Here is a 136437-nt window from a genome sequence, read left to right as displayed (position 1 = left end):
GATTCCTGGGTCAGAACCACAGACCCTGTGGCCCCTTCAGCTCTGCCCAGCTTCCAACTCTGACCGCTGCTACTGAGGGGGATGGCCTAGGGTCAGTGAAACGTAAGTTGCCTATTTGTACTAGCCTGCTACTCTGCTCTCCTCCTGGTCCAGCCACATAATGCCCGTCAACAGGGTGCCTCCCTTAAGCATATGTACATCTCTCTTGCAATTATAACCCCATGGATACCTCTAGGGTTCACACATCCAGCCAGGCCTTAAAACCTATCCAAATATTATCAAGCTTAAAAACCCCTTCCTGTCAGTTCCTAAAAACAGGGCTTAGAGCAACAGCTAACCTAGATAGTTCTACACCTATTTGAATAGGTCCTCACCGAGGATTTAAGGGGTCTATCTCTTGAGGGGAGTGTGCAATAATCCAAAATATAGATGGTCAAATGTAAATAATTGACTAGTCTCTTTCCTTTCCCTGCCTGAGACTCTGGTCTTGTACCTTAGCCTAACTTCCTAGCAAAATGTAGCTACTAGGCATCCAGAGGGGGGAAAAAGCATAGTATAGCCAGTCCACTAGAGAGTTAATTATTTAACCCTTATCCTCACCCCTAGAGGTGGGAAACAGCCTCAGAGAGGATATTGGCCAGGCAGCAAATTCCCGCCATTTCCCTCACAGATACAGTGAAATAGCACAGTTCCTAAATCAGGCTCTCAACGGGGAGCCAAGGCAGAGCCCCCTCCTTTGGGAAAAACAAGCCAAGCACAGCTTTTATCCATTGAATAGTTGCTGTGACTAGAGCTTCTCACAAGGGGATTGCTAACTCAGTTCTTCAAACAGGCAGACCCTACACTTGCTACCTAGACAGCTACCTGCTGTCCAAGACAACGCCCCAAACTAGGGTCAAACTGGATGGGTGCAACATCATGTTCATGCTTTCCAGGACAAGGCTGGACAACTCCAGGGCCAGGTCAGACAAGGCTAGAATACCTGGTCTACCATCACATCTGGTCATGGAAATCTTGGTCATTGCCTCTCCTTGGCGACATAGCGTCCACGTTCCCTCTGCTTCTCTGCAGACTACTGTGCTTTAAGTCCGTGTTTGTTCTGTCGCTAGCAGAATACAAGCCATCTGGCTCCAGGTGCTTCTAAGACAGGGCTTCCAGCCTACCTCATCCAACAAGGTGACCCACCCTCTGGACCAAGCAGGACATTGCTTCCCAAGGCCGCTCTCAAACACCATAGGACAGACAGCAAAAGCAAAATACCCATATCCGTCTCTACACCCTTTTGTCAGCTTTCAAAGTAGCTACAGAAAATGGACCTGGGGCCGTTATCCCTATACAACTATGGGTACTTCTCTCTTGAGGGGGGAGGACATGTTAGGCAGGAAGTCAGGAATCAGCCTGTGTGTGAGAAGGGTCCAAGGGAACTGACAGTCACAGCAGTCCAGCATCTGCGTTCAAAGTCCTGCCCAGACCCTGATAACCTCTGACCTCCCAGGGGTCCCAGCCCTTCCCCCAAGGAAAGCTCCCATAAGACTTCTCTCTCCTCAGGACCAGATGGGTTACCTGACCTGATACCACGGGGCAATAAAACCTTCTCAGACATCCTAAGGGCAGCCCCCCTACTCTGCCCCAAGCCAGCAAATCTGGGGAGAAAGTTGCTAATTTTCACAACAAACCCTTCTGCCAGGACTCCCCATCCTTTGTCCTGCAGGAGAGTGGGAGGTGGGTAAACAGACTCCCTTAGAAACGTGTGTATTCTCTCCATTTCCCCCAGTCCGAGTGCCTGGGTGCTCTCTCTCTCTCTGCCCCTTCCGTTCCGATGGATGCCCTATCCCCAGTGAAACCTCATCACTTCACTCTCTGTCTCAGGCCTGAATTCTTTCTTGCATGAAGACAAGAACCCCACGGCTTCCACAGCCTTTTCTCCAGTGATGAAATGAGAGGGGCTGGGCCAGGCTGAAGCCAGGAGCCCAGAGCTCCAAATACTGGGGCCATCCTCAGCTTCTGCCTTCCCAGGTACATCAGCAGGGAGCTGAACCGGTAGCAGAGCAGCTGGGACCCGAGCTGGCACCCATATGGGATGCCAGTGCTGCAAGGAACACCCCCGTGTGTCCTTGACACAGCTTCGGTGTGGCATTTGTGGCTCACAGCACCTGCAGGCGTTGAACTTTCTGAGACAATGCCGAGATGTTTCGTATCAGATCCCACAGCACACCCTTTCTCTGTTGAAGTAGCACCTTGACAGTAGGGACTCCATTTTGGAGAACCTGAGACTCCATTCTGGGAAGGTGGAAGGTGTCCCCCCACACCGTGAGACTCTGGTCTGAAACTATGATCTAAAACAGTTAAACAATAGCAGTCCACTACATCACACTTGGCAGAGCATAGAAACCCCCAGCATGATCGCTCAAGCTTGGAAGTGGATAGGCTACACCTGGGTTAATGATACAACTGTAACTTGTCTATGTCCTACATATGATTAAAACCAATACCTGGATTAATGTCAAGATTATAATTGGAATTGTTAAGATTGTAACTGGTATTGTCAAGATTATAATTGATACTAGTTTCACATAGGTTTTAGGTCAGCTTGACCCCAGTAACCATGTATTCCCCCCGATCCTAGCAACCATGTATTCCCCTCCCGATTTTGTGGTTTTTGCCTTTATAAACCTTGTTGCTTTGGGCTTCAGGGTCGAGAGTTCTTTAGGGCATGAGCCCACTCTCCACCGCCGGCAATAAAGGACCATCACGTTTTATCAATGTGTGGAGCTCCTTTGTTTGCACTCGCTCAGGTACAACATTTTGGAGGCCCCAGCGAGATATGGAGACCACCTCCGGGAAGACCTCGCTCCGATCCTTCCAGGTTGGTGCTCTGGCCATAGGGGAGGCGCCCCCTGATGATGTCCCAGGGCCCCGTGTCCCAATTCATCGACCTGGGAGGCTCGGCTCGACCTCTTCACCGACCAATTGGCCTTAGGTCCTCTGGTAAGTCGACTCCTGTTTTCTGGTGGCGCCTTCTGGGTATTGGAGGTCTGACGAGACGCCAATACAGTCTCCCCTCCATTTGAGCGCGACGGCGTTAGGACGGGAGACTCTGGTCTGGTTAAAGAAAGGCCTGTCCTGGATGTGCTGGTTTCTGTTCCTGTTTTGTGGCCACTTTCTGATGCACCGTCTGCAGCCATAATCCTGGGAGGTGAACTCTTCTCCCTGTCCTGCCTGTTTGTCTCCTTTATTCCTTTGTCTCTGGAGTCTCTGCCCCTTCCCTGAGCATGGGCTCTGCTAGGGGACACCTTTTCAATGTATGTTCAAAATTTTCTCTCTGTTAAATCTAAAAAGATTGCTGCCTTAAACATTGCCTTATAACTTGCCAACGTTTTGTGGCTTGGTTTTTACAGATCTGGATGAGAAATCACAATGGGTGATCAGCCCTGACGTGGACTTTTCAGTCTCTGGTTTACGTCACTGATTTCTAGCTGGAGTTTTATAAAAAGAGTAAAATTCCATGGAAATGTAATTTTGACCTTCATTCAGATAAAGGTATGATACGATATCAACATGTTAAGTCACTGAGGTGTAACTGCTAAATATAAATTAGGTAAAGGTAAATGAGATAAATGTGTCTAACAAAAATGTTTTCATTAGAGCCCATATATAAAAAAAAAAAAATCAAGACTGCTTAAAAGTAACTAAGGTTAAAATTTGATGTGTTATCTTATTTTAAAAATGTTGTCTAAATTTACAGATTTTTAAAGGATTATTTTGATATAAATCTAGAATTCAGCAGATAAAAAGGCCACAAGTGTAAAACTGTTCTTGGTAAGAAAAAAAAAAAAAAACAGGTTTCAGTTGTAAAAAGAGGTTTTTAAAAAAACAAGTTTAAGTTGTAAAAGGTGTATAAAGGTCACAAAAGGTAATAAAAAATTTTCTGGATACAAAAGCTATTAATTAAAATATGATCTTCTTTGAAACAAAGTTTTTGTAATACATGTATGCTAGTATTTTTAAATAGTCTTTAAAATTTGTTAAACTACAACATATTCTTTCTTTTTTTTTTTTTTTTTTTTTTTTTTTTTTTTTTTTTTTTTTGACAGGCAGAGTGGACAGTGAGAGAGAGAGACAGAGAGAAAGGTCTTCCTTTTGCCGTTGGTTCACCCTCCAATGGCCGCCGCGGTAGCGCGCTGCGGCCGGCGCACCGCGCTGTTCCGATGGCAGGAGCCAGGTGCTTCTCCTGGTCTCCCATGGGGTGCAGGACCCAAGCACTTGGGCCATCCTCCACTGCACTCCCTGGCCACAGCAGAGAGCTGGCCTGGAAGAGGGGCAACCGGGACAGGATCGGTGCCCCGACCGGGACTAGAACCCGGTGTGCCGGCGCCGCAAGGCGGAGGATTAGCCTAGTGAGCCGCGGCGCCGGCCTACAACATATTCTTTCAATAGTTTTTATTTAATTGGTGACTCTGCCATTTTCTAGACGGATCCAATCAGCTCTCTTCTCTTTCCTGGTTCTGACTCTGTTACAATTGTTCCAAGTTATGGGATGATTCCATGTGCTAACTTGTATTTAAGGATTTTATTTCCCATTTGATTGACAAAGAAACATCAATTTTGTGTCCCATTGGTGTTCTCTGTCTCTCTTTTAATTCTAATAGTTTAAAACAGCTGTGTTTTTATTTAAAAAATTATGGTTTGGTCAAATATATACTCATTCTAAAACATTCCAATGTTCACTTTGTAACAGTAAAATGTGCCAAAGTTATAAAAGTCTAGGAATTTTGCTGTGTTATCAGTCACGATGGCTGATGGCTTCATAAAAGGAGGCCCAGAGGACTAAAAAGGGATAAATGGTTAATAAACTCTTACAGGTACTTTCTAAAATAGTGTGTGGAGTAAACAAGTGCCTCTTCTTGTTGTCTAGTAAGTTTTATAATTTTAACCATGACCACTTAAAGCGTTTTGTCAGTCACAGTAACTGCTCATAAAAACTAAAACATTGTTGGTTGTTGGTTGTGTGTTTAAATGTGTCCTCTTTTAGGTTTCAAAGGACTTCTTTTTCCTACCTTTATTATATTCAGTACTTTAGTATGGCTCTACAAATAGATAAAGCCAAAGTTTAACAGGTTCCAACTAAAAAAAGTATGGCTAGTTCAGGTTACTAAAAACAAAAAGCAATTCTAATTAATTGGTAATAAAAAAAAAGTTAAAGATCTTAAAAAGCTGTTACTAAGGCTGCTTTATTGTTCTATCCTGTAATGTATGCTACATGTTATATGTGTGTACATATTGTATGTCTACATAAACAACTTATTAATAGCTCTCTTTTAATTGACTTATAAATATAAGATTGCTCATAAATTTAAACTACTAAGTTAACCCAAAATACATTTTTGGTTCACATTACCTAAATAAATCTCTGTCTCAGGTGTTTTAAACTTGATATTTAAGAAAAACCAAAAAATTTTTAAAGTCATTAACAAGTTTATGCTTGGGTTGGCTTGTCAAATAAGTTACACTTGTGTTGAAAAATACTTTCAACTACAGATACTCTTATAATTTAAAAAAAGACTTTAGACTTTTTGGTAAATACTTTCATAAGTTGTTATTTAACAGTTAAAATTACTTACTAATATTAAATTATTAACAGTAAGTAATCTAAAAAGCCTGTATTCTCTTCAAGATAAGAAACTGATTCTATTCTAAATTCTCCATCAGGACATACAATTTAATCTTCAAAACTTATAAAAGTAATGGCTACCATTTTTCTGTCATCGTGCCTGGCCACATATAACAGCTAGATTTATTTTGCCATCGATACAGTAAACAGGCAAAACCCCCCTTTTCAAACCAAACTAATGGAGAAATACTAATTGGTTAAAAATGGTTTGGATAAAGCGGTCTTTATGTTTGATCTTATACATGCCTGTGACAACACATTTCTAGCCCAGGCCACCAAAGATTAGTGATGGGATTGAGCACCCCCTTGGCTAACACCCTAAAGGCCTCTGTGGTCTACTTTAACAAGGACAGGAAAAAAAAAAGAGGAGTGGGTTGGACAACAGGAACAATGTAAGGACAGGTGACAGCCAATTAATAACAGCTCTACACAGCAATCTGCCACCAAGGAGACCCAACAGGCCAGTCCACCCTCAATGGCATTGGTTTTCGATGTGGAAAGCCAGGGCTTTGGACAGACGGCAGTCACGACAGAAGCCAGCCTCTAAGGAGCCCCAGCAGCTCTGCCAGCCCAGAGCTGGGTCACTAGAAACGGAACTGCCCTGGAGTCGAAGGACTCCTAGGTCAGAGCTGCAGACCTTGTTGGCTCTAAACTGAAAAGCCCTTCACTCTGCTCAGCTTCCAAAGTAACCACCGCCATCCGGGGACAGCCTAGGGTCAGTAACATTGTAGACAAAGTTAGGGATTTGCTTTCAGAGATTCTGCCTCTCCATACTGACCTCCTATTCAGTCCTGCTCTGCTCCCAGGCCAGCTAGGAACTGGGAGTCAACAGGGTGCCTGCCCTAAGGAGGTTCACACCTCCTTTATGATGTGTCTTCCTGTACCCCATGTAATTAATAATGACCCTGTCCTTTGTCTTAGACCCTGTGTATTTAATCTGCTTGTTAGATCTGTTTTCTCCAGATTTAAAGCAGTACAACCCTAGATGGCCATGCACGTAAAACCTTGGATGGAAGCAGTTTCTGCAAGCTGACACGGCAGCCTCCTCAAAGACCACCTCCTGTTGGAACCCTGTTTCGACTGCCACTCCCCCTCCACACCCTAAGGGGCCCCCAGGACAACGACCCCCTGTCAGCAGGAAGTAGCCAAGATGAGATCGACGCCCGGGGTCCCTACAATAGTAGGGTGTGGATTTAAAGAGGGGGAGGACTGAGGCCCTCTGGTTGGGTTAAGTGCCTGTGGGCCTCTCAGGCTTTAACAGAATGTCTTGTACATACAGACTGTAAGCTGTGAACAAAAGATTTACTCTGACCTGATCCCAACTCTTCCCACTGTGATATTCTGTACCCAAAACTAGCAATGGGGGGCTGGGTCCACCAAAGCAAACACCAGCTCTTAGCACCTCCCATTCCAGTTGTCACCAAAAGGCCCCGGGTTAGTTCTGGTCCAGGTTGGGTTCAGTGTGGCAGGCACTGCTGCCCTCAGCACAGCATCCCTGGTTCTGGGTGAGCCAAGTACTTCCCAGATGCCAACATCAGCCAGCGCCAATCTTCTATTAATCTGTTACCTATTACTCTACTGTGAATATCCTTCCTCATCCATAGGATGTGACTAAATCAAGGATTTGATTAGTCTCAAAACACAAAGGGGGGATGAAGTAGCACCTTGACAGTAGGGACTCCATTTTGGAGAACCTGAGACTCCATTCTGGGAAGGTGGAAGGTGCCCCCCCACACCGTGAGACTCTGGTCTGAAACTATGATCTAAAACAGTTGAACAATAGCAGTCCACTACATCACACCTGGCAGAGCATAGGAACCCCCAGCATGATCACTCAAGCTTGGAAGTGGATAGGCTACACCTGGGTTAATGATAAAAATGTAATTTGTCTATGTCCTACATATGATTAAAACCAATACCTGGATTAATGTCAAGATTATAATTGGAATTGTTAAGATTGTAACTGGTATTGTCAAGATTATAATTGATACTAGTTTCACATAGGTTTTGGGTCAGCTTGACCCCAGTAACCATGTATTCCTCGCCGATCCTAGCAACCATGTATTCCCCTCCCGATTTTGTGGTTTTTGCCTTTATAAACCTTGTTGCTTTGGGCTTCAGGGTCGAGAGTTCTTTAGGGCGTGAGCCCACTCTCCACCGCCGGCAATAAAGGACCATCACGTTTTATCAATGTGTGGAGCTCCTTTGTTTGCACTCGCTCAGGTACAACACTGTCTCACCTGAGACAGCTTGAGTGGGTTTCTTCTGCTGGCAATAAGGCAATACCAGCCTTGCTGAGTCACCACAAATGCTCTGGCTCACAACTCTGCGCCGTTCCTCCCCAGAGATCCCCCCTGACAGGAGTCACCTGCTACAGCTTGCCCCAGTCCACTCCGAAACGCACGGGGAGCTTCAGTGTGTATCAGTGTTCGGAGCTGGGTCCTCTAAGGGCTGGCTCAGCCAGATGGGCACTGCTCTCAGGAGAGAAGGGATGCCAACACAGCAGGAGTGCGTAGTGGGCGGGGAGCTCCCCACGGTGCCTCTTGCACTGTGTCCTCCCAGCCCACCTGCAGCTGCCTCAGGTCCCAGGCCCCAGGGCAGGAGGTGGGAGTGGCACCTGGGGTCCTCCTGCTGAGCGGGGGGCACAGGTCAGCCCAGGCAGGAGGATGCGGGAGCCTCCCACCCCCCCCCCCCGGGCTGCTCTTCCCTGCTACATTCCTGGCCTGTGAGCCTGTTTCAGCCAAACGCGGCTACTGCCCAGGCCCCCACGCTGTCCAGCTGGGTCCTGATTGGAGCTGGCCGCCTCCTCCTCCTCCTCCTCCTCCTCCTCCTCCTCCTCCTCCTCCTCCTCCAGACTCCACCCCTCTTACCCCCTCTCTGCCTACTCTGGGACCCCAGGGACGAACTCAGGACTCGGGACCTGCATTAACAAACAAACAAAATATGAATTTCAGGGCAGGTGTTGAGGCTGATGGCTAGGACTCTGTCTAAGATGCATGTGTTCCACACTGTGCTCCCTGGGTCGGGCACTCACCTCTGGATCTGTCTCCAGCGTCCGGCAAATGAGGAACCTGGGGAGCAGCAGTGATGGCTCAGAAAGGTGGCTCCTGCCGCCCACATGGAGGACGTGGCTCGAGCTTCTGGCTCCTGGCTTCTTTTCCCACCAGTCCCGGCCACTGCAGGCAATTGAGGAGTGAAGGAGTGGAAGGGAGAGCGCTCTCTCTGGCTGTCTGGGTCTCTCTCTCTCTTTCTTCTTTCTCTTTATATTTTTTAAATGTTCCTTTTCATGCAAAGCTTACTGATGCAAAAAATAAAACACACCATTTTCATAGCATGTAGAAAGTGTTTAATTAAACTCCAGAACAGCTTTTGCTTAAAAGCAAACTCTTACTTGAAATAATTGGTTTGTTTTGCGAACCTGGGATATGGAGCAGCAGGAGGGAAGTGGTGGGCAGATGCCCAGGGCCCGAACCCCCCAAGCCGGTGCTGATGCCCCTCTCCCTGGCACAAGCTGGGGACCTCGCAGGAGGCGAATGTGTCCGCGGAAGCTGTGTGGCACCCGTGGCCACGGTCACAAATGGTCACAGACGAGGTGTCTCGCACAGCGGCGATTTATTGGCTCCAGTTCTGGAGTTCAGAGTCCACTCAGCACCTGCAGGCTGGGATCCAGGTGTTCCCAGGGCCACCTCCTCTGGGGGCCCCGGGAGATTCCCTCCTCCCCCTGCAGACTCCAGAGGCTGCCCTCAGCCCCTCGTCTGCCTGTGCTCCCTGCTCCGTCCTCACCTCCCTGCTCCGTCCTCACCTCTCTGCTCCGTCCTCACCTCACTTCTCCATGTGTCAGTGTCCCCCACCCAGCTCCCCTGAAGAGTGTGCATGAGACCCCACCCAGGGCCCCAGGGCACCCAGGAGTCTGCTCACTGCAAACTCCATAACACGCTCGCCTCTGTAAGGACGCTTTCCCCAGACACACTCCTGTTCACCGGATCAGCACCATTTGGAGCCAAACACAATGTTCCCTCGCTCAGGACCCTGACTCAGGGCTGGATTCCCACGGCCTGCATGGGGTGCCCTGGGCCTGCCAGAGGAAGGGAGACCCCGCCCCCGCCCGCAGAGCTTATCAGGGTGTGGTCGCCCGCACCATCAGGGGCCCTGCGCATGTCCCCTCACAGGGGATTCAAATGCTACTCCTTGTGGGTACACCCAGGATGCCTGAGCAGTCAGAGAGACTGCTCCCTGGTGCTATGACATCACACCCTCCACAACCAGTCGGTGAATGCAAATACGACGGAGCCACACATGAAATGTCAACTTTCCAGCAGCCACATTCAAGGGGGCCAGGGCTGTGGTGCAGCGGGTAAAGCCACCATCTGCAGCCTTGGCATCCCATACGGGCACTGGTTCCAGGCCTGGCCACTCCCATTCCAGTTCAGCTCCCTGCTAATGGCCTGGGAAAGCAGTGGAAGAGGCCCAAGTGCTTGGGCCCCTGTACTCATGTGGGAGACCCAGATAAAGCTCCTGGCTCCTGGCTTCGACTTGGCCCAAGCTTGGTCATTGTGCCCATTTGCATAGTGAACCAACAGATGGAAATCTCCCTCGCTCCCTCTCTCCCTCTCTCTCTCTCTCTCTCCCTCTCTCTTTTCTCTCTCTGTTTCTCCTTCTCTCTCTGTAATTCTGATTTTCAAGTAAATAAATCTAAAAATGAGAAACATGAAATTAATCTTAAAAAGACTTCATTTGGGCCGGCACCGTGGCTCACTAGGCTAATCCTCCGCCTTAAGCGCCAGCACCCTGGATTCTAGTCCCAGTTGGGGCACCGGATTCTGTCCCAGTTGCTCCTCTTCCAGGCCAGCTCTCTGCTGTGGCCTGGGAGTGCAGTGGAGGATGGCCCAAGTGCTTGGGCCCTGCACCCACATGGGAGACTAGGAGAAGCACCTGGCTTCTGGCTTCGGATCGGCGCAGCGCCTGCCATGGCGGCCATTGGAGGGTGAACCAATGGAAGGAAGCCCTTTCTCTCTGTCTCTCTCTCTCTCACTGTCTAACTCTGCCTGTCAAAAAAAAAAAAAAAAAAAGACTTCATTTGCCTGAATGTACGCGGTGTTCTATTGCTTCCACGTACAGTGAGTGCACAGGTTCTAGTGAGACAGAGCGGTCCTTCTCCCCCACCTTTCCCGCTCAGAGCACAGGCCGTTCTACTCCCCACACTTCAGGCTCGGCAGCCACACGTGGCCTGTGGACATAGCATGAGAGCAATGGACACTGCTGGGCAGGCTTCTCTTTGTGGAGGACCCACAAGGCACCTGCAAGGCCCCAGCACCAAGGCCACGCTCAGGGGTGACTTGACAGGAAGGGAGCATGCCCCGCCCTGTGACCCCGGACCCCCACCAGGACAGCACACAGAGCATCACCCACACACCCCGGCACAGGCTCAGACGCGGTACTGGTCCTACCCTCGTCCCTGCAGCCTTGTGTGAGTCTCAGGTCACAGGCAAAGGGATGCTGGGGAGCAGCCTGGATTGCCGGGGTCGCCCTGGTCCATCACAAGGGCCCCCAACAGCAGAGAACTTTCTCTGGCTGCAGAGTGCAGAACTGCGCTGGTGGGAGTCAGGGAGAGCCCAAGTGTGAGCGGTGGATGCTTCCCGCAGGCTCTGGGGTCAGGGGTCCTGGGCAGGGCCCAGAGAGGCTTCTGAGGGGTCAGGAAGGACCAGGCCCCTTGGGGAGGAGGCGGGGCCCCAGGCTCCACCCACAATGTCAGTGAGCAGAGGAGCAGGTGCAGCCCTAGCCTCTGGGCAAGAACCCAGCCGGCAGCACCGAGGGGTCAGCCCCGGACAGGGGAGCAGAGACGGCGTCCAGCTAGACGGCCCGCGGGACTTCCAGATGGACAGCTTGAGCGTCTGTGGAGGCTATGGCGTGGGCACTTGTGGAGCTGCAACACGAAAGGAACACAAAGCACACACAGTCCCACATCGCAATGAGGGTCATCTTCAGTGTTTGTTAGCACCGTGTTACCAAGAGTAGATATTACACATTCGATGGGCGGGAGAACCCGCACACATAAACACACAAATCTATAAACAGGGTCCGGGAGGAGTGAATGCAGACCGGGCTGATGCCTGAACAGCACACAAGATCCAGGCCAGGATGCAGGAGGGCGGGAGGGGCAGGCGCACAGGGTCCGCTGGCCCCACACTTCAGCTCCCGTGTGGAAGAGGCTGAAGGTGACAGAGGCCTCAAGGCAGGCGGGGCCTCCTGTGGGGGAGGAAGGCAGGGCTCAGTGGCTGCCCGGGGCCTGGGTCCCAGTCGCTCCCCCTACCTCCCCTTCTTTGGGGCCTCCTGGAGCCGGTGTAGACAGTGGTGGAGGCACCCCGGGGCTTGCTGTGGAGCTGAGGGTAGAGAAGGGGGTGTGTGAGGTGGGGCCGGGGCTCAGGGAAATGCAGGGTAGGGGGCAGACCCCACAACATGGCCGGGCCAGGCCCCGAGGACCCACACAGGCCCGGAGCTGGGTGTGGATGTGGCGCAGTGTGCGGAGGGGCTGCTCCAGGACGTGTCCCAGGGCTGAGTCCTCCATGGCTTCTAGAACCTTCAGCGACAGGGCCAGCTCGGCCTCCAGGGCCTCGGGGCGCTCCCACACCTGAGGAAGGAGACAGAAGACAGGTGAGTCCCAGCGATGGAGAACACTGTGGGATGAGGCAAGGAGCGCACACGTGAGGGGAAGGGGACAGGTCAGGGGACAGTGAGCAGACAGAGCTGTGCGGTCAGGCAGGGGCAGAGGAGGGGTGCTGGGAGGTAGCACGGAGGGGAAGCAGAGGGCGAAGGAGCCCAGGATAGGTGAGAGCCGGGGCCGGGTGGGGTGACTCTCCCGGCTCTCCTGCAGCTGCCCCGGTCCCAGCCCTGGGAAAAAGGTGGGAGCAGCACCTGCGGTCTTCAGCAGCAGTGACTCCTCCCGCAGAGCGGGGGCTCAAGTCAGGCCACGGCGTGAAGGGGGCAGGGTAGACCCTGGCAGTGGCCCTGGGGGAGGCTGACTCCAGGGGGAGGGTGGTCACCCCCAGGAGGATGGCACCAGGCCTCCCCTACAGGAGCACGAGCTGACCCCACTGCCCTGAGAGCAGAGGCAGCGAGGCACAGGAAGTGTGCAGGTTAGCCCAGGACAGGGAGGCTGGAGCACAAGCCTGGTAGCACAGGTTAGGGCTGCTCCAGGGCAGAGGTTAGCCCACTCCTCTGCAGGCAGGGTGGGCATCACATGGTGTGCATGTGGACTGCACGTTCAGCTGAGAGGTGCGCTCACCACAGCCAGGGCAGGGGAAGCCTCACCATCCAGCCCTGGCCCTCTTGAAGGCCTGCAGCTCCTGTAGGACAGAGACGTGAACTGTGCCATGGGGACGCCCTGGCATGGGGGAGGCTCCTGGGGGCATCGGGAGGGGAGCGTCAGGTGCCCTGCTCAGCACTGCAGCAGGCATCAGCCCCAGCGGGCAGCCCCGGGCCATGTCTGAGCCAGGGCAGAACAGCAAGTTGAGTGGGGGACAGCTCCAGGGCCAAGGGAGCACTCGGGCTGGAGACCCTCAAGGAGCAACTGTGGGGCTCAGCCAGCTCCAAGCCCTGGCTCTGGTCACCACCATCAGCAGAGGGATCCGATGGCCACGCTGAGCTGTCCCCCGGGCTCTGTCTCGGTCTGCCCTGGTGGTTTTGCCACTGTGCTGTGTCCCCGCCTGTTGCCTGTGGCTCCCCAGCTCTGTCTGGGACAGGAGTGCTGTCCAAGATCCATGGTGCAGTTTTAGCCTGCGTGGTCGGCTGCCACCGCTGATGTAGGAGAAGTGGAAACTCGGCTGCGGTGTCACCTGGCACAGGAGAACCCTAGGGAGAAAGTCCCAGCTGGGTGGGGGCCCGAAAACAGGGAGCAGCTGGAGTGAAAGAGAAACCAAGTGGGTCTCAGGTGGGCTCCTAAAGGATGCCTGGCGGGGCAGCCTGAGCAGGACAGGGCGGCTCTTGGGCCCGAGGGGCGGGATCCGGGGTTAGGCAGAGAGAGGGACAGGGCACCACCTCCTGCGGGATGCAGGTGCACGGGGGTCCGGTGGAAGGGCACCGCTGGGAGGGCCATGAGCTTCCCCTGGAGGCCCCACAGAGGAGACCCAGGGAGAAGGCTGAGGGAACTTGACTTCAGTGAGCGCATTGGGTGCAGGTTCCTGCTGCCCCTTTGCGCACCTGCACCCCCCATCAGAGAGCCCGGGTTCCTGGCCCGGCCCTGCTCTTCTCTCTGCTGCCTGTAACGCACGCACACCTGGGGAGGTAGCCAATGATGGCTGGGGCACTTGGGTTCCCGCCGCCCCCGTGCAAGACCCTGATGGAGTCCCTGGCTCCTGCCGAGGCTGTGGTGGGCATTTGGGGAGTGAACCGGCACATGGGAGGTTCCCTTTCTCGCTCTTTTTCAATACCCAAATAATATTTTTATAAAAGAAGATTTAAGAGCAGGATGTCAACGCACATGACTGCTTTGCAAGGCAAGTTTCTTAGTGCAGCCTACAGGTGAGAACGCTGGGGCTCAGGTAGGTCGTCCACAATGGCACGGTCAGGGGAAACCTGGCGACCTGGCCGCCGGCCCAGCCCCTTAGTGGTCGGGGGCGGTGCCCCTGGCAATGATCACACGGAAACAGCCAGTGCACACCAAACACACTCTAATAAGCGGCAATAAATACGACAGGAGCAGAACGGCCAGTGCGGCGGAACGTAACAAACACACGGAACAGCGTCCGAGGTGCAGGAGCCACTGCAGGGCTTGGCCCACAGCACTTCCCGACCCCGTCTCAGCAACCGGCACCCTCCTGGGGGAGCCCCACAGACGCCCAGTGCCAGAATCGCCAAGAAGGCACGAGGCGCTGGAGGAGGGCGGACCCGCCCCGGGTCCGCAGGGTCACAGTCCAGCAGAACCAGAATCCGGGGCCGCTCCCGCCACACAGGCCCCCGGAAGAGCACGAGGCTGCGCAGTCTTGGAAATCCGCTTCCCAGGAACCGCATTTTCTCCCTTGGGAGAAACGCGCGCGCCTCCAACGCCAGCAGCAGGTGGATCCAAGTGCGGCCAATGGCGGCAGAGAGTCTCTGCGTCCCCAGCGCCCATTGGCTGAGGGACTCGCCTGGTCCAACGCGGCAGCCAATGGCGGGCAGAGCCCCGGTCCCTGCGCACGCGGCGCGGTCACACGCAAGGCCCCGCGTGCGCCACCAGCCTGAGGTCCCGCGTGAGCAGGCGCAGCAGGTTGAAGACGACGGTGGCTTCGTGGCAGCGCGGCGAGTCCTGGACGCGGGTGCAGCGGGGCTGAGTCAGCTCCCCGCCCGCCAGCTCCCGAAGCCCGCGGCGACCCCAGCCTCCCGCGCTCCGCCCCGCAGGCCGCCGCACTCACCGGCCTCCCCATCTTGTGTCGCCTCCTGGGCGGCCGCGGGGACTTCCTGGAGGAGCCTCTCCGGAACAGCTCGAGCTGGAGGTGGACACGAGGCCAGTGAGCGGGCGAGGCCGGAACCGCCCCTGCCGGTCGGTCCGGGGCCGCCCCAGCCGCAGGTGCCAGCGGACCTGTGGACGCCACAGCGCGGGCATCGTGGCGGACCCGCCCCTGCGCTAGGCGGGACAGGTCCGCAGAGCCCGCGCGGCCCGGGGTGCGGGCATCACTCACGCAGGCCACCACGTCCCGCTCTGCCGCCGCCAGCAGCTCCAGGGTCGCGCCGATGCCCGGGTACAGCTCCGGGCGCTGCAGGCTGCTCAGCACGGCCCGGGCGTCCGCGAGGCTCCGGGCCACGTGGCGAAGCCGGGCGCACGTCTGCGGGCAGCGGGCGGGAGTTACAGTCGGGCCTCGCTCGGCGCCGCGCGCGCCCTCCCCCGGGTCCCGGCCTCACCGACGGCCGGGAAGGGTCCCTCCTCGCGCGGAAGGAGCAGTTGCGCGGCCTCCAGCTCAGCGTCTCTTCCTCCTGCGGGACGAGCGTCCGGATTCGCTGAGGCCGGGCCTCCTCGCCGGTGCCCGGCTCGGCGCCGTCCGGGATCCCCGCCTGGGAACCCGACTGGCCGCGCGCGCTCGCGCCTGTTGTGCACGGACCCCAGCGCTCCCCCGGGGCTGAGCGGGGCCCAAAGGCTCCTGCACGCCCTGTGCAGGCGCCGCGCCGGCCCGCGGAGCCCCGTCCACCCGGCCGGCGCCCTTGCGTGGCCGTCTCAGAGCTGGGCTCCCGCTTGTTGCGGGCTTGGCCGGGACGTGCCGCGGGCAGAGCTCTGGGCGCTGAGCGAGGAGCTGACCTCGGGTCAGGACCGGCGTCTGGGAACGCGGCTCGCTCAGGGCCCCGGGGTGCGGGTGGTCACTCACGTAGCGGTTTCTCAGCGCCGTGACGGCCGCCAGCGCCCTGGGGTCCAGCGAGCGGTAGTGGGAGAGCAGGCAGCGCCCGGGCGCCGCCTGGCCGGGCTCCGCCGTCGCACCCAGCGTCCACGCGACCCACAGCCCCGTGGCCACCGCAGCCGCGCCGCTCGCCCCCATGTCTGTTCCTGCCTGAGGCCAACGAGAGGGTCTGCGTCGGTCGGTTTAGCCTCGCAGAGGGACCGCGGCTGCGAGCGGCCTGGGATGTCCTGGGGCTGTGCCTCGCCCCTTGCTCCGCACCGCCAATGTCAGCCCGGCAATGTCAGCCCGGCGCCTTGCACGCAGCAGTGTCGCCTGTCCCCTTGGTGGTGTCTGGACCGTCCATGGGCGCTTTTATGAGCCCGGGTGAGAATGCTCAGAGCCGCGGGCTTCCCCGTCGGGGCCATGTTTTCCAAACGTCAGCGCTGGCTCACTCCGCGTGGGGGCGAGGACTTTACCCGCAGTTGCTCGCGTGCCAGCGATGGCAGAGCCCCAACCTCAGCCGCCAAGTGTGGCTCTTGTCTGCCTCTCCTGTCTGCTCTCCTACTTGGCCCAACCTCGGATTCCTTATCTTGTTGTCTCATCCTATCTAGCCCGTGTGTGTGTGTGTGTGTGTGTGTGTGGTGCTTCTGTTGCCTCAGACCTTGTAACTGATGTATCCATATTACATCACTGAATCTTCGAAACAGACAGCAGATATCCTACTCTTAACCCATTTCTTTTAGACTTTTATTTATTTATTATTTGAGAGGCAGAGTTCCTGAAAGAGAGGAGGAAGACTGAGCAGGAGCTTCTCCCAGGTGTCCTACGTGGGTGCAGGAGTCCAAGGACTTAGGCCATCATCTGCTGCTTTCCCAGGCACATTAGCAGGGAGTCCGATCAGAAGTGGAGCAGCCGGGACTTGAACCGGCGGCCATATGGGATGCCGGCACTGCAGGCCAGAGCTTTAACCTGCTACACCACAGCGCCACCTCTATTTATGTATATGTTTTATGACTACCACAATAGCACTTATTCCTTGTAAAGATTTCATCCATTAAAAAAAAAATACAACTCAGAGAGTTAAAGTAAATCTTGAATCCCACCTCCTGGAAGTAATTGTTTGGGTTAAAAACAATTTGTAACGCTTTCTCCCTTTTTTACCCTGCCTGCTAGCAATTCTGCCCAAATTGGAATCACGCTGCATATAGTCAGGTTCCTGCTTACCCTAGTCTCAATTTGCATTTTCCCACATCTTTAATTATAGTGTATCAGTCAGGGCTCAGCAGGAAACAGATGGTCCAATCAATTGAGGATAATTTGAGGTGGAGTTGATACTAGGAGCCTTTCCAGGGGACTGGGTCGTGAGGAGGAATGGCAAAGGCTAGTGCAAGCTCCCGGGGCCAGCATGGGGAGGGGTTTGGAGGAGGGGGGAAGGGAGAGTGCAGGAGCCAGAGAAGCAGGTGGATAGCTACAGGACACCAACCGATGCCCTGGTGCAGAGGAAAACAAGGAGGCCGGCCAGTAGGGGGCCGACTACTCTTCATCAGATCCTGTTAGAGAGACTTTGAGCTGGGCAAAGGAGCTCCTCCATGGGCACTTCCCAGCCTTCTCCCACCACAACCCCCAACCCTGTTCTGGGGCGGTCATTGGGCTCCATTGGGTGCAGCCCATGGGGGAGCCCCACAGGAGAGCAGGGAGAAAAAGGGGTCGCGGTTTTCACCCAAAGCTTCCTCCCTGCCGGTTGCCTCAATGGGTCCAGCAAGGTACAGAGGCTGGAGGCGCTGCCAGGCCAGGGCAGCGCAGGGAGCGAGGCTCCCAGCCCGGATGCTGCTGTGGGTGGAGCCTCGGCTAGGCTCACAGCTTCGAAGAAAGAGAAAAAGGTGCGCTTTCGGTTCATTCCTGGACTGCAGAGCACAGACCAGAGCAAGACAAACTGACGCGGAGAAAGCAAATACAGGCGAATTACTCAACCGATTACTCAGATTGCGGGCAAGGGACCAAGGGGGAGTTAAAGTCCACCTCCCTGCCCGCCTGGAGGGAAAATTAGGCTAGGGATGACAACTAGCCGACAGGTTCTCACCAGGGCTCATAAAAGCGCCCATGGACGGTCCAGACACCGCCAAGGGGACAGGCGACACTGCTGCTTGCAAGGCGCCGGGCTGACATTGCCGGGCTGACATTGGCGGTGCGGAGCAAGGGGCGAGGCACAGCCCCAGGGCATCCCAGGCCGCTCGCAGCCGCGGTCCCTCTGCGAGGCTAAACCGACCGACGCAGACCCTCTCGTTGGCCTCAGGCAGGAACAGACATGGGGGCGAGCGGCGCGGCTGCGGTGGCCACGGGGCTGTGGGTCGCGTGGACGCTGGGTGCGACGGCGGAGCCCGGCCAGGCGGCGCCCGGGCGCTGCCTGCTCTCCCACTACCGCTCGCTGGACCCCAGGGCGCTGGCGGCCGTCACGGCGCTGAGAAACCGCTACGTGAGTGACCACCCGCACCCCGGGGCCCTGAGCGAGCCGCGTTCCCAGACGCCGGTCCTGACCCGAGGTCAGCTCCTCGCTCAGCGCCCAGAGCTCTGCCCGCGGCACGTCCCGGCCAAGCCCGCAACAAGCGGGAGCCCAGCTCTGAGACGGCCACGCAAGGGCGCCGGCCGGGTGGACGGGGCTCCGCGGGCCGGCGCGGCGCCTGCACAGGGCGTGCAGGAGCCTTTGGGCCCCGCTCAGCCCCGGGGGAGCGCTGGGGTCCGTGCACAACAGGCGCGAGCGCGCGCGGCCAGTCGGGTTCCCAGGCGGGGATCCCGGACGGCGCCGAGCCGGGCACCGGCGAGGAGGCCCGGCCTCAGCGAATCCGGACGCTCGTCCCGCAGGAGGAAGAGACGCTGAGCTGGAGGCCGCGCAACTGCTCCTTCCGCGCGAGGAGGGACCCTTCCCGGCCGTCGGTGAGGCCGGGACCCGGGGGAGGGCGCGCGCGGCGCCGAGCGAGGCCCGACTGTAACTCCCGCCCGCTGCCCGCAGACGTGCGCCCGGCTTCGCCACGTGGCCCGGAGCCTCGCGGACGCCCGGGCCGTGCTGAGCAGCCTGCAGCGCCCGGAGCTGTACCCGGGCATCGGCGCGACCCTGGAGCTGCTGGCGGCGGCAGAGCGGGACGTGGTGGCCTGCGTGAGTGATGCCCGCACCCCGGGCCGCGCGGGCTCTGCGGACCTGTCCCGCCAGCGCAGGGGCGGGTCCGCCACGATGCCCGCGCTGTGGCGTCCACCGGTCCGCTGGCACCTGCGGCTGGGGCGGCCCCGGACCGACCGGCAGGGGCGGTTCCGGCCTCGCCCGCTCACTGGCCTCGTGTCCACCTCCAGCTCGAGCTGTTCCGGAGAGGCTCCTCCAGGAAGTCCCCGCGGCCGCCCAGGAGGCGACACAAGATGGGGAGGCCGGTGAGTGCGGCGGCCTGCGGGGCGGAGCGCGGGAGGCTGGGGTCGCCGCGGGCTTCGGGAGCTGGCGGGCGGGGAGCTGACTCAGCCCCGCTGCACCCGCGTCCAGGACTCGCCGCGCTGCCACGAAGCCACCGTCGTCTTCAACCTGCTGCGCCTGCTCACGCGGGACCTCAGGCTGGTGGCGCACGCGGGGCCTTGCGTGTGACCGCGCCGCGTGCGCAGGGACCGGGGCTCTGCCCGCCATTGGCTGCCGCGTTGGACCAGGCGAGTCCCTCAGCCAATGGGCGCTGGGGACGCAGAGACTCTCTGCCGCCATTGGCCGCACTTGGATCCACCTGCTGCTGGCGTTGGAGGCGCGCGCGTTTCTCCCAAGGGAGAGAATGCGGTTCCTGGGAAGCGGATTTCCAAGACTGCGCAGCCTCGTGCTCTTCCGGGGGCCTGTGTGGCGGGAGCGGCCCCGGATTCTGGTTCTGCTGGACTGTGACCCTGCGGACCCGGGGCGGGTCCGCCCTCCTCCAGCGCCTCGTGCCTTCTTGGCGATTCTGGCACTGGGCGTCTGTGGGGCTCCCCCAGGAGGGTGCCGGTTGCTGAGACGGGGTCGGGAAGTGCTGTGGGCCAAGCCCTGCAGTGGCTCCTGCACCTCGGACGCTGTTCCGTGTGTTTGTTACGTTCCGCCGCACTGGCCGTTCTGCTCCTGTCGTATTTATTGCCGCTTATTAGAGTGTGTTTGGTGTGCACTGGCTGTTTCCGTGTGATCATTGCCAGGGGCACCGCCCCCGACCACTAAGGGGCTGGGCCGGCGGCCAGGTCGCCAGGTTTCCCCTGACCGTGCCATTGTGGACGACCTACCTGAGCCCCAGCGTTCTCACCTGTAGGCTGCACTAAGAAACTTGCCTTGCAAAGCAGTCATGTGCGTTGACATCCTGCTCTTAAATCTTCTTTTATAAAAATATTATTTGGGTATTGAAAAAGAGCGAGAAAGGGAACCTCCCATGTGCCGGTTCACTCCCCAAATGCCCACCACAGCCTCGGCAGGAGCCAGGGACTCCATCAGGGTCTTGCACGGGGGCGGCGGGAACCCAAGTGCCCCAGCCATCATTGGCTACCTCCCCAGGTGTGCGTGCGTTACAGGCAGCAGAGAGAAGAGCAGGGCCGGGCCAGGAACCCGGGCTCTCTGATGGGGGGTGCAGGTGCGCAAAGGGGCAGCAGGAACCTGCACCCAATGCGCTCACTGAAGTCAAGTTCCCTCAGCCTTCTCCCTGGGTCTCCTCTGTGGGGCCTCCAGGGGAAGCTCATGGCCCTCCCAGCGGTGCCCTTCCACCGGACCCCCGTGCACCTGCATCCCGCAGGAGGTGGTGCCCTGTCCCTCTCTCTGCCTAACCCCGGATCCCGCCCCTCGGGCCCAGGAGCCGCCCTGTCCTGCTCAGGCTGCCCCACCAGGCATCCTTTAGGAGCCCACCTGAGACCCACTTGGTTTCTCTTTCACTCCAGCTGCTCCCTGTTTTCGGGCCCCCACCCAGCTGGGACTTTCTCCCTAGGGTTCTCCTGTGCCAGGTGACACCGCAGCCGAGTTTCCACTTCTCCTACATCAGCGGTGGCAGCCGACCACGCAGGCTAAAACTGCACCATGGATCTTGGACAGCACTCCTGTCCCAGACAGAGCTGGGGAGCCACAGGCAACAGGCGGGGACACAGCACAGTGGCAAAACCACCAGGGCAGACCGAGACAGAGCCCGGGGGACAGCTCAGCGTGGCCACCGGATCCCTCTGCTGCTAGTGGTGACCAGAGCCAGGGCTTGGAGCTGGCTGAGCCCCACAGTTGCTCCTTGAGGGTCTCCAGCCCGAGTGCTCCCTTGGCCCTGGAGCTGTCCCCCACTCAACTTGCTGTTCTGCCCTGGCTCAGACATGGCCCGGGGCTGCCCGCTGGGGCTGATGCCTGCTGCAGTGCTGAGCAGGGCACCTGACGCTCCCCTCCCGATGCCCCCAGGAGCCTCCCCCATGCCAGGGCGTCCCCATGGCACAGTTCACGTCTCTGTCCTACAGGAGCTGCAGGCCTTCAAGAGGGCCAGGAATGGGACAGTGGAGGAGAAGGACTGCTTCATCTCACTAGAACCTTGTGTGCTCATTGTACATCAAAGTGATAATACACTGGGTATATTCATGCAAATGAAGTCTTCTTAAAATTAATTTCAATAGTTTCTCTTTACTTGAGTGTGGCTGCTGGAAAGGTTACACATATGTGGTTCCCATATTTATATTCACAGGTATGATGTGGAGAACGTGATGTCACAGTGGCCAGGGAGCTCTAACCATCTGACTGCTCTACCATCATTAATGTACCAGTACTATCTCCTCCTCACTATCATAACAAAGCTGCCCTTGCTCCACCCATCACACAGCCGCACAGTTGTTACAAACCTGGAATGACAGAGAATCCAGGTAGCTGTCTGCATATCTCTTCGGTACTTCTGCCTTCACTGACAGGGCCCCTAAATAAGTGCACTCAGGGTTGCTCCAGGAGACATACTTTCCAGTTCCCATGCTCCTTAGTTCCTCTGTTCATGTGCCTGCACAGGAGTGAAGCAGAACTGGGCATTTCGTGAACTGTTTGGTTAAGGTGCTAGAACACCCCCTCTCTCCTCTCCCCTATTGCAGGATGACAGATGCCCTTCATGTCCTGGAAGGTGTTCAGTGTTACAGTGCTCCGTGGGCCCTCAGGTCTGTCGTCCAGGGGCCCATGAGAGTCAAGGTCAAAGTCCACGCACACCTGTGGCCGCTCCCTCTGCAGCTCCCTCCATATCCAGACTTCTCTTGGCTTCCCACCACCCAGCAGCACTGAACTCTGGCCTCTGACAGCTCCCGTGCAACGCTGGTTTTCTGCATGAGTTCTAGCCACCCTCCCACCATGCGCAGGGTGGTGTCCCCAGAGGAAAACTGTCCACGCATAGGTGTCACACAGCGACTTCTGCTCTGTCAAAGCCTGGGTCCCCTCAGCTTCTGGCTGCCCTGGGTGCTCATCTTCGCCTTCAAATGATGTCTTTGGAAGACACGTTTTGTCCAGAGTCATCTTTGTAGCCGCAGGAAGCTCAATCAGCGCCCTCGCACCTGTCACGTCTCATCTTTCTCTCTCCTGCTCTTGGGTTCTCATTCAGGTGAGTGATGCTCACTTGGGCACCCTCTCCTGCTTGCAGGCTGATGAAAGCAGGGAACCTGATTGAGCCCGAAGCTGCCTGGGCAGGATGTCCCCGCTGGCTCAGCCACAAGGCTGGTTGTGGGCTGGGAGCTCAGACCTCCCACTAGAGGTCTCACTCGGACCCTTCCATGCCACTGTGGTCCCTGAGGAGCTGGACCTCTGTCCTGGGGGCTGCTGCCCACACAAGAAGTCAGGGCCGAAGGCTTCTGAATGCTCCTACGGCAAGGAGCTGCATTCTCTCAGCCCCCACAGTGCCAGGCCCTGCCCAGTATCCAGGAAATTGAGGAGAACAGAACTCCCATGTAAGTGCCTCACTGCAGGGAACACACAGGATGCAGCCAGGGCTGTGGTCGCCTCTTGGAGAACACAGACGTGCCCCACAGCCCCTGCCACTTTTAACAGTCTAAGTATACGTGGTGCTGCATGATGGGCATGTGTGCTCTGGGGCCATGGCACTCCTTGACTGGCAGAGTTTAAAAACCTTGAGGCTCATGGTGGCTTTGCCTGACCCCGGCATTGTTGGCTGCAGAAGGAACTATTGTTGCTGTCCATGGTGCTGAATCTGGGCCCTGCCCGGATCCTACAAGCAGGGAAAGGCTCAGCCATGCTGATTCCCACACTGGGGGCTCTTGCAGGGCTGTCCATGTGGACAAGAATGTGTGTGAAAATGCAATGACAGGGCCGGCGCCGCGGCTCACTAGGCTAATCCTCCGCCTTGCGGCACCGGCACACCGGGTTCTAGTCCCAGTCGGGGCACCGGTCCTGTCCCGGTTGCTCCTCTTCCAGGCCAGCTCTCTGCTGTGGCCAGGGAGTGCAGTGGAGGATGGCCCAAGTGCTTGAGTCCTGCACCCCATGGGAGACCAGGAGAAGCACCTGGCTCCTGCCTTCGGATCAGTGCAGTGCACCAGCCGCAGCGCGCCGACCGTGGCGGCCATTGGAGGGTGAACCAATGGCAAAGGAAGACCTTTCTCTCTGTCTCTCTCTCTCACTGTCCACTCTGCCTGTCAGAAGAAGAAGAAGAAGAAGAAGAAGAAGAAGAAGAAGAAGAAGCAGAAAATGCAGTGACAGGACAAGAGGGCACCCCACCTCCCGTTTTAGGACAGTGACAAACGGGCCTGGTTGTAACAAAAGAGCTGCCCAGGATCTCTGTTTGAATCTCCATGATCACTTCATGATGTAGGTGCTGTCATCAACACACACAGGAAATGCAGGAGAATGGGGGAATAGATGGGAATTCAGCCACTCAACATCACACAGCTCGGGGGTCAGGCTTTGGACAATTTATTTTAGGCTTCTGAGTCCATATCCCTCAAAATTATATGAATTCTAAAAACAGACAGGAGAAATATTCATGAGAAGACTTCAATCCCCTGTGAGGGGACATGCGCAGGGCCCCTGATGGTGCGGGCGACCACACCCTGATAAGCTCTGCGGGCGGGGGCGGGGTCTCCCTTCCTCTGGCAGGCCCAGGGCACCCCATGCAGGCCGTGGGAATCCAGCCCTGAGTCAGGGTCCTGAGCGAGGGAACATTGTGTTTGGCTCCAAATGGTGCTGATCCGGTGAACAGGAGTGTGTCTGGGGAAAGCGTCCTTACAGAGGCGAGCGTGTTATGGAGTTTGCAGTGAGCAGAGACTCCTGGGTGCCCTGGGGCCCTGGGTGGGGTCTCATGCACACTCTTCAGGGGAGCTGGGTGGGGGACACTGACACATGGAGAAGTGAGGTGAGGACGGAGCAGAGAGGTGAGGACGGAGCAGGGAGGTGAGGACGGAGCAGGGAGCACAGGCAGACGAGGGGCTGAGGGCAGCCTCTGGAGTCTGCAGGGGGAGGAGGGAATCTCCCAGGGCCCCCAGAGGAGGTGGTCCTGGAGACACCTGGATCCCAGCCTGCAGGTGCTGAGTGGACTCTGAAATCCAGAACTGGAGCCAATAAATCGCCGCTGTGCGAGACACCTCGTCTGTGACCATTTGTGACCCTGGCCACGGGTGCTACACAGCTTCCGCGGACACATTCGCCTCCTGCGAGGTCCCCAGCTTGTGCCAGGGAAAGGGGCTTCAGCGCTGGCCCAGGGGGCTCAGGCCCTGGGTGTGGAAGGTTCCATGGCATCTGCCCAGACACCCACCTGGAGAATCCGTGGGTCCCCTGTGGGCAAATGCAGCCTGGGGGGCTGGGTCATTATGAGCATTTGGGGAGTGAACCAGTGGATGAGAGCTGTGTGTGAGTGTGTCTGTCACTCTGCCTCCCAAATGAACAAATTTTTTAATAATCAACATCATGAAGAAATAAAATAAAGCAAAAAGGTTGTAGAATCATTCCAGACCAAAGTAAAGATACATTGACATCTGTCCTCAGTGCACAGCCTTGGTTGGGTTGGATCCTGGGTTTCAGACACATGCACACACAAACATGTACGTGCACACACATACATGTACACACATGAACGCTCACAGGGGCTCTTCAAACTTCATGGAAAATGGAATGATAAGATAATATTATTTTTCTGCAAAAAGTTTTGAAGTCCATTCAGTTTTTCATAATATGCATTTGCCTTAAAATTTTTGAAAACTTCTCATACTCATATATATATTGATTTTTTGATAAATAAAAATTGTATATTTTTTTTTGACAGGCAGAGTTAGACAGTGAGAGAGAGAGAGACAGAGAGAAAGATCTTCCTTCTGTTGGTTCACCCCCTAAATGGCTGCTACGGCCGGCACGCTGTGCCAATCTGAAGCCAGGAGCCAGGCACTTCCTCCTGGTCTCCCATGCAGGTACAGGGCCCAAACACTTGGGCCATCCTCCACTGCCTTCCAGGGCCACAGCAGAGAGCTGGACTGGAAGAGGAGCAACTGAGACAGAACCGGCGCCCCAACCGGGACTAGAACCCTGAGTGCTGGCACTGCAGGCGGAGGATTAGCCTAGTGAGCCACAGTGCCGACCAAAATTGTATACTTTTTTAAAGATTAATTTATTTGAAAGGCAGAGTGACAGAGAGAGGGAGAGGCAGAGAGAGAGAGAGAGAGAGAGAGAGAGAATGGTCTTCCATCCAGTGGTTCACTCCCCAAATGACCACAACAGGAAGGTCTGGGCCAGGCAAAGCCAGGAGCCAAGAATTCCATCCAGGTCTCCCTTATGGGTGCAGAGGCCCAAGCACTAGGGCCACCTTCCACTTCTTTTGCAGGCACATTAGCAAGAAGCTGGACTGGAAGCAGAGTAGCCAAGACTTGAACAAGCACTCCAGTATGGGATGTGGACCCTACAAACAGTGGTATTGCACCATAATGCTGGCCCCACATTGTATATATGTATGGTGTACAACATGATGCTTTAGAATATGGGTCTATTGTATAATGGCTACATTAAACTAACATAGGCAATACCTCATACACTTATCTCTTCTGTGTGCAGTGAGACCACTTGAAAATCAGTTCTCACTGCCAGTATTGTGGCTTAGTGGGTAAAGCCACCGCCTATGACACGGGCATCCAATATGGGTACCAGTTCAAGTCCAGCTGCTCCATTTCTGATCCAGCTCCCTGATAATGGTCTAGGAACACAGCACAAGATGGCCCAATTGCTTGGGTCCCTGCCACTCATGTGGGAGACCCAGAAGTTCCTGGCTTTTGGCTTCGGCCTGACCGAGCCTTGGCTGTTGTGGTCAAGTGGGGAGTGAACCAACAGACAGAAGATCTTTCTCTCTATCTCTGTCTCTCTGCTTGTAATTCTGACTTTCAAATAAATGTCTTTTTTTAAAAAAAAATCAATTATCTTACTGACTTTCTTTCTTTTTCTTTTTTGACAGGCAGAGTGGACAGTGAGAGAGAGAGACAGAGAGAAAGGTCTTCCTTTACCATTGGTTAACCCTCCAATGGCTGCTGTGGCCGGTGCATCTCGCTGATCCGAAGCCAGGAGCCAGGTGCTTCTCCTGGTCTCCCATGTGGGTGCAAGGCCCAAGGACTTGGGCCATCCTCCACTGCACTCCTGGACACAGCAGAGAGGGGCAACTGGGACAGAACCTGGTGCCCTGACCGGGATTAGAACCCAGTGTGCCAGCGCCACAGGCAGAGGATTAGCCTATTGGGCCGTGGCGCCGGCCTCTTACTGACTTTCAAGAATACAACAGAATATTATCTATAGTCATCATGTATATATATTGCACCTATTCCTCCTTACTGAAATTGTGTCTACTTTGACCAACATCTCCCTCATCCTTCTACTGGGAACCACCATTCTACTCTATGCTCCTATGAGTTGAAAGATATACATATTTACTGGGCTGGCCTTGCAGCACGGTAGGTTAAGCTAACACGTGCATCCTGTTATTGGAATTCCTTTGGAGTCCCAGCATCAGTCCAGCTCCCTGCTAACACAATTGGGAAAGCTGTGGAAGGCGATCCAAGTACTCAGGCCCCTGCCATTCTCATGGAAAACCTGGATGGAGTCCCAGCTCCATTCATCATTCCAGTTCCCCGCTTATGTCCCTGGGAAGCAGCAGGTGATGGGTGGCTCAAGAGGTTGGGTCCCTGTCACCCACGTGGGGGGATCCAGGTTGAGTTCTGGGCTCTTGGCTTCCACTTGGCCCAGATCTGGCTGTTGCAGGCATTTGGGGAGTGAACCAGCAGATGGAAGCCTTCCCCCACCCCCCAACCCGCCGCCTTTCTGATAAATAAAAGCAAATAAAATTGTTTCAGTGGGAGCAAAAGAGGACTTCTCCGCAGGTGCGGGTGCACCTCTGTGTGCGGCTCAGGCCAGGTGGGCCGGGTGAAGCTTGGTCACCCGCTCACTGCGCAGCCAGATCCCCGTCCCCACTGCCACGTTCAAGCTTGGGGCTGAGTTGAGGTTGTGGAAACAGTGACCAGGCTCACCCTGGCTGAGGCGCGTGGACGCGCTGCCGCCACACACGTCAAGAGAGAAGTCATCCATGGGCCAACTGCTGGAGAAAGCTGTGTCCTGCAAGAAAACCCGCCCGAAAAACGCCACGCGGGACCTGGCCGCGCCCCTTCCTCCCGCGGTGTCCCGCCAGCACCCTCTACTGGCCACGCCGAGCGAGTATCTGGCCGGCTAAGGGGACACGTGGACCAGGCATAGCTCCCTTGTCAAAGAGGAGGCAAAATGAGCGGATTTGGAACCCAGAAGCCATGAATTTGAAAATTACTCAAAGGCCCTCCAACACTATGACATTAACACGTTACGAGACCCATATTTCCTCAGGGAGAGGCTAAAACGCATTCCCAGACTCCTTTGCGGCTCAGCTGTAGTTCTACAGACAGGGGACCTGGAGGAGACACATGACTGGGGCTTAATCAGATGCATGGGAGGAAGATTCAAGAGAGCCTCAATATCGAGGAGAAATGCAACCACACGTCCACACAAAAACCTGCACGTTTGGTGCAGTGGGTAAAATGCCCGGGACACCCACATCCTATATAGCGTACCTGGTTCAAGTCCAGCTCCTCCACTTACCTTCCAGCTTCCTACTAGTGCACACCCCGAGAAGACAGACTGAGTCTCTGACTTGGGACTGGTCCTGCATTGTGATGGGCATTTGGAGATTGAACTGGTGGATGGAAGCTTCATCTCTCCTCTTTCTCTCTCTTTCAGTTAAATAAATAAATAAATAAATAAATCTTTTTTTTAATTGGGATAATAATAAAACTGGGGTGATTGTGAGAACTAAATGAAAGAAGTAATAGTACCTGGGACATAAGTGCTCAATGAATGTTGGGTTTTTTGGGTTTTTTTTTTTGTTTGTTTGTTTGTTTGTTTTTTGCTTACTTTATTTTGTTTTGTTTTTAATGAGCCACAAGAGGAGGAAGCCACAAGAACTGTCGCCATCTGTTGACCCTGGCAATAGAAGCCTCTGGTTGTGTAGGGTGACAGTGGAGGAGGCTCTGGGGTCCCATTCTGACTGTTATTAGTTCTCAGCGTCAGGTGCAGGGCTCTCCCTGCCCCCAGAGAGGTCCCCACCGTGTGGCTATGAACTTCCTTGGATTCAGCTTCCTCATCTGCTCTCTGCCCTCCCTGAGAAGCTGTGACCTTCCTAATGCCCTTGACCGCTCAGATCAGCCTGTGTGAATTCTGTTGTGTGCAACTCAGAGCCCTGAGAGATATGGTCAGGCATGGGCCGGCTCTTCTGGAAGCAGCGGTGAGGCCAGCGTGGCCAAGGAGAGGGAGTAGAGGGGGCATGAGGTCAGAGTGTTGAAGGGCCCAGGCCTCAGAGGTGTCACCAAGCTTGGAGGGGGTAGATTTTGTTTTAAGATTTATTTTATCTTAGCCGGTGCCGTGGCTCAACAGTCTAATCCTCCACCTTGCGGCGCCGGCACACCGGGTTCTAGTTCCGGTTGGGGCACCGGATTCTATCCCGGTTGCCCCTCTTCCAGGCCAGCTCTCTGCTGTGGCCCGGGAAGGCAGTGGAGGATGGCCCAAGTGCTTGGGCCCTGCACCCGCATGGGAGACCAGGAGAAGCACCTGGCTCCTGGCTTCAGATCAGCGAGATGCGCCGGCCGCAGCGGCCATTGGAGGGTGAACCAATGGCAAAAAGGAAGACCTTTCTCTCTGTCTCTCTCTCTCTCACTATCCACTCTGCTTGTCAAAATAAAAAAATATATATTTTATCTTCTTGAAAGGCAGAGAGAGAAAGAGAGAGAGAGAGAGATATCTTCCATTTACTGGCTCATTCCCCAAACAGCCACAATAGCAGGGGCTGGGCCAGGTGGAAGCTAGGAGCCAGGAGCTTCATCTGGGTCTCCCATGTGGGTGCAGGGGCCAAAGCACTTGGGCCATCCTCTGCTGCTTCCCCAGGTGCATTAGCAGGGAGCTAGATGGGAAGTGGAGCCAGCACCTATATGGGATGCTGGTATCACAGGCAGCAGCTTAACCCATTGTGCCACAATGTCAGTCTCCTACCCCCCTTTTTTTTAAAGATGAGAGAGAGAGAGAGAGATCTTCCTCTGCTGGTTCACTCCCCCAAATGGCCACAGTGGCTGGTGCTGGGTCAGGTCAAAACCAGGATTCAGGATCTTTATCTGGGTCTCCCACATGAGTGGCAGGGTCCCAGGCACTTGGGTTATCTTCCACTACTTTCCCAGGCACATTAGCAGGGAGCTGAATTGGAGCAGCCAGGACTCAAACCAGCGCTCAAGGGGGATGCTGACATTGCAGGCAGCAGCTTATCCTGCCACGCCACAATGGCAGCCCTGCAAGGCTTGAGCTTCTACTTGGGCAGGGCTGGGAGTCATGAGAAGGTTTTGCCTGGTGGAGGCGGGGAGGAGGGGGGTGTTAGTCTCCGACTACACAGGGGGAGGGGTGCGGAGAGGTGGGTGAACATGGAAACACACGGGATTTGCTGGTGCTCTAAAACTGGTTCTGGGGTGTGTGTGTGTGTGTGTGTGAGAGAGAGAGAGAGAGAGAGAGAGAGAGAGAGGGTTACAATGAAGCCTCAGCTTCATCCATAGGAAAAGGAGAGCAGCCCTCAGGCGTGGAGCTGTCACGGGAGCTGTAGAGCCCTGGGTATAAAGCACTCCGTGCATTTCACGACGCGGAGTCGCTGTCATTATTTATGGGCTGTGTTTGAGACAAGTCATCCAAACCCATCATCTCCGTGCTGGCACTCCCCCAAACTCCCACGTGTGTCCCCTAAGATTCCAAGAAAGGCCTCCTCCTTGCCCCCATTTCTTCAAAAACATCTACCTCCTTCTCCACGCTCTCGCTGAGGGAGGGTTAGGAAATGGGGGTGCCTCAGGGCAACTTCCTGGGCGCCCACCACTCCCCGGATTTTCCACCGCAGGGCTCTCTTTCCAGAGGAATTCCAGGCTCCCTGCTCCAACCTCCTTTCGCTTTCAGATTCGAAATCCTCCCATCTGTCACCTCCTGGCCACCACCCACGCCGGGGCTTCCCCAGCCCTGCCCTGGTGGCACATTCCAAAGTCAGGGGGTGTGTCTGCTGAGCTCACGTCAGCGGGGGTTGCCTCTCTGGCCGCGTCACTCGATGCGGCTGCTACAGGGATTTGATCAGTTTGCTCCCTCGGTGGCTCTTGAACTTCAGTGTGCAGAGATCCTGCTCAGCCCCACCCCCGGAATTGCTTAGCTGGCTCGGTGAATTTGCATTTCTGGCAAGCTCCCAGTGCAGCTGATGCAATCGGCCAAGGTCCACACGTTGAGAGCCGCAGGAGGCTGACACGGTAATGGCTACAGCTCCCGCTTCTGGGGAGAGTGGCTCAGGGGTTAAATCGCCAGCTGGGATGCTCACAGCCCATATTAGAGTAGCTGGGTTTGACTCCCGTCCACAGCTCCTGACTCCAACTTCCTGCTAATGTAGACTCTAAAGGTACCAGTGACGCCTCAGGTGGCTGGGTCCCTGCCACCCAGACAGGAGACCTGGATTGAGTTCCCACCTGTGGGGAGTAAACCAGCAGGTGGGAACTTTGTGTATCTCTCCAACAAAAAGCTTCTTGCTCCTCCTCAAAGTGTGATCCACAGACCGACAGCACAGATGTCACCTTGGGAGAGCAATAGGAATGCAGAGTCAGGGCCGGCATTGTGGGGTAGCAGGAAAAACTGCCGCCTGCAGTGCCGGCATCACATAAGGGTGCCGGTTCAAGTCCGGGCTGCTCCACTTCCCATCTAGCTCCTTGCTAATGGCCTGGGAAAACAATGGAAGATGGTCCAAGTGCTTGGGCCTCTGCACCCACATGACAGACCCAGATGAAGCTCCTGACTCCTGACTTCAGCCTGACCCAGAGCTGGCCATTATAGCCATCTGGGGAGTGGGGAGCAAATGGAAGATCTCTCCCTTGCCCCCTCTCTCTCTCTTTCTCTCCTTGTAACTCTGACTTTCAAAATAAATATTTAAAAAAGAAAAGAAATGTGGAGTCTTGAGCTCTACCCTGTCCTGCTGAGTCATAATCAGCATTTTATTTTTATTTATTTATTTTTAAAGATTATTTATTTGGAAAGCAGAATTACAGAGAGGGAGAGACAGTGAAGGGGGTGGATCTTCCATCTGATGGTTCAGTCTCCAAATGGATAAAACAACTGGGGCTGGGCCAGGCCAAAGCCAGGAGCCAGGAGTTTTATCCAGGTCTCCCACGTGGGTGCAGGAGTCCAAGCACTTGAGCCATCCTCTGCTGCTCCCCCAGGCACATTAGCAGGGAGCTGGATCAGAAGTGGAGCAGCCAGGACTTGAACCAGCACCCTCAAAGGATGCTGACCTCCTGGGAAGCGGCTTAACCCACTGCCACCACAACACTGTGCCCACAACCCGCATTTTAAGTGCATTTCCAGGTGAGTCACACACGTGTTAAAATTGAAGACGTGCTTAGATTCCAGTGCTGCCTATTATCATCTATGAGATTTGGAAGACTATTCATGGATAGCTTATAATCACCGGACATTTATCCTCAGGGTTCTTGGAGGCTAGAAGTCCAAGATCAAGATGCTGGTGGATTCATGGTCAGGTGCATGTCCTCACATGGTGCAAGGGACGAGGGGACCTAACCGTCTCCTACAGGCTCTGCCTCCTCTCGCTGTCACCCTGGGGCTTAGCATTTGGAGGGAAAATAAATGCACAGATGACAGCACCCCCCTGGAGGCCCCGAAAGACGCCAGGGAATCCAAGGTGACCGGGCTGGCACCACAGGAGGAATGGGCAAAGGTCAAGGTTCCCTGCCTCAGCGCCTCCATCCCAGCACCTGTGCTCTGCACCCTCCCCTCCCTCACCCAACCTCCCAGGAGCCCCAGGACAAGTTCCCACCATTTCCAGGAGCAGTGCTAGGCAGGAAAAGCACCTTGCAGAAAAAGCCGTGGTTGATACCACTTTTGTAAAGTCGACAAGAAGGTGTGTGTGCGTGTGCATATATATATATAAAGACAGCTGTCAGCATGTCAGCAATTTACCTACAGAATAGCAGGAAAGGGGGTGTGAATGGGGGAGGGGAGCCCTCAGCAGCTAAATGGAAAACTACATGGAGAGGTTGGTGTTATGGCACAGCAGGTTGTCACCACCGGTGATGCCAGCACCTATATGGGCTCCGGTTCGAGTCTCATCTGCTCCACTTCCAATCCAGCTCCCTGTCAATGTTCCTTTGAAAAGCAGCAGAAGACAATCCAAGTATGTGGGCCCCTGCCACGCAAATGTGAGACCAGGATGGTGTTCCAGGCTCTTGGCTTCATCCTGGCCCACCCTCAGCTCTTGTGGCCATTTAGGGAGTGAACCAGCGGGTGGAAGACCTCTCTCCCCTTCTTTCTAACTCTGCCTTTCAAATGAATAAATAAATAAATTTTTTTAAAATCAGCATTATTTAGAAAAAGGTATGTGGAAAAAATTTTTCTTTTAGTACATTTTTATCAACTTGGATTTTTTAAAGATTTGTATATTTATTGAAAGGCAGGGTGACAGAGAGATTTCTTTTCGCTTTGTTTGAAAGGCAGAGACAGACAGACAGACAGAAGTAGACATGGGTTGGTTACTCCCCCACAGGCCCACTATGGTGAGGTGGGCCAGACCGAAGCTGGGAGCCCCCGACTCACTCAGGGCACCCCGTGTGGGTGGTGGGGACTCCAGTACTGAGCTCTCAGGCGCCTCTCCCAGGCTGCAGTAACAGGAAGCTGGATCTGAAGCTAAGGAGCTAGAACTGGAATCAGGCGTTCTGATACGGGATGTGGGCAAACCAAGTGGCATCTTAACCACTGTGGTTTTGTTTTTCAATTTTCAATATTTTAAAAGGTTTTTTTTGACATGTCCTTTTTTATTTTTCACTCATCACAATACCCTTAAAATCCTTCCAAGCTGGGGCCAGTGTCGCAGCATAGCGGGTTAAAGCCACAGCCTATGACACTAGCATCCCATATAGATGCCCATTCATGTCCTGGCTGCTCCGCTTCTGATCCAGCTCCCTGCTAATGGCCTGGGAAAAGCAGCAGAGGGTGGCCTGAGCATTTGGGACCTGCACCCACATGGGAGGCCCGGGTGAAGCTCCTGGTTCCTGTCTTCAGCCTGGCTCAACTGTGGCCTTTGCAGCCATCTGGGGAGTGAACCAGCAGATGGAATATTTCCCTCTCTGTCTCCCCCTCTCTCTGTGTGTAACTCTGACTTTCAGAATAAATAAACATATGTTTACAGAATAATCCTTCCAGGAGCTGTGCCTCACCAGTGGTGTCCTTTTCCATGCTGAGCAGTATTCCACTGCATGCAAGTGCCAACATGAACCATTCAGCTGTTGGAGGGCTTGTGGGTTGTTTCCAGTCGGGGGCATCACACAGAAGGTGCTGAGAACATTTGTGTCAGGTGTGGGGTTAACACCTGTTTTTCCTTGGGGTCAATGTCCAGGGGTGTGATCGTGGGTCTGCGCATGTCTGATGTTTACAGAAACTGCTCGGTGTTTCCCAGTTTCTAGAGTGGCTGAGCCACTTTACGTCCCCACCGGCAGTTATGTGGGAGGAAGTTTCCTCACACCTTCACCAGCATTGGGTTCCACGGTGCTGCCATTCACCATTTCATAGATGTGTGGTGGTGTCTCCTCCCGGTTTTAATTTGCATTTCCCTGATGCCTAGTGATACTGGAATCTTCTCAGGTGTTTATCTGCCATCTGTCTTTGATGAATTGTCTGTTCATGCCTTCTGCCCATTTTCTATTTTTTTTTTTTGCCTTTTTTTTTTCATGGAGGATTTCTCACACACATACACACATGAGAGTACTTCAAAAAGTTTGTGATGAAATAGAACTAAGTTTATTGAAGTGCAAAAAATTTGAAATCTATGCATAGCTTTTCATAACATGCATTTGCATGAACTTTTTGCTTTGTTTTTAAAGATTTATTTATTTCAAAGGTAGAGTTAGAGAGAGAGAGAAGTCTTCTATCTGCTGGTTCACTCCCCAGATGGCCACAACAGCTGTAACTGTGCCAATCTGAAGCCAGGAGCTTCTTCCAGGTCTCCCACATGAGTGCAGAGGCCCAAGTACATGGGCCATCTTCTGCTGCTTTCCCAGGCACATTAGCAGTGAGCTGGATAAGAATTGGAGCAGCCAGGACTTGAACCGACACCCATTTGGGATGCTGGATCCGCAGGTGGTGGCTTTACCCACTATGCCACAGTGCCAGCTCCTGAACTTTTTAAAAAGATTTATTTATTTATTTATTTAAAAGTCAGAGTTACAGAGAAAGAAGAGAGAGAGATCCTCCATCCACTGGTTCACTTCCCAGATGGCTACAATGGCTAGGTCTGAGCCAGGCCAAAACCAGGGCCCAGGAACTTTATCCAGGTCTCTCTTGTGAGTGCCATGGCCAAAACACTTGGGTTATCTTGTGCTGATTTTCCCAGGCCGTTAGGAGGGAGCTGACTGGAAGTGGAGCAGCCAGGACACAAAGTTTAGTTATGATGTACTTGGGTTTGGATTCCTTGGAGTTCTTCGTGTTGATCCTGTCTGGGGTTTGCCCAGCAGCTTAAATCCATAGGTTGATATACTTTGCCACACTTCTCCAGATTTGTTTTTTCAGACCCACCTGCTTGGTCTTCCAGAGCTCCAGTGGATGAATGTTAGATCTTCCGTTATTGTCCAAGGACTTTTCTCTGCTTTCTCTCTTTTGTTGAGGGTAGAATCCATTTGCTAGTTACTTTCTGTTGTTCAGAATGAATCATTTCTACTTAGCTATTTTTCTAGCTCACTGATTCTTTCCTCTATCTTGTCCATTCTGCTATTTGGTTCTTTTATTTAAGTTCTTATATTTTTTGATTGGAAAGTTTCCATTCAATTCTTTAAATCTTCAGTTTCTTTGCTGAGATTTCCTCTTTTTTAATTTGCTTCAAGAATTTCTTGATTGCTTGCTGAAGCATTTTTATAATATTTACCTAAATTTTTAAAAAGATTTATTTATTTGAAAGTTAGAGTTACACAGAGAGAGAAGGAGAGGTAGAGAGAGAGAGAGGTCTTCCATCTGCTGGTTCACTGCCCAGTTGGCCACAACAGCTGGAGCTGGGCTGATCTGAAGCCAGGAGTCAGGAGCCTCCTCCAGATCTTCTATGTGGGCACAGGGGCCCAAGGACTCGGGCCATCTTCCACTGCTTTCCCAGGCCACAGCAGAGAGCTGGATTGGAAGTGGAGCAGCCAGGACTTGAACCGACACCCATATGGGATGCCAGCACTGCAGGCGGCGGCTTTACCCACTACGCCACAGCACCGGCCCCTTAAATTTTAAACCACTTCTGTTTCCTTATTCTTTATTTGAAAGACAGAGAGAAAGAGACAGACAGACAGACATCTCCCATCTATGGATGGCCACAATAGCCAGGGCTGAGCCAGGCCAAGCTAGGAGCCCAGAACTCAGCGGGGGTCTCCTACACGGATGGTAGTGGTCAGCTCCAGGAGCCATCAGCTGCTGCCTTCCAGAGCACACAGTAGCAGGAAGCTGGAATGGAGATCAGAGCTGCCTCCGCTATGGGACACAGGCATCCCGTAAGTAACAACTTAACCTCTGCACCCAGTGCCTACCCCACAACAATGACTTTAAAATCTTAACAGACAGTTGCCATATCTGTGTCCTCTTGATGTTGGCATCCAATCACCTGGCTTTCCCCATGCTACCTGAGATGTCCCCGATTCTCAAGACGACAAATACAATGCACGATTTTGTCTTGTATCCTGGACGTTTGGGTCACCGTGTTCTGAAGACTGGTTCCTTTTTAAATCTTGTTACCAGAGCAATCGTCGAGACTCTGCTCACATATTCCTAGTGCCAATCACCCCACATCATGACCCAATCACAACTTCTGGGAGACTTATTAACATAACACCCGTAACCATACACACTTACACTAAGCCCATCTGTGTATAAAACAGGAGATTGTATATGCATGCATATATAATTATTTTTTGCACCCTGGGCTGCAGAGGCACAGAAACTGTACAGCAAGAATAGCTGTTTAGGGTTCTTGCTGGGGTGGGGTCCTTGGGCGGTGGGATGGGAGAGCTCGCTCACACGATTGGTAGTCAATGCCAAACGAAGGCGGAGCCTGATCTATGAGAGTAAGCAGCCTTCTCCACAGCGTGGCCTCCCCAGAGTGAGTCCCAAGGAAACCTCTGACTCAGCCTTGGCGGTCGTCCGGCGGCCCCTGTGCATGCACTTGAACTACACAGAGCAGCCCAGACTCAAGGGAAGGGGAGGAGGGTCAAAGCCTTTGAAGACAACGATCTGCCCTCCAGCAACAAATTAGTTACATTCCTTCCACATTAAAAAGGCACTCAGCTGTTTGCAGAATTTCGAAAGTTTATCCAGCCAGGCTCAGACTCAGGTCTAGGACCTCAGCAACGAAATCAGGTCCAGGAGCTGGGGAAGCTACCACTAGCACCAGGATGTAGGAACTTTCTAGCATTTCTGGGGGAGGGAAGCAGGTGCAGCTATTTGAGAGCAGATGATGAGTGATTAGAACCATGCTGCCCATAATGGAAGCCACCAGCTACATCCAGCAATTAAATTCAATTAAAATGAAAATTCACTTCCTCTGCCGCACACGGACTCAACAGCTACAGTCTACAGGAGTCCCCTGGTGTCCACAGGGGATTGGTTCCAGGACCTCCGTGGAGACCAAAATCCATGTCGTAAACGAAACGGTACAGTATTTGCATAAAACGTAGGCACATTCTCCCACGTACTTTAAGTCGTCTCCAGATTACTTGCAGTGCCCAGTGCAATGTAGATGCCATGCACACAGTTGCCATGCTGCACTGCGTAGAGAATAACGGACAAGAACAGCAGCCTGCACTTGTTCAGGACAGGTAACAATCTTTCATTCGCTCCACGGTGGGTTGAGTCCTGGATGCAGAGCCTGCCCACGTGGAGATCCGACTCGAGCAGGTGTTTCAAGAACACAACCCTGGCCAGAGGCTGTAGTGGACAGGACAGAGGCAGAACCGGTCCATCATCGTGGAAAGCTCTGCTGAGCTGCACTGGTTACCCAGTACGAGTGTAAGAACACGTACGCAGGGCCGGCATTGTGGCGCAGCGGGTTCAGCCGCCACTTGTGAAACCGGCATCCGGTATCAGAGCACCAGTTTGAGCCCCGGATGCTTCACTTCCGATCCAGCTTTCTGCTAATCCAACTGGGAAAGCAGCAGAAAATGGTCCAAGTGCTTGGGTCCCTGCCGTCCACGTGGGAGACCTGGATGGGGTTCTGGGCTCCTGGCTTTGGCCTGGCCCAGCCCCAGTCATTGTGGCCATGTGGGGAGTGAACCAGTGGGTAGGAGATTCTCTCCCTCTTTCGAGTCACTCTGCTCACAAATAAATAAATAAATCTTAAAAAAAAAAAAAAAAAGTACAGGCATGCTCTGAAAACCAGCAATCCTTCTCCTGAATATACGTCGAGCCTGGGGCTCTCCCAGCATTACGGAAGGGTGCAGGTGTTTACCCACTTGGGAGATGTCCCTTAGAAGCACGAGGGAGTGGGGAAACTGAGTCAGGCGTCAGGGACCTGGGGCACCTGCCAGACCCACCAGTGAGCATCACCTTCCATCTTTGCAGTCTGGGCCCCTCCCTGGCCTCACTCTACTCCCATTCCTGGAAGGGTTCTGGCTGTGAGCACCTGGAGCTTATTCACGCCTGGGATCCGTAGGGGAGTCGGATAGCACGCACCCCAGAAGGGGTCCACCAAGGAAGAGGGGTGCTGGCTCCCAGCCTTCACTGGCTGAGCCTTGCTCCTTGGAATTCACCCTGGCTCTGATGCAGGCACCAGAAAGCCTTCAGACTCAGAGAGAAGCAGGAAGACTCAGGTGCATGTCGGGGGAGCTGTCATGGGGCACAGGAATTGCCCACATGCCTACAAGTAAGTGCAAGAGTGGCCCCAGAGGGGACAGCAGGGGGCACCAGCTGGCACCCCAGTGCACAGCAGAGAACCTCCCACACTGAGGACAGACAGGTGTGGGAGTTGGGGGCAACTTGTGTCCGTTGCTGGGGAAATGGACAGGAACAGTACCGTGGGCACACAGGAGTACCAGACGTCCACAGCTGTATGGCGAGATCCCAGGCATGAGAACCAAACAAAGGAAAAGGTGGAAGGAAATGGATGGCACAACCCACGTAGGAAGGGCATCTTGGCAGATCTATGCACTGGAGCGGGGATTCAGCCTAGCGGCTAAGACGCTGGTTAGGACGCCACCTCCCACATCAGAGTAAACGCAGCTCCAGCTCCAGCTCCTCTCCCTGGCTTCCGGCTAAGCAGACCCTGGGAGGCAGTGGTGATGGGTCAGATCACGGGGGCCCTGCCACCCACCTGGGAGACCGGGGTTCAGTCCTGGCTCCAGCTCTGGCTATTGTGGGCACCTGGAGAGTGAATCAGTAGGATAGGAGCTCCCTCTGTCTGTCTGTCTCGCTGCCTCTCAAATAAGTAAATTAAATAGTGTTTTAAAGTGAGTGCCCACGAAAGGGGGTGGAAGCAGGAATTCGGGATTGGGAGGTTGGTTAAACCTCAGTGGGTCTTTTAGGAGCAAGTTTTGATTGCATGTTATGATCTGAAGACTGTGATTAATAACTTTCCATACCCAAGGGCTAAAGGGGGAAAAGGAATGAAAAACACAAAATGCCTGCACATCAGAGCAATTTCTGGCCTACTAAGCAGTTCTTATGACCTCAGGGGCCATGATGGCAAAGCAAGCGGCTGCCTGCAGCCCCCAGAGGCCTCCTCGCTCCCTCCCTGCCGGCAGCCCATTCCGCCCCAGGAAGTGCTGGGCCACACCCCGGCCAATGAGGCGCTCCCTCCCCCTCTCACGCTGCCCCATCTGTGGGACCTCTCACAGGTCACTTTGTTAGGTCACCTGTCGAACAGGGATGCTCAGTGTAGCAGCCAGGGCTCGCCAGGGAGACAGAACCAATTGGCTACACGGTCAGGCACCGCAGAGCGACATTGTGGTTAGTGACCTAGGAGTGGTAGCCTGGTGACATCATGGCTGACTGCCATGAGCGACGTCTGTCAGCTGTGAGAGGTTTGTACACTGACAGCACCCCCTGTCCGGGCATCTCACGGAGTGTGTCATCACCCAGCAGGTGATGACTCAAGTGCTTGGGCTCCTGCTACCCATGTGGGAGACCCACATGGAGTTCCTGGCTGCTGGCTTCAGCCTGGTCCAGCCCTGGCTGTCATAAGCATTTGGAGAGTGAACAAGCGAATGGAAGATATCTCTGTTTCTCTCTGTGTGTGTCATTCTGCCTCTCAAATAAATGAAACCTTTCTTAAAAATATCAGTCTCTTCTTCCAGATTGCCCCTCTCAGTCCTACCCAGAAGCAATGCTTTCTTTGCCTGCTCACTGGGGGTCCCGCCCCAGGGGAGTGGGCGCTTCGGAGTTGCCATCCAATCGTAAACTAACTACTCATGAGTTTTCTTTGTGGAATTGCTTCAACCCGTGGTGGAAGCACCCTCGCTGTCACGGAGACCCCTTCGTCCACACGCCCCCCGAGCCCCGGCCCCACTGCGGGTGCCCCCTCCACTCCGCAGGTCAGCTCAGTGCGATTCCCGGCAACCCTCAGATTGAATTTCAGTTTCTCTTTCCTTTTGGTACAGCTCCAGGCTTGCCTGGCCACACCCCCACCTGTCAGCTCACCTGGCTCAGGGACTGGCCACACCCACTCACATCTTTCCTATCAACTCGGCGCGTGTCATTTCCATTCATCTTTTTCACTTTACACACATCATCTGGGATTGTACAGCTCGCCTGGCTAAAAGGGCGCAGCCATGCAGCAGAGGAAGCAGTGCAGTCATGGCTGCATCTCTGAACCTGATCGTGCTGGTGCTGCTGGTGGTGGTGCTGAACGCGGCCAGAGCCGGCCCCGTTCCCCCCACCAAGTCCACCACAGCCGGGAGAGACTGCCGCATCGACAGCTTCAAGTCTCTCTCTCCACGGGAGCTGGAGGCCTTCAAGACAGCCAGGGATGCCTTGGTGAGTCCCTCTTCCCTTCCCTACTGGAGCCCCACTGCTGCCTGCTACTGTGGGCTAGCCTTGTGTTCTGGGCTAGCCTCCAGCCCTCCTGCCATGAGCTAACCTGTGCCCTTGCTTTCCAGGAAGAGTCACTGTTGCTTAAGAGCCGCAGGTGCACCTCCCGCATCTTCCCCAGGGCCTGGGACCTGAAGCAACTACAGGTGTGTTGGGAGCCGAGCCCCTCCCCCCATCACCTTCTCCCTCTCCCCTGTCCCTTTTGGTAGCCCCTGTGCTGGTATTATCTCCTCCCCTGCCAGTCCCTACCTCCGCACACCTCTCCTGTGCCCCTTCTCACTCCCCCTCCTTTCTGGCCCCTTCTCATCACTTTTCTTCTCTCCCCCCCTGTGTCCCAAGTAGCCTTGCCCTGCTCAGTCTTTCCCTGTCTGCTCCCTCACCCCTCCCCTGTCCTCTCCACCACCCTCAGCATCTTCCTTTCACTTTCTCCTTCCCACTCATGTACGTCCCTCGTGCACCCTGCCCACCTGCCCTCTCCCCTGTCTCACCGCCTGCCCTTCAGAGCCCCGGACCCTCACCGAGCCCCCTCCTCCCGCGCCCCCTCCTCCTGTCTGCCTCTCACCGGACCACCACCTCTCCCTACCACATGGCTCACAGCACCTGTCCTCTCTCACTTCTCAGGTGTGGGAGCGCCCCGAGGCCCTGGAGGCCGAGCTGGCCCTGTCGCTGAAGGTTCTAGAAGCCATGGAGGACTCAGCCCCGGGACACGTCCTGGAGCCGCCCCTCCGCACACTGCGCCACATCCACACCCAGCTGCGGGCCTGTGTGAGTCCTCGGGCCCAGCCTGGCCGCGTTGTGGGCTCTGCCTCCCCTACCCTGCATTTCCCTGAGCCCCCGGCCCCGCCTCACACACCCCCTCCTCTGCCCACAGCTCCCCAGCAGGCCTCAGCCCACCACCCGCCCCAAGCCCAGGGGCCGCCTCCACCACTGGCTACACCGGCTCCAGGAGGCCCCGAAGAAGGTGAGGTGGGGGGAGGGGCTGATGTCTCCAGAGAGGCTGGGACCCAGGCCCTGGGCAGCCACTGAGCCCCGCCTTCTTCCCCCACAGGAGGCCCCCGCCTGCCTCGAGGTCTCTGTCATCTTCAACCTCTTCCGCCTGCTCACACGGGACCTGAAGTGTGTAGCCAGCGGACCCCTGTGCGCCTGAGAACTTGGACGTCCCCCCACCTTATTTATGAAATAAGCGTCCCTTCCCCCACACCTGCCTTAACTTATTTCCTCTCCCCCGTATTTATGGAGCTGCAGCCCTGAACCTGATGGCCAGTGCCGGGTTTATTTTTCTACTTTTATACAATATGTGCAAATAAAAAACCAAGAACTGGAACTTCCTGTGCCGGTGATTCCTTGAGCGCGAGTGCGATTGCGGGCCCTCCACCGACGACGACGGACTGGGGCTGTGAAGTTCTGGTGGGATTCATGCCTGGGGGTGGGGCCGAGATTCGTGGCTGGGGGCAGGGCCATGCACCCAGGACCGTGCCTGCCTCCAACCCAGCCTAACCAAGGATGAGGAACCGCCACAGAATTCATCCCCACACGTGTGCGTGTGCGTGTATGTGTGTGTGTGCGTACTTATGTCCACGTTTCTATGCCTTCCTGTCTGTGCGAACGGCACATCGGTCTTGTCCATTGGTATCTGGGACACACGGACATTCACATCAGGCAAGATGCTTTATACTCCAATAAATCATCAGAAAACCCAATTCAAATGGCCAAAGTAAAAATAACTTTATAATCAAACACAACAAAAGTCAGATGGCAGGTGCCAGTGCTATAGCACAGTGGGTTAAGCTGCCACTTGTGACACCTGCATCTCATAGCAAAATTTGAGTCCCAGGGGGCCAATGCTGTGGCCTAGTGGATAAAGCTGCCACCTGAAGTGCCTGGGCATCCCATATGGGTGCCGGTTCGAGTCCAGATGCTCCACTTCTGACCCAGCTCTCTGCTATGACCTGGGAAAGCAGTAGAAGATGGCCCAGGTCCTTGGGCTCCTGCACCCACATGGGAGACCCGGAAGAAGCTCCTGGCTCCTGGCTTCGGATTTGTGCAGCTCTGGCCATTGCAGCCAACCGAGGGGTGAACCAGCGGATAGAGGACCTCTCTCTCTGTCTCTGCCTCTGCCTCTCCGTAACTCTGCCTTTCAAATAAATAAATAAATCTTTAAAGGAAAAAAAGAGTATTTGAGTCTTGGGTGCTTTGCTTCTGATTCAGCTTCTTGTTAAATGTGTCTGAGAAGACAGCAGAAGATGCTCCAAGTATTCCAGGCCCTGCTGCCCATGTGGAAGATCTGGATGGAGCACCTGGCTCCTGACTATGGCCTGGCCCAACCCTGGCTGTTGCAGGAATCTAGGGAGTGAACCAGCAGATGGAAGATCTGGATCTCTCTCTCTCTCTCTCTCTCTCTCTCTCTCTCTCTCTCTCTGCCTTGCAAATAAAAGTGAAAACAAATAATTAAAGATTAATGTTTTGGAAAATCAGGTCCTTTACATTTCTGTTAACTGATTCTTCTACTGGCTGCCTCATGGTCTCAAGATGGCAGACACAGTTCCAGCTGTCACCCACGAACAACCACCTCTGAGTCATAACAAGTCACCCCCAAATTTAATGGAGTGAAATTACAACCATCTTACTATGCTTACAGAGTCTGTGGGTCACAAATGTGGACAAGGCCCAGCGTGGACAGCTTGCTCTGCTCTGTGGTGCCTGGGCCCTTGATCTTCTTCCACAATTCTCAGATGCAGGCAAAGTCACAGAAACTCCCTACAGAGGTGCATGCTTATCTCATTGGCTAGAATCTAGTCACATGACCAAGTGTACACCAATCTCTGTCAAGAAAGATGGAATTTGGTGGGTGGGCATTTGGCACAGCAGTTAAGATGCCACAACCCATATCAGCATGGGTTCAAGACCCAACTCTGCTCTCCAATCCTGCCAAGGAGGCAGCAGGTGACAGCTCAAGTCCTTGGGTCCCTGCCACCCACAGGGGAGATCCTGATTGAGTTCTGGGCTCTCTGCTTCTCTCTCTCCTAAATACACTGAAAATAAATAAATAAAAAAATTTTTTTAAAAAAGAAAGCTGGAATCACAAAGACAGTCTCAGACCCATCAAGATTCACCCCTGAGGCCCAGGAGGAGCTCCTCCAGGGAGGGAGAGGAGCAGAGGGCTCTGCCAGCCGGGGGCGGTGCAGCAGAACCCGGGCAGCAGCTTAGAGGGGCACTTGGAAGTTCCAAGGGCTGATGTCCAGGGGTCTCTGCTGGTAGCACTGTCTCTGTCGTCAAAGTATTGAAATACTTTCAGGCCAGCTGCTGAACAGCTGTTTCCCCAAGGTCCTCCAGAGCTACCCCTCTCCCAGAGACTCCAGGCCTCCCTACAAGTTCAGGAAAGAAGAGTTGGTGCAAGGGGCCGGGGGGTGGGAGGAGAGGACTGGGGGCAGAGTTTCCAGAATCTGCTCCAATGGGAGCCCAGCGTGTGTACTGATTTGTCTGTGACTGGCAGGACCACAGCTTGGGGGGAGGAGGGGAGCAGCAAGGTGCCCATGAATTTCTTTCCCTTTTGCCTCAAATCTGCTTTCCCAGAGTCTCTCATAAGAGTTCATTTATGCAAAGCATTGAAAACAGGGGCTGGCCCTGTGGCACAGAGGGTTAAGCCGCCACCTGCAGTGCCAGCATCCCAGATGAGTTACGGTTTCAATCCCAGCTGCTCCATTTCCAATCCAGCTCCCTGCTAATGCATCTGAGAGAAAGCAGCAGAAGATGGCCCACATCAGAGAGCCAGAAGAAGCACCCAGCTCCTGGCTCCTGGTTCCTGCTCCTAGCTCCTGGCTTCAGAATGGCCCAGCACCTGCCATTCCAGCCATTTGGAGAGTGAACCAGTGGATAGAAGGTCTGTCTCTCTCTGTCTCTCCATTTTTCTCAGCCTTTCAAATAAATAAAATCAGCTTTTTTTTTTTAATACAACAGCTTGGCACAGGGTAAATGCCATATATGTATTTACTGCTGTTACTTTTTTTGCTTTGTTCTGTACTCTTTTATGCCATTACCCAGATATATTTTTCCTTCTCTGATACAAAGAAAACGCTTTGCAACCTGTTCCTTTCTTTCCTGTTTATTTCATTAACACAAGAACGTGAGGGGCCAGCATTGTGGCATAGTGGGTAACGCTGCCACCTGCCTGTGACACTGGCACCCCAGATGGGCGCCAGGCCAAGACCTGGCTGCTGCACTTCTGATCCTGCTGATGGCCTGAGAAAAGCAGTCAAAGATGGCCAGGTACCTGGACCCCTGCCACCCACATGGGAGATCTGGATGAAGCTCCTGGCTCCTGGTTTTAGCTTGGCCCATGCTGGCTGTTGAAGCCATCTTGGTGGGTGGAAAGGGTGTGAACCAGTTGGTGAAAGATGGAAGATCTCTCTCTCTCTCTCTCTCTCTCTCTATCTCTCTCTCTCCAACTCTGACTTTCAAATAAATAAATAAATTTTTTAAAGTAAGCTTTGGCAGCCATTTTATGACCACAAACCATCCAGCTTAGCATATGAAGCTATCATTCTGAGAAAGACAAGACAAAAAACTTAGAAACTGAGTCCTGGGGCTGGTGCTGTGGCACAGCAGGATAAAGCTCCAGCCTGCAGCGCTGGCATCTCACATGGACGCCAGGTTCGAGTCCCGGCTGCTCCACTTCTGATCCAGCTCTCTGCTGTGGCCTGAGAAAGCAGAAGATGACACACGTATTGGGGCCCCTGCACCCGCGTGGGAGACCTGGAGTAAGCTCCTGGCTTCAGATTGGCTCAGCTCTAGCCATTGTGGCCATTTTGGGTGTGAACCAGTGGATGGAAGACCTCTCTCTCTTTCTCTATGTCTCTACTTCTGTAACTCTGTCTTTCAAATAAATAAAATAAAAATCTTTACCAAGAAAGAGAGAGAGAGGGAGGGAGAGAGAGAGAGAGAGAGAGCAAGCGAGAGAGAGTCCTTACATATACCAATAAGTCATCACCTTGAACCCAGGACCCCCTGGCTCGGAACTTCCTGTTAGATGACATAACTGAGTCCCTTGGATGCCAAGGCAGGAGAAGCCGGCTTTCTGTTTCTTGCAGGCACAAACGCAGCCCTGAAGCCAGGGGAGGCGGTCAGTCACTGCAGCAGCGAATGTCACAGCTCCGCCATGGCCCTCTGCATGCGTGGGTGCTGGGGCGGGTGAGGGAAGGCTGCACGCCGCTCCTCGCAGGTGCTCAGGCTTTACGGGAGAGGCCTGGGGCTGGACATGTTTACTTCCGCCCGCCCATTAGCCACGTCTCCCGCGAGAGCGCCCGCTTTCCTGGAAATGCTCCCTTTTCCCAGCCCTGCCCAGTCAGCCCTCCCGCCCCAGGGCACAGCCACGGGCCCTCGCGGCCTCTGCCCAGCCTTGGCTGCAGCCGCCCCGCGCGGCTCTCCCACCACCACTGCATCTCCGCGCTGATCGCCGCTCACCCCTCCAGTCCCGGCTAGTACCACCATCGCCTCCAAAACCCTTCTGAACGACGCACTGGGCTTCAAAGGCTTTTCTGCCTGCACCAAGCCGTCCCCTAGGGTCAGCGGCATGAAACTGATCACGCGCTCCCATTCCTGACCTGCAAATATGGCACAGTCATGGGGTTCAACCTCCCCCTCCCCCAAGCCACACAACCTACAAAGATGACCCCCCACACCCACCAGGCGGAAATATCCCTCTCCCCATGCCACAGTGGGGGGGGGCAGTCATGTGACCTCTGCAGGCCAATCGGATCCTTACCTGAGATTTTTTTTACTTAGGACTAGAGAGCCTGTCATTTCTCCTCTGGGCCATCGAAACATTGAGGCTATGTATTAAATCAAGGACCGCTTCCCCTGCCACACACAGCTGAGAGGGGTGACGCTGAGCTGAGACGGGCAGAGGGGAGCGGTGCATGGGGAGAGGTGCTGGGGGCAAGAAATGGGGGGTTGAGGCTGGTTCCTGCCCCTCATGCCTAATCCTTGTAGCTTTATCCTTATTTCTGGTTCTTTCCTGGATAGATGAGCCAACAAGTGTTCCCCTTGATTTTTTATTTATTTATGTATTTATTTGTAAGTAGAGTGATCAGCAGACAGAGATCTCCCATCCATTTACTCCCCCAGTGTCTGCATCAGCCAGGGCTGGGCCAGGCTGGAGCCAGGAGTCCAGAACTCCATCCAGGTCTCCCACGTGGGTGGCAGAGGTCCCAGTTCCCGAGCCAACACCTGCTGCCACCCAGGATGCACAGCAGCAAACACTGCAGCAGAAGCGGGGTGGGGACTCAAACCCAGACATTCCGCTATAGGAATCAGGTGCCCCAAGCGGTGTCTTAGCCATTGTGCTGGACACCTGCCCTGAAACGTCCCCTTTTTATGCCTACCCAGTTAAGCTGTTCCTGTCACTTGCCACAAAAGAGCCCACAGTCTCATGTGCTTCCCATCACAGCCCTATGCCCATGGCCTCTGCCTGTCTGAGTGCCAGGAAGGCAGGGCCTAGGTCTGTCTGGGCCACTGCTGTGTCCCCAGTGCCCAGGACAGGGCCAGACCAGGGTCAAACACTTCCCTTGGGCAGCATCAGGCCCTCTCTTGTCTATCCCCAGGCTTCAAAGTTCATTGTCGTGAAAGACAGCATGACACAGGCATGGATAAGCACTTCTCTGGGAAACAAAGGGCTCGGCGCTATACAGGAAGGAGGGTGGGGAGCGTGCCATGCAGAGGCCTGGGCCAGGGGCCACGTGGGCTCCACACATGTTCATGGGTGAAGAGCAAGTTCCGAGATGGAAATCGTGGATTTTATTTTTTTTAAGATGTATTATTTGTTTGGAAGGCTGAGTGACATCTGCTGGTTCACTCCCCAAATGGCCACAACAGTCAGGTCCGGGCCAGGCCAAAGCCAGGATCCAGGAGCTCCATCCGGGTCTCCCACATGGGTGTCAGGAGCCCAAGCAGTTGGGTTATCATCTGCCGCCTTCCCAGGTGCATTAGGCAGGAAACTGGACTGAAGGGAGAGCAGCCAAGGCTCAGACCAGCACCCAGTATGGTATGCAGCCAAGTGCCACTCCCACTCCTGACTTTGTCTTGAAGATGGGTACACTACACCCCAACCCAGAGGTCTCCATGGAAACCACAGAAAATCCTCCATTGGCTTCCCACAGTTCTGAAGGAAAAAGTTCACTTTTGACCACAGCCCACAAGGTTCTGCAGAACCCGCTCCCTGCTTGCTTCTCTCACCTTTTCTCCTCTCACTCTCCCATCCCTCCAGTCTAATTCTTTCAACATACCAAGGATGCATCTGCCCCAGGACCTTTGCACATGCCACTCTCTTTGTCTGAAATGCTTTTCCCACAATGTATCGCTCTCCCTGATGTCCTCTGAAACAGGCCTCCCAGGCATTCCCTGTGCATGGCCCTGACACCCATTATATCCTTGCTCATTGATTGACATCCTCTTGCCTCTGGAACGCCAGCTCCCTGGGACAGGACTTTCTCGTTCCTTGCTGTAGCCCCTGCATTTGGACCAGGCACATAGTACCCCTCAACGAAGCCTCACCAAGGGAATCAAAGGCCGCATAGGCTGACAGCTTGGTGTAGGCAGTCCACCGCCCAGCCACAGCTCTGCCGTTGACTGCTGTGTGGTCTTGGGCAAACTCCTCAACCTCTCTGAGCTTGTTTCCTCATGCGCACAGCACATCTCTGGGGCAGGTTGAAAAGGAGCTCACACTCATCATCAGAGGGACTCTTCACCTGTGCGATGTGGCAGGTGTGGGGCTGCAACTCCCTGTTCATGCACCAGGTGAGGCCTGAGAGCCCAGGGCTGGCGGAGGGAAGGGAGGCTGGGCTGCAGGGTGAGGGAGCCGCTGGCCTGTGATTCTCTGGTGCTTCTGTCCTTGCTGCCTCCCACCTCGTCTGCCCAGATCCATCCTCCAGCCGCCTGCTCCGTTGCTATTTCTGTCTCTCCCTCCTCCTCCCCAGGCCTCAGGGGGCCCCTGCCTGGCTCGAAGCCTTCTTCCCTCTTCCCCTGGATCAGGATGCTTTCAATGCAGGGCCCCGACAAGGGGATACCTGCCCTGCCTGCGCCCACTGGCTTCTCTTCCGTGCCACAGCCCTCAGATGCACCTGCACGGCCCCCTCCCCACACCCTTGCACACAGACCTCTGCTTCCGACTCCAGAGCTCGCCCTCGTCCTCCCGCCCCAGCCTGGGCCCAGCCTCCAGACAGACCCCAGAAGCAGCACAGCAGCCTGAGTGGAGGTCAGGCCACCAGCTCCGCTGTCTTTTTTTCATGGGAGGTGGGAGAAACCTCAGGCTCAGGTTCCTGTAAGATGGTGCAGAGGGTCAGGTCTCCTAGTGCACATTTAATAACTGCTCAGCAGTGGCGGGCTGTGGCCGAGGGCGCAGGCTCACCTGGCCCGCCTGCCTGCCTTTCTTAAGTCTGCTTTGCTACCTCTGATTCTGAGACCCGGTGGGCCTCCCCTGTAAAGCAGGATAGCTGCCGGCGCCGCGGCTCACTAGGCTAATCCTCCGCCTAGCGGCGCCAGCACACCAGGTTCTAGTCCCGGTCAGGGCACCGGTCCTGTCCTGGTTGCCCCTCTTCCAGGCCAGCTCTCTGCTGTGGCCCGGGAAGGCAGTGGAGGATGGCCCAAGTGCTTGGGTCCTGCACCCCATGGGAAACCAGGAGAAGCACCTGGCTCCTGCCTTGGGATGCATGGTGTGCCAGCCGCGGCGGCCATTGGAAGGTGAACCAACGGCAAAGGAAGACCTTTATCTCTGTCTCTCTCTCTCACTGTCCACTCTGCCTGTCAAAATAAAATAAAAGATATCGCCTTGTGCTAGGCAGTTATTTTGGGGAGTATCCCCACCTCTAGGCCTCTCCAGGAGTCTCCCTCCCCCTTCCCCCAGCCCGGGATTAGTCACCTGCCCTTCCTTCAGCCCCCCCAGAATCCTGAGCAGCGACCTGGGCCCTGCCCCAGGACACACGGACACACACACACACACACACAGGTGAGCAGAGCCGCCTCGGACACAGAAAAAAGTTTAATTCTGCTGCGGCGGAGGGTCCCGACTCCGGTACGGAGGGGATTTGGTTTTGGACTTTGTTCGTGTGGGGATTTATCTGGGGGAACAAGGAAGGAGTAGGGGAGAGTCTGGTCCTTCCGATGGGACCCGCCCGGGAGAATGGGTAGCGCGGCGAAGAAATCGAGAGAGACAGGGACACCGGACCCAACAAGAGAGGGCGGAGGGAGAGGAGACAAGGGACAGAGACGGCAGACAGACAGACAGAGAGTGGGAGTGAGACAGACGGGGCGGGAGAGGGAAAGGGGACCCCAAGCCAGACCCGACGGGACCAGGGCGCTGAGTGGGGTGAGGGTGGGGGCTCTGTTGGCCGCCGCGGGGACAGAATGGGATCTAGTCCAGCCAGATACAAGAAATGGGCCCCTCGCCCCGGCCCCGGTCCCGGGCTGGGGGAGAGGGCTCGTGTCTCAGTGCTGCAGTGTCGGGGGGGGGGCCCTGCCCCTCACCGCGCTTCGCTGTGTAAGGCACCGGCTCCAGCGAGGTCCGCGAGCGCGCGTGGGGGAGGGCCGGGACGGGGCTAGGGCCCGCGGGGAGGGGAGGCCGGCAGCCCCCTCCCCCCAAGCCGCAGGACGTGGGGGCGTGGCCTCGAGCCGCAGCCGGGCGGCCCCGCCCCTCCGGAGGTGGAACAGGAGGAGGAGGGGGTTGGGGAGGGCGCCGCTCCCGGCCGGTCCGACGGCGGCGTTGGTCCGCGGCTCCCCGGCGTCCTGGCGCCCGCCCGCCGCTCACACGGTACTCTCCAGCATCCACTCGGTGCTGGTAAAGGCCAGGCGCGCCCTGGCCGGGCCCAGCCCCAGGTCTCCATCCTCCCCGGCCGCGCCCCCTCCGGCCCCGTCCAGGTGCGGCGTGGAGCGGTGGCGCTTTGTCCGCCGGGCGCGGCGCGGGTAACTGTGGCTCTGGAAGAGCGCCCCGTAGTCCCCGTCGAAGGAATAGCGCTGCTGAGGCCTTGGCCGGGCCGACGCGCCCCCCGGAACCAAAGCTAGAGTGGGGGGCGCCGAAGCGGGCGGCCCCAGGGCCCCCGAACGGCTCCTCCGAGGGCCCGCGGCGGCCCGGGACTCCTCGCCGGAAGTCTCCTCCGACGGCAGGAGGCACAGCGAGGTGGCCGAGCCGCCCAGAGAGCGTCCGAGGGCCGCCTCCGCCTCCGCGGAAGCCGCCTGGGCCGCGGCCTCGACGGCCGCCGGCGACGCCACCTCGCGCAGCGCCTCGTAGCGGTCCTGCGCCGGCGGGAGTGCGGCCTGCGGCGCCCCTGCGCCGTTGGTCTGCGAGCACACGTGGCTGACCCGCGGGGGCGCCCTGGACGTGCCCTTGCCGCGGCGGCCGTCCCCGTCGCCGTACACCTTGTAGCGGATCATGAGCAGAACGATGAAGACGAGGACCGAGGCGACGATGACGCCCCCGATGGCGATGATCATGGTGCCGCCCAAGAAATGGGCTCTCAGCGGGCGGCAGGGCGCCGGGTCGCCGGCCGTGGTGAACTGCACGCAGCCCACCACTCGCGTGGCCGGCAGGGCAGTGGCCCCGTCGTCGTAGACGGCCAGCACACACAGGTCGTAGGCGCGGCCCGCCGCCAGGTCGTTCACCAAGAAGGTCTGGCTGGTGGACGGGATCATCCTGCAGGAGGGGGCGGGACCAGGGCGGAGTTAGCCCATGCTGCGCCACGCCCCTTCGCGCTGTGCCCCGCCCACGGTGATTGGTGCGGACCGAATCCTGCTACTGGTGTCTCTCCCACCTCTGAGACAGCAGCAGCCGTTCGAGCCCCTCTGCACCGACATATTCCCATCCTCTACGGTGGGGCAGTCACAGCCTCAGACCACGCCCAAAATGTGCATGCCCCGCCCTCGCACCCACCCACTGGGACAGTATCCAGCACTTACCTTTCCTCGCCAGCACAGACTGGCCCCTGGGTGGCTCTCACATCCCGCCTGCAGGGGGCACGCTGCAGTGTCATTCCTAGGACAACCACCGCTCGAGCGCCCTCATCTACTAACATCTACTTTTTCAGGGGACCGAGGCTACAGGCCACACCCCCGTCATCCGCATCCCCACCCCCCACTCAGGTGGCCTCGAAGCACCAGGCTGACTCCTTACTGGGACGCTGTGGGCTCTTCTAGTTCCTCTTTTATGCAAATGAGAAGCCGTGATGCAGCCACTCCCCCTCATCTGCATGTCCCATCTGAGGGTAAAACATCTAGCTTCCGTGTAAAATGTCTCTTCTGGCACAGTTTCCAAGCCGCTCTACTGAGTATTCCCATCCATTAATGGGTCATTGCTATCTGCTCCTTGTCCAGACACTGAAGACAACCGCTGCCTTAGGTACGTGTCCAACCTGGCACCGACAGAGGTCACCAAATCTTGCTCCCAGGTGAGTCTCATACCTAACTAACTGGGTCAAGTGTAGGCAAACACACCCCTTTCTTACTGTCCCCCCAAAGTGGGGGGCAGCGTAGAGTGGGTAAGCTGACAAAACCTGGGAGCAGTCACCTAGGTTTCCAACTCTCCAAACTAGCTCTGGGACCTCTGGCAAGTTTCACAACTGCTCTGCAGCATTTTCCTCAAATGGTGACAGTAAGAATCCCCACCCGGTAGAGGCGCTATGAGGAAGGAATGGGTTAATGCAGCCAAAGCCCAGCCCTCAGTATGCCCAGCTGTGTCCCATGCAGGCCTGGGCCCTCCTCTCTTAAACACATCCTTTCCATCCTGGCCGTGTCCAGCCTCAACTAAAGCAGCCCAAGGACCACTTCTAAGGAAGCTCCGCACCCCCATGTCCTGGTTCCTGCTTACCTCCCACAAGCTGGAGGTCCCTCCACCACCAGGGGCCACCCTCCACTAAGGACTTCAAGCAAGGGTGCCGCCCCTTAGGAAGGCCCGCCCACTTCCCCACCCCATCCCTTCCCCTACCTGCCTTTCAAAGCCCACTGCCACCCCTGGCCCCCCTGGCTCTAGGTCTTCCTCTTCCCCTCCACACCTCCCCAACAGAGCATTGGATTCCTCTTGATCCCATCCCCCAAATAACCAGTTGATAGGGACGCCCCCCCCCCCCCACTTTTCAAGGACAGAAGCTGGCTCCTTAAGAGAGCTTGAGCCTCTGTGTCTCTAATTGGCTGCAAGAGGGGAGCAAGCAGCAGAGCTGGCTTCTGGTTGGATGTCACCTCAGCCCATGGCGGCCGTGAGGCAGTTAACCCCTGCAGCGCCTGAGCGCAGGCCTCTGCAGTGGGGGATGAAGGACTGAACCATGGCCCTAAAATGAAAGGAAGACCCCAATGGGGTCTGCTGCCCAGTTGGGGGCAGGGAGCCATTGACATCTGTGAACAGGCAGGATCTGGGGCCCTGTGAAGCTACCCTGACCCTGCTGTATGGTGGCCACGGGTCAGAGAGAAACAGAGAGCTGGGAGTCACAGGAACAGCTTCCACAGGGGAGTGTCATCCACCACCCCCCCGTCCTGCCTTGCAAACAGTAGGTGCTCAACAGATATGCGTTTATAAAAAGGGACAACTGGGCCACTTTCTGTGTGACCTTGGGCAAGTGACTTCCCTTGCTAAGCCTCAGTTTCTCTGTCTGTAAAATGGGAGAAGGGACCATCCCCACTTCGTAGCAGAGCAGGGAAAATCAAACGAGGCAGCATTGCTGGAAGCTTCCTGTGAACGTTTCCGTGTTGTTCGCTCGCTTGCCCTGACATTCGTGGGACTGAGCCAGCATCTGGTCTATCTCCAGAGACCCCAGGGCCCAGCAGGGGGTCTGGCACACAGTAGGCATTCATTTATTCAGTGTCTGGTGACCAGAATCAAAAAGGAAATTGAGGAAGATAGAAGCAAAGGGGAAAGGGAGCCATTTATTCTTTCAACCAACAAGGAGAAATTGCCTACTATGCACCAGGCCTATGGCCAAGAGAACAGAGGGGAAGGTGAGGATGGCAGCCAAGGAGAAAGCTGCTCAGTGGCCGTCTGAGTGCACCAAGCACTGGGACTCCCCACAGACAGGAAATGGTTCTAACCCCTCTGGTACTTCCAGCTGAAGTCCAGCACCGGGCTGGCATGCAGCAGGTGCTACAATGTGCACTAGAGAGGCAGAGACAGGAGGAGGGATACCCACACCATGGACAAACATCTATCAAGTGCACACCTACTGTGCACCATGCCTACTGAGCTGTTGAGATGCCAAGAGGCAAAGGCAGTAACGCACAGTGCAGTACATGCCTCCTGCCACTGGGCTCTGGGCTCCCTGGGGACAGGGACTGCGTCTCTTGACCTCTCTGTGTCTACAAGGCCTGGCATGGAGCAGGGGTGAGCGCCCAATGAGGTTCAGAGGGCTGGAAGGTAGAGATGGCCAGAGATTCAAGAGCAAAAAAATCATGGCGATGAAGGGACAAGGGAACCTGTTGATGTCTGTCTACACCACGCAAGTCTGCATACGCCAGGGCAGTGAATGGTGTCTATCCCAGGGGGGAGTGGAAATAACTTGTTTCTATTTTCTCAAACTTTGTTTCTGTTTCTGCAATGTAACCAGTGTGTTGCTCTAGTAGTACTGGTGCATCCCCTGATAAATGTAACTGAACGTATGGCAGTGTAGTTCCTGCTCCACACCGCCAGCTAGGGTCTGGGCGAACGCCAAGGCCAAAGAGGCAGGCAGGTGCGAGGGAGAGCCCCCGGGGTCTGGGAGGAGGTCCTAGGGCTGCGCCGCCAACACGCACCTGTAGACGAGGGAATCATCCGCCGAACTGTTGTACTGGACCTGGTACATGCGGATGCCGGGTACAGGCCTCTGCGCCGGCCAGCGGATGAGCACCGAGCTGGACGTGAGCTCCGCGGCCACCAGCCGCCGCTCGGCCGCTGAGTCGTTGGCACCAGGCCGGCCGGGTGTGGCGATGTCAGAGGAGCCGGGCTCCGTGAGGGGCGGGGGAGCGGCCGGCGGGGGCGCCATCAGCGGCAGAGGCACCACGCACACCTCCACGGGCGCCGTGGCTTCTCCCGCGGCATTGGAGGCGATGCAAGTGAACGTGCCACTGTCCCGCAGTGTGGTGATGGTCACATCCAGGGTGCCGTCCCCCCGGACCCGGGTCCGACTGGAGTTCCCCAGCAGCCGCCCGTCGGGGGCCACCCAGTGCACCACGGGCTCGGGGTCGCCCACAGCCCGGCAGCGCAGGCTGACCGCCTGGCCCTCCACCACCAGGGCCCGGCCGCCCGCCTGCCGCGTGATCAGCGGGGGCTCGCACAGGAACTCTTCTTCGGGGATGGACCAGAAGTAGCGGTCGGTGAGGTGCTCAGGGGTGGCGCAGGTCTCTAGGTCGTCCTCCCGGGTAAGCCGCCGCAGCCACAGTAGCTCGCAGTTACAGTGCAGGGGGTTGCCGCCGAAGCTCACGGTCAGTGGCGTGGGCGGCTTGGGCCCGGTGCCCTGCGACCTCAGGAAGAGCCCGTCAGGCGGCAGTTTGTGCAGGCGGTTGGACGTCATGTCCAGGCGGACCAGCTTGTGAAGCTGCACGAAGGTGCCCTCGGCGATGTGGTCGATGAGGTTGTGGTCCAGCGTAAGGGTGTTCAGGTTCACCATCTGGCCCACTGCCTCCCAGGGCAGGGCCTCCAGGTTGTTGTAGGATAAATCCAGGTCCTCCACGGTGGACAGGAAGGCGTCGAAGGCCGCGGACTCCACCCGGCGGATCTGATTGTTGCCTAGGATCAGGTGGCGGAGGTTGCCCAGGCCACGGAGCTGGTCGCCGCGCACCTCCGCCAGGCGGTTGCTGTCCAGGTGCAGGGCGCGGAGGGCACGGAGGTCCGCGAAGGCGCCGGCCGCCACCTGGCCGATGGTGTTGCGGGAGAGGGTGAGGTGCACCAGGCTGGTCATGTTGGCGAAGTCCCGCCGGCGCACGGCCGCGATGAAGTTGTCGGTAAGCCGCAGCTCCACCACGCGCCGGTCGATGGCCGGCGGCACGAAAAGCAAGCCCGTCTTGGCGCACAGCATGGTCAGCGTGGGCGCCACGTTCTGGCAGATGCAGCGGCCGGGGCAGGGCTGGCCGCGAGATGCCCCCGCCCAGAGCAGCAGCAGGAAAGGCAGGGCAGCAGGTGGTGGCGAGGGGAGCGCCGAGGAGAAGGGGCCCGGAGCCATGGTGCGGTGAGAAGACAGGAGGAGTGGGAGGTGAGACCTGCCAGCGAAGGAGAGGCATCCAGGCCTGGAACCTGGCTGCCCCGGGATGACCACCTCCCCCCCCCCAACCCCCCAGTAGCCGGGTCCTCCAGGTCAGTGCCAGCACTCACCACCAGCCTGGTTAACTCACTAAGCTTGTTTCCAAGCTGGGTGGGAAAGGACCAGTGCCCCTCCCTTGAGAGGCCACCCCCACCCCTGCCCCTCCTGGAGGAGCTCCCAACCCCTGGGTTGACACCTGTGTCCACTAAATGTTTGGAAAATCACCATTGACCGTGGTTCAAAGCCCATGGGTGTCAAAGCCATACTCTCCCAGTTCAAATCCCAGCTCTGACACTTACTAGCTGTGTGACCTCGGGCAAGTGTCTGAACCTCTCTGAATCTGGGTTTCTTCATCTGTAAAAGAGACAGAAGCAGGCCTTATTTCTGGGAGGATTGAATGGATTCAAAACTGTATTCTATGCAAAACAGTGCCTGGCACATAAAACTAGCTCAGGCTAGCAATTGGTGTGATCGCCATTACTAAGTGCCTAAAATGTGCCAGGCCTAGAACTAAGCAGTTTTGAAGAGCAAGTCCTTTGAAATCAAACAGACTCGGTCTAAATGCTGGTTCCTCCCTTTGCTAGCTGTGTGACCCCAAGTCAATGATCTCCCCTCTCTAGGCTATGATTTCTAGAGCTGTGCGCTGGGGTGACAATTGAACCCTCCTGAGCTCACTCATGAGAACCACGGCAGGGCCCAGCACACAGTGAGCACTCAGTCACCGTGAGGACCCCCCCACCCCCACCCCCACCCTGCCTCTGGCAGTGGCAGACAGAGCACCAAGGTGGGAGGGCTCGAGATACAGGCTCCAGAGTCGCCCAGCGCAGCCCCTGAAGTCCTTCTCTGGGTCTGGTTTCACCCTAGGCTCTGCAGAGCTCCCAAGCAGGGCAGACTCCCCTGCTCTCATCAGTGGGTATCACAAGGCCCCATACGTGCCTACACACACACTCACACTCGCACGCTCCCGCTATGCCTCTGCTCTAGGCAAAACCTTCCGGCAGGGATTCCCCCTGCGGCGGCTGCAGCCCACGACATGTCAGCTCCCATCACAACACGGGGTGGGAGGGGGTGAGGAGGGAAGGCTGGGAAGGGGGCGTCCCTGAAGCTGCTTCACCCTACCCTGCCCTGAACCCCAGTCCCGGCAGGCTCACCTCCCAGAAATCTGTGTTTGGGACTGTGGCCCTCTGTGGCCTTGATCTTTCCACCCATGGGGAAGGGGGACTGGGACTGGGACCAAGAAAGTCCCAGGGAGGTGCAGGGAGACCAGGGGAGAACTGAGGCAGAGACAGAGGCAGGGAGGGAGAGCCAGGCAGAAGGAAATGAGGTCCTAGAGAGACAAAGACCATAAGAGAGAGAGACGGGGTTGAAGAGAGAAAAAGAGACGGGGCATCCCCCCACCACTCTCTCTAGGATGCAGCTGGATGAGGCTGAGAAACCTGGCCCAGAAAGCTTTGCGCCTGCCTGGCGGCGGGGTCTCCAGGGCTCACAACCCCAATCTATAAAACACAAGTACACGGCTTTGCCTCCCACAGCCAGGGTGGGACTCAAATTGAAGGAAGAATAATAGCAGTGAAAATAGCTAAGATTTCTGGAGAGCCAGTGCAGCACCGTGGGACAGAACCTGAACCCCAGCACCTGGGTTCACACTCCAGTTAGCTCCCGGCTGGGTGACTCGAGTCAAGTGATTTCTCTTCTTTGGACCTCAGTGTGCTCATCTGTAGAAGGGGGTAATGGCAGCACCCGCGTCCTAGGGCTGCTCTGTGCATCAGTGAGACACTATTTTATTACGTGCTCAGCAGTGTGTCTGACAAAGTAAACACGACATGACTGTCAGTGGCTGCTGTTGGTATTATTATCATTGTGATTATTAATTTTTTATTCAGTTCTCTGCCTCTCTCTCAGCCATCAGCAGGTCAGACTTTCAGATTTTCCCACATCCACGCACAAAATGGTGCCTCATTAGCCCCCCACACCAGGGTCGCGTCACGTCACTAAGCTCTCCTCCCCCTTTCCTGGTGCCATATAAAAACCCTCCCTTTCCTGACCTGACCGGGGTGGGGGGCCTCCTGCGTCCAGAAGCCTTTACCCAGCCCCATGCTCCTGACCTCGCCACTGCTCCCAGCCTGGGGCCAGGCAGGAGGCACCAGGCCCCACAGGACCCCGCTGCACACTGCACTGAAATCCACACAAGGCAGGGCTCCAGGCCCCAGCGGGCTCAAAACAAGTCCCATCGCCCCTGACCCTGTCCACTCACCTCTCTTCAGGGAGTCAGGGCCTGGGCCAGTACCTGCAAAGGAACAAAAGCACCCGGTTAGCATCTTTCCCGCTCCTTTCCGGCCACCAAGGACATCCCCTGGGAGATGGTTCTGCACAGCCTCAGAGGGACCCAGAGGCATCTCTGGAAATCCAGAATGGGCTCCAAAACCCAGAAAACCACAACTTCAGCCCTTTATCCCCAGGGTCTCAGGAGCCAGGGCCCCTAGAGCCCTCAGCCCCCCAGATCCTACAGTCTGGGACCCAGCCCTTCTAAGTTCGCAGGCTTCTTCCTCAGACCCAGGAGTCTGGACCACATACTTCTCCCGGCCCTCCTTTAGAACCCAAAAGTTCACATCTGAGCCCCCCAACCTCAAGGACCTGCCTGGTACCAGGAGCTGGGGGAGCCCAGAGACTCCAGTCTCTGCCGTCACATCACTGCCCACACCAACGAGCGTGGACCTGTCAAACCCACACGGGTCTGCGGCCTGAGGCTCCACATCCAGACTGCAGCGGACACACCAGCAGGAGCTGTGTGCTCCCTACCCACCCCGGGCACTTGGCCCTGCATGTGGACACACTTGTGTCCAGGGACCCCAAGCTGCTCCCTGGCATACCACAGGTCCCGCCACCTGGGCCTCAATCCCACTGGGCCCAGAAGGGAGGTCAGCCTTGTGCCAGGGTGCCCTGCACATGCATGTTTAACCACACACAACCCTCCTCCCCAGAGACCAACCCTGAAGCACACACAGACTCCCAACATAGATGGACACACACCCTCAAGGTTGACGCACCTGCATACAACACACACACACAGCACTGACTTTCCCTTGCACGTTCACACCCACAGAGACAACAGAGAAAAACACATGTGCCCCCTAACAGACAACCAGGTACATGCACCTATAGCAGGTGCACCTTGCACACTCACCAGCATATAAGGGCACTCACACACACACCTGCACAACCAAAGCTGCACAGCTGCACACTCTCAAGTGCCCAAATACACTCATGCAACTTCACATATTCCCACGGTCACACGGCTGCCCCAGTGCCACACCAGCAGCTACACACATGCAGATACGAGCTGACACACACACACACACAGGACCACAAGCATGCACAGGCACTCACAAGGCTGACAGACACTCCCAGCTGTTCACTGACAACAGTCCTGCCAGGGGTGTACACACTTGAGAAGCTCATCAACAACAGGCCAATTCACACACACCGCCCTGGACATACAACCCTCCCAGCCCTGAGGTGAGCACCCCCCCACACCTACTTCCCAGGCCAGAGATCCCAACATCCTGCCTAGCACATTCTGCACCCACCCCACTCCCCCAAATAAACCAAGGCACAAGCCAGGGCCAAAGGTCAGAGTTCAGCAGGTGCAATCCCCGAGAGTTAGGGGATTGAATCCTGGAGCACCACTCCAAGGAGATCCTCCCACCCACAGCCCCAAAGGTCCCCCAGCCTGGCCCCATCTGCAGCTCTCGCTGGTGGGGGAAGGAGGGTGGGGCGGTGGGTGGGGAAGGGCCAGGTCTCGCCTCCCCACCCCAGGGCCCATCTGTCCATCCCTCGGCCTCTCATCCCTCCATCTGTCCACCTCCTGGCCGCCCTTCCCCCTCCCCAGCCACCGGGAAGGGGAAGACATGGCCGTCTCCCCCATGGACCGCGGAGGACCCCCAGTTGACACGGACCGGGAAAGCGGAGAACTCCCCTCCCCCAAGCCCACGGAGAGGCCTGAACCCACACGGCGCGGAGCCTCAGCCCCCGGCAGGGCACCTGATGTGGACTCATAGACACACACCCTCAGAGACATACAACCCGCAGACACACACACACACACACGGACACCCGAGTGGGCACACCCGGCTACACAGGCCCTCGGATGGACATCCAACCCGGACACAAACACCCAACGCAGCTCGCCGCGCACCCACACTGGCTGGGGGAACCCACACCTGGGCACACAACCCACGCACACACACCTGCACTCAGCGCCTCCGAGGGGCGCGCGACAGCCCCCCGGCCCCCCCCCCCCAGGCGCAGGGGCAGCGGCTCGGGGGGACACACGCGCACGGCCGCACACACCCGGATGGCCACACAAGCAGGGCGCCGCACACGCCGGCGGCGCCGGGCACACACAGGGCCGCGCGGGCGCACGCCGGGCCGCCGCAGCGCCGCGGACTCACACTCACACTCACGCCGCGCTCACACCGGCGCCCCCGCCCGCCCCGCCCGGGCCGCTGCGGGCCGCGCTCACCCAGCCCGGGGGGGCCCGGGGCCCGGCCCCGCCGCCGCCGCCTCGCTCCGCGCCATGGTGGGGGGAGGGCCGGGGGAGGGGGCGCGGTGCCGCGGGGCCGCCTCCCTCCCGCCTCCCGCCCTCCCTCCCGAGCCGCCGCCGAGCTCCGCCCTCCGCACCGCCCGCCGCCCGAGCCCCGCCGCCGCCGCCGCAAGGGGGGGAGGGGGCGCCGACCGGAGGGGGCGGCCGCACGCCCCAGACTCCCGCCCCGGGCCGCCGCAGACCCCTGGCCACTGCGGAGCCGCGGCGGGCCCGCCCCCGACCCCTCCCCAGCCCCACCCCCTGGCCCCGCCGGCCTCCCCAGAGACCCCCCCCAGGCCACGCCCCAACGGGCATGGGGACCCCCGGATCTCGCCACGGGGGTGTCTGATCACGTCCCAGTGCCCAGGGGGTCCTCAGACCAGGCCTCACCTCTTCCCAAGCCCCAGACTGTGTTGCTGAGCCACCCAGCGCGGCAGATCAGATCACGTCCTGCTCTCCTTGGTGACCTCAGCCCCTGCCCACACCCGGTCAGGGACCCTGGACGGTGCCCCCAAGACCAGAGACCCACAGGCCGTATCCCAGCATCCACGGGAATACACACTGCCCCACAGGAACCCTAAATCATGCTCCAGACCACACCCCAATCTTCAGGGACCCCAGACCTTAAGTTGACACCCCAAGAGACCCCAGGTCCTGCCTTGCTCCCTTTGGGACCCCGGACATGTCCCACAGCCTACTTCTTCCTGGGGAACCCCAGCTATGTCCTTCCACCCTCAGGGACAACCAGTAGGGATTCCAAACCATGTCTAATCCCTGGAATGGGCCCCCAAATGTCTCCTATTCCCCTTCAGAGACCCTGAACCCTTCCTCACGACCCCTGCCCCTTGGATCTCAGACCACCCTCCAGCCCCTGGGGACCTTCGACCTTTCTCTCCCCCACCCCTCTGGCTCCCAGAACCCCAGATTTGCCCTAGATTCTTTCCCATCACCCAGCAGGCTCACCCCCTCGAGGACCTCGGCCCCTCCCTGTTGCTGTCCTCACTCCTGGGCCCCCTCCCTGGGACATCCACAAGGCCCTGAACCTCCTTTGTTCAGAGCCTTTGCCGACCCCTGCTGCAGTGACAGCCTCCAAGCCCCTCCCTCGCACCCGACCAAGGATCTCAGGCCACTTCCACCTCTTTCTGCCCTGTCACAGGGCCCCCGAAGCCAGCAAGTCTCCCTTTGCACCTGCCAGAGCCCTGGAGCCCAAACCCTGCTCATTATGGATCCCCTTCCAAACCCTCTCCCTGAATGCATCCTCCTAAAACCTGCCCTGCACCCCTCCCCTGCAGGCCTCAACCCTACAGCACCTCCCTGTGGTGACCCTTGACCCTTGTTGTGATGCTCACAACCCCCTTTCTCCCCAGACTCCAGCCATCATCACCAGCACCCAGGCACCACTCCTGCCTCCCTGCCTTGGTTTCCAAGTGCTCCCCCTGCTGAGGCCCTGGGGGTCCAGGGCAGGAAAGAAGGGAAGGTGTAAGACAACAAAGCATAACACAGGTTACAGCTCTGCTCTGTGCCAGGAATGGTTCTCAGAGTTTATCTGGATTACTTCTTTCAATCCTCAGCCAGATGAAGAGGTCCCCATTTTATGGATGAGGAAAATTGAGGCACGGAGAGATTTGGTCACCTGCCCAAGGTCACAGAGATCACACATAGTAAACAGCTGGACAGGATGAGGGTGAGGGAGAAAGAGGGTGGCAGCAGGCAAGCCTGGGCTGGACAGGAGTGGGGAAGGAAGGGTGAGTGGAAAAAAGGTAGTGAGAGATCAAGATATACAGAGGAGGAGAACTTAAGAGCAGGCGAGCCCAGCTGCGCCAGCCTCACTCATCGGTCTTCCTGGTTCCCTGCTGACCCTTTGAGGTCTTTCTCAACCACTCTCATCTTCCAGCTTCCAGGATAACTTTGTGCAGCCTTCAAGACACCAGCACACAGCAGCCCCTGGGCCTTTGCATGGCTGCCAGGTCATACCTCAAATGTGCTCTTCAGAGACACCTTCCTTTTCCTTTTAAAGATTTATTGATTTATTTAAGAGGCAGGGTTACAGACAGAGAGAGAGGTCTTCCATCCTCTGGTTCACTCCCCAGATGGCTGCAATGGCTGGAGCTGGGCTGATCTGAAGCCAGGAGCCAGGAGCTTCTTCCGGGTCTCCCACATGGGTGCAGGGGCCCAAGTTCTGCTGCCTTCCCAGACACATTAACAGAGAGCTGGATCGAAAGAGGAGCAGCCAAGACACCAACCGGCACTGCAGACAGAGGTGTGACCTACCGTGCCACAGTGCTGGCCCTTCCCATTTCCATTTTACATGCACACCCCAGTCCCTACCAAGTGTTCTCATGCCTGCAAATTATTTCCAAACAGATAAAAAAAAATAAAGTCTGTTGATGGAGGCATGAATGGGTGGAGATAAAGCAAGTACAGTAAGATATTAATCTGGGAGGTAGGAATACAGGTGTTCACTGTAAGACTATCTCAATTTTGCAGCATGTATGAAATTTTTCATAGTAATTATTGGGGAGTCAGCCAGCAGATGGAAGATCTCTCTTCTCTACCTCCCCTCTCCCTGTAAGTCTGCCTTTCAAATAAATAAAATAAACATTAAAAATAATGGGCCCGGCACTGTGGCTCACTTGGCTAATCCTCTGCCTGCAGCACCAGCATCCCATATGGGCACCAGGTTCTAGTCCTGGCTGCTTCTCTTCCAGTCCAGTTCTCTGCTGTGGCCCGGGAGGGCAGTGGAGGATGGCCCAAGTGCTTGGGCGCCTGCACCCGCGTGGGAGACCAGGAGGAAGCACCTGGCTCCTGGCTTCAGATCAGTGCAGTGCCAGCCATGGCAGCCATTTGGGGAGTGAACCAATGGAAGGAAGACCTCTCTCTCTGTCTCTCTCTCACTTTCTATAACTCTACCTGTCAAATAAATAAATAAAAAATCTTTGAAAAAATAAAGAAAGAAATTCTCATCCACTGGTTCACTCCCCAAATGCCCACAGTAGGCGGAGTTGTACCAGGCCTAAGCTCAGCTCGCGGGGCTGGAGCTCAATCCAGGTCCCCCATGCAGGTTGCAGGGACTCGACCCCTTGAGCCACCACTTGCTGCCTCCCAGTGTGCGCATGAGCAGGGAGCTGGAACAGGAGTGGAACCGGGACTGGAACACAGACTCTCAATTCGGGACGCGGGAGTCCCAGCGGTGTCCGGACCACACCACACCAAATGCCCACCCCTGAACTTGTTCTTGAGTGTGCTCTGGGGAGGGCTCACTGCAGACTCCCGGGGAAGGAAAAACACAACTTTCCCCTGTGTGTGTGTGTGTGTGGGGGGGGTCCCTGGAAGGCAGGGGGAGTAACTCAGGGGCTGGGAAATGTCCCGTGAGGTCAGGAAGTGAGTCGGCCTCAAAAAGAGGGCAAAGGGCAGAAGCAAATAGTGTAAATGTATCCTTGAAAACCTAATCCCAGGGGCCAGCACTGTGGCACAGCGGGTGAAGCTGCCGCCTGCAGTGCTGGCATCCCATATGGGCGCTGGTTCAAGTCCCGGCTGCTCCACTTCCGATCCAGCTCTTTGCTGTGGCCTGGGAGAGCAGTGGAGGATGGCCCAGGCTCTTAGGTCCCTGTACCCATGTGGGAGACCTGGAAGAGGCTCCTGGCACCTGGCTTCGGATCTGTGCACCTCCAGTCATTGTGGCCATCTGGGGAGTGAACCAGTGGATCAAGGACCTCTATCTCTGTCTCTACGTCTCTCTGTAACTCTTTCAAATAATAATAATAATAAAAAACTTAAAAAAGAAAAACAAACTAATTCCAGCACAGACCTACAAATGCAAACCCTACTATTTAGGTCCCGCCCCTAAGCTGATGCTCCGCCTTCTGTCTTTGGGGCTCCATCCAAGCAAAAACTCCAGCTCTATCCGACTGATTGATGTAAGAGACACCAGCATCCTGCAGGAGCCCCACACCTCCGTGTAGAGACCAATCCAGAGTGTCTAATACTCAGCCTTCCTCACTGTAGGCCCTACCCACAAGTCTAAGCCCCACCCCTAACCCGACTCCACCCCTCCACCTGCACACTAATTTAGAGCCCAGGCTGGGTCTCTGCCTCTCCAAGGAAGCCAAGTTCACAGTCAAGGTTGGCAGGGAGGAGACATCTAGGGCCGGGACACACAAAACAGGGAACTCAGACCTGCAGGAGGTCAGGGGTGGGCTGCTAGAAGGAGAAGAGGTTGTCCCGGTTTGTATCACCCATCAGACTCTCTCCCAACCCTAAGCCACACCCCAGGTGATGACTGTTCATTGGACAGTGTGCTCTGTTCTGGCTTCTCTGATTGGTTCTTCCACAATTCCTTAGCCATCGCCTATTAGTGTGCCTTTCTGAGTCACCCTCTCTGATTGGTCCTCGTTTTCCAAACTCTCTGCTCCTGATTGGGCAAAATTTTTATCCATGCCTATTTCTGATTGGATTGTTTGCAATCAGGAGCCTGGGTGCAAACAGAAGTTCAACGATGGGGGGGGGGGGCGCTAAATCTCTTGCCTAAGAGAGGGTGTAGCCATAGACCACAGCGTAGCCTGAGGTTGGAGCTCTGCCTGCACAAACCACCAGAGGTGTGGCTTCAAGCGCCTGGTTCTGGCTTCTGTGCCTCAGTTATTCCATCTCTGAATTGGGGATATTGAGTGGGGTGGGGGGTTGTAAGACCTATTAAAAAGTGTGTAGAAGTGCCTGGCACATAGGAAGCCCGCAGCAGGAGGCTTGGCTATCATTCATTTGCCTCTGTAAGCCTAAAGACCTAGACAAGTCCCTTGGCCTCTCTGACGTCTGAGGCCAGCAGTTCCTGGTCCTCTTCACTGAGAGTCCCCTCTGGTCCACAGCCTTCATCCTTTTTCATCCCCAGCCATCAGGGACTGGGGCTATGATCAGAGGGAGAGACGGATGAGGAGGGGGAGGGGGCTCTCATAGGGAGGACAGGAGCCCCCCTCCCTGAATTTTGTGGGCAGGTGGGAGTTCCCCATGGCCCAGTGGAGAGTGATTCTACCCTGAGTCTTCTGAGCCAAGAGCTTGTCCTGAATGGAGAAAGGGCGGAACCGGTGATGGGGACAGGGCTTGGTGGGTGAGGGGATCCAATGTCATGGCTGGGAGGAAGAAGGCAGAGCTGGAACTACTAGGCTTTTGCCCCCCCCCCCCAGCAACATCAGAATTGGGGGAGGGGCAGCCCAGGCTCAAGGTCACTGTGTCATTGTCACCATGGCAACGGCCACCTCTCTTCAAGGAACCTGGAGAGGGGTGTGGGGAGGGAGTTCCCAGGTCCCTGAATCTGGGGACAGGGAGAGGAACACTCAGAGACATGGAGGAGAAGTGGGGTGATTCACCTCTGCAAAGATCGGCCCCTCTCAGAAGTCTCAGAGCCGGGTACACTGTGGGCACTCAAGAAATGTCCCTGCAGGACACAGACAGAGGCCCAGAGATGCCAGAGGAAAGCAGAGTCCTCGGTCAGGGCTGAGTGTGCTGTCCCCTCCCTGCCTCCCCTCCCCTCCAGGGGTCCACCGAGAACCCTGGATCCTCTACATCTGCAGAAGCCCTGGGCCCTGTGCCCTCGCGACCGCACAACCAGCCACCCCCAGCGACCCACCTCCCAACAACCACCCACCTCCCAAGCCTCTGAAGCAACATTTGTTCCTTCGACAACTCTTTGGCCTTTAAATGTCTCCTACCTGGGGGTTCAGCATTCCAGGCCAGCCAATGTCTGTCCGCCCCCCAGAGCCAGGGAGGAGTCGGGGAGGGGGAGGGAAGCAGGGAAGCTGCCATCCTTTATTCTCAGCTGTCCTCCTTCCCCTTAGGAGTGACCCCCTCCATGGATCCAGATATTCCCCCAGGAGACCCTCCCCTTCCCCCCCACCCCAGGAAACCCTACAGCCCCTTCCCCTCCTCTCTCTTAAATATATCCCTCCCCCTACCCCAGAACCCAGCTTGCGTCCCACGAGCTCTGCCCGCCCCCTGCCGGCGGAAGGCTGGTACTGCAGGAACTGTCGGCTCCGGCTGGCGCTGAGAAGCAGAGACTGGGCCAGAATGGACGTCTTGAGTTCTCACGTTTTTAATTCCTTTAGGGTCTTGGATGTTCACGTGCTAGGGGTCCCAGTCCCCAGTCCACTGGAGATTCGGACATCAGGAATCCAAGTCTGCCCAGAGGTCAACGAAAGAAAGACAACTTCTCTTGGAGCCAGGCCTCGGTGAGGTCATCAGTGGTGCGGATTTCAAATACCTGGGCCAGAGAGCAAATCTCGACGTGGTGACCCAGTGAGGCCCCCCGCCCCGCAGATCCAGGGGTCCAGACCCCCAACCCCCTTCTCTCAGAGGTCCCAGAGCCTAACTCAGACCTTGGTGAGCTCTGCCGTCTGCACCAGCCTGTTCTTACTGCCTGCGTACATCATGTGCTGTTCGGGCTTGCAGCCTGCATGAAAAACAGTAGGGTGTATAACTGGAGGGCTGGGGGGGGGGGGGCAGGTACATTCTTGAAAACCCTAGCAATGCTCCTCAGGTCTGGCAGCTTCCCGAGGGTCCCCGGAACCTTCTAAGGAGGTCCCTGGAGGCTACACTCAAGGTTTCTGGGTTTGAGTGCTTCTGAGGGTCTCTGGGGATGGTTTAGGGGCCAGCCAGGGATTTCTGGGTACAGGGGAGAGGTGGGTTGTCAGCGTATGCCTCAGAACTGAGGCTGAGTGGGGGCTTTTAAGGGAGCTGAGCCCCCACCTCCACCTCCCTCACTCACGTTCTAACGCAGGTGCCCGCTGACACGCGCAGTCACATGTATCCACATGCATGCCCACGCCTGCTCTCACATACACCTGCTCCCACCCTCCGTGCACACACGCAATCCAAGACTCCATCCTCAGGATGAGTAGAGCCATGTCTCACCCACAGGGCTGGAGAAGATGAAACACAAAGGGTAGGACACCCGGCCGTCCGCATGCAGGTACTTGTAGCTGTAAACCACGAACCTGCAGCCACGAAAGGGAATTCAGACTCCAGACTTGGGCTGGGAGCCCAGGCCTCACAGCCATTGCAGGAGTCCACACACTTGAAATCTTCAGTGAGTCTGGGAACCTAGGATTAACACCTAGGTTCCAGAGTAGTGATCTCAAACACTATAAATGATTATAAACAACCGGGGCCAGCGCTGTGGCGTGGCGGGTAAGGCCGCTGCCTGCAGTGCCAGCATCCCACATGGGTGCCGGTTCAAGTCCCCGCTGCTCCACTTCCCAATCCAGCTCTCTTCTATGGCCTGGGAAAGCAATAGAAGATGGCCCAAGTCCTTGGGCCCCTGCACCCACATGGCAGGCCTGGAGGAGACTCCTGGCTTCAGATCAGCCCAGCTCCAGCCATTGTGGCCATCTGGGGAGTGAACCAGCAGATGTAAGACTTCTCTCTCAGTCTCTACCTCTTTCTGTGAATCTTTCTGATAAATAAAAAGAAATTTAAAAAAATGATTAAAATAATAGTGCGACTTAACACCAACAACCCTATGAAGTGAGTGCTGTTATTATCACCGTAGTACAGATGGGAAGCTGAGGCCCAGAGTCATTGCCCCAAGGTTCTATGGGTAGACGAGAGATTTGAACCTGGGACTTCAGGGCCAGAGTGTAAGGGCTCAGCCACCAGTGCACTAGAGCCTGGGCTATGACCAGGGCTGGATATAGAATTTACCAAATGCAGAAGAAAAACAAAAAGGAAAATCTGAGATCTCTTCTCCAAAAATCAGAAACACTTTTCCCTCTCTTTGCTAGCCTCCCTCTAGACTGGTGGCGGCCTTTCAACATTTGCTATTTAAGGGGACAGCATTTGGCATAGTAGTTAAGGTGCCGCTTCAGATTGCCTGGGTTCCACTCCCAGCTCTGCTTCTGAGTCCAGCTTCCTGCTAGTGCACACTCTGGGATACAGCAGGTGATGGGCCAAGTGCCTGGACCTCTGATGCACATGTGGAAGACCTGGATGGAGCTCCTGGCTCCTGGCTTCAATCTAGCCCACTCCCAGCTGTCACAAGCATTTGAGGAGTGACCCAGTATATGGAATGTATGTGTGTGTATACTTGTCGCTCTGCCTTTCAAATAAGCAAATAAGTTTTTAAAAAATTGCTATTTAGGGGCTGGTGCTGTGGCATAGCAATTAAAGCTGCCACCTTCAGTGCTGGCATCCCATATGAGTGCTGGTTCGAGTCCCAGCTGCTCTGCTTCTGCTCCAGCTCTCTGCTATGGCCCGGGAAAGTAGTAGAAGATGGCCCAGGTCCTTGGGCCCCTGCACCCGCATGGGAGACCCAGAAGAAGCTCCCGGCTTTGGATTTGCGCAGCTCCAGCCATTGTGGCCAACTGGGGAGTGAACCAGAGGATAGAAGACCCCTCTCCCTCTCTCTCTCTCTCTCTTTTTTTTTGACAGGCAGAGTGGACAGTGAGAGAGAGAGAGACAGAGAGAAAGGTCTTCCTTTTCTGTTGGTTCACCCTCCAATGGCTGCTGCGGCCAGCGCGCTGCAGCCGGCGCACTGTGCTGATCTGAAGCCAGGAGCCAGGTGCTTCTCCTGGTCTCCTATGCGGGTGCAGGGCCCAAGCACTTGGGCCATCCTCCACTGCCCTCCCGGGCCATAGCAGAGAGCTGGCCTGGAAGAGGGGCAACTGGGACAGAATCCGACGCCCCGACTGGGACTAGAACCCGGTGTGCCAGAGCCGGAGGATTAGCCTAGTGAGCTGCAGCACCAGCCCTCTCTCTCTCTCTCTCTCTCTCTCTCTCTCTCTCTCTCTGTTTCTCTCTATGGGTAATTCTGACTTTCAAGTAAATAAATAAATCTTTTTAAAAAATTAAAAAATAGGGGGCTGGCACTGTGGCACAGTGGGTTAATGCCCTGGCCTGAAGTGCCGGCATCCCATATGGGTGCCGGTTTGAGACCCAGCTGCTCCACTTCTGATCCAGCTCTCTGCTATGGTCTGGGAAAGCAATAGAAGATGGCCCAAGTCTTTGGGCCCCTGTACCCATGTAGAAGACTCAGAAGAAGCTCCTGGCTCCTGGCTTCAGCCTGGCCCAGTTCTGGCCATTGCAGCCATCTGGGGATAAATGAATGGATAGAAGATGTCTCTGTCTCTCCCTCTCTCTGTGTAACTTTGCCTTTCAAGTAAATAAAATAAATAAGAAAGAAAGCAGGCTCTTAATGAATATCAGATATAAATATCAGTGTGAATTTCGGCAATAAAATATTACTACAACAACGGAAAGTTCTAGAGTTTGAACCATTGGCCTCAAACACAGAGACCCTAAGCCCATGAATAGGGCTGGGGTCAGCCCGTAGCTCCCTCGTCACCCCTCTCCCCAGGGCCTGACCCCTCCCCCCTCCCCAGGATACCTGGGCTGTCTCTCTGGCAGCTCCATTTTGAGTTCCTCCGGGGAAATGTTCTGGAGCGAGAAAACAAGACAGCAAAAGAAGAATGACTGCCTTCAGTGGGCACGGGCTTTGCGGGGAGCACTGTTCTAAGACACCGCGCGTGAATCCATGCACTGACTTCTCTCGTAGCCCTGCGGCATAGGCCCCTTACCATCCCCACTTTATGGCCGACAAAACTGAGGCCGTAGCAGAGACATCAGAGCCCTTTCCCAGGCCTGGGTAGCAGGCAGAGAATCCCTATTTGAATCTGTGTTCAGATCATAACCACTTCACTACGCTTCCTTTCAGGGGCACTCAGCCGAGCCCCCTTTGTGGTCAAACAGCCACAGTCCTGTGTCCAAGGACCCCCTTGCCAGTCCTAACCACAGCACTAGGATCAGGTCAGTGTCACTGATGAAGAGGCCACGAGACAGTGGGGCCTGCACTTTTATAGAGAGCTTCTGCTAGCTTTTTGCTAACTTTCCTGGAAACTTTTGTTTCAGCACCCAGGACTAGCATCGTCGTCACCATCACTTGCTGGAGCCCCCCGTGTGTGCCAGGCCTTGTTCTGAAGGCATTACAAGGCTTATACCACTGGACCTGCCAAGTACCTAACGAGGCAGCTACCATCCTCCCATTCCACAGACAGGGAAACAAGGCTCACAGAGGTAAAGTCCCTTGCTCAGGGCCACACCCTGATCTCCAGGTCCTTCTGACCCAACACCGTTGGGTCTCCCAGTCCCAGCTGTACCTCTTGGGAGTCCTGTCCGCCCCAGCCTCTCACCTGAAATTCTTCCTCCAGCACCACCATCTGCCGGTCTTTGTCCACCTTCACTGGGGAGCGAGGGCACACGGGAGTCAGGCGCCCTTCATCCCTGGGGGAGGCCAGCCCACCCTCCCTGTCTGTCCCCGCCGCCTCCCACCCCCCCTTGGGGAAGGGAGGGGCCACTCACTTATTATGGCTGCGTTGTCGGTCTCTTTTCGGAAGCGGAATTGCCTCAGCTTTTCCTTTAGCTCTGGGTCCACCTCGCACACTACCAGGGAGTCGGACTGCCAGGGGACCCGGCAGGAGCTGAGCTGGGCTGGCCTCGCCACCTCCGCCAGCCCAGCTGATGCTTTGTGGAAGTCAGGGAAGGTGCCCTTTCCCTTGGGACAGAGGCTGCGCCCCGCCAGGGCACATGGCACTGGGAGCAGGGCGGGGGCTGGACCACAGCCCTCTCACTGGGCGCCCTGGGCCAACACTGCAGGTGACCGCAGTCTAGACCACTTGCCCGGATCTAAACCCGGAACCACCACCCCTCTGGCCCCAGCCAGCCCCTTTGCCACAGCTGGGTTCCTTCCCAGGCTGTGACCCCCATTGCACAGCTGACTTCACCCAGGTGCCCTCCCAGCCCCAGCCCCAGCCCCCAGCCCTTCCCACAGGCTCCCCGGCCCCCTGACCATGGCTTTTCTGTCCACAGGCCTCTTCTCTCAGTTCCGCTGTCTTTGAGGGCTGGGGACCGGGGCTGCAGGGGGCGGGCTGTGGGGCAGGGGGAAGTTTGCATCCAACACCACATCCTGTTTATGCCCCTTCCGGGACAACTGTCTCCGGGGGCTCCTCCCCTGCTTCCTTCCCCTCCTCTGCGGGTACCTGCCAGGCTCTGCAGCCGGCCCCTCGGCCCCTCGGCCCCTCGGCCCCTCGGCTCCAGTGCTGCACTGCCACGTGGCCTGGGGAAACCAGCTCCACTCCTCTGAGTGGGTTGCTATGAGGATAAAGTAGCTCCGTGCAGCTCCTGGCACAGAGGCCAGGCTCAGTAAACAGCCCGTCTGAGCAAGTTCTTTGTTCCTCTCCTCCTCCAGGATGTCTTCTTGGACTGACCTGTCCCTGGAACCCTAGAATCCCAGGGCTAGGAAGGGCAGCTGGGAAGCCACTGCTACACAGACACCCGTCCATTACAGGGCCCCTCCACACCTCCTGGGTAATGGTGACTTTTTTCCCTGCACTTTTTGGACCTCACGGGCCTTATAACAGCCTGTGAGTTCAGCTTCAGCAGAGCGAGACCTGTGCTTTTTTTTTTTTTTTTTTATGAAGAGTGTTTTGTATTGCTCCCAATTCTGCTCCAAGATGAAATTCCTGGATAATGTAAGTTTCTTACACACATAAATTTTTTAAAAAATCAATATAAGGCCCTAAGTGTCACATAAAGGAGAAATAAAAGCAAGGCAAATTTATAAGAAAACCATATGTATTTCAGTGGGAAAATATAAGTGAACGAAAGAGAAGTTTCCCAGGGCTCCAGCCCCTCTTTGACTGCGGGCCTTGGCAGCTTCCTTCCACAGTCACGGACAAGGCCCCACAAGCTCTCGCTCTCTGCAACCATTCTCTCTGCTCCCTCAGCGCCCGTGCCCACTGGATCCCTCCCGAGCCTACACACGGTGTCGTTTCTCCAAACTTAAAACCTAGCTCCCAGCCAACAATCGTGCATGCATTTCCTCCTCTTTTCAGCAAAATGTCTCGAAAAAATAGTCTACACTAGCTGCACCAATGTATCTTCCCAATTGCTCTCTTAATAACCCCCTTCGGAGCTGGTGTTGTGGTGCAGCAGGTTAAGCCGCCACCTGGACACCTGCAACCCATATCAAAGTGCCAGTTTGAGTACCAGCTCCTCTGCTTTTTGCTTTTAAAGATCTATTTATTTATTTGAAAGTCAGAGTTACACAGTGAGAGGGAGAGTAAGAGAGGGGTCTTCCCTGCACTAATTCACTCCCCAGATGGCTGTAAAGGCCAGGGCTGAGCCAGGCTGGAGCCAGGAGCCAGGAGCCAGGAGCTTCATCCAGGTCTCCCACATGGGCGGCAGGAGCCCAAACACTTGGGCCATCTTCTGCTGCTTTTCCCAGGCCATTAGCAGGGAGCTGGATTGGAAGTCAAGCAGCTGGGACTCAACCCAGTGCCACATGGGATGCTGGCATCGCAGGCGGTGGTTTTACCCACTACTTCACAACACAGGCCCCAGCTCCTCTGCTTCGGCTCCCACTTCCTTGTGTTTGTTTCTTTGTTTTTGACAGGTAGAGTGGACAGTGAGAGAGAGAGACAAAGAGAAAGGTCTTCCTTTTCCGTTGGTTCACCTCTCAATGGCCGCTGTGGCCTGCTCACCGCGCTGATCTGAAGCCAGGAGCCAGGTGCTTCTCCTGGTCTCCCATGCGGGTGCAGGGCCCAAGGACCTGTGCCATCCTCCACTGCACTCCCGGGCCACAGCAGAGAGCTGGCCTGGAAGAGAAGCAACCAGAACAGAATCCGGTGCCCCAACCAGGACTAGAACCTGGGGTGCTGGCGCCACAGATGGAGGATTAGCCTATTGAGCCGTGGCGTCTGCCCATGTTTTTTTGTTTTGTTTTGTTTTGTTTTTTAAGATTTATTTATTTATTTGAAACGCAGAATTACAGAGAGGTAGAGGCAGAGAGAGAGAGAGAGAGAGAGAGAGAGAGGTCTTCCATCCGCTGGTTCACTCCCCAAATGGCCGCAGTGGCTGGAACTAGGCCAATCTGAAGCCAGGAGCCAGGAGCTTCTTCCTGGTCTCCCACATGGGTGCAGAGGCCCAAGCACTTGGGTCATCTTCTACTGCTTTCCCAGGCTATAGCAGGGAGCTGGATCGGAAGTGGAGTAGCCAGGACTCAAACTGGCACCCATATGGGATATGGGCAGTACAGGCAGAGGCTTTACCCACTATGCCGCAGTGCTGGCCCAAATCCCACTTCCTGCTAATGCATCCTGGGAGGCAGTGGATGACAGCTGAAGTCTTGGGCCTGCCACCAAAGTGGGAGACCTGGATGGGATTCCTGGTCCCTGGCTTTGTCCTGGCCCAGCCCCAGCTGTTGAGGACCTTTGAGGGTGACTCGGTCTCTCTCTCTCTCTCTCTCTCTCTCTCTCTTCTCTCTCTCTCTCTCTCTCTTTCTCAAATAAATAAACATTTTAAAACATCACCTCCAGCCAGACCTTCACCCCACCTCTCCACTGACAGGGGGGGTCACGGTCACCGGTGACTTCCACGAGGCTGGATCTCGTCGGCCGCCTCTGATGGTGACTCTCTGTCCCTTCTCTTGGCTTTGCCTGTTTCCTTCCTACGACTCTGGCTGCCCCTTCTCAGCCTCTCATGCAGACTCCTCCTTCGGACATCGTCCGTCCTTCCCAGCCACCTTGCTCCCTTCCTGATCTCACCCAGGCTTTCAAAGGGGACATCCTCGCCATGGTTCCAGCCTGGGGTCCCCCCCCCCAGCTGCAGACTCTTCCATCCATCCGCCGGTGTGACCCTGCCACCTGGCCGTCTCAAGGGTCACCCTCGCCCCTTCTCCGTCCTCTTACAACGTAGGTCAGACCGGCCAGCAGTGGCCTCCAACATTGAACCAGAACCTGCCCCCTTCGTTCTACTGCACAGCCCAGACCCTGCTTCTGTCCACTTCCAGCTGCTGCCCAGGCCTCGGCAGTTGCTTTCTCCTCGCTTCCCTGATCCCATACCACCCACCACAGCCTGTTCTTCACGTGGCTGCCAGAGGGATCCTCGGAAAACCAGAGTCAGGTGACAGCCGTCCTTTCTCAGGACTCCCCCGTGAGGCCAGCATAACTGGGTGAGAGCCCAAGTCCTCTGGGCGACTTTCAAATTACAGGGTCTGCCCCACACTCCTGCCCGATTACTCCTTGGCCCTCGTCTTCTTCTGCTCTCCGCTTTGCTCGCCCCTCTCCGGCCACGTCAGTCTTCTCTTGGGTCTGGGAGCGATCCTGCTGCAGCCCTTTGCACTGGCTGTTCCATCTTTCTCGAACCTTTAGATTTCTGTCCAAATCTCACCTCTCCCACCGAAGTGACCCCATCAATCCTCCCCTTAGCTTGCTCTATTCTTCTCTACTAGGTAGGGATCGCCAAGTTACATTGTATTTCTTTATTGTCTCTCCCCCTAATTAGAATGCAAGTTTCCAAAGTCAGGGATATTTATCGGCTTAGGTCTCTGTGGTATTTCTAGCACCTCCAGCAGGGCCTGGCACAAGTTACTGAAGAGATATTAATGAATGAACCAGCATCTGCCAAGCGCAGCCATTCTAGTCGGCGTCAAAGTTGCTGCTTCAGTGTAGGAGGCGGTGATTTGCCCCACCCTGGCTGGAAAGTCTTCCGCACAGCAGGAAGACCCAGGACTACCCTCTTTAATCTTCCTTGAGACTGCCAATTCCTTAGTCGAAATTCTAGTGTCCCCACTGCTCAGGGTTCCGCCTGGTCTTTGTCTCCATGCACCCATCTCGTCCCCCAGCAGATCACAAACTCCCACAGCTTGGGTTACTGGCTTGGGTGACCTCTCCATCTCCGTCTCCAGCCTCCGGCTCGTAAGTGCCAAACCTGCGGGCTGCGCGGTCCTCCCGCATCCCTACACCGGGCGAGGCCAACCTGCTTCTCCTGGGGGGCCCCATCACCCAGCCAGAGAGTCTCGTCTTCTGCTCCGTGACCCAGTCCCAGGTCCTGCACACCCGGCCTCCTGGGCACCTCCCCTCCTCCCGCAGTCCGGCCCCGGTGCGTTCCCCACTCCTGCTCCCGGCTCCTAGGTCCCTCCCTTCCTCCATAGGGAAGCCGAAGACCTATCTATCCCAGACCCCGACTCATCATGAGCCTGGGGGCTCAGGGCCAGCCCTCACTCAGGGCCAGCCCACACTTGCTCAAGCGGCCAAGCCTTCCCCCCACTCCCTGTCTGGAACTCCACTCTCTACCCTGACTGCATTTCTGCGAGCGCCGGCATCAAGCCCTGTCTCCGTGCCCCTCTGCTCAGTGCCCTCTGCTCCAGGACAGTGTGTACAATAACCAGATCACAACAACAGCCGGAGCAACAGCTCCCATGCGTCAGCGGCCTCTTTGTGCATTCTCTGGCTCAGTCCGAGAGCGTAGATCCCGCCTCGCTAGACCCATCTGATGGAGGCTCGGGGAGCGGCGCCGTGAGAACGCCGGGACCCCAGAGGCCGGGCTGCACCCCGGCACCTCAGGCCGTCGAGGACACAGAGGGCCCAGCGCCTTGGGTGGGGCGTGCCAGAGGGGCTGGGAAGAGACCGCCCCGAGCGCCTGAATAAGAATTGTGACTTGGCGCGTGGCCGCTGAGGTAGACGAGCGCGAGACTGCCCTCTGCGGGCCTGGAGGCCCAATCCCCGGCCCAATCCGGCCTGTTGCCATTGGCAACACCAGGCGCGCCCCTCCCCTTCCCCGCCCGCCCGGCCCCGAGCCCTGGGCCTGGCCGACTGCCCGTCACCCCCGCGTTCGGCCAATCCCAGTGAGGAGGGGGCGGGCCTCCTGGGCCTCGTTCCAGCCCCGTAGCTCCCCTCCTCACCAGGACCCCGCCTTTCTCGGCGCACACCTCCCGCCCTTCGGGCTGCCCTCGCCGCCGGTTGGCTGGCGCGCCGTTCGTCACCTGGGCAGAAGCTAATACGGGCGCGCGGCAGCTTCGTCGGGGCGGGGCCAGGGGCGGTGACGCACAGCGCGGTGACGCAGCGCGACGGCGGCGGTGGCGGCGGCGGCGGTGGTCGGTGCGGGAGGAGGGAGGGGAGCTCGCGGGCCTGAGAGGGGGCGACGGCGGCGGCAGTGGCCTGAGGAGGCCCGAGCGGCGGCGGCGGAGGCCGAGGCGGAGGCCGAGGCGGTGAGTCTCGGGCCGGGCCGGGCGAGCGCGGGGCGGTGGCGGGTCGGGGCGCGCGGGGCTCCCCTCAGGGCGACCCAGGCCGCGCGGCGGCCCCGCCCCCTCAGGGACCCCGAGCCGCGGGCGGCGGCGGCGGCGGGCCCAGAGCGCGGGCCTCGGGGGGCCGAGCCCGCCAGAGAAGCCCCGCACCCGTCCCCGAGTCTCCCTCCCGGGCCTCCTCAGACCCTTCCCTCTGAAACCCTCCTCTGTGTCGGGGGATCGCCGAGGGGCCGGGCCCGGGGACCTCCCTCCTGACCTCCATGGGCCTGACGTGGAGAGCCTCTAGGGCCCCCCGAAGGCTTCCCCGGAGACCACCCCTCAGATCAACCGCCTCGCCGGAGACCTTGTGTCAGCTTTGCCCCCCGCGCCGGTCCCAGCGGTGTCGCGCCAAGGCCACCCCGCCTCTGCTCCACAGTCACCTCGCTGTCTCCAGGGGCCTCCCCGAAATCCCCTTCAGAACCCCGGGCATTCCGAGATGCCCCTCAGAGACCTGCTTGGCAGACCCCAGCAGTCTCCCCGGACTTAACTCTCTCACACAGCCAGGGCATTTTCCCTCCCACCTCCCCCCGTTCCAGAAACCTCCGTGGCGGTGTTCCACTCGTATCCCCTCGGAAATGCTTGCGATCCTGCTGGTGGACCCGGGGCGTCTTCCTTGGAGATCTCCTTCCCATCTCCCAAAAACCCGTCCTCAGACACTCTGAAAAGCTCCCGGGTTCAGAAACTCGCCTGCTGGTGCCTCCCCCCGCCCCATTTTGCAGCTCCCTCGCATTCGCACATCCCTTAAACTATGCCTTTGGGCCCCGCCACACAGCCCCCAAGCCTCCCCCACTCTGTAATGTTTTGGAGATCCCCCTCTTGTGCCCCAGCAATTTCCCCATGATACCCCCTCAACTTATTCCAGAAATCTCCAGAAAACTCTCCTCCCATATTCCAAAAGCCTCTTCCAAAACCCCTTTCCTGTATTTCAAGTATTTCCCAGTAACCCACACCACATGTTCCAGAAATTATTTCAGGATTCCACACAGTTCCTTCATAGTTTCTCTTTCATCCTCTCGGGAACCCTTCTTAGATAACCTTTCACAATCTACCCCTGCCTGGGCCTAGTTTAGATTAAATTCCCCCTGCGGGGCCTCGGTTCTCCCGACCCCTCAGAGATGGGGTTCTTGTGACTCCCCCCTTTTGCCTTCTCGAAGACCCCAGCCACCCCCTCAAGCCCTTTGGAGGTGCGCCCTTGAAGCCCCGTCCGGAGGTCCTCCTGACACCCCAGGACTCCTCGGTGACTACTCCGAGACCTCCTGCTTCACAGAGACGCTTTTCTAGGGAGTCCTCTCCTTGGACCCACTGTCACTGACTCCCCGAAGTCCTCCGAAGCCCTCTGTGAGATTCCCTCACAGTAACCCTCGGAGCTCTTTGTGAGAATCCCTCTGCCCTGACACTGCTAGGGCCCGGCAGGCCTGCCTCCCCTCGTGCCCTTCCGGGGAGCACTCAGCTCGCTTCTGTCTGAGGAGCATGTCGCTAGAGGACTCTGCCGCCCTGCTCCAGAGTGCCAGGACCTCTCGGGACACCACAGCCGCCTCGGATGGCTTTTAGAGAATTTGCTCCTGAGTTGCCTCGCAGCCGCACCTGCCCCCAGTCTTCTCTCAGATTCCACCTCTGACTGCTCCAAAAAACCTTCATTCAGGCCCCTGTCAGGTTCACCCCCTTCCGAATTGCTGTTTACACTCCCGCATGGCCCTTGTCCTCTTTCCTCCAGGATCAACTCAGAGACCCTTCTTGGGATTAGCCCTGTAGGGGCCCCCAACATTCTCCAGACTGCTCCCTCCACAAGCCTTGTGTCTCCCTTTAAAGGCCCTTGGGAGACACCCCCACCTCTCGGCATTCCATGTGCAAACCTTTCTGTCTGATGGTTTTTCTTAGGCCTGGTCCTGAGAGACCCCTCCTCTCTTCAGCGATAGAGAGGGCCTTAACACCTTCCTAAGAGGCTTCTTGAGGACTCTCCCCGTCTTCTTCTGCCTTCTTCCTTCTCTCTCTCCTCACTAAGTAGTCCCTTCCCTATAGCAGTGGTTCTCAAAGGGTGGTCCCTGGACCAGCAACAGCAACACCACTTGCTGGACATGCAGATTCCTGGAATCGGAACGTCTCAGAGTCAGGCCCGGCAGTCTGACTCTGAGGCACGCTGAGGTCCGAGGATCCCTTTCCTCTAGGACTTCCCTTCCTCCACAGAAAGCCCTTGGAAGGTGTCAGGGAGTGCCTCTGCCCTGCTGTGCAGCGGGGTTTTCCTGGAACCCCTTTTGCAAACCCCCGTCCTCTAGAACCCTTACTGTGCTTGAAAGGATCCTGGCTTCTCCACAAGCTCACCCCACGCTCTGAGTAATTACTTCAGATACTTCCCTTTCAGGTCTTCCTCAGCACTGCTCCTGGCGTTCCCTCCAGCCCACCCTCAGCCTTTGGTGCCTCTGCTCCGAACTGCTACCTCCTTGAGCACACACTCTCCTCCTCTCTTCATCCTTCCCTTTCCACACGGGCACCCCCACCGTGAGGAGCCTCCGGTCTTTTCACTCCACCTCTTACTGCCGTGGCCCTCAGTTGTACTTCTGAGACGACCATTTGCTGTCTCCCTGGTAGTTTTCTGTGTACTGGTCCATTCACCCTCCCTGGACAGGGAGCTCTGGAAGGACAGGGATGTGTCTTGTTCCTCTCAGAATTCTGCAAGATACAAAGGAAAAGTTATTGGGAATAGTGGAGAACGAGCACATCTTTCTTCTGCATTTGACCAGAAATCTCCAAGTCCTCAGCTCTCACCCCTGTTTAGGTTCAGCACACACAGCGCTTGCTTCTCTTTACCCCACCCACCTCCTCCTGTCTGTGGCACTTTGTGCTGTCTCCTGACTCTGAGCTGCCCCAAGTCTTGGTCCTGAGGACCTGCCTCACCCCATCCTCGATGTCTTCTCCACCCCCCTAGCCTCTTAGGGTCTCACAGGACTCAGCTTTCTCCAAAGGATTCTGTTCCTCTCTAGGGCTGGGGAGAGGAAACAGATCCCAGGATAAACGCTGCCTTCAGGGAGTCACAAACTAGTAAAGGACCTAGGCAGAATATGAGGTCTCAGCCGCATTCTGTGGTGATGCAGCAGTAAGAGGGAGCCCTTTATTTGGAAAGACTTCATGGAAAAGGTGGTATTTGAACTCAGTGCTGTTCCACAGGAGTTGGGACAATGATGATGTGCCTCGCGGGCAGGGGAAGCAGCTTAAGCATTGGTCAGAGACAAGAAAGCCTCTTCATTCTCTTACCTTGCCCACGGTATCTCTTCACCTGATAGAGGTGAAAAAGACTTCTCTCTTCTGTTTGCAAGCTGCACTTCAGTGACACACAGAGGATAAAGATAACTGTTTATTGAATGCTTACTATCTGCCAGGCACTGTTGAAGTACTGTACTTCTATTATTTTATCACATATTCACAGGAATCTTATGTGGTAGGTAAACTAGAATTATCCTTGTTTTACACAGGATGAAATTGAGGACAGGTGGAACTAATAGAAGATGGTACTGCCTTTGGGCAGAGCGTTGGAGTCCCTGTTCAAATACGGTTGGGTGCACTGGGGCATGATAGTGTTGCAATCAGGTTTTTGGACTCTAGGCCCAGACAGGATTTGCATCGCACATCATCATTTACTATTTTTTTAAAAAATATTTATTTACTTATTTGAAAGGCAGAGTTATAGCGAGGCAGAGGCAGAGAGAGAGAGAGAGCTTCCATCTTCTTGTTCACTCCTCAGATGGCCACAACGGCCGGAGTTGGGCTGATCCAAAGCCAGGAGCAGGAGCTTCTTCCAGGTCTCCCATGCTGGTGCAGGGGCCCAAGCAGTTGGGCTGTCTTCTACTGCTTTCCCAGGCCATAGCAGAGAGCTGGATCAGAAGTGGAGCAGCCAGGACTTGAAATGGCACCCATGTGACATAGCAGCTTTACCTGCTATGTCACAGTGCCAGCCCCCATTTACCAGTTTTGCGACTGAGGACAAGTTACTTGACTTTTCCGATCCCTTACTTTTCATAGCTAAAAAATGAAGGTAATAATGATGCCATCCTTCATAGAATTGTTACAAGGATTAGATAAGTTAGTACACATAAAATACTTAGAACAGTGCCTTGCACATAAGTACTCAGTGTTAGCAAAAATAGCTCGTATTAGCCAGGACTCTTTTTAATTTTTTTAAAGATTTTATTTATTTATTTGAGAGGTAGAGTTACAGAGAGGTCTTCCATTTGCTGGTTCATTCCTCAAATGGCCGTGATGGCTAGAGCTGGACCGATCTGGAACCAGGAGCCAGGAACTTCTTCCAGGTCTCTCACGTGGGTGAGGAGGCCCAAGCACTTGGGGCATTTCCTACTGCTTTTTCAGGCCATAGCAGAGAGGTGGATCAGAAGTGAAGCAGCTGGGACTTGAACCGGTACCTATATGGGATGCCAGCGCTGCAGGCAAAAGCTTAGCCTACTACACCACAGCACTAGCTCCCAGCCAGGACTCTTAAAACCATAAGTGACATTACCTTAGCTCAAAGTGGTTTAATCAAAAAGGGGAATTAATTGATTCATGTTACTGAAAAGTCCATAGCTGGGATGGTTTCAGACTTAGCTGGATCCAGGATTTCAAATAATGTTCTCAGTTATCTCTCTCCATTTCTCCACTGAGTTAGCTTTATCCTCAAGCAACTTCTGCTTTATAGTGACAGAGTTGGCCCTCAGCAACCCCAGGTTTTTGTTTGTTCTTAAAATATTTATTTTTATTTATTTGAAAGGCAGAGTTACACACAGAGAGGGAGAGACAGAGAGAGAGGTCTTCCATCTGCTGGTTCAGTCCCCCAGATGGCCACAATAGCTGGGAATGGACCAGGCCAAAGCCAGGAGTCAAGAGCTTCTTTCAGATCTCCCACGTAGGTGCAGGAGCCCAAGAACTTGGGCCATCTTAATCTGCTTTCCCAGGACCTTAGCAGGGAGTTGGATCGGAAGTGGAGCTGCCAGGACATGAACTGATGCCCATATGAAATACCATTGTTGCAGGTGATGGCTTTACCTGCTACCCCACAAAGCCAACCCCAGGAACTCCAGATTTAAGTCCTACTACTTAATGGCCTCAGAGGAATGAGAATTCTTTCTGAGACTCCCATCTGAAAACAGTTTCTTCTGTGAATAATTGTGAGATGGTGACAGGAGATCCTTAGAGATGTGTTTTGGGTTCTGTATGCTGGAAGTCCACCTCTTGCTTGATAAGCCACGATGATTCCAGCCTGTGATCTTTCTGACAACTGATGGTAGACCCCTCTTCACAGTCCCCTAGCCCCACTCATTCTCTCTCTGATTTCTTGGCCCCAGAGTGAGTGTATGTATGTGTGACTGGTCCGACGTAACCAACTTTCCTTTGGGAGCTTACTGGGAAAGGCAGAAATGAGGTGATCAGCCTGGCATGGTGTTGGCCTCAAGGCAGTGGAAGCTGGGAGTACTGATGTTGGGTCCCCTCACCTCAGTTTTGGGTTTCCAGGCCTGAGAACTTTGGAAGAAAGTTAAGTAGGCTGCTGTGAGTGGAGTTTGGCTTGTTTTATTGTAAACTGAGTAGATGAAGGTAAGTTACAGAACAGCAATGTATGAGGTCTAAAATGTCTCCAGCCTAGATTAAATAATTTGAGAAAGCACTTACTCTAAGTTCTGGAGATAACAGCAGTGAATAAGACAGTCAAGGTCCTGAAACTCATGGCGCTTATTTTTTGCAACAAACAACAAATAAAAGAAATAAAAGAGTATGCTACATGGCTAGGAAAGAAATCAAATGGCAGCAGTGGCTATGTAGACATGCCGGTCAGTAACTATGTCGAAGGAGATGACAGCTGACCTGATGACTGGAAAGGCCAGAAGGCACCAGTTGAAGATCTGGGCATAGGACATTGTAATCTAAGGGTTGTATGTGGAGAAAGGACTGCTGTCTGGTTGGGGAATTTATCACAGGTGTTTATGGAGGATCTTCTGTGTACCAGATGCTGGTCTTGTAATGGGAGACTTGGCCATGAATGAGGGATGCAACCACGGGCTTACAGTCCAGGCGTTTTGGAAGCAGTGCAGCCTTTGAAGGAAAAGCTCTTGCTGTTGACATCAGAGATTCCTTCCACTGGGGAAATGAGGAAGACTGGGACACACATGAGCCCAGGTCTGATTGCTGAAGGAGCCGACCCTGTGATGATCTTGATGATCTGGGGATGGGTAGTTTGGGTAAAGGGTACAGGAGCCCAGAGATGGGTTTGGGAGATAGCAAGGAGACCTGTGTGGCTAGCATGTACGTGAGGGAGGAGTTTACAGTTTCATTGAAAAGATTGAGGAGCTCTTAGAAAATTTTTTAAAAAGCAGAGAACAGTGGTGTGATTTGATTTTTTTTTTTTTTTGAAAGTTCACTTTGGTTTCTGCAAGGAAAACAGGGGTGAGAGGGAGAGCAGGAAGGCGAGAGTGGAAGAAACCTGTCTATAGGAGAATGGATGATGACGTACACATGGAGGTAGTAAAGACAGAAGCAGATGGACTTTGGGTGTACAGAAATGGGACTTGTTGGGACTAGAGAAAGAGGAATCTGAGATGATAATAGCTAAGTCATGTATGCTTCCCAGCTATGAGAGTAGGTACCATTTTATAGATGAGAAAACAGGGAAGGCAAAGCAAAATCTTGCTCAAAATTGTACAGATAGTAAGTGGTAGGGTTCTATTTCCAGCCCAGCAGTCTAATTCCAGAGTGATTTGGGTTTTGGGAAGGATAAAGAGTACTTACTGAATTGACATTAAAAGACATATCAAGGTCTGATGACTATCTCTTTGAAAAGATAACTCCAAAAGTTAGGAGCTTTCCCCAGAGAGGTGATAGCTGAGTCTACAGGAGTTCGTTGTGTTCCTCATTGAGAGAACACAGTTGTAGAGAAGGGAAGGAGACTCGGGAGAGGTCGACAGGGAGGAGCAACACCAGCTTCATCATTAGTCCCGGGTTTCCCAGAGTTTCCTGTGATGTGCTTATCTTCCAGGAGGCCCTGGCTGCCTTCTCTCTTCCTTTTTTTTTTTTTCTTTAAGATTTATTTATGGCTGGCACCGTGGCTCAACAGGCTAATCCTCCACCTTGTGGCACCGGCACACCGGGTTCTAGTCCCGGTTGGGGCGCCAGATTCTATCCCGGTTGCCCCTCTTCCAGGCCAGCTCTCTGCTATGGCCCGGGAAGGCAGTGGAGGATGGCCCAACTCCCTGGGCCCTGCACCCACATGGGAGAGCAGGAGAAGCTCATGGCTTAGGATCAGCATGATGCGCTGGCCGCAGCGGCCACTGGAGGGTGAACCAACAGCAAAAAGGAAGACCTTTCTCTCTCTCTCTCTCTCTCTCTCTCTCACTGTCACTATCCACTCTGCCTGTCAAAAAAAAAATTAAAAAGATTTATTTATTTACTTGAAAGAGTTACAGAGAGAGAGAGAGGTTTTCTATCCATTGGTTCACTCCTTAGATGGCTGCAACAGCTGGAGCTGCGTTGATCCAAAGCCAGGAGCCTGGAGCATCTTCCTGGTGGAGAAGCCAGGACTTAAACCGGCACCCACATGGGATGCCAGCATGCAGGTGGCGACTTTACTTACTATGCCACAGCACCAGCCCCCCCTTCCTGTCACCAGAACCATTCCCACAAAAGGCTCTTTCTTTGCTGAGACAATAGCATACATATTTTAGGGGTTTCTGGAACTAATTTTTTATTTTTTTATTTTTATTTTTTAAGATTTATTCAGAGTTACACAGAGAGAAGGAGATGCAAAGAGAAAGAGGTCTTCCATCCTCTGGTTCATTCCCTAATGGGCTGCAATGGCCAGAGCTGCACCGATCTAAAGCCTGAGTCAGGAGCTTCCTCCAGGTCTCCCACGCAGGTGCAGGGGCCCAAGCACTTGGGCCATCTTCCACTGTTTTCCCAGGCCATAGCGGAGAGCTGGATTGGAAGAGGAGCAGCCAGGACTCGAACCGGCGCCCATATGGGATGCCTGCACTGCAGGCACCAGCTTTACCTGCTACGCCACAGTGCTGGCCCCGAACTAGTGGTTCTTACAAGAAAGAAATTGGACTCCTTTGGCTTCTGACATTCTCCTGTTCTCAGATTAGGGCAGTGAGTTACCTTAGGTAATTAGTTCTTAATTTATAAAGTATGGCTTTCTCAAAGGCATAGGTGGGTGCTGTAAAGAGCAGGAATAGGTAGGAGGTTGGTAGGACCTCCTTACTTACCTGGAAGTGTTGGCGTTTAAGAGATGTACCCTGGGCCGGCGGTAATCATCCGCCTGCGGTGCTGGCACCCCGGGTTCTAGATTTATTTATTTATTTGAGAGGTAGAGTTGCGCGGGGTGGGGGGGCAGCTGTCTTCCATTTGCTGGTTCACTCCCTCCCCAAATGGCCAGGGGAGAGCTGGATCATTAGTGGAACAGCTGGGTTTGAACCAGTGCCCATATGGGATGCCAGCACTGCAGGCGGTGGTTTTACCCACTACACCACAGTGCTGGCCCCTCTTCTGTCTTCTCCCCTCCCCTCCCTTTCCTTTCCCTCCCTTTCCCTCCCCTCCTCTCCTCTTTTTTTTAAATATGAGCATTCCCATCCGCTGGTTCCCCAAATACATGCAGTGGAAGCCTGGAGTCGGGAACTGAGTCCAGGTTTCCCCTGTGGATGGCAGGGATCTAACTGATTTAGTCATCATTGCTGCTGCCCGCAGTCCATATCAACAGGAACAGGAAGCTGGATTTGGGACTCTAAAGTGGGATATGGGCTAACTGGCATCTTAACTGCTAGGCCAAATGCCTGCAGGTCCAACTTTGTAGGCATGGAAAGGAACTTACAGGAGACTACAGTATTGTTATTAAGAGCAAGCAAGACAGCCCAGTGCTGTGGCACAGTAGGTTAATCCTCTGCCTGTGGCGCTGACATCCCATATGGGTGCTGGTTCTAGTCCTGGCTGCTCCTCTTCCAATCCAGCTCTTTGCTATGGCCTGGGAAGGCAGTAGAAAATGGCCCAAGTGCTTGGGCCCCCTGCACCCATGTGGGAGACCCGGAAGAAGCTCCTGGCTCCTGGCTTTGGATTGGCCCAGCTCCAGCTGCTGTGGCCATTTGGGGAGTGAACCAGTGGATGGAAGGCCTCTCTGTTTGTCTCTCCCTCTCATTGTATGTAACTGTACCTCTCAAATAAATAAAAATCTTTAAAAAAAAAAAAATGAAAGAGCTCTGAAGGCAGACTGCCTTGGCTTGAAAATCTGCCTTCATGATACGTGCAGTCCTGGACAAGTGATGTACCTTCTCTGTGCCTCACTGTTTCACCAGCTATTACATGAGGATAATGCTGTTTGTATATCATGTGTGTGTATAATATGTTAGTACATACATTTCAAAGATTTATTTGTTTATTTGAGAAGGAAAGACAGAGAAAGGTCTTCCATCTGCTTGTTCACTCCCCAAATGGCCATGTCAGCTGGAGCTGGGCTGATCTAAAGCCAGAAGCCAGACTCCCCACACAGGTCTCCCATGCAGGTGCCAAGCACTTTGGCCATCTTCTGCTTTCTCAGGCCACAGTGGAGAGCTGGATCAGAAGAGTAGCAGCCAGTACTAGAACCTGCACCCATATGAGATGCCAGCACTGCAGGTGGAGACTCAGCCTACTACACCACAGTGCTGACCCCCCCCCATATGTATTTTTAATAGAGTTTTAGAATCAAATGATCTCATCCATGTCAGCACAGGATTCTGCAAATCACCCTTAATTTATGATGCTAGAAAATGTGTTGGGGCCGGCGCTGTGGTGCAGCGGGTTAACACCCTGGCCTGAAGCTCTGGCATCCCATATGGGTACCAGTTTGAGACCTGGCTGCTCCACTTCCAATCCAGCTCTCTGCTATGGCCTGGGAAAGCAGTAGAAGATGGCTCAAGTGCTTGGGCCCCTGCACCCGCGTGGGAGACCTGGAAGAAGCTCCTGGCTCCAGGCTTCGGATCGGCGCAGCTCTGGCTGTTGTAGCCAATTGGGGAGTGAATCTTCAGATGGAAGACCTCTCTCTCTCTCTCTGCCTCTCCTCTCTCTATGTAACTCTGACTTTCAAATTAATAAATAAAACTTTTAGGGGCCGGCACCTTGGCTCACTTGGTTAATCCTCTGCCTGCAGTGCTGGCATCCCATATGGGCGCCGGTTCGAGTCCTGGCTGCTCCTCTTCCAGTCCAGCTCTCTGCTGTGGCCCGGGAGGGCAGTGGAGGATGGCCCAAGTGCTTGGGTCCCTGCACCTGCATGGGAGACCAGGAAGAAGCTCCTGGCTTCGGATCGGCGTAGCGCCAGCCGTAGCGGCCATTTGGGGAGCGAACCAACAGAAGGAAGAACTTTCTTTCTTTCTTTCTTTCTTTTTTTTTTGACAGGCAGAGTGGATAGTGAGAGAGAGAGAGACAGAGAGAAAGGTCTTCCTTTGCCGTTGGTTCACCCTCCAATGGCCGTCGCGGCCAGTGCGCTGCGGCCGGCGCACCGCGCTGATCCGATGGCAGGAGCCAGGTGCTTCTCCTGGTCTCCCATGGGGTGCAGGGCCCAAGCACTTGGGCCATCCTCCACTGCACTCCCTGGCCACAGCAGAGAGCTGACCTGGAAGAGGGGCAACCGGGACAGAATCCGGTGCCCCGACCAGGACTAGAACCCGGTGTGCCTGCGCCGCAAGGCGGAGGATTAGCCTAGTGAGCCGCGGCGCCGGCCAGGAAGAACTTTCTTTCTGTCTCTCTCACTGTCTATAACTACCTGTCAAATAAATCAATAGAAAAAAAAAAAAAACTTTAAAAAAATGTGTTAAGCATCATGCTAGATATTTTTGTATACATTGTTTCATTTAACTTTATAACAAACTTTGCTGAGGAAGAAACTGAGTAATTTGCCAAAGGTCACCACAGCAAGTAAGTATCAGCAGGAGAGCAGAGGTGCACACTCGCTCTGCCTCATGATGCTGCTTCTGCGTGAGGTGAGCTGACCTGCAGAGGTGCTGGCCTGTTGGCCTGCCCCTTCTCACTGTTTGGGGGCAGGGAAGGAACCCAGAGAGCACTTTTCCCTGGACCTTCTTAGCCATTTTTTTGGACCCATTTCCCACCTCCGGGTTCGTAGGTGCTTCACAGGAAGATTACTTGGTTCTTTTCAATATGGTGGTATAATACTGCTAGGCTGGAGGCCGGCACTGTGGTGTAGTAGGTTAAGCATCCATCTGGGGCACCAGCATCCCATATGAGTTGGTTTTATTACCCAGCTGGGTCTCTTCCATTCTAGCTCCCTGCTCATGGCCTGGAAAAGCAGTAGAAGACACACAAGTCCCTGCACCCGCATGGGAGACCTGGAAGATGTTCCTGCCTCCTGGCTTTGGCCTAGCCCAGCTCCAGTCATTGTGGCCATTTAGGGAGTGAACCAGCGGATGGAAGACCTCTTTTCTCTCTCTCTCTCTGTCTCTCCCTCTCTTCATAACTATGCCTCTCAAAGTAGATAAATAAATCTTTTTAAAAAATATATTGCTGGCCGGCGCCGTGGCTTAACAGGCTAATCCTCCATCTGTGGCGCCAGCACACCGGGTTCTAGTCCCGGTTGAGGCACCGGATTCTATCCCGATTGCCCCTCTTCCAGGCCAGCTCTCTGCTATGGCCCGGGAAGGCAGTGGAAGATGGCCCAAGTCCTTGGGCCCTGCACCCACATGGGAGACCAGGAGAAGCACCTGGCTCCTGGCTTCGGATCAGTGCGATGCGCCAGCCACAGCGGCCATTGGAGGGTGAACCAACGGCAAAAAGGAAGACCTTTCTCTCTGTCTCTGTCTTTCTCACTATCCACTCTGCCTGTCAAAAAAAAATTATTAAAAAAATAAAAAATTAAAAAAATATATATTGCTAAACTGTTTGAAAGACTTTTGCCGTAGAAGTTTCCCTCTCAGGTCTCCTCTCAAAGGCAAAGTTATTTTTGGTTTCATGGGGACAAAGACCAGAGCATTGGTGAATTCTGTTTTATATGGGAATGTTCAAAGGCTGTTTTTAAAAGTGTTTTTGTTTTGTTTTAATTTATTTGAGAGACAGAGTTACAGACAGGGAGAGAGAGAGAGAGAGAGACATCTTCCATTTACTGCTTTACTCCCCAAATGGCCTCAATGGCTGGGGCTGGGCATATCCGAAGCCAGGAGCCAGGAGATTCTGCCAGGTCTCCCACACAGGTGTAAGGGCACCAGCATTTGGGCTGTCTTTCACTGCTTTCCCAGGCCATAAGCAGAGAGCTGAATTGGAAATGGAGTAGCTGGGACACAAATCGGCATCCATGTGGGATGCCGGTGCTACAGGTGGAGGCTTAACCTACTATGCCACAGCGCTGGACCTAAGGCTGTTTCACCTTTATGTAATAGAAGTCCAAATCAATCAAACTGGACTAAGCCAAAAAGGAATTTATTGATTTGTAGAACTGAAAAGTCTGAGCCAATGGGGAGGCTTCAAGATAGCTGGATCCTGGGCTTCAGATGGTATGAACAGGCCTCACTTTTCTCCCCTCATCTCTTGACTCTGCTTTAGTCCTTGTTGGCTTCAGTTTGAAGTAGGCTTCCGTCATGAGGAAGCAGAAGTGGTAAACAGTAACGTCTGGAAATACATAATCTGAGCAACCCGTCTGAGAATCTGATTTCCCCAGTAGTCCCAGCAAAAGTCCATGGAGGACTTGCCTTGGCCAGGCCTTACCCCTTGTCTACTTCTGGAGCCCAGACAGCTTTCCAAGGAAACTCAAGGTGCTAGAACCAGCAGATGGGAATAGATATTTGGCAGACAAATCCACCATAGTCCATCACTGCTGTGTCTCATCCAGGTCTTCTCTCATTGTAGCCAAACACCTGCGCCGAGGTAGCTGAGGGCCTTTGGCCTTTCATTGGAAGAAACCCTCAATTCTTTTTTTTTTTTTTTTAAGGTTTATTTATGTATTTGAAAGGCAGACTTAGAGAGACGGAGAGACAGATCTGCTGGTTCACTCCTGAAATGGCTGCAATGATCTGTGATGGGCCTGGCGGAAGCCGGGAGCTTCATCTGGATCTCCCACATGGATGGCAGGGGCCCAAGTTGGGCCATCTCCCGCTGCTTTCACAGGTGCGTTAGCAGAGAGCTGGATTGAAAGTGGAGCAGCTGGGACTCAAACCAGTGCCCACATGGGATGCTGGCAGTGCAGGCCACAACACCAGCCCCCATCAGTTCTCCTCTTTAGTCACCATCCAGATCAAACACACAGCACCCTACTCGTCATGTTCCCTGAACAGTGGAGTAGTTTGAAGGCACACACTACAGAGTCCTACAAAGGGAGGGGTAACAGGTTTCTGGTCTTTTCTAGTTTGTGTCCATCTGTTCAAAAGATCACAGGCCACAGGTTTTTTTTTGTTGTTGTTGTTGTTGTTGTTTTTAAGATTTTTTTGTTTGTTTGAAAGGCAGAGTTACAGAAAGAGAGAAAGAGGTCTTCCATCTGCTGATTGACTCCCCACATGGCTGCAATGGCTGGAGCTGGGCCAATTTAAGCCAGGAGCCAGGAGCTTTTTCTGGGTCTCCCACAAAGATGCAGGGGCTCAAGGACTTGGGCCATCTTCCACTGCTTTCCCAGGCCATAGCAGAGAGCTGGACCAGAAGTGGAGTGACCAAGATTCGAACTGTTGCCCACATGGGATGTCGGCACTGCTGGCAGCAGCTTTACCCACTAAGCCAGAGCACTGGCCCTAGGCCAGAGGGTTTTTTTGTGCATAGTAGTTCATTGTTGCTGTTTCAATGTGAATTACTTTCCAACAATTTAAAATGAGACTTTTTAGACTTAGATTTATTTATTTATTTTTCCAGCCCCAGATTTATTTATATATTTATTTGAAAGAATGACAGGGAAGGAGAGACAGAAGAGAGAGAGCTTCTGTTATTTCACTCTCCAATGGCTGCAGCTACAGGGCTGGGCCAGACCAAAGCCAGGAGCCAGGAACTCCATCCAGGTCTTGCCCAAGGACAGCAGGGACCCCAAGCGCTTCGGCCATTGTCTGCTGTCTCCTGGGTACATCAGTAGATCTGCTGGTCCTTAAACCAGCACTCTGATATGCAGTGCCAGCATTGCAAATGATGCCTTAGCCTGCCCCAATTTTATTTAAAAGCCAGATTTCCAATTTTTTGAAAAATATTCTAAGACGTAACAACATGGGACCCACATTCCCACATAGCTGCTGTTGATCAGAGCTGAACGGTCTCTTCTCCTTTCAGGTAGATGTGGATGCTTCAATTCACCATAGTTCTTGTTGGCCAGCTTTGTTCAAAGCCTGGCCTTGTAAGCATCGTGTTTGAAACCCTGTTCTGTCCCCAGACTTTGCTTTTAGTGTTGGGCTTGGGGGAAGAGGCTGGATTGATGTTCAGTCAGCAGTTTATTTGGCGAATACAGTGCTATTGCTTAGGAAAAGTAACAACCCAGCAAAAGAATTTATGGGAAGGAGTGTGCACAGCTTTGGTCTGTTTGTGGATTTGGTCATCTTTTTGCTGTAAGTGCTGTTGGCATATCAAACCTCCCTTCACAAATGTTCTCTCTGAAATAGTAACATGGCCTTCTCTCTCATGAGTTGCCACCCAGTGGAGGAATCCCTCCCACTCCCGGGGGATGTTCATCCAGTGTCTGCTTGACCACTTCCAGCAGCCAGGGAGCTTATTACCTCCTCACATGGCAGCCAGTTCCATTCTTGGACAGATGTATTATTTTAAAATCTTCCTTATGTTGAGGCAGCTGCTGTCTCCTTGGGACTAAAAGCCACAAAATGCTGGAGCCAAGAAGAAAAACTGATTTTTTTTTTTTTTTTTTAGGCGCGTGAGCTACCACTCATTCTCCATGCATCCAGGGCAGCATTGATAATTAATCACAGCACTCTTCCTCACGAGTCAGGAAATAGAATGCAGCCTTAAGGTTTTTTAGAAATTAAATTATTTAAAAGTTACAAAAATATTAATTGCAACTAACGAAGTGGAATGTTAATAATTCCCATCTCTCCAAGTTAGCCAATGTTAATAGCCTAGGGTGTGTGCTTCTACAGATTTCTCTATACCAGGGGTGGAGAATCTGTTTTTTCTGTCAAAGGCTATTTGGATGTTTATAACATCATTCGTGGGCTATACAAAATTATCAGCTTAAAATTAGCCTGCTGTAGATTTATTGAGTCCTGCTTGCAATTTAGTTCCTGCCTGCAGTTGCCTTGGCAGGGCCAGACGGAATGATTTCATAGGCCTTACGTGGCTGGATGTTCCCCACCCCTGCTGCTGTGTATACAATACAAGTGGGCTTCAAAAAGTTCATGGAAAATTTGCATTATCTTAATTTCATTTGTTCATAAACTTAAAATATATATATATATATATATATTTTTTTTTTTTTTCATTTTAGAGGATAAGACATACAGAAAGAGTTCCTATCCACTAGTTCACTCCCTAGGTTCCCACAACAGCCAGGCGGATCAAAGCCAGGGGCTAAAAACTCAGTACAGGTCTCCCACATGGGTGGCAAGGACCCAGTGACTTGAGCCATTATCTGCCTCTCAAGGTGCACATTGGTAAGAAGCTGGATCAGAAGCAGAGGAGCTGAGACTTGAATCAGGCACTCCGATATGGGATGTGGGCACTGGGTGACCCAAGCAGCATGTTGACCACTGAACTAAACTCTGGCTATGGAGAATGATTAGTAAGTTGAGGGGTTGATATTGGGGTGCTGCATATTCAGCGACTGCTTGCAGAGCCAGTATCTCACATTGGAGTGCTGGCTTGACTCTTGGCTTCACTTCTGATCCAGACCTGGGAAATAAGTGGATTAGGCCCAAGTTCTTGAGTCCCTGCCACCCACATGGGAGTCCCAGATAGAGCTCCAGGTTTGGCTTGTCACAGGCCTGGCTGCTGCAATCAAGTAAATCCTCAAATGGAAGATATTCTCTCCCTCCCTCCCTCCCTCCCTCTCCCTCTCCCTCTCTCCCTCTCTCCTTCCCTCCTCCCTTCCTCTGTCCGCCTTGTTCATTGTCATGCTGCCTTTCAAATAAATAAATATTTTAAAAAATCAAGCTGGGGCAGACCTTATGTTATGTGATAGTGTCAAAAACATAGGTCCTGACAGCAGACATAAGAAAATTATATCAATAGAAAGGTACTTCAAAAAGTTGGAATTAAACAATTAGGTTATTTTGATGCAAAATTTTAAAAATTCATTCTGCATTGGTGGATATTCTTATTGCTTCATTTGTTCAGGATCCTTTTTTTTTTTTTTTAAGATTTCATTTATTTATATGAAAGAGTTACACAGAGAAAGAGAGGCAGAGAGAGAGAAATGTCTTCCATCCGCTGGTTCACTCCGCAGTTGGCCGCAACAACCAGAGCTGTGCCGATCTGCAGCCAGGAGCCAGGAGCTTCTTCCGGGTCTCCCACGTGGGTGCAGGAGCCCAAGGACTTGGGCCATCTTCTGCTTTTCTAAGCCGTAGCGGAGAGCTGGATCAGAAGTGGAGCAGCCGGGACTTGAACAGGGGCCCATATGGGATGCTGGCACTGCAGGTGGCGGCTTTACCTGGTACACCACGGCACTGGCCCCCCCAGGATCCTTCTTAAAAATGCTCCAAGCAGCCTCTACCTAACAGTTGGAGTTAGCCTGTGAGGTAAACCTATGTGTTGTGTCTGACCTAGTTCACCTCCTTATCTTTCATATGTTAGAGAAGAGAAACAGACTGGCTCTAAGAGCAAATAAATCAGTAGCTAGGACAGGTCTAGAACTGAATTTTTCTTGACTTTCAACATTTCCCATTTCACCTCTTAGACATCTACCCCGTTTTTCTCCTCTGGCGTAAAAGAACAAATCTAATTTTCCTTCTGTGTGCTACCTCAGGTATTCAAAGCCAGTTTTGCCATTCCCTTTGAATCTTTTCTTCCCCAGGGTAAAGTTTTTTTGAGTACCTTTAAGTTCTTCTTTTAGGACAAGATGTACACAGCCCTTTACCGTCCTGCAGGCTGTTCCTTCTCCAAGGCTGTAGAAGTCCCAAGTGTGATTTCCACACTCACCTTCTTCTCTACTGTTCATTAATTCAGCAGATACATGTTGATGTATGTCCCACGTACTGTTTGAGACACTGTGCAGTTTGTATTTTGGGGGGTGAAAAGAAACATTATAAAAAATTATATCTAAGGGTGCCAAGTTACATAAAGGAAGTGAAATAGCATTAACTGAGTGACCATAGGAGAGATGTCCTTAGATTTGATGGTCAAAGAAGCTGTCTTTGAGGAACTGACATTGACCAAGACCTGAGTGACAAATAGGGGCCAGCCTCTGGAGGACGAGGACTCCATTGAAGAGAAAAATTAGTCCAAGATGAGGTTGGAAAGGCCTCAGGAATCCTGCAGGGCCCTATAGACTGGATAAGATTGGGTTTAGTTTAGATTTTATTTCAGTGCAATTGGAAGTCAGTGGAGATTTTAAGCCAGGGAGGTGGCACCTGATTTCCCCTTTAAAAAGATTGCTGGGAGGCCTGTTTAACTTGGAGCAAGATTCCCTTTTCCTACTTCTAAAATCCACGAGGATTGGCAGCCAGACCAGTTTTCTGTGTCCAGGGGCCCCCCGAGGGGATCCACGAGGTGAGTCACAGATATTGCTAGATGCAGCATGAAAGTTCAGGGAGCTGGGAGTAGCTGCCTAGGACCTGAGTCTGGTAGGGGCGGTGGGTCTTTGTGCAGAGTTCTCAGTCCAGGAAACTTCAGTCCTCTGGCAGCCAGACAGTGATGGAGCCAAGAGTACTGGTTGCAGGAAAGGCAGACAGGAAATGAGTGGAAACCAAGAGTCTGAGACACTTAGAAAAGGGCTTCAGAGTAGAATCAAGAAACCAGTCAGCTGAAGAACTGCCCTGCTGTTTACCCAGTGGAAACAGCCCCAACATAGTTCCTGCCTGAGAGCAGAATCTGGACACCTTTTTGGTTGGCCATTTTATTTAGATTTGACCTGGTCTCTTCCCTTCAGGTTGACATCCAGTTGGTTCCCAAGAGTCTGGATGACAGGCTGGTACCTCTGGAAGCTAAAAAACCATGCTGTCCCAGAGGTCTCGGGTCTGGAGCAGCCTTCAGGGGAATGAAGATGAGGCCTAGGAGAGAATCATCTCAGAGTAGAGATGGTTGGGACCTTAGAGATTAGAGCTGTATGTTTTCCAGAATGATAGAGCTGGGTTGGAGAGGGTGGGATTCCCTCAACCTGTTGGTGATCTTTTCTGTTTTTCTTTTAATTTTTTTTTTTTTGTTTGTTTGTTTGTTTGTTTGAAAGGCAGATACACAGAAAGAGATCTTCCCGGGCCGGCACTGTGGCGTAACAGGTAAAGCCACTTCCTGCACGGCTGGCATCCCATATGGGCGCCAGTTCAAGTCCTGGCTGCTCCACTTTGGATCCAGCTGTCTGCTAATGTGCCTGGGAAAGCAGCAGAAGATGGCCTAAGTACTTGGGCCTCTGTACCCACGTGGGAGACAAATGTTAAGCTCCTGGCTCCTGGATTCGGCCTGGCCCAGCCCTGGCTGTTGCTGCCATTTGTGGAGTGAACTAGCAGATGGAAGATCACTCTTTCTCTCTCCCCGCCTCCATCTCTGTAACTCTGCCTTTCAAATAAATAAATTGTTTTTAAAAATCTAAAAGTAGATAAAAGTTTAAGACTTTCTTTAAAAAAAAAAAAAAAAAAACAGAAAGAGACCTCCATTCTCCAGTTCTCCAGGTGCCCGTGACAGCTGAGGCAGGGCCAGCCAAAGCCAGGAGCCTAGAACTCAATGAGGGTCTCCCACATGAGGGGCAAGGGACCCAAGTACTTGAGCCACCATTTGCTGCCTCCCAGGGTGCACCTTAATAGGAAGCTGGTTTGGAAGCTGAGGAGCCAGAACAGACCCTAGCCAATGTGGGGTGCAGGTGTTCAGGCAGCAACTTAATGCTGCACCAGATGTCCATCACTTGTTCCTGATTTGTGAAAAGACCTCTGTCCATGCCCATATCTAAGGGCTCACAGGCTTCTAGCCAGTTACTGATCAGATCTCCATGGGGTCACCACTCTACCCATCTACTGCCAACCTAGTATTGTCGGTTTTAATTTAAAGAGCCCTTAGGGTTCTTTCAGCAGGTGAAAGGTCATCTGTTCAGCTCCCAGAGGAGGTGGCCAGAGACCAGCAGGGTCAGGGGTTGTGCCCATGGTCATATGTCTGCTTAGTCATGTCACCTTGGGCCAGATCTCCATTACTTTGAGTCTTTTCCAAATGCTCAGCCTTTTTTAGTTCCCATTTCTGAAAAATCTTTCCAACTTACTTTAGACTTTTTGAAAAAGATTTATTTATTTGTGGACAGAGACGTGGAGGGAGAGACAGAGGTTTTCCATCTGCTGGTTCACTTCCCAAATCCCTGCAGCAGCCAGGGCTGGGCCAGGCCGAAGCCAGGAGCCAGGAAGTTTATCTGGGTCTCCCACCTGGGTGACAGGGGCCCAAGTACTTGAGCCAAAATCCACTGCCTTCTCAGGCACATTAGCAGGGAGCTGGATCCGAAGTGGAGCATTTGGAACTCAAACCAGAACTCTGATATGGGATGTTGGCGTCACAAGTGGAGGCTTACCCTGGTGCACCCCAATGCCAACTCCCTACTTTCTGCTTGCATTCCATTTCCTTTGGCCCTGTGACAGCCAGGTGTGAGGAGCAGCGTCTCCCTTGAAGTCTCTGGGGTGGGTCTCTGAGTCCCAGTCAAGTCTTTTCTCTGCATCTGCAAAGTGCAGAAAAAGTGGACCTAGTTCTAGCACTGTCTTCATCTTTCTCCCAGGAGTTCAGCAGACCAAATACCCTGAAAGAGGAAGTCCTGAGGACTCCATACCACCCTTGGCCTAACTCACCAGGGTATCTTCAGCCCCTTCCTTTTCTCTAACCCCTTTGTTTCCTTTTCCAGGAGTCTGGAGAGGTGTGGCTGGATCAAGACCTCCCCCAATGTGAACAGGCTCCCTCCTCCCCTCACCACCCTTTGCCGCCACGCCAGGGAACATCCTCAAGCCCTGGCCCTCAAGGGAGAGGTAACAGGAGCCCAGAGCCGAGACCATGTGACGGCGCTGGCCCTTGCCACCGCCGTCCCCCCAACCCTGGCCCCAGGCCTGGCACCATGATGTTCCGAGACCAGGTGGGCATCCTCGCTGGCTGGTTCAAGGGCTGGAATGAGTGTGAGCAGACCGTAGCCCTGCTGTCTCTTCTGAAGCGGGTCACCCGTACCCAGGCCCGCTTCCTGCAGCTCTGCCTGGAGCACTCACTGGCTGACTGCAATGACATCCACCTGCTGGAGTCGGAGGCCAACAGTGCTGGTGAGTCTCCACCCCCAGAGATGGGAACAGCAAGAGGGAGACCTAGAACATGTCGATGGCTGAGGAGGCCAGCCCAACAGTGCTGCTAAGCAATGTGATTTCTAGGCTTGGTGGTAGAGGAGAGCAGGGACTTTAGAGTGCTTCCAAAATTCACAAGTCATCCTAAACTAGTCTTTACCCCTGTAGCTAGGCTGGACTTAAGGCATAAACAGGAGAGTTTTGACTTTAGCTAGAGTTCTTCATATCACTTCCATAAGCACAGGAAGGCACTCTGTGTCTTGTGAGGTTAGTGTAGGGAGGGGTGAGCCAGGCTTCCCTAGAACTTGTCTCTCAAGACCCAGTCCTAGATAGGAGTCAGGCCAGAGAACTATCTGAGAGGCTGTTGCTGAAGCCATTTGGGCTTCCAGGAGACTGGGTGGATAGCTGTTGATCCCAGTGATGGGTGGGAAAGATGGAAACCAGAGAACATGGAGAAGAGTAGCAGATAGCCAAAAGCTGGCTGGGAAGAGACTGGGGCTCCGTGCACCACCCTAACTCTTCCCACTTCTCGTATTCATCGTTCACATTGAATCTTAACAACAAGCTGAGCAGTCCTTACTTACATATGAACTTTGAAAACTTGTTCTTTGGTGGGTTTGGAGTCAAGCTGTCTAGATTTAAATCCCAGTTAATTACCTAACCGCATAACCAAGTAATTTAACCTCTGTGTGCCTTGGTTTCCTCCTTGTAAAATCAAGATGATCATTATATCTACCTTCGGGGGTGGAGGTGAGGATCCAGTGAGTTCGCACATGTGCAGCTTTTAGAGCAGTGCCTGGTATGCAGTAAATATAGCTGTCATTTGTTTGTATTATGAGTCACTCATTTATCCTCATGACAGTCTCCATGTGGTGCTACTATTATACCTATTTTACAGATGAGGAAACCAGGATGGGCTGCTGGGATGGGGATTTGGGAAGCCACAGAGCCCCAGGCCTTGGCAACAGTCAAATTTATTTTTACAAAGTTGTTGGGGTTTGTCCCCCCCCCCTTTTTTTTCCCTTTTTTTTTTTTTGTTTTTTTTTTGGTTTTTTTTGTTTTTTTCTTCTTCTTTTCTACTTTATTTGAAAAAGAGAGAGACAGAAATCTTCTGTCTGTTGTTTCATTTCCCAGAAGGTTACAACAATGAGTCTGAGCCAGGTGGAAGCAAGGAGCCCAGAACTCATTCCAGGTTTCCCATATGGGGTCAGGGACCCAAGCTTGAACCTCCTTCTGCTGTCTCCCAGGGTGTGCATTAGCAGGAAGCTGAACTAGAAAGCCAGAATTCAAACTGTTGGGTATCCCAAATGGCTTCCTCACTTTTAAAGATTTATTTATTTATTTGAAAGTCAGAGTTACACAGAGAGAGAAGGAGAGGCAGAGAGAGAGTTTTTTTTTTGTTTTTTTGGGTTTTTTTTTTTTTTTTTTTTTTTTTGACAGGCAGAGTGGACAGTGAGAGAGAGAGAGACAGAAAGGTCTTCTTTTTTCCGTTGGTTCACCCCTGAATGGCCACTCCGGTGGCGCACTGCGGCCAGCGCACCACGCTGATCTGAAGCCAGGAGCCAGGTGCTTCTCCTGGTCTCTCATGCGGGTGCAGGGCCCAAGCACTTGGGCCATCCTCCACTGCCTTCCCGGGCCACAGCAGAGAGCTGGACTGGAAGAGGAGCAACCAGGACAGAATCCAGCACCCCGACCGGGACTGGAACCTCGGGTGCCAGCGCCGCAGGCGGAAGATTAGCCTAGTGAGCCGTGGTGCCGGCCAGAGAGAGTTCTATCCGCTGGTTCACTCCCCAGTTGGCCGCAACGGCCAGAGCTGCGCCGATCCAAAACCAGGAGCCAGGAGCTTCTTCCAGGTCTCCCACGTAGGTGCAGGGGCCCAAGGACCTTGGGCCATCCTCCACTGCTTTCCCAGGCCATAGCAGAGAGCTAGATTGGAAGTGGGGCAGCCGGGGCTCGAACCAGTGCCTATATGGGATGCCGGCACAGCAGGCAGCAGCTTGACCTCCTATGCCACAGCACCAGCCCCTTTATTTTTATTTTTAAAGATTTATTTATTTATTTGAAAGGCAGATTTACAGAGAAAGGAGAGAAAGGTTTTCCCATTGGTTCCCTTCTGAAATGGCCACAGCAGCTGGGGTGGGCCAGGCCAAAGCCAGGAGCTTCTTGTGGGTCTCCCATGTGGGTACAGGGGCCCAAGTACTTGGACTATCTTACACTGCTTTCCCAGGCACATTAGGAGGGAGCTGGATTAGAAGTGCAGCAGTTGGGACTTGAGCCTGTGCTGGTATAGGATGCCAGCATCCCAGGTGGAGGCTTAACCTGCTATGCCACAACCCCAACCCCCTTACTGAGTTTTTATGTACAATCACAAAAACACCATGGTAGCAGACACATGGGCCTAATTCCCAGTCTGACAGACTAAAAGCATTAAGGACAAGCTCAGCTGCATCAGGCTCAGGGCTCACCCTGGCCATCTTCCTACCAGGGAGGGCTCCACTCTTCTCTAGTCCTGAGAACAGGGAGTCCTGTGTAGTGTGGTGAAGGTACAGTTAGGACAAGTCAGGTTCGTGGTACCCTACCACCAACCCAATCCAGGCAGGTGGTTGAATAGCCACTGGGTGTCAAGCTTGGCTTTGCACCAGAAATCACCAGCAGTGCTTGTTACCGTTAGCATTTTTAGGTTTTGCTTTTGTTTTCAGGGCTTGTAGTAAAATCAGATCATACAGAAAGTGACAAGGGAAGCTTTTTCCAGGGTCCCATGTTTCCATTTTCTTGATCTAATTTATGAGATGAATTCTGTACATATGTAAGCGTGTATATATTTTCCTTCTAGCTTTGTCATTGTTTTAGTTGTTTTAGCACACAGCACACATCATGCATATATGCCAGTTAGCTTTTTTGGCTTACCAAAATACCCTGAGCGTTAGTCCACATTCATGTGTTGTTGTTGTTGTTGTTTTTGACAGGCAGAGTTAGAGAGAAACAAAGAGAAAGGTCTTCCTTTTCCATTGGTTCACCCCCCAAATGGCTGCTACGGCTGGTGCGCTGCACCGATCTGAGGCCAGGAGCCAGGTGCTTCCTCCTGGTCTCTCATGCGAGTGCAGGGCCCAAGCACTTGGGCCATCCTCCACTGCCTTCCTGGGCCACAGCAGAGAGCTGGACTGGAAGAGGAGCAACCGGGATTAGAACCCAGAGTGCCGGCACTGCAGGCGGAGGATTAGCCTAGTGAGCCGCGTTGCCAGCCCGTGTGTATCTTGTTGTTTGTGGCTACATAATAAGAGTAGGGGATGCTAAGCAGTGCTTTACTTTTAGTAAACGTGTATCCCTATCCCTTACGACTGCTCTTTACAATCTTTACAAAATGTGGCTTCACCATTTTGTAGATGAGGAGACTGAAGGCTGGGGAAGTGAAGTAACGCCCTGAGTCACATGGTTGATCAGAGGGAGAACTTGAATTTGACTGTAGAGCCCTTGCCTGTAGGACAGACCTTGTGATTTATCTGGTCTTGCTCCTGCAAACGGTGCTGGAATGAGCACCCTCCTAGATCTGTAGAATACATTCCTAGGATTCTGCGGCACTGCTAGTTTGGAGGTGTGTGCACGTAAACTGTTTGTTCGCTTTGCCCTTGAAAGACACTCTGCACGTACACAGAGAAGCTGCCCAGCTGCCCATCTCAGAGTGCTTGCTTTGGGGGGTGGGGGGTAATCCCTAGCCAGGGTTAGGAAGAGCTGTGCAATGAGTTGAGTGGTAAATGAATATGTGAATCAAGGTCTTTTTTATATTGAGACTATTTTATTTGAGGATTATGTATTAAAACAGATTAGATCTGTTTTCATAGATCAGTTGTATTCAGTTACTGTGGAATAGATGTTGTTACTTAAAACTGTATTAAGTCATGGTAGAGTGAACATGCTCTAAGTAGGACCCGATAGTTATGATTTTCATGCAGTTTTATTAATAAGTGAACTCAATATAAGATATAATTGTATATTAGTGACCAGGGTTGAACATTTCTTATAGAACTGAGTAAATTTTTATGATTTTTGGAGAATTGAATTCAGAGTCCAGTGCAAATAAGACTAAAGCTATAGGATTATGAACTGGTTAGATATCTTGGTCTCTTTTTTTTTTTTAAGACTTTTTTTTTTTTTTTTTTTTTTTTTTTTGACAGGCAGAGTGGATAGTGAGAGAGAGAGAGAGAGAAAGGTCTTCCTTTTTGCTGTTGGTTCACCTTGCAATGGCCGCTGCGGCCGGCGCACTGTGCTGATCTGAAGCCAGGAGCCAGGTGCTTCTCCTGGTCTCCCATGTGGGTGGCAGGGCCCAAGGACTTGGGCCATCTTCCACTGCCTTCCCGGGCCATAGCAGAGAGCTGGCCTGGAAGAGGGGCAACTGGGATAGAATCCGGCACCCCGACCAGGACTAGAACCCGGTGTGCCGGCACCGCAAGGCGGAGGATTAGCCTGTTAAGCCATGGCGCCAGCCATCTTTGTCTCATTTGTAATGAATCAAGGTCTTTATCCACAGTCCCATGTCAGAAGGTGAGAACAGAACAAGCTGATAGTTAAATGGGTGGAGAGATAAGGAAACTGAGGAAGAGAGAGAGAAGTGATCCGTTAGGCCCTTGAATGCTTCTTTCCTAATACACATGGGGGCTCCAAGACACATCCTGCCCTCAGATAGCCCTCATATAGAACCTCCCCACTCTCCCATTTGTAAAGGAAGGAGCTACTTCCTGGGCCTGAGGATCTGGTGGGAGGAGCTATCACTCCTGTTTTTCTTCCTCTGCTTTTTCTGGCTTTCCCCCTCCCTTGTGTTTCCCAAACTTATGTTATTATCAGAGTAATCTGAGGGGTGGGCAGTGTAACTTAAAATTCAGATTGCTGCCTTTGCCCCTTCCCCCCGTCACGCCCAGTCAGAATCCCACGGAGATGGGCCTGAAACTAGAGCCAGTGTACTGAGGACCCGGCGTGAGAGGGAGTGCCTTGCTGGATGATTCCTTTGTCACGGGCCACCCTGGAGTTCTAGATCCAGCTTTACCACTGCTGCTTCTTGTGACCTGGCTCAGTCCTTGGGCCTGAGGCTTCCTCTCTGGACAGTAGGGGATTGTCCAGGTACTTCTGAGAAATCTCTCAGGCTCTGAAATAGCGTGCCAGAAAAGGCAGAAACACAGCCACACGTGCTGCTCTCGCTTCATGTTTAATGAATGACTCTCGGAAAATCTGCTCCCCCTCTGCATAAGCAGTGTTACTTAGCTTGCAGACCAGTGCCTGCCTAAGAGCTGCCCAGTGGTCTGAAGCCCTTCCTCAGCCCTTTACATCCCATCAGACCTGAAGCCCTGGCCAGTGAAACAGATCCCCTGCTTGTTTCTGGGTTTTCTCTCTGTGGCCCACCCAGCCAACCCTGCTGCTTCCCCCAGAGAGATCCTGAACTTGGATTTGGGTCACAGTTGCCAGCCTGTCTCCTCCTCAGATAAGGCAGAGAACACAGAGAAGTTGACCTAGGCCAACGTGTCCTAATGCTAGCTCTGCCACAAACCCCCAGGAACTTTCTAAAAATAACGTGAAGCCTAGGTGCTGTCCGCAGAGATTGAAAGCTCCCTGGTTGACTCTTGGGGACACCCAGTGAGAACTACTTGTCTTGGTGCTGATACTGATTCTCGGTGCTCCCAGGTGTGTGGTGAGGACACTGTCACATGACCCGCTGGCAGTGGGGCTTAGAGCTGTTTAGGGGAGGACTCTGACCTGGGCCATCCCTCCTCAGGAAGCTGAGAGGGTGCAGGGGAGTCCTGCAACCCAGGCAGCCAAAGTAGGTTTCATGAACGCAGAACCTGAGGCAACAGCCTAGAGCAGAAAAACAACCAACCAAAAAACCCCAACTTCAAGAATCTCCGGAACAGAGAACAGGGAACCCCAGTGTCCCCTTGTTGGCATCCATGGCAGGAATCCTAGCCCTGTCTTTTCCCGTGATGCTGACTTGAACCAGAAGGGTGTTCTGTAGACAGGAGTGCAGAGACAGGGGCCAAGAGGAGCTGAATTGCCTTTCCTTCCCTGGTCCTGTAACTTCCTGGGCCACATCTCCTACATTCTTTCTGCCTATCCTCTGAGTCAATTCTATATCTAGCAGGTTTAGGCCCCTCCCTCTCTGGCTCACTGAATCTGGGTGGGGAAACTGAGGTCAGAGGGGGCCGAGGTGAGTGAGTCACCAGCGCTCAGCTCTGAGGCCTCCACCCTCCACTTTCAGTTCATCCAACAAAAATGTGAGCCCCCCGGCCCTCCCCCATATCTGTGAGCTTGGGTAAGGCAGAGAACGACATGTTTGGAGCCAAAGCCCAGCCCCTCTGGTGCCTGAGGCTGCCACAGTTGTTGCAACAGCCCAGCACATAAAATGGCTCTGCTCTTACAGCAGTCTGGGACAGATGTAGACCTGGCTCTTGTACTTTGCCAGGACCCAGGGTCATGACCTACTTAGCTCTGGTCACCTGCCCAGCCTTATTCCCGTTGCCACTGTAGCCAGGGAGGGCACTCATCCTCCCTCATCCTCTTCATGTCCATAGAGTCTGGGGTGCAGCCCGCTGCGTCACAGCATTCCCCAACCCCTTCCCCTCCACCCACCTCAAGGATTTCATCACTGCTTGTTGTGCCTCTAGCTCCAGTGAGCCAGAGATGTGTCTATTTTAACTGCCGTAAAATTTCCCACCCCTGTTGAGATACTTAAGGGGGAGCCCCAGATGTCCTCTCCTCCGTGAACTACTGCTCCCCTAGCCCTGAAGCAGCAGGGCCTCTAAGTCTTCAACCAGGAGCACTGGCAATAGTAGTTAAAATGTACTGAGCCCTTACCGCCTGCCAGGCATTTTGTGTAATTGTCCCATTGACTCTTTACAACAGCCCTGTGATTTGGAGGAGTTCTTACAATCCCCGTAACACAGAAAAGAAGACCAGGGCTCAAGAGCCCTTAAAACAGTGGCCCACAACTACACTGACCTAGGTTGTGAAGGTTAGAACAGGATTTTGAACCCAGGCACGTTTGCTGTTGAACTTGAGCTCTTACGTAATACATTCTGTTAGGACCTGAGACAGCAACCTAAGGTTGGGAGATCTACAGGAGGCATGTTATAGATGCAAAAACACCACTACCTTCTAGGGGCCATCCCGGTTCAATTGTGCAGGTAGTCACTGGGCTGCTGCTGTACCTCCACTCTGGGCCAGACCTTTTTGTGATCTGGGCAAGAAACTAAAGTTCCATCCCCACTCGTCATCTGTAGCCCCAGCTGGGCTCACCCCAAGGGGCCTGAGGCTGTACAAATTCCTTGGACCAGTTCCAGTCCTCATTGATGCTTCCCAGTCATGGGAGGCCCGCCCTTCCCACCACCATTGCACAGACACGTGAACACACACTTCCTCAGAGTCAGCCTCCATTCGCCCAAACCACTTTCCCTCAGTAGTAGAACAACGTCCTTCATTGAGCCCAACCCTTGGGACTGTTCTGTCACGTCCCCTGGCAGTACCAGAGGAGAGGCCGTGTCCCTGAGCCCTGGAGTCCTGGCAGTACTGTGCAGTGGGGGAGGGACTGGACAAGGCTTCTCTCTGTCCTGGATGCCTCTGGCTGCCCTTGCAAGGCCTAAACAACAGCGATTGAGAACTCCAGGGCGGGGCTGAAGAGGCAGGCTGACTCTGCTGGAGGAGAAGAGGGAAAACACGCACCACTGAACCCCTAGTGAGTGCTTCCTGTGGCAGACTGTCAGGAGCTCTACACCGGCTTCTCCCTTAGGCTTCTTGGCAGCTTCGCAATCCCTGTTTTACGTAGGAGGAAGTGCGTTGCCCAGGCAGCTGTGTGACACAGGACACAGCTGGATGTGAGGTCTTGATTCTCTGGCCCTAATATTAAGCCCTCCACTGCTCATTACTGCATGTTAAGAACTAAAAAGAGTGGGACTGGCACTGTGGCACAGTAAAGGCTGGCTGTGACTACTGTCAGTGGTACTAGTACTATTAGTTCATGTTCGTTTTGGTCGGTGCCATAGCTGTAACATGTATTTGTATGGATCAGTTCTTGGACACTTGAACATAGGTTCTCTGGGAAGCTTGAAGCAGTGAGGCCCAGGCCAGGAGCAGTTCACTTAGCCAGGAATCGGGAGTTGTGTATGATTCATTTTCTTTTTTTTTTTTTTTTTTTTTGGACAGGCAGAGTGGATAGTGAGAGAGACAGAGAGAAAGGTCTTCCTTTGCCGTTGGTTCACCCTCCAATGGCTGCTGCAGCCAGCGCATCGTGCTGATCCGAAGCCAGGAGCCAGGTGCTTCTCCTGGTCTCCCATGGGGTGCAGGGCCCAAGGACTTGGGCCATCCTCCACTGCCCTCCCTGGCCATAGCAGAGAGCTGGCCTGGAAGAGGGGCAACCGGGATAGAATCCGGTGCCTCGACCGGGACTAGAACCCAGTGTGCCGGCGCTGCAAGACGGAGGATTGGCCTGTTGAGCCACGGCGCCGGCCATGATTCATTTTCTTAGAGCTACAAATGTAAGCAGAATTTTTAAAAAGATATATTGTGGGGCTGGCGCCATGGCTCACTTGGTTAATCCTACACCTGCAGCGCCGGCATCCCATATGGGCGCCAGGTTCTAGTCTCAGTTGCTCCTCTTCCACTCCAGCTCTCTGCTGTGGCCTGGGAGGGCAGTGGAGGATGGCCCAAGTGCTTGGGCCCCTGCACCTGCATGGGAGATCAGGAGGAAGCACCTGGCTCCTGGTTTCGGATCAGCGCAGTGCTGGCGGTGGCGGCCATTTGCAGGGTGAACCAACGGAAGGAAGACCTTTCTCTCTTTCTCTCACTGTCTATAACTCTGTCAAATTAAAAAAAAAAAAAAAAAGATATATTGTACTTTCTGTTTCTCTCCCTACCTCCCCTTCCCCATTTTATATGAAGGGGGAGGGAGAGAAGCAGAGAAATTTTCTATCTGCTAGCTCACTCCCTAGATACCCACTACAGCTAGGGCTAGGCCAGGCTGAAGCCAGGACTTAGAACTCCAAACCAGATTTCCCACATGAGTGACAGGGACTCAGGTACCTGAACCATCATCCTTTGCCTCCCAGGGTGCCCGTCAACAGGAAACTGAATCTAAAGTAGGGTAGCTGGAACTCAAACCAGGCACTCCAATATGGGATGTGGCAACTTAAGCCATTTTCTAAGCAGGTCATTAAGAGAAAGAGGGGTACAGAAAGGACATTTTCTGGAACTGGTGTTGTGGCCAGTGGATTAAGTCACCTCCTATGATGCTGGTGTCCTATAGGAGTGCCGGTTTGAGTCCCAGAAGCTCTGCTTGTCCAACTGCCTGTTAATGTGCCTGGGAAAGTAGTGGGAGATGGCCCCAAGTGCTTAGGCCCCTGCCACCCACGTGGGAGACCCAGATGGGTTCTAGACTCCAGGGATCATCCTGGCTCAGTCCCGACTGTTGTGGCCATTTAAAAGGAATAAGCCAGTAGATGGGAGATTAATATTCCCTCCCTCTCTCTCTCTCTCTCTTTTCCTGTAACTAACTCTGCCTTTTAAATTAAAAAAAAAAAAAAAAACAAAAAACAAAAAAAACTTTCCGTGTTTTTTTTTTTGTTTGTTTGTTTGTTTTTAATATTTTATTTGAAAGGCAGTTACAAAGAGGCAGAGGGAGAGAGAGGTCTTCCATCTGCTGATTCACTCCCCAAATGGCTGGGCTGATCCAAAGCCAGGAGCCAGGAGCCTGGAGCTTCTTCCAGGTCTCCCACGTGGGTGCAGAAGCCCAAGGACTTGGGCCATCCTTTGCTACTTTCCTAGGCACATCAGCAGGGAGCTGGATCAGAAGTGGAGCAACCAGGACTCGAACTGGTGCCTATATGGGATGCTGGCACTGCAGGTGGCAGCTTCACCTGCTATGTCACAGGGCCAGCCCCAATCCTTTTTTTTTTTTAAGAGACATTTTCTGAGTTTTATGCAAGTAGCCAGGTGTCTGTCCGTCTTGCAGTTGGGCAGAGCGCAGAGATCCTGGAGATATTAAAGACTAAGAAACTTGAATTGAAAGACCCCTCAGACGCCTAGACTTCTGACACTGTCTTGTATGTGTCTGTTTCCTGTCTGTCTGTTTCCCAGCCAAGGAAGGTTGGCTTGTGCCTTTGGAATTCTTGTGCATATTTGAAAGAAGGGAACCACAGTTAGAGAAAATACCCATGATACCAGTAAAAACAGCTAATGTTTACTGAGGACTTATTTTATGCGATGATCTCACCGAGTTCATTGTGGTCCTGAGCTCCAGTTTACAGGTAGAACAAGCAGAGCTCAATGAAGTGTCACATTGGCTCAGGGTCACGTGGTCAACAGGGAGTAGAGAAGGCCTACAGCCATATCTCTGCCCATGCTTTGTCATCACTCCCCCATGTGTGGCCTTGGGTTTGTGTGGTTTGGCAAGGCTCTTCCCCCACTTCCAGGACCTCACCAGTAGCACACTTCGGAGAATTCTCATTGTGAGGTTCTGGGAATCATCAGCCTGGGCTGCAGGTGTGAGCTCAGTTGACCAAGAGTGAGGGGCAGGTTGACCCCCATCCTTGATTATTGTCTTGGTTCTCTGGCACTGCTGCTCCTTGTCCCTCTCTCTGCTTTGTCTGTGTTTTCTCCATGTTCCACCCTATTTAGTTAGCCACAATGGCTGACAGGCTTTTGGGGGGAACAGTCAGACTTAATACAGTTCCTTCCCAGGGTCTCCTTTCTGTGGCTAGCCTAGGGCCTTATTCTTGGAGAGCTTCTTCTGGGCTGAGAGGGTAAGTCTGGCTCACCTCCACAGGATGGACTCGGGCCCTCAGATGGTGAGAAGTCAAGCAGATCGCCATGGCGTGTGTATCAGGGAGGCCTCCTGGAGAAGGGCAGGGTTATGCAGTCTGTGAAAGCCCTAGAACTTGGGTGGGGGAGGTTGTGGAGGCCTGGATGAGGGTAGTGGGGAGAGAGCCCCTGGGAAGATGGGAGGATCCTGAGTTGAGTCTTTATCTGGAGGAATTAGAGATGGGATGTTCTTTGGAAATGAAGATGATGTTAACCTAAAAGTTCTTGGACTTGGGTCTGTCAGTGCTAGTTGCCATTATAATGCCTGGTCAGAAATATGCCATCCTGGGGCTGGCTTTGTGGTGTAGCGGGTTATGCCTCTGTCTGCACCACTGGCATCCCATATGGGCACCAGTTTGTGTCCCGGCTGCTCCACTTTTGATCCAGCTCCCTACTAATGTGCCTGGGAAAGCAGCAGAAGATGGCTTGTCTTTGGGTCCCTGCCCACGCGGGAGATCTGGAAGAAGCTCCTGGCTCCTGGCTCCTGGTTTCAGCTTGGCCCAGCCCTGGCCATTGTGACCATTTGAAGAGTGAACCAGCAGGTGGATGATCTCTCTGTGTGTTTCCCTCCCTCTCTATAATTTTACCTTTCAAATAAATAAAATAAATATTTTTAAAAAAGAAATAATGACATCCTAGTGTAATTTAGGAAGATAAATCCATCTGGATATACCAGGCAGCTTGAAGGGAGAGAATCTAAAGACAGAGAGACTGGTTAAAAAACAACAGCAAACATTTATTAGGACCTAAGTATCCCAACTTCTGCAGATAAAGGCATCAGTGCTCCCCAGTCCAGGAGGAGTCTCCTTGGATAGGGGCTGGGGGGTGAGGCCGTGAAAGTAAAGGGGAGTGGGTACACAGCAAGGGCAGGCCTGGGGCAGCAGCAGGGCTCAGATTTTCTCCTTCCTCCCTCCTCTCCCTCCCTCCTCTCCCTCCCTCCCTTCCTTCCTTCCTTATTTTTATTTGAAAGGCAGAGTAACAGAGAAAGAGGAGAGACAGATCTTCCATCCACTGGTACACTACTCAAGTGGCTGCAATGGCCAGGGCTGGGCTGGGTTGAAGCCAGGAGCTTCTTTCAGGTCTCCTACTTGGGTACAAGGACTCAAGTACTTGGGCCATCCTTCGCTGCTTTCCCAGGCTCATTAGCAGGGATCTGGATCAGAAGTGGAGCAGCCAGGACACAAACTAATGCCTATATGGGATGCCAGTATTGCAGGTGTTGACTTTACCCAGTTGTGCCACAACACTGTCCCCAGGAGCTCAGATTTCAGAGTAGCAAGTTTGGCTGATGGGGAGTTACTGCAGCCTTTTTTTTTTTTTTTTTTTTTTTTTTTAATTCTCACTTTATTTTTTTATTTTTTATTTTATTTTTTGACAGGCAGAGTGGATAGTGAGGGAGAGAGACAGAGAGAAAGGTCTTCCTTTTTTGCCGTTGGTTCACCCTCTAATGGCCGCTGCGGCTGGCGCATCGCACTGATCCGAAGCCAGGAGCCAGGTGCTTCTCCTGGTCTCCCATGCAGGTGCAGGGCCCAAGGACTTGGGCCATCCTCCACTGCCTTCCCGGGCCATAGCAGAGAGCTGGCCTGGAAGAGGGGCAACTGGGATAGAATCCAGCGCCCCAACCGGGACTAGAACCTGGTGTGCTGGCGCCGCAAGGCGGAGGATTAGCCTGTTGAGCCACGGCGCCGGCCTACTGCAGCCTTTTGAGAACAGGATTGTTAGAACTAGGAAAACTTACTCCCAGAAGCGTAGGGAGTGTGTTTGAGTTCACCTCTATGAAGGCCAGGAGTCAGGATTGTAGAAGAGAGAGGAGTTGGAACTGCATAGACCATTGGCAGCTCTTAGGTTGATATGCGTATCGTACCCCAGCTCTCCTAACACTCCCTCTTATCTCCTCTGTAGCTATCGTCAGCCAGTGGCAACAAGAGTCCAAAGAGAAGGTGGTGTCCCTCCTGTTGTCCCACCTGCCCCTGCTTCAGCCAGGCAACACAGAGGCCAAGTCGGAGTATATGAGGCTCCTGCAGAAAGTGCTAGCCTACTCAATTGAGAGCAATGCCTTCATCGAGGAGAGCCGCCAGCTGCTCTCCTACGCCCTCATCCATCCAGCCACCACCCTGGAGGACCGCAACGCACTGGCCCTCTGGCTGAGCCACCTGGAAGAGCGGCTGGCTAGCAGCTTCCGCACCCGGCCAGAGCCCTCCTACCACTCACGCCAGGGCTCTGATGAGTGGGGGGGCCCTGCAGAGCTGGGCCCTGGAGAGGCAGGGCAAGGCTGGCAGGAAAAGCCACCCCGGGAAAATGGACACGTGCCCTTCCACCCATCCAGCTCAGTGCCGCCAGCCATCAGCAGTATTGGGAGCAACGCAAACACAGGTGAGGAGGAGGGGCAGTCCCAGGAGGCTGTGCCTACTTGAACAAGGCCAGCCTGGGCCCTGTCTTGATTTCTCTGTGGGCTTGGGTAAGGCCCATGACCTCTCTGGGCCTCAGCTTTGTGAGGCAGTGTAGAGCCTGTGAGCAGGTGATCCCAAAGCTCAGTCTCACCTGTTAGGTCTTATTACTCCACCCTTTGGTTATGTTATGTTTTTAAATAAATTTGGTCATATAAGGAATCAGGGCTTCCCCTTGAAAGTCAGATTCCCAGCCGTTTTTAATAAGTCAAAAAAGATTTGGCAACTCAAGGCCTGTATTCCTGATGTCAACCCATAAGACGGAGCTGACTTCAGCCAGCCCTTTAAGCTCTGCACATGTGCTCCAGTCTGCCCCTGCCCCTACCTGCCTCTGAGGGCGCTGAGTTTATGGCCCCTAATGGAGGGCTGGACACCATCCTCAGGTCCCTTCCAGTTTAGACATGCTGGACTTCCGTCTGGCCTCAGCTGACAGCCTTGCTTCTGAGCACTCTGTAAACCGAGCTATGTAAGATGTCTGCTGTGAAGCCTTGGTGATAGGAGGTAACAGTGCTGTGCCTTGACTGTGCTGGGTGCGCTTTTTTTTTTTTTGTCTTTTTTTTTTTTTTTTAAGATTTATTTATTTATTTATTTGAAACAGTTACACAGAGAAGGATAGGCAGAGAGAGCGAAATCTTTCATCCATTGGTTCACTCCCCAATTGGCCGCAACAGCCAGAGCTGTGCCGATCCGAAGCCAGGAGTCAGGAGCTTCTTTTGGGTCTCCCACATGGGTGCAGAGGCCCAAGGGCTTGGGCCATCCTCTACTGCTTTCCCAGGCCATAGCAGAGAGCTGAATTGGAAGTGGAGCAGCTGGGACTTGAACCAGCGCCCATATGGGATGCTGGCACTGCAGGTGGTGGCTTTACCCACTACACCACAGCACCAGGCCTGCTAAGTGCTCTTTTCTCTCACTTTTTCAGATACAATCTCATGTAATCCTTATCACAGTCACCTATCACTAGCTCTAGTTAACAGTCAAGAACACTGGGACTCAAAGAGATAGTCATGTAAGTGTATTCAAAATCACACATAGAACAAGAGATGAAATTGAGCAAGGTTCAGGTCCAGGCAGTCTGAGGCCAGAGCCTGACTCTGACTGCTGTCCCATCCTGCCAACTAACAGTTTGAAAGGGCTCTCTTAATAAAAGTCCTGGCGGCCAAGGTGAGCGGTTGGTATCCCAGTAACTTTTTGAAATGTTAGTTGAAAGGAACAGGGTAAGAGAGGATGGCTTTTCCAAGTCATGGTGAGGTAGCATGACCTGATCAAGGTGAGGGGTTCTGGACGGGTCAGCTCTCTTTGGCAGGCACTGGTTAAAGCAGGCCAGGAGAGAGTGGCTTTGCATGGTCATGTGTGCCGGCAGATGGCAGGAAGCCTGCATCTCTGGTGCCTGGTGCACAGCAGTTCCCCCCGGGCCTGATTGTTGCCCAGTTAATGTGCCAGTGAGAACCTGGGAAGACAGAGGCTACAGGAACGCATTTCCAGGAGCCTGCAGTGTCTTGCTCTTGTTTTCCAGTCTTTGAGCCTCACAGTTCCTGGGTCCATACTCAACAGTAGTTCTAGCAAAAAAAATACATTGAGCACTTGGTCATTGTTAGCAGCTATCCTGAGAACTTTACAGGGAGATTTTAGAATGTTCATTGAAAAATGGAATCGAAAGATAAAGTTTTTTGGTGCAAAAGGTTTTGAAATCCCTGCTTAGTTTTCTCATGATGCACCACAGTCACATAACCCAGGCAGTCTGACTCTGGAGCTCATGTCCTTGACTGCTGTGCCCCTTGCCTCCACCTGGAGTGACCCAGACGTGCTCAGCTTCACCCATGCAGCATGCCCCTAAATTTCGTCCTCCCTGCACCTCCTGGGCTCACCATGATTGGACCCCAGAAGCTGTTCCAAGTCCAAGCTTGAGAATGTTCAAGAGCAATTGTGCATTCCAAGTAGAGAGGGCACAGGGGTGGCAAATTACAGAGAGCACAGTGTACAGATGGGTCTGGCTGGGATGGATGTAAATGAGTAATACAATGGTTTACGTGAGAAATTGCGGCAGCAGATACTCATGCTTTAGCATGTGCCTGTCCCCTCTACTATGGCTTTATGTAGAAATGGAGGCAGTGGGCAGATGAAGTGACTTGCCCAAGATCATGGAGATCAGGGGTGTCAGAGTCAGGATTTGAACTCAGGACTGTTCTGACTCTCAGACTTCAGTGTATTAGGACTGCTGTGGGGTGGGGGTGGGGGTGGGGGGTGCCTTGAAGGACAGGACGAGGCTTTTGGATTTCGTGTAGTTGCAGGAAACAGGAAACCATTGAAATATTTTTGAGTGGGGAGCAAGGATTGGCCTGTGAGGGCGGGCAATGTGGGTTTGGGGTGCTGCCAAGGACAGACCAGGGTTTCTTGGAGAGTGTGAGGCCTGGATCTCAGGCCGGCATTCCTGTCTTTTTAATTCTCGGGCAGTGGCCAGCCTCCACCCCAGAGCAGGACCAAGCAGACTCCTCAGGAACTGCACGATCATTCCAGTCAGGGTAATTTCCTGCCCTCTCAGCCTTGCCTGCCCCCTTCTTGGCTGAGAAAGAAGGCCTGCATTGAGGGTTGCTGGCCTGCAGCCTAAGTCTGCCATCTTTCTCCAGGAGTCCTGAGCAGAAACAGCAGCCAGGGCTGAGGGAGTCCAGAGAGGCTTGGAAGGAGCCCTGAAGAGAGGGCCCTAGAGGTCTTTGGCAGAGGCAGAGTCTGGTCTTGGGGTGGGCCAGAGCACTACCTTCTCCCTTGGGTGCCTTCTTGGCCACGAGCATCAGTATCGTCACAGGATGGAAGTTGCTTTGGAGCCAGCACTGGGCTGGTCCTCCCTTGGCCGATGTCAGTGGAGCTCTGGCAGGAGTCCTAGCCTTTCTATCAGAAACCAGGCTGGGGCGCTATCAAGGAACTGGGGCAAAGGACTTCAGCTCCCTGGGCCTTGATGTCCTCACCAGCTAGGGTGAGGCCTTCTGGTTTTGATTCCTTGTCCCTTTCTGTAGGCTCAGAGGTCCCTTAGCACCATTTTGTTCTTTGTGAAACTTGGTTGGATGGCTCCTGTGTGTCATGCCCTGTGTCTGATCCTGGGGATACAGAAATGGTTGACTGGGAGGGACATCCTCCAGCGCCCACAGTCCAGTGCAACAGGCAGACTAATGAGGAGGGCAGCGAGCACTGGACTCGCAGCAAGAGAGGAGACAGCTGAGTGGGGCATGAAGGCAGAAGTAGCTGCAGAGAGGGATGGGAGAACGGGGAGCTGGACAGAGAGAATGGTGCATTTAGAGGTTTGGGGGCTTGTGGGAGTGGTTAAGTGTGAGGTTGGGTCCCTCTGCCCTCAGGCCTGCCTCAGAAATGCAATGTTCAGTGAGTGTGAAACTTCCTGTAGGACAGGGCCTGCCTTCACCTTGAGCCACAGGGCCTCACGGGAGCCAGTCTGGACTCAGTACAGAAAAAAAGAGGAGTAGTGAGGCTGGTGTTGAGGGCGAGGCTCTTGTGCTTCTTTTGTGAACTACTGAAGCAACTCCTTTTGGGCCAGGCCCCACTGTAATTGCTAAGAATACTGTGATGTTTAAGACAGGATGGGGGCCAGCGCTGTGACTCACTAGGCTAATCCTCCGCCTTGTGGCGCCGGCATACCGGGTTCTAGTCCCGGTCGGGGTGCCGGATTCTGTCCCGATTGCCCCTCTTCCAGGCCAGCTCTCTGCTATGGCCAGGGAGTGCAGTGGAGGATGGCCCAAGTCCTTGGGCCCTGCACCCCATGGGAGACCAGGATAAGCACCTGGCTCCTGCCATCGGATCAGCGCGGTGCGCCGGCCGCAGCGCACCAACCGCGGCGGCCATTGGAGGGTGAACCAACGGCAAAAGGAAGACCTTTCTCCCTGTATCTCTCTCTCACTGTCCACTCTGCCTGTCAAAAAAAAAAAAGAAAAGACAGGATGGGGCCCTGTTGTCATGGATCTTGGGCTATTGCAGGGGAACAGTTCATAATTAAGTAAAGAAATATTAGTTGATAAAAGAATTGGAGGTTTTGGTGAGTGTAAGAAAGGTGAGACAGACTAATGTGATAGAACAACCTGGGTGTTGGGGAGGGGACATGGTGACTTCAGATCAAGGGTTAAGGGTTGGCCTCAGGAGACTTGGAGAGAGTGAACAGCTGAGATCAGGAGGACGAGAAAGATCAAGGTCAGAAGTCCCGAGATTGGACCAAGCTTAAGTATTCTGGGAGCAGATGGAGATTGAGGTACATTGTGGGAGATGAGAGGTCAGAGATGGGCAAGGACCAGCGCCTGCCTGACCTTTTTTTAAGGCATGTAGGAGAGTTCGATTTTTGTTCTCAGCATGAGAGGAAGCCACAGAGTTTTAAGCAGGGGCCCAGCTTGGTCAGATTTGTGTTTTTGGAAAGATCAGTGTAGCTGCTATGAGGGCAGTAGACTGTAGGAGGCAAGAACCAGGGCAAGAAACCAGTGAGGGGCCATGGCAGTATTTCCCTCGAGGGATGCACACTTGGAGCAGGGTGCCAGCAGCGGAAGTGCGGCAGTTCAGAGGGGCGGCCAGCCAGCTCGGGAACACGTTGGGTGTTGGGGGTGAGTGAATGAGCAGTATCTGGTGGGCAGTTTTTCTCGGACCCCAGCGTCCCTTCCTTTGGGAGGATTATGGGGCTGAGCTGTCATCACAGCACTGACCAGCGGGTGTGGTTTCCTGTGGTCAGATCCCCAAGCCTGACTTCTTGCTTCTCTCCGCCTTGGTTAGGTCTCCCCTGCCAAATCCACCCTAGCCCGCTGAAGCGCTCCATGTCGCTCATCCCTACGAGCCCCCAGGCCCCTGGTGAGTGGCCGAGTCCAGAGGAGCTCGGGGCCCGGGCTGCTTTCACCACACCCGACCACGCACCCCTCTCGCCCCAGAGCAGCGTGGCCTCCTCTGGCAGTGAGCAGACAGAGGAGCAGGGCTCCAGCCGGAACACGTTCCAGGAGGACGGCAGCGGCATGAAAGGTACCACGGGGAGGGCGACGCCAGGACCCTTCTCCAGGGGTTTGAGGACAGAAAGCTTAGCCGCCACCTCCCTACCCCACTAAGGAGCAGATGCCTCACATGCAGTCGTAGGCACTGATCTGATGGGGAGGAGCCCCTGCCCTCACACACCCAGTCTGACAGGGGAGCTGGGGTCCAGACGATGGGAAACAGTTTCCAGAAGTCTCCAGGGAGACTGGTGGGGTTGGCCTCGTACACATCCAGCTGAGCAGATCAGGGAGTTTGGTGCCCTGGGGGCTGGGCAGGCAGAGAAGTAGCCTGTGGACTCTTGGCTTTTCCCCACCACTGTCAATTCTCTGCAGCTTTAAAGACTGCCTGTGGTGTTTGCCTGGTCCTTGCCCACAAGCTTCCTTCTGTCCTGGTCACCAGGGCCGAGCTCCTGACCTTCGCCTTCCCTCCTTTTTCTCAGATGTGCCCTCGTGGCTCAAAAGCCTCCGCTTGCACAAGTACGCGGCCCTCTTCTCACAGATGAGCTATGAGGAGATGATGACACTGACTGAGCAGCACCTGGAGTCTCAGGTGAAGCCAAGGAACCATGGGGGTGTCCAGGCAGCAGCACTTTGGCAGTACCTTTGCAGCCGGAGCCACCTCTTGCTTTGATCCCTACGGGGACACCTCCAAGTACCTCAGCCTCCCATTTCCAACATCCTGTCCCCTTCTGCCCTTACTACAGAACGTCACCAAAGGTGCCCGCCACAAGATAGCCCTGAGCATCCAGAAGCTGCGCGAGAGGCAGAGCGTCCTCAAGTCCCTGGAGAAGGTGAGGACCTGGTGTCCTGGTCTCCAAGGGCACCCAGCCATCCAGTGATACCCGTATACCAACGGCTGCTGATTGGCCTTGCTGCCAGCTGCCCAGACGACCTCCCGTCTGGTCCTCCCCAGCCCTCAGGCCTGATCTGCAGCTGCCTGAGCCCTAGGGAGCCAGCCTCCAGGGATCACATGCAAGTTGGCACAAGGGCTCCCCTCCTTGTCCCTCTTGGTTTGTGGTTCCTGTGTCACTCTGTCTGGCAGAGCGGTGTCCCTCTGTGCATGATCTCTACTCTTGGTGGTTTCTCGTCCACTCACTCTCCTCTGTCTACCTTGATTTGCATTTTTTTCTCCTTCCCCTTGCCTTTAGTTTTCTTCTTCCCCCTCAGCGTCTTGGCCTGAGTGTCCGGGCCTTCACCTTGAAGAGGAAAGAGGAGTGTGTGTGTGTGTGTGTGCACGTGTGCGCACGCGCAGTGTATGCCTGTCAGTGCATGGGCTTGCAGTGCCCTCACCTGCCCTCTCTATGTGCCAAAACCCTAAGGGGCCCCACCCAGGCCTCTCCAAACCCTCTGTGGCCTCATGTGTGTAGACATTCTCTGTGCCTCGCCACGAGGTCTGCCTGTGGCCCTGAGCTACACCCCCCTCCCCACCCCTAGGATGTGCTGGAAGGTGGGAATCTGCGCAACGCCCTGCAGGAGCTGCAGCAGATCATCATCACCCCCATCAAAGCCTACAGCGTCCTCCAGGCCACTGTAGCAGCTGCCGCTGCCACCCCTGCTGCCAAGGATGGGGGCCGGGGGGAGCTGCCTGGTGCTGAGCCTCCCCCAGCCCATTCCAGCACAGACAAGGGCACCGAGGCCAAGGACCCTCCAGCTGCAGAGAACTATCCCCCTCCACCAGCTCCGGCTCCCACTGATGGCAGTGAGCCAGCCCCAGCTCCCGTTGCCGACGGAGACATCCCCAGCCAGTTTACACGGGTCATGGGCAAAGGTGAGACTACCCGGGGCCTAGCAGGATTCTTGAGGCAGAAAGCTCCGTGAGTCAGGCATCAGGGGCCAAGTCCATGTTAGACAGTGGGAGCAGGCCTTGTAAAGCCCTTGGAGACCAAAGAGCTGTAGAGAGTAGCCAAGATTGAGGGTGACAAGGATCCTGCCCTTGGGCCTGCATGGGCTGATGCTGAGGGTGACAGCCCATTCCCTCATAGATCCCCAGCTGCACAGATAAGACAGCATGTTGGTGACAGCTGGACATTGTCTCAGACGGGACTGAAGTCCAAGTTAAGGGTCTGGTGAAGCTCGTGATGGGTCCAGCCTTTCATAAAGTAGCACAGCACAGCAGACTTCACATGTGGGTCCAGATCCTTTTAGCTGTTTGACCTCTCTGAGGCTTAGAGTTTCCTCAGGCTAAGAAAACTGACACTGACAAGATTGTTTGAAGAGTTAGAATGGCAAAGGTATTACTGACTTCAAGTCTACCGTGTGCAAAGCATTGTAGCACGTGCTGACCACATCTTCATGACTTAGTACTGTACCAGCGCATTGTTGGTTCTCATCCAGCCTGAGGCTCCTGTCTGTGCTGTACCAGCCAGCCACAGCGTGGCAGATGGCATACTGGCTAACCCCTGCCCTTTCCCCATCCCCCAGTGTGCACCCAGCTGCTGGTGTCCCGACCAGACGAGGAGAACATCACCAGTTACCTCCAGCTCATCGAAAAGTGCCTGACTCATGAGGTGTGGCTTCTGCTGGGCTCCCAAGAAGGGAAAGGCTGTCCCATCACTCTCAGGACCAACAGCACCCTGCCTGGCCCGGCCCCACCTTTCCAGCTGTCTTCTCACCAGAGTTGGGTTCAGAGGCTTATTCCCAGAGCCTTTGTACATTTTCTGTCTCTCAGGAACCAGTCCCCTGCTTCCTACTTAGCCCTCCAGTCTCAGACATTTGTATCTATACCCATATGGAGTTCTTGGCTCCTGGCTTTGACCTCACCCAGCCCTGGTTGTTGTAACCATTTAGGGAATGAACCTGCAGAAAGAGCTCTCTGTGTGTGTCTCTTTGTAAAGATTTATTTATGTGAAAGAGTTACACACAGAGAGAAGGAGAGGCAGAGAGAGAGGTTTTGATCAGCTGGTTCAATCCCCAATTGACCGCAATGGCCAGAGCTGCACCAATCCGAAGCCAGGAGCCAGGAGCTTCTTCCAGGTGTTCCCACACGGGTGCAGGAGCCCAAGGACTTGGGCCATCTTCTACTGCTTTCCCAGGCCACAGCAGAGAACTGGATCAGAAGTGGAGCAGCTGGGTCTCGAACTGGTGCCCATGGGATGCCAGTACTGCAGGCGGCAGCTTTACCTGCTGTGCCACAGCGCTGGCCCCAAATAAATCTTAAATAATAATAATAATAATATACCTCAGGGATACCCTCACCAACCCCACCTGCGTATGCAGATTTCTGGTGCCTGCTGTTCTTCCTCACGGGGGTGACATCTTATCACAGCCACAGTATGCATGGCTGTCCCCAACCGTGAGCACAGCCAAATTCCACATGCCAGCGTTGCCTGGCGTGGAGCAGGCCAGCCATAAGTGTTGGAGCAGAGGAGTGGAAGAACTGTCCCTTCCTGCTTCACTGACACCTCCCCTACCCCGTACCTAGGCTTTCACAGAGACACAGAAGAAGCGGCTGCTATCCTGGAAACAGCAAGTGCTGAAGCTCCTCCGGACGTTCCCACGCAAGGCCGCGCTGGAAATGCAGAACTACCGGCAGCAGAAAGGGTGGGCGGCGGCCTCCCCGGGCCTGCAGCTGGGAGGTCACTGTTCTGGGCTGGGATTGCACCAGTGAAGAGCTCCCTGCCAGGAGAGAATTCGGGACGTTCCTCCTAGTAGTGCAGGAGGCCGAGCTGCTGGACCCAGCGTGTGCCCTAGGGCAGGCCCCTTTGCTTGGGCCACCTTCCAGTTCCCAACAAAGTTAACAGAAGCACCTCCCTCTCTCAGGAATGGAGTCAGGAGAACTGCTTTGAGTGGCCACTAAGGGAACATTTGTATCTTCGTCATGTCTGCCTTCGGGGACCCTTGGGGTGGGAGGAGACAACATGTGTGATGCAGGGACTCCTTCCTCAGCCACATCAGGTTTTGTCCTACCTATTGGGGTTGGGGATGAAGTGAGGAACGGGTGGACACATGGTCCCCTCCATCTAAGCTAACACTCTGCCTTCTGCTCTCTCACAGCTGGGCGTTCGGCTCCAACTCGCTCCCCATAGCTGGTTCTGTGGGGATGGGAGTGGCCCGGCGGACCCAGCGCCAGTTCCCAATGCCTCCCCGGGCCCTCCCACCTGGCAGGATGGGCCTCCTGAGCCCCTCGGGCATTGCGGGCGTCTCCCCTCGACACGCCCTTACCAGCCCCAGCCTTGGGGGCCAGGGCAGACAGGTGAGCCGGCTGGAAGCAGAGGCCTTAGTGCTCCTGGGGTTAAGGAGGCAGTGCTGGGATGTGTGTTGTATCTCTGTGTTTGGACCCTACTTGGAGGAAGGGGCTCCTTTGCCAGCTCTACCACTCCTGGGCCTGCTCACCCCTCCTTTCTCTCCTTGTGCAGAACCTGTGGTTTGCCAACCCTGGAGGCAGCAACAGCATGCCCAGCCAGAGCCGTAGCTCTGTGCAGCGCACCCACTCGCTCCCGGTCCACTCATCGCCCCAGGCCATTCTCATGTTCCCTCCAGGTGAGGCGCCCCAGCCTTGGGAGGCTGCCCCGATAGCGCACTCAGCTGACCCTCCTCTCTTCCCAGGTCTCATAGCCCCTGTCCCTTTGTGACTACCTGAGGACATTTCTCCGTGCTTTCTGTGGAGGACCTTTTCTTTTCTCATTTGAACCAGGGAGGGGAGGAGGGTGTGTGTGTGTCTCATCTCCTTTCCTGTCTGCACTTCCTTCCCCAATGTTGTAATCTTTCTGTCTGTGTTGGTCTCTATCCCATCTCTTTATAGGATCACGAAAGTTTCCGTTTGGAAGGTTTTGCAGGGACAGAAAGGTTCCATCAGCCACCAGCGTTCTGTCCAAGCCCAGGTGCCTGCACAGGCCCTGGTGGACTTCACTGTAGATAAGCTCTACACTGCAGGGTGTTTTCCCTCTGCTCGCAGACTGACTTGGGAGCAGGCAGAGGACAAGGGCAGAACAGGCAAGAGGGACATGAGAGAGAGGTCCTCCACCGGCCCCTGCGGCTAGAGCTGTTAGATCGCAGGTGACCCTGAGCTGTGTGTCACAGACCAGGACATCCGTGGGGATTCTTAATTTTTATGAGATGCTGTGAGCTGCCATCCATTGTGTTCATCCTAATACAGTGTGAGGTATACAGTAGGTATCTTTAAATAATGTCAAAGGAGCCAGTGGTTGAACCGTGGGAGCCAAAAATAAGACCCATTCTTATCAGCATGCCCGGGCCAAGCTGTGTACCATCAGATTGAATGTTCCTGACTGCAGTGGGAGAGCATTGAGACTTGTCAGTCACCAGTCTGCGGCAGAGACTGGACTTCCCAAGTTCAAAACCTGTTTTGAGGAGAAACAGGTGGTCGGATGTGCGCTCCTGTGGTCGGATGTGTGGCTCCTGTGGGCCAGTGATGGAAGGTGAGGCTGGAGATAGGCGCGGAGGGGCATCTGCAGCACGGTCAGTAGCTCTGACCTCCGCCCAGTGGTAGTGAAGCACTGCGGGAGGGCTTTAACCAGCGTGAGGGAGGGGTCAGGTCTGGGCTGTTGGCCAGATGCCAGCAGCTTGCCGAGCAGTGTTTGAGGACCGGCCTTGTGGCCGATCACAGCCAGCCCAGAGGAGCAAGCCCAGGTCGAAACAGGGAGGGTTTTAATGTAGCTTGTGCATCATCAGTGAGGGAGCACAGAGCTGCCAGTGTTGGGCACGTGCCAGAGACCAGCACAATGCGCAGAGTAGACCCAGAGAGCACCCTCAGCTCCACAGCACTTCCTCTGTCGCAGGTCTGCCTTTTTCTGAGTTGCCATGCCTCTGCCCCTGCTTTCTTCTCTCCTGCTGCCTCTGTCCTCCACCTCTGCCCAGCCACATCTTCCATCCAAGCGTGTGAGTGTGTGTGTGTGTGATGTGTGTTGCCGTTTCCGTGGCCTCGTCCCTCCACCCTGCACCAACTGGCCACCTTTGTCTCCCTCCTGTTCTCCTTACCCCAGGCAGTCCTCACACCTCCATTTTCCTCTCTCCCACCCAGACTGCCCGGTCCCTGGGCCTGACCTGGAGATCAATCCCACTCTGGAGTCTCTGTGTCTGAGCATGACAGAACACGCCTTGGGTGGTGAGCATTTCCTCTTTCCCTGACCCAGCTCCCACCTACCCAGCGTCTCCACCTCTGAACTGAGCGACTCCAGTTCTCCTGAGGGGTTCCCAAGGGAGGCCTGACTCCAGGGGGGGCCTGACTGGGAGGACAAGCTACGAAGAGGGCCTTTCCTCAGGCTCCCGCGAGCTCCTGATCTCCTCCCCCCTCTCTTGTCACAGATGGGACAGACAAAACCTCCACCATCTGACAGGACCCACAGCCCAGCGCACCCATAGGCTCCCTGGGCGGCGGGCGGGGGCCAACCCCCAACGGGCTTCTCTGCGACAGCAAGAGGGTGGGCTGGCTCAGCTATACATTCTAATATTTTTCTACTCTCTCACCCTTTTAACTTTTGTTTAACATTGGCACTCGCCTTGCTCACTCCCTGGCCCGTTTAGGGATCTCTGCTGAGGCCGGGGGAGGTAGGGGGAGCAGCCAGGACAAAGGGGCAAGGACCAGCCAGACTGCCTGCCCCTCCCTGTCCTTCCTCATCGCCCACCTGGCCCCGTCCCACCCCTGCCCCTTCCCAAGGGAACAGACTCCCCCAGAGACAAACTGACCACTACCTTGTGGAGCCTGCTCACAAACACCTGACACCAGGGGCGGCGTGAGCGGTGGAGCTGACCTGCTCTCCAGGCTGACCTGGGGAGGAGCTGGGGAGAGGGCAGTGAGGAGAGGAGCCTCTCTCCACTCCACCCGCTTTCCCTTCCCACATTCCCCAAGGACAGGAGCCACTTTCCTCTCCCCTCCTTTTGCCCTGTTTATCAGAGGTTCTCTACAATTAATTTCTTAGGCCTATTTAAGATACATATTTATATAGTTCTTAACGGTTTTTCTCTGATCATTCCCTCTCAGTTTTAGAATCCTCAGGCCTCTCTCTGAGCCAAGATGGTGGCAGGGGAAGCCTGAACTTTGAGAGGAGAGGGCAGAGCCCCCTCCTCTAGACCCCCGTGCCCTCCCCAGCCCCCCATCCCTGGCTCCCCAGATACAGAGGTTGAAGGTGGGCAGCCAGTGAGGTCAGGAAGTCTGTTGCCTTAACATCCCCTTCCCAGGAACACACCCTTCTCCCCTCCCGGGTCTGGCTGGTGAAAGACTTGGGGGTGAGGAATGAGGGGAAGGGGGTTGTTTGGTTTGGGATTTTTGGGATTTTTCCCTGCCCTCCCTTTTTTCCCCTACAGCCCCCCCCCCCAATTATGTCATGACCTCACTTCGTGGAACACTATGTCATAACCCAGAGATTCGTCCCAGCCCGTCTCACAGACCCTCTGGGCCCTGTTCCTAATGAAGGTTGCGTTGGGGCCCAGGTGGAGGGGAAGGGGATTGGGGGTTCAGATAGTGGGGAAGCCAGGGTCCCTGTATCCCAGCCCCCTCTACTCCCCCAACTCACCCCCATTCACTGGGACATTCTCAAGCTTTTCACACCGAAAAGGAAAAAAAAAAATGTTATTTTTAGATACATTTTATGAATAACTTTTGTTATGAATATGGCTGGTAACCATTGTGTATGTTATTAAAGATACAAAATGTTGGGAAAAAACAAAAAACCAAAAAAAAAAAATTTAAGACCACCCCCCGACCCCTGCACTATCACCCCATTCCCCAGACCTCTTTGCCCCTGTCCTCCTGGTCTGTGGATCTTCCTCTGCTCTGAGCCCAGGGAAGGGGAGGAAGCCAGGGGGCAGGGTGGCCCTGGGGACCTGCCTCTGGGTCCCCACCTCCTCTCCCAGTGCCGGGCTGGGTGGGGCGTCAGGTTTATTTATGTACCTCTTGCACACTCATCAACCTATGCAAGTCCCCCACCCCGGCCCCTCCATGTTCTGTGCCTTGCTCATTCCCCTCAGCTCCCAGGGCTTCTCCAGTCCCCTCCCACTCGCCGCGGGGAAATGGGATGGATGGGCCACCTCGCTTGGGATCAGCAGGGTGTCCCTGTTACGGGACCCTCGCCTCTCCCCAACCGGTCCCATCTTGTTCACCCTGTCAGGGTGAGCTAACCTGCCCGCACTGGGAGGTAGTGAGGGACACCCTCCCACACACACAGGGAGGCGAGAACCGCCCCCTCCCCCAACCTGACAGCAGAGTGTGCAGGACGCAGGCGGCCCCACTCTGATGGGCAGGACCCTGATCCTCTCCCACGCCCCGCCCCAGGCCTCCTCCATAATTTCACTCTCCCCACCCACTTCTGTCCCCAGCCCCACTGGCAGAAATCAGCTTTGAGTAACTGTACAGTTTTTCTCGCTGTTGGAGAAGACTTATTTGTTGGAGTTTCACTTGTTTAATGGTCTGGGCTTATTTTGGAGAAAAAAAAACCAAACAAAAAAAAAAAAGGACTGTGACCTTTGTTACGCCACATTTCACGGGAAACCCAGTGGCTCTGCCTCTGTGCCTCACGCTGAGGTCCTCAGCAGCCGGGCGGGGGTGGGGGGTGGGGAGCAGGGCCCAGAACGGCACCTCAGGCTGAGGGGAAGTCAGAACGCGGCTTTATTACAGGAAAGGTTTGGGGGGGACAACATGAAGGGCTCACAAGCAGACCACCAGACAAGTGCCTTCTGCTCCGATAATGGTGTCTGACCAGCCCTGGGCTCAGTCACTGTCGCTGTCAGCATCGCTGGAATCAGAAGCTGCAGCTTCACTGCCATCCTCCTGGGCCGAGTGCTCACTGCCACTGGGGAAGGGACTGGCGCTGCGGCTGCGCTGACCGCCTGCGTCGCTGCCGCTGTCTGAGTCATTGTCACTGCCACCACGGGCTCGAGCTCTGTCCTCATCGTCAGAGTCAGCGTCGTCCTCTGAATCGGCGTCACTGCCAAAGATCTCCTCCTTGTCCCGAGCGGCCCGGGCCTCATCTTCGCTGCTCTCGTCCTCGCCGCTGCCACTCTTGTCGCTCGCCTCTTCCCTGTCGCCCTCCTCGCGTTCGCTCTCGCTGCCTGAGCGCTCATCTTCACTGGCCTCCTTCTCACTGCTGCTGCCCTTCTCACGCTCCTCATCTGTCAAGGAGCAGAGTGTGAGCCACAACCCCCGCCCCGCGCCCCCGGAGGCCGGCGTGTCTCGCGTGCCCTGCCTCACCTGAGCCCCCAGCCTCTTTCTCTTCTGTCTCCATCTCCTCCTCCTCCTCCTCCTCGGGCTCGTGGTTTTCCAACTGGGCCTTGCGCGCTTCCTGGTAGCAGCAGAATTGGGGGGGGGGGATGTCGTGTTGAGCTCTGTCACTCCCCTCACCCACCACTGCCCTGGCCGGCAGAGCCCGTTACCTGGGCCTCTAATTCCTTCTCGTTCATGTCCCGGTGTTTGACCACAAGCAGGGCGTTGGTGCCCGATTGCACCCCAGCCTTGGCTCGGCGCTTACTAAGGCGGACCCTGGAATGGGTGAGTTGGGGAGCAGTGGAAGATGCCAGTTAGAGACTGCCCTTCAGTGAGGAGTCCAGCCTGACGTGGTTCCCTAATGTGTGGCCAAAGAGACCACACTAAACCCGACTCTAGAAGGGAGACTAGCTCACGGGATTGAGGGCAGCGGAGGAGAAAGATGTTGGCTCCCCGAAACACCAGCTTGCCCTATGCCACATGCTTCTTTGTGTGTGTGTAGCTCCTTCAGAAAGGTGGTGCGAAATAATTAAAAGGTTAATTTGGTACAAAAAAATTGAAATCTCTACATAGGTTTTTTTATTATCATTTTTCATGAACTTTCTGGATATCCCACATATGCATGGATTTCAAGATTTTTTTTGCACCAAAATAAACACTTTAATCCCATGTTCCATGAATTTTTCAAGTGCCCTTTGTGTGCATGTGCAAGAATTAGTTACCAACTCTACACCAAGAGGTGTCAAATCTGGATTTCTGGATTCTGAGGAAACAGTAGCTCTTAGCCATCACAGCACAGCAAGAGTGGACCTGACTTGGACTTGGGTGTGGTGCTCTTTGGAGCTGCCAAGAGCTGCAGGTCACCCAGCTGCCACCAGCCTCTGCCTGACCGTGGGCTTGGAATTTGTCATCTCTGCTTTACAGAGATACTCAAGTCGTGCTCTCCCACCTCCTGCATCCAAGGACACCAGCACAGCAGCGAACCCTCCGCCGTCAGGGAGAAGGCTGGGAGTCTCGTTTCTGAACTTGGGTCCCAGGCACTTCATTTAGAACATTCATACTCATTGTATGTATCACAGAGGCTGTGTCTGCTTTCCCGTGGAGCCTTACTGACCTCGGGCAGAACACTGGCCATGTGGAGCAGTGCAGGAAGACTTTCTCTCTGGCCTCCTGTGGTAGAGCCAGGCCCAACCCATGCACATGGCCAGGCTTCTGCTGCTCTTGCTTACAAATGGCCTCGAAGCTGGTTCCCCTGCCCGGGGCTTTCAGCACAGATCCAGGCTAATCAGAGGAATATCGAGTACCTGGTCTCCAGCTCGTTGTAGTAAACCCCGTCGCCCTCACGGAATATGAAGAAGTAGTTCTCCTCGTAGCCCTTGCTAGCTTTGTTCTTCACATTCCAGTTGTACTCTCGAGCAATCTTGTAGTCATACCTGAGGATGAGGGCAGAGCGTCAGGTCCATTCGCTCCCTATGAGACTGAAAAGGGGACACACTTTTCAACCCCCAAGCCTGACTTCAGCCACGTACACATCATCTGGTGCGTAGTCCATCTCCTCCTCCTGGTCCCGTTTCCGTTTCTTCAGCGTCTCTTCCACAGGCAGGAAGTAGGCCACAAATTGGTTCCCTTCCTCATCCATCATACCCCTGGGTTGGGAGAAGAGAGGGGGCAGTGAAGGGAGAGCATAGAGGGGTGACGAGGAGCTGGCCAGAGTGGGCAGCAGGACCACCGACCTGATCATGGCCTGAGACATCATCTCCAGTGCAGCTGCGCCGCTGGTGTCCTTAGGGGCAGGGTCTGAATCAAAGATGACCTGAGCGCATGGGTTGATCCACATCTGGGGGGGTTGGGGGACACTGGGTTAGACTGGGACGGGCAGAAGTGACAAGCCATCCCCCTCTGCCTGCCACTCTCTGACCTTAAAGTCTGGGAAGACAGGCATGACCTCCACCGGTGTCACCCGGGGCTTGCTGTAATGCTGGGAGATCTGGTGGGGGCAAGAGCAGTGTGAGAAGGAAGAACGCGGGCCATGCTGCGTGTACCTCTCCCCGGTGCAGCCCCGCAATTACTGATTTCTGGGCGTCCTCGAAAGTCTTCTCAATGGCTGTGATCTGGCTGTCCCTGTCTTTGTATATTTCCTCCTCGGTGAACTGCTGCTTCACAGAAACTCCAATCCTAGGAGTGCAGAGAGAGGCCTTGTAGGGGCCCGACAGCTTCAGACTGACCTCCCCCTCCTTTCCCATGGGCAACTCACTTGACCTCTGGCTTCTCGTTGGAGATCCCGTAACGGTTGAACTCAGTGGAGATGTACTCTGTCTTACGCATCCACGGCACCACCTTCGCGTGCTGCTGGGATCTGGAATAAGAATGGGCGCCTCGGTAGCCCACCACCCTCCTGCCTGGAGAGCCCATCTGAGCCTGGCCGCAGTACCCACGTGGAGCCCTACCTCTTCGAGCTGGTAGGGGCCTGAATCTCCTCTTCTAAGAGCTTCTCATCAGCTGGATCTAGGAGAACTAGAGGGAGCGAGGAGGCAGGACAGTCAGGGAGGCCCGGGGCTGGCCTAGAGCAGACCCTCCCTGTCGCCCCACACACCATTGGGGTCGATGCGGTAGGTGTCAGGGTTGATGAGGTCAATGGTGACCCCCAGGTCTGGCTCAGTCAGGAGGTCATGTTTGTGCTGTTTCTCCAAGGAAGTCGCTTTGTACTGGACAAACCTGGGTGAGAGAAACACGCCCGTTGGTTTCCAGCTTCACCCTCACACCCCTGCTTCCCGGGAGGAACTCGGAGTGGGGACACGTGGGAGTCTGAAGGGACCCAAGACACAGCGCGGCTGCGATGTTCCAGGCAGGCACGCACCCGGGGCCCGGGGAGAGGCAGCCAACAGACAACAAACCCTGCCTTCCAGGACCCATCTCAAGTCCCCGTCCCTCGGTCCCCCGGCGCGCTCTCACCTGTTCTGGTCGAAAGGGTAGGTGATGAACTTGGGGTCGAAGGGGATGTCAGGGAGGCTGTTGCAGTATTTGACGCGGCAGACCACTCCAGACCTGGGGACACAACAGCTCAGAACCTGGGGGCTGGCCTCGGCTGCAGCCCCCGGCGCCCCAGCCCCCGGAGGAAGCAGAGTGGGGCTCACCTCTCAGGCAGAGTCCGGTGGGAATTGGGCCTGAAGGGGCAAGAGAGAGAGGCTTTGCTAGGACGCCGGGCAGGGTGGGCGTGCCGGGGCAGTGCTAACAGGTGACAGACGCTGCCGCCTGCTGACCGGGCTGCCCCGCTCCCGAGGGGGCCAACTACCCGACTTCCCGTGGGAAAAGCGCCCCCAAACACGTCAGGGAATGGGGCCCAGTGTTCGGTCGCTTTTGGGGGAGACGCCTCCAAGTGCTTTTACTGAAGAACCGCGTACTCGGAGGGGTCTCCAAACGAGATGAATCCCCGAGCCGCGAGCAGGGAGGGGGCGCAACCCCTGAGCCCCAGATGGAACGCGCCCCTCCGTGCAGGCTGCGCGCCCCGTGACGTCACGGCAGGCCGGAGGCGGCGCCGTCGTCAGCAGAGCCCCCTCGCCCGATCCCCTGCGCAGCAGAAGGCCAGGCAGGCACAGACGAAAGCGGTGCAGCCCGGCGGCGTGGCTCCTACCTGTGGCCATCCTCCCGCTGCGCCTGGGTCTGGATGGTGGGCGCCATGGCGACCAGGCGCCGGCGGCCCTCACCGGGTCCTCGCGGCGCCGCCGGGAGACGCACAGGGGCGTGCCGATCGCGAGACGCCGGCTCTGAGGCAGGGCTCCGGGGCGGCTCCGCTGTCTGCGAGGAGACTGTCGCGGGGAGGCGGCCTGACGAGAACCGCTCCGGGCGAGCCTCAGGGAAACGCGCAGGCAGCGCCGGGGACGAACTCGCAGCTCCGGCTCTCCCAACCGCCGCCCGGGCGCTGAGGACCCGACAGGTCGCTTCAGGCCGCGAGGCCTTCGGGGAAATAGAGTCCGAATCCAAGCCACGCACGGATTGGCGAGCGCTTGGGTGAAGGGCGGAGCGATGTAAGGAAGGCCTCCTGTGATTGGTGGAAGGCTTTTTCAATCTGGGCGTTGGGTTTGAGGGCGCTGGAAGACGAGGTACCTCCTTTCCTCCTATTGGCTGGCTTGTTTGGGAGGCGGTGCTAACTAGCTTACGCAGCCTGGAGATGGCGACGTTGAGAGGAAAGCGAGACGCACGTGTGACGCACTTCCGACGCTCTGAGCGAGGAAGATGGCTGCTCCCCAGCAGCAGGCTCCGGGGGCGTCTTCGGCCGCTGGTGTATCGGGCCCAGGGTCGGCTGGCGGCCCCGGCCCCCAGCAGCAGCCGCCGCCGCCGGCACAGCTGGTGGGCTCGTCGCAGAGCGGCCTACTGCAGCAGCAGCAGCAGGACTTCGACCCTGTGCAGCGCTACAAGATGCTCATCCCGCAGCTCAAGGAGAGTCTGCAGGTGACCGCCTGGGGCGGCGGGGCGCAGCGGCTTTGCTTGTCCGCCTCCCAGGGGGCCGTTCAGGCGGGGAGAGCGCGCAGGCAGCGAAAGACCTGCTTTTTGTGAGGCCAAAGCTAGGCTGTGCGCAGTGACAGTGTCGGGTGGGGTTAACGTAGACGTTGCGGCCGAGCGGGAGGGAGCCCGAGAGAAGCGGGCTCGGGTCGTTAACGCCTGAGTGGAGATTGCCCGTGCGGGGTGGGTGAAGGTACTTCGGAAGGTTACAGGACGGAGCCCCCGGGGAGGGCTGGGAGGGTCGCTGTGGGAATGGAAATGAGCAGGGGAGGAGCCAGAGCGGGGCTGGATGTCAGCTACCAAAGCATCTTCTTTTGTTTTTTAACTAGACCTTGATGAAGGTTGCAGCCCAGAACTTGATTCAGAACACTAACATTGACAATGGACAGTGAGTGCGGCCCCCTTTCCCCAGAATAGCCTGTCTCCTGTCTCCACCCCTGCACTCTCACCACCACCCCCCTCCCATTTCCAAGCCCTGCCTGGGACTTCCTGCACCTGTCCCTGGTTTCCTGACGGGCGTTTGGGGGCCTAGACAGTGCTTTTCCAGAGGTTGGAAACCCCTTCCTCAGCCACCCTTTTCTCCCGAGCTGTAGAAAGAGCAGCGATGGACCCATCCAGCGCTTTGACAAGTGCCTGGAGGAGTTCTACGCGCTCTGCGACCAGCTGGAGCTCTGCCTGGTAAGAACTACTGGACACTGGGGACCGCGGCCCTGCCTCAGTCGGGGGAGGGGTCTTCAGGAACCCTCCCCCAGTCAGTCAGCTCACGCTCCCTAGATCAGCCCGACGCTGAGCACACGGCGCTGCACTGGTCATGCCCTCTGGGAGCTGGCCGTCCAGCGGGTGACAGATACACCCTCAAGGCAGTGACAGCTCAGAGTGGCTGGGGCTGTGACGGACGAAGCCCAATCCAGACTGGCCGCAGCTGGGGAGGGAGGGGAGGCACAGGCAGGGGGTCAGGGCGAGGATGGGGGAGGCAGAGGGGGCTGTGGGAGCTAAGGACAGAAGAGGAGCAGGAGTTGAGAGGAGGGCGAGTGGAGTCAGGCGGCCTCTGTGGCTTGGGTTCCTCCTCTGGAAGGTGGAGTTTCGGGAAAAACTCAGCAGGGTCACGCGCATACAGGACTGGGACATTCCCAGGCACGTGCACAGGTTACCTGGAGCACTACCTTCCTCATCATTATTCTGGATTTTTTTTTTTTTTTAAGATGTATGTATTTATTTCAAAGAGTTACAGAAGGAGAAGCAGAGGGAGTGTGTTATCTTCCATCTGCTGGTTCACTCCCCAATGGCCAAATGGCAACAGGCGGAGCTGGGCTGATCTGAAGCCAGGAGCTTCTTCCTGTCTCCCACACGGTGCAGGGGCCCAAGCACTCGGCCGTCCTCTGCTGCTTTCCCAGGCCATAGCAGGGAGCTGGATCGGAAGTGGAGCAGCGGGACTTGAAGCAGTGCCCATGTGGGGTGCCGCACTGCAGGCAGTGGCTTTACCCGCTGCACCACGGTGCCGGCCCTGGACCGGGTCTTGAAGGAAGCCAGGTTAGGGATGTCAGGAAGTTGGCTGATGTCAGGTCATGTCATCATGTCAGGTCATGTCAGTTGGCTGAGGGGTAGTAGCACTGGAGCCTGTTGGATTCTGAATTAAACCCCAAGGACAATGGGGAGTCAGTCAGCTTTCAGGTAAAGAACAGGGACTCGTTTGCTATTTAAGAATAAATGTCTAGCTGGCAGATGAGGGGTGGGTTGTAGGTAGGAGCCCGGGGGGGGGGGGGGGGGGCAGCCACGGGCTGGAACTAGACTCCACCAGGGCAGGATCCGGAAGGGCAGGGCGGGAGCATTTGGGAACCCGGCGGCTCCATCAGGCTGTGGGACTGAGGTGCTACTGGGCAGGAGTTTCTAGGATGAGACCCAGGGCTCTGGTTAAACACTGGGACATCCCTTAGATAGGATTCAGGTGGGGAAAGCGTGAGAGCCCAGGACGCCAGGGGAGGCTGGGGACGAAGACTGGGAACTGGGAACACGGAGCTGGGAGAGGAGTGGAGTGAGTCTGGCCATCCCTGGCAGGGCCTGGGCATCACTGCACGGAAGTCTTGGGTAGGCTGAGAAGTGCCTGAAGAATCGGGAGCAACAGGAGGAAGAGCAGAGGCAGGCGCCTGGCCAATAGCAACGGCGCCTGAGCGCAGGGAACATCCGTCAGTTAGCGCTTGAAGTGCTCACCTCTGCTCACCCTCGTCACCTTAGGAGGGGGAAGAGGTGGTGACAGACAGCTGAGGCCCAGAGAGGAGCAGCTGCATGCCTCGGCCCCCCCGGCCCCCCCTGCAGTGACCGGCAGCAGCAGGCTGTGACCCCGAGACCCTGGGAGTGCAGAGGCCCCACAGGCTGGCCCTTGGCGAGGGGGAGGGGACCGGAAGATCCCAGAGCGAGGCTGATGCTGCCCTTTGCCTGCCTGTCCGCAGCGCCTGGCACACGAATGCCTGTCCCAGAGCTGTGACAGCGCCAAGCACTCCCCGACGCTGGTGCCCACGGCCACCAAGCCTGATGCGGTGCAGCCTGACAGCCTGCCCTACCCACAGTACCTGGCGGTCATCAAAGCCCAGATAGCCTGTGCCAAGGACATTCACACTGCCCTGCTGGACTGCGCCAACAAGGTCACGGGCAAGACGCCTGCGCCGCCCACGGGCCCCGGGGGCACCCTGTGAGGGGCGGGGCAGGGGCCGGGGTGGAGGAAATGAAGAGTGGCCTGAGCAGAAGCCGTTTGTCTCTGACTGGTTCTTCCCACCTGAGCACTGGAGCAGACAGCAGGGGGCAGCAGAGGCCAGCAGGGCGGCTCCTGGCTCCCTCTGTCCACTTGGGCTTCTCTCCCTGGCTCAGGGTGGACTTTGGACTGTGCCTGCCCAGGACCTCTGGGTTCAGGGCCATCTTCCCACCTGGCCTGGGTGTGGTGCCGTGGCTGGGCCCCTCCCCCCATGCCTCCTGGACTGCCCACTTGGGAGATGGTCTCCTTTCCTTTTCCTACTGGTGCTGTGTCTCCTCTGTTAACGCATCTGTCACCTCTCTGTCCCTGTGCCCCTGTGCTCTGTGTCTCCGTGTCTCTTACCTCTCTGCCCCTGTTGCCATCTTCAGCCCCTTGCTCACTCCTGGGACCCGATGGCCATGAGGGCAACCAAACCCCCTTGGTTTCCTGGCTCAGAGGACAGGGGCTGCATTCCCAGCGACCCCCAGCACCTTCCCATAGCAGCCCAGCCCCCAGGCCCCTGGCCCAGGAAAGGAGAAGTGGAGGTGGGAAGTGGGCCCTGACCTCAGCAAGCCTGACTGGGGAGCAGCTCGAACCCCCACCCATCCCCAGACCCTGCGTCAGCAGAACACAGACGAGGGCATTGTGCAATCGTGGGGAGGCTTGGCCCAGCTGGACGCCTGGGTCCCTATATTTTTAGCCCCAAAGGAGAAGTGAAAAGGCCCGTGAATCATCAGTCCTGGGGAAGAACCCAGCTCCGGGAAGCAGGCCGTGGGCCGGGGGCTTCGGGAAGGGAGGGCCGCACGAGGCTCCGCACTTCCCGGAGGGCTTCTTCGGGGAGCTCAGCTGTGGCCTTCAGGCCTGGGCAAGCACAGGGAGGAGCTTCCAGCCCAGGCCCAGCTGCCGGGGTATGAAAGGCTCAAGTGACTCATCCTGGCTGGAGAACTACCCCACCCAACACCTCCCGTACCCTGGGTCCCGAGTGGTGGCCTCCTGCCCTGGACCCCGTGGCTGCAAGGAAACCTGGGACCCTGAAGTCCGAGGCCCCACACTGAGAAGTGGCCAGGGCGTGTGTGTTTGTGCTTCCACGCTTGAAGTGCCAGGGCGGAGGGCTGGCCGGCAGGAGGCCCTGTGCACCGAGGGCAGCCCTTCACCGGCCCCTCACATGATCTAGGGCCACCCCCTTACCTGGTGTCAGCTGGCGACGGGGCTTCATCACAGCCACGAAGTGCCTGCACGGCAACACCTAGAGCGTGCTTGATCAAATAACTGGACTGCAGCCCAGCCCCTGCCGACTGGGCACCCAGAGAAACACGGCAGGGGAGGCCTGTTCCTGCCTTGCCAATACCCCCTCACCCCTGCAGCAGAGCCCACCAGCGTCCCGGCTTGGGCCCAGGCCGCACCGGGCCATGGGCGCACACGCAACAGGATGGAGGTAGAGCTGGCTCCAGAAAGTAGTGTCACAATAGCAGCACACATGGTGGGGACGTGATGTCCCAGCACCCAGCGTACAGAAACCAGCAGGCTTAAAGCTGCTCCCAGGGCAGGGTCTGAGGTGCCCCTCTCCCGTGTCAGTGCCTGCTTTGATGTCCCAGCTTCGTGTCCGACTCCAGCTTCCTGCGTAATAGCCCTCTCGGGGCAGCAGGTGATGGCCCACGGCCCACGTATTTGGGTCTCTGCCAGGCTGAGTTCAGGGCCCTGGCTTCTGCCTGGTCCGGCCCGGCTGTGTGAACACTTGGGGAGTGAACCAGCAGACAGAAACACCGCCCGTCCCCCTCTCTCATCCTCCCTCTCTGTGTCACTCTGCCCTTCCAATAAACACACACACAAAACCACAACAAAACAGAAACCGTAGGCCGCGGGTTGATGGATGCACATTAGCAGGCACCGTGGGGTGGGAGATGTGCACCGGGAAGTGGTGGTCACTCACACGCCGCACATCTGTGTGCGGGCCAAGCGCCGGTCCTGGAGCCCATGCCCTGGTGAGCTGAAGTGGGATGACAAAGCACAGCATAGCACACCGTGAGGAGTCCCCAAAGGCAGAGCAGTGAGGTCAGACGAAATCGGTGATAACAAGACAGGTCCTTAGGAATAAATCCAAACAAGTGCAACATTTGCACATGGAGAAGAATGCTCAGTCCATTGAAATGTATTAAAAGTTGGAGAAGCCAGGGGTGGGCTTCGGGCCTAGTGGTTAGGCTGCTTAGTCCTGTGCCTGCCTCTGGCTCCAGCTTCCTGCTAACGCAGACCCCACCAGGAAGTGGCGATGGCTCAGGTCGCTGGGTTCCTGCCGCCACCACCACCACCCCCCACCCCCCACCCCGGGAGGCCTGGATTGAGCCCTCAGGTTCAGCCCAGGCATTTGGGCAGTGATCAGCAGCTGGGGGGGGGGGGGGGAGGTGGTGTCAAAAAACTTTTTTCACAAAAAACGTTTGAGAACTTAACATTGGGTAGTAAGTTTCATGAGCACTCATGGCCTCCAAGTATGAGTTGTTAAATATATGACAAGTTTTCTTTTAATATGGATTTTTTCAATCTTTCACAGAGGTCAAGGAAGCCTCAGTGTCGGGTGATTTTACAGCAGCTTTGAAGGAGAGGGAGTAAGTGCTGTGGCCACCCAGGGTCAGTACCAAGGCCCTGAGGCAGGAGCGGGAGGAGGGAAAGGAGTGGGGCTTTGGTGAGCACAGGGGGTGCAGACCGCCCTTGGGCTCCAGCAGACTAGCAGAACCTGTCATCCGCCACCATGCTGCCCCTAGGGACCCCATCCCATCGCAGTCCCACAAACAGGGAACAACCCAACCGTGCGAACCCACAAACAGCCCTGTAACCACCACTTAGCCGCTATCTCTCACCCATCGCAGACTTTGCCCATCACTGGCTGACTCAGCCCTGCTCTCGGCCAAACATCTGCAGCAGACTCATCAGCGGGCACAGATAAGGCCGGGGCACCCTCCCGGCTCCTCAGGTGCAAGTGTGCGCCGGCTCTGCCCACGGAGGCGGAACTCAAACAGCCACACGGAGGGGGGTCACGCCAGCCACCCTCCGCATCACGCGCAGTCCACGTCAGAAACCAAAGTTCACCGGCTCCACTGCCTTGTGACTGGGCCACAGACGCGGGCCCGCCGCCTTCTCGGGCGCATGCGGGCTCCCACTCGCAAGCAACGACACAGACACGCACGTGAACACCAATCACACACCGGAGGGCTCCGGCTGCCACCGCCAGCCTCAGAGCTGCTGCGTGCAGCCCCTCGGCCTCTCCCTGGGCCAGGCACCTGCCCGCGGTCACACACGCTGAGTCACTCCGGATCCGTCCGTGGTCACAGCTGCACACGGATGTGCAGGTGGGCACGGAAGCCAGCGTCCTCCCCACGGCCGCCGCAGCCACAGCAGCAGGGCGCTTACTGAGTCCTCCCCACACACCCATTCCCCGGGACGCCTAAGGCACACGCGGCACGGCCGATCACCCGGGGAAACCCTGCACACCTCTGCCCGGGCACCCCGCACATCACGCCCCCAGGGGCCTGCACCCACGCTCCGCACGCCGGCCGGCCCTCGCCCAGACCACGCCGCCAGGCGCGCACACGGCCCGGCACACGTGCCGCGCGAGTACACGGCCCCCGGCTCGCCCGTGCGCTCGCACCGGCTCTCACACCCCCGCGTTTCCCGTCCCCGCTTGTTTTTCTGGAAACTCTGCTCTCCGTTCCCCTCCCCCCGCGGGCCGGAAGTGCTCGCTGTATTTTTAGCTTCTCTGGTTTCCGCCCCCTTCTCCCTGCCCCCCTCCGCGGCCCGCGGCGGGCGCGCACCCCTGGAGCAGGCGCGCACGCCCCGCGGGGGGACCCAGGCCGCCCCCTTCCCACCGTCATTCCACAGGGGATTCCCGGCCGCCGCTGGAGCCGCGGATTTTCCCGCTGGCTACGTGGGGCGTGGGGAGGAGTCCCGCCGTGAACTTCCTTCTAGTCTGAGACGCTGAGGCCCGGGATGGGGGGGCGACCTTGACTCGGGGCCCTGAGGGAGGCGGGGCAGGAGCGTGAACTCCCGGGTCTGAGAGGAGGGTGGGGGCCTGGACCCCCGGGTCTGAGGGAGGAGGGCTGGGCCTGGACTCCCAGGTGTGAGTGAGGGGCTGGGTGTGAGAGAGGAGGGGCTGGGCCTGGACCCCTGGGTGTGAGGGAGGAGGGGCCGGGTCAGGACCCTGGGGTCTGAGGGAGGAGGGGCTGGGCCTGGACCCCCAGGTGTGAGTGAGGGGCTGGGTGTGAGAGAGGAGGGGCTGGGCCTGGACCCCTGGGTGTGAGGGAGGAGGGGCTGAGTCAGGACCCTGGGGTCTGAGGGAGGAGGGGCTGGGCCTGGACCCCCAGGTGTGAGTGAGGGGCTGGGTGTGAGAGAGGAGGGGCTGGGCCTGGACCCCTGGGTGTGAGGGAGGAGGGGCTGAGTCAGGACCCTGGGGTCTGAGGGAGGAGGGGCTGGGCCTGGACCCCCAGGTGTGAGTGAGGGGCTGGGTGTGAGGGAGGAGGGGCTGGGCCTGGACCCCTGGGTGTGAGGGAGGAGGGGCTGAGTCAGGACCCTGGGGTCTGAGGGAGGAGGGGCTGGGCCTGGACCCCCAGGTGTGAGTGAGGGGCTGGGTGTGAGGGAGGAGGGGCTGGGCCTGGACCCCTGGGTGTGAGGGAGGAGGGGCTGGGTCAGGACCCTGGGGTCTGAGGGAGGAGGGGCTGGGCCTGGACCCCCAGGTGTGAGTGAGGGGCTGGGTGTGAGGGAGGAGGGGCTGGGCCTGGACCCCTGGGTGTGAGGGAGGAGGGGCTGGGTCAGGACCCTGGGGTCTGAGAGAGGAGGGGCTGGGCCTGGACCCCCGGGTCTGAGGGAGGAGGGGCTGGGCCTGGACCCCCGGGTCTGAGGGAGGA

The 136437-nt window shown here is 55.1% G+C and overlaps 8 protein-coding genes across 13 annotated transcripts; 4 read left to right on the top strand and 4 right to left on the bottom strand.

Annotated features, from left to right (window-relative positions):
* Positions 1–14852: 14852 nt before the first annotated feature.
* On the bottom strand, positions 14853–16170 carry LOC133747658 (interferon lambda-4-like). Its single transcript, XM_062175982.1, has 5 exons — positions 16003–16170; positions 15545–15616; positions 15325–15468; positions 15058–15132; positions 14853–14951 (listed from the first exon to the last, which is right to left on the bottom strand). Exons 1-5 carry the CDS (start codon positions 16168–16170, stop codon positions 14853–14855), a joined length of 558 nt encoding a protein of 185 aa, XP_062031966.1.
* Positions 16171–18316: 2146 nt separating this feature from the next.
* LOC133747656 (interferon lambda-4-like) lies at positions 18317–19633 on the top strand. Its single transcript, XM_062175980.1, has 5 exons — positions 18317–18484; positions 18871–18942; positions 19019–19162; positions 19354–19428; positions 19535–19633. The coding sequence occupies exons 1-5, from the start codon at positions 18317–18319 to the stop codon at positions 19631–19633; spliced, it is 558 nt and encodes a 185-aa protein (XP_062031964.1).
* Positions 19634–40360: 20727 nt separating this feature from the next.
* LOC133747655 (interferon lambda-3-like) lies at positions 40361–41741 on the top strand. The gene is made up of 5 exons (XM_062175979.1): positions 40361–40540; positions 40663–40740; positions 41216–41371; positions 41484–41555; positions 41643–41741. The coding sequence occupies exons 1-5, from the start codon at positions 40361–40363 to the stop codon at positions 41739–41741; spliced, it is 585 nt and encodes a 194-aa protein (XP_062031963.1).
* An 8645-nt stretch (positions 41742–50386) lies between these two features.
* LRFN1 (leucine rich repeat and fibronectin type III domain containing 1) lies at positions 50387–60410 on the bottom strand. 2 transcript variants are annotated; one of them, XM_062176575.1, is made up of 5 exons: positions 60356–60407; positions 58088–58120; positions 56133–56187; positions 54350–55792; positions 50387–51272 (listed from the first exon to the last, which is right to left on the bottom strand). In XM_062176575.1, the coding sequence occupies exons 4-5, from the start codon at positions 55753–55755 to the stop codon at positions 50387–50389; spliced, it is 2292 nt and encodes a 763-aa protein (XP_062032559.1). In that variant the 5' UTR covers positions 55756–55792; positions 56133–56187; positions 58088–58120; positions 60356–60407. The 2 variants fall into 2 exon arrangements, with proteins under 2 accessions (XP_062032559.1, XP_062032560.1); XM_062176576.1 differs by lacking the exon at positions 56133–56187 and having other exon boundaries at positions 60356–60410.
* A 5995-nt stretch (positions 60411–66405) lies between these two features.
* On the bottom strand, positions 66406–71322 carry GMFG (glia maturation factor gamma). 2 transcript variants are annotated; one of them, XM_062176957.1, is made up of 7 exons: positions 71241–71322; positions 70754–70850; positions 70585–70634; positions 69783–69832; positions 67313–67395; positions 66778–66851; positions 66406–66662 (listed from the first exon to the last, which is right to left on the bottom strand). In XM_062176957.1, the coding sequence occupies exons 1-7, from the start codon at positions 71241–71243 to the stop codon at positions 66591–66593; spliced, it is 429 nt and encodes a 142-aa protein (XP_062032941.1). In that variant the 5' UTR covers positions 71244–71322; the 3' UTR covers positions 66406–66590. The 2 variants fall into 2 exon arrangements, with proteins under 2 accessions (XP_062032941.1, XP_062032942.1); XM_062176958.1 differs by having other exon boundaries at positions 66406–66579.
* Positions 71323–76342: 5020 nt separating this feature from the next.
* On the top strand, positions 76343–123634 carry SAMD4B (sterile alpha motif domain containing 4B). 3 transcript variants are annotated; one of them, XM_062177013.1, is made up of 13 exons: positions 76343–76439; positions 96460–96862; positions 109616–110086; positions 114916–115155; positions 115604–115713; positions 115868–115954; positions 116598–116931; positions 117585–117670; positions 118585–118703; positions 119157–119355; positions 119519–119642; positions 121144–121227; positions 121428–123634. In XM_062177013.1, exons 2-13 carry the CDS (start codon positions 96667–96669, stop codon positions 121454–121456), a joined length of 2079 nt encoding a protein of 692 aa, XP_062032997.1. In that variant the 5' UTR covers positions 76343–76439; positions 96460–96666; the 3' UTR covers positions 121457–123634. The 3 variants fall into 3 exon arrangements, with proteins under 3 accessions (XP_062032997.1, XP_062032996.1, XP_062032998.1); XM_062177012.1 differs by lacking the exon at positions 76343–76439 and adding an exon at positions 89534–89624; XM_062177014.1 differs by lacking the exon at positions 76343–76439 and adding an exon at positions 94848–94867.
* A 74-nt stretch (positions 123635–123708) lies between these two features.
* PAF1 (PAF1 homolog, Paf1/RNA polymerase II complex component) lies at positions 123709–128244 on the bottom strand. The gene is made up of 14 exons (XM_062177015.1): positions 127952–128244; positions 127455–127484; positions 127273–127365; positions 126914–127035; positions 126768–126834; positions 126575–126676; positions 126390–126495; positions 126239–126307; positions 126054–126157; positions 125850–125966; positions 125625–125753; positions 124491–124596; positions 124309–124399; positions 123709–124229 (listed from the first exon to the last, which is right to left on the bottom strand). The coding sequence occupies exons 1-14, from the start codon at positions 127996–127998 to the stop codon at positions 123829–123831; spliced, it is 1584 nt and encodes a 527-aa protein (XP_062032999.1). The 5' UTR covers positions 127999–128244; the 3' UTR covers positions 123709–123828.
* Positions 128245–128293: 49 nt separating this feature from the next.
* Positions 128294–131561, top strand: MED29 (mediator complex subunit 29). Of its 2 annotated transcripts, none has more exons than XM_062177016.1 (4): positions 128294–128769; positions 129150–129208; positions 129408–129498; positions 131268–131561. In XM_062177016.1, exons 1-4 carry the CDS (start codon positions 128554–128556, stop codon positions 131508–131510), a joined length of 609 nt encoding a protein of 202 aa, XP_062033000.1. In that variant the 5' UTR covers positions 128294–128553; the 3' UTR covers positions 131511–131561. The 2 variants fall into 2 exon arrangements, with proteins under 2 accessions (XP_062033000.1, XP_062033001.1); XM_062177017.1 differs by having other exon boundaries at positions 128307–128769; positions 129414–129498.
* The last annotated feature ends 4876 nt before the right edge of the window (positions 131562–136437 follow it).

Source organism: Lepus europaeus, chromosome 19, assembly GCF_033115175.1.
Source record: "Lepus europaeus isolate LE1 chromosome 19, mLepTim1.pri, whole genome shotgun sequence".
NCBI classification, from domain to species: Eukaryota; Metazoa; Chordata; class Mammalia; order Lagomorpha; family Leporidae; genus Lepus; species Lepus europaeus.
Note: the sequence above shows the minus strand (reverse complement) of the source record. Positions and strands in the feature narration are given on the sequence as shown.

Coding starts and splice junctions, on each gene's coding strand:
- LOC133747658 (XM_062175982.1), bottom strand. CDS start 16,170: ATGGGGGCGAGCGGCGCGGCTGCGGTGGCCACGGGGCTGTGGGTCGCG. Junction 15,133..15,324: donor AGCGGGACGTGGTGGCCTGC/GTGAGTGATGCC, acceptor GTCCACCTCCAG/CTCGAGCTGTTCCGGAGAGG. Junction 14,952..15,057: donor GACACAAGATGGGGAGGCCG/GTGAGTGCGGCG, acceptor ACCCGCGTCCAG/GACTCGCCGCGCTGCCACGA.
- LOC133747656 (XM_062175980.1), top strand. CDS start 18,317: ATGGGGGCGAGCGGCGCGGCTGCGGTGGCCACGGGGCTGTGGGTCGCG. Junction 18,485..18,870: donor CGGCGCTGAGAAACCGCTAC/GTGAGTGACCAC, acceptor CTCGTCCCGCAG/GAGGAAGAGACGCTGAGCTG. Junction 19,429..19,534: donor GACACAAGATGGGGAGGCCG/GTGAGTGCGGCG, acceptor ACCCGCGTCCAG/GACTCGCCGCGCTGCCACGA.
- LOC133747655 (XM_062175979.1), top strand. CDS start 40,361: ATGGCTGCATCTCTGAACCTGATCGTGCTGGTGCTGCTGGTGGTGGTG. Junction 40,741..41,215: donor GGGACCTGAAGCAACTACAG/GTGTGTTGGGAG, acceptor CTCACTTCTCAG/GTGTGGGAGCGCCCCGAGGC. Junction 41,556..41,642: donor TCCAGGAGGCCCCGAAGAAG/GTGAGGTGGGGG, acceptor CTTCCCCCACAG/GAGGCCCCCGCCTGCCTCGA.
- LRFN1 (XM_062176576.1), bottom strand. CDS start 55,755: ATGGCTCCGGGCCCCTTCTCCTCGGCGCTCCCCTCGCCACCACCTGCT. Junction 51,273..54,349: donor GATGATTCCCTCGTCTACAG/GTGCGTGTTGGC, acceptor CCCCTCCTGCAG/GATGATCCCGTCCACCAGCC.
- GMFG (XM_062176957.1), bottom strand. Junction 70,635..70,753: donor CGACAACGCAGCCATAATAA/GTGAGTGGCCCC, acceptor CTCGCTCCCCAG/TGAAGGTGGACAAAGACCGG. Junction 66,663..66,777: donor AGACGGCAGAGCTCACCAAG/GTCTGAGTTAGG, acceptor TCTCTGGCCCAG/GTATTTGAAATCCGCACCAC.
- SAMD4B (XM_062177013.1), top strand. CDS start 96,667: ATGATGTTCCGAGACCAGGTGGGCATCCTCGCTGGCTGGTTCAAGGGC. Junction 110,087..114,915: donor TGGGAGCAACGCAAACACAG/GTGAGGAGGAGG, acceptor CGCCTTGGTTAG/GTCTCCCCTGCCAAATCCAC. Junction 117,671..118,584: donor AAAAGTGCCTGACTCATGAG/GTGTGGCTTCTG, acceptor CCCCGTACCTAG/GCTTTCACAGAGACACAGAA.
- PAF1 (XM_062177015.1), bottom strand. CDS start 127,998: ATGGCGCCCACCATCCAGACCCAGGCGCAGCGGGAGGATGGCCACAG. Junction 127,036..127,272: donor TACCCTTTCGACCAGAACAG/GTGAGAGCGCGC, acceptor TCTCTCACCCAG/GTTTGTCCAGTACAAAGCGA. Junction 126,835..126,913: donor CTACCGCATCGACCCCAATG/GTGTGTGGGGCG, acceptor CGCTCCCTCTAG/TTCTCCTAGATCCAGCTGAT.
- MED29 (XM_062177016.1), top strand. CDS start 128,554: ATGGCTGCTCCCCAGCAGCAGGCTCCGGGGGCGTCTTCGGCCGCTGGT. Junction 128,770..129,149: donor AGCTCAAGGAGAGTCTGCAG/GTGACCGCCTGG, acceptor TTTTTTAACTAG/ACCTTGATGAAGGTTGCAGC. Junction 129,499..131,267: donor ACCAGCTGGAGCTCTGCCTG/GTAAGAACTACT, acceptor GCCTGTCCGCAG/CGCCTGGCACACGAATGCCT.